The sequence below is a fragment of the Engystomops pustulosus genome, chromosome 2, assembly GCF_040894005.1.
Source record: "Engystomops pustulosus chromosome 2, aEngPut4.maternal, whole genome shotgun sequence".
NCBI classification, from domain to species: domain Eukaryota; kingdom Metazoa; phylum Chordata; class Amphibia; order Anura; family Leptodactylidae; genus Engystomops; species Engystomops pustulosus.
In genome coordinates, this window is record NC_092412.1 from 17,518,261 (window position 1) to 17,637,156 (window position 118,896).

The window sequence follows — 118,896 nt, forward strand, 5'->3', positions numbered from 1 at the left end:
TACAAGAATATAACTACTATAACACTTTCCCTATATACAAGAATATAACTACTATAATACTGCCCCCTATGTACAAGAATATAACTACTATAATACTGCCCCCTATGTACAGGAATATAACTACTATAATACTGCCCCCTATGTACAAGAATATAACTACTATAACACTTTCCCTATATACAAGAATATAACTACTATAATACTGCCCCCTATGTACAGGAATATAACTACTATAATACTGCCCCCTATGTACAAGAATATAACTACTATAATACTGCCCCCTATGTACAGGAATATAACTACTATAATACTGCCCCCTGTGTACAAGAATATAACTACTATAATACTGCCCCCTATGTACAAGAATATAACTACTATAATACTGCCCCCTATGTACAAGAATATAACTACTATAATACTGCCCCCTATGTACAAGAATATAACTACTATAATACTGCTCCCTATGTACAAGAATATAACTACTATAATGCTGCCTCCTATGTACAAGAATATAACTTCTATAATACTGCCCCTATGTACAAGAATATAACTACTATAATACTGCCCCCTATGTACAAGAATATAACTACTATAATACTTCCTCCTATGTACAAGAATATAACTTCTATAATACTGCCCCTATGTACAAGAATATAACTACTATAATACTGCACCCTATGTACAAGAATATAACTACTATAATACTGCCCCCTATGTACAAGAATATAACTACTATATTACTGCCCCCTATGTACAAGAATATAACTACTATAATACTGCCCCCTATGTACAAGAATATAACTACTATAATACTGCCCCCTATGTACAGGAATATAACTACTATAATACTGCCCCCTATGTACAAGAATATAACTACTATAATACTGCCCCCTATGTACAAGAATATAACTACTATAATACTGCCTCCTATGTACAAGAATATAACTTCTATAATACTGCCCCTATGTACAAGAATATAACTACTATAATACTGCACCCCATGTACAAGAATATAACTACTATTATACTGCCCCCTATGTACAAGAATATAACTACTATAATACTGCCCCCTATGTACAAGAATATAACTACTATAATACTGCCCCCTATGTACAGGAATATAACTACTATAATACTTTCCCTATATACAAGAATATAACTACTATAACACTTTCCCTATATACAAGAGTATAACTACTATAATACTGCCCCCTATGTACAAGGATATAACAACTATAATACTGCCCCCTATGTACAAGAATATAACTACTATAATACTGCCCCCTATGTACAAGAATATAACTACTATAACACTGCCCCCTATGTACAGGAATATATAACTACTATAACACTGCCCACTATGTACAAGAATATAACTACTATAATACTGCCCCATATGTACAGGAATATAACTATAATAATACTGCCCCCTATGTACAAGAATATAACTACTATAATACTGCCCCCTATGTACAAGAATATAACTACTATAATACTGCCCCCTATGTACAAGAATATAACTACTATAATACTGCCCCCTATGTACAAGAATATAACTACTATAATACTGCCCCCTATGTACAAGAATATAACTACTATAATACTTCCCTTATGTACAAGAATATAACTGCTATAATACTGCCCCCTATGTACAATAATATAACTACTATAATACTGCCCCCTATGTACAAGAATATAAATACTATAATACTGCCCCCTATGTACAGGAATATAACTACTATAATACTGCCCCCTATGTACATGAATATAACTACTATAATACTGCCCCCTATGTACAAGAATATAACTACTATAATACTGCCCCCTATGTACAAGAATATAACTACTATAATACTGCCCCCTATGTACAGGAATATAACTACTATAATACTGCCCCCTTTGTACAAGAATATAACTACTATAATACTGCCCCCCATGTACAAATATATTACTACTATATTACTGCCCCCTATGTACAGGAATATAACTATAATAATACTGCCCCCTATGTACAAGAATATAACTACTATAATACTGCCCCCTATGTACAAGAATATAACTACTATAATACTGCCCCCTATGTACAAGAATATAACTACTATAATACTTCCCTTATGTACAAGAATATAACTGCTATAATACTGCCCCCTTTGTACAATAATATAACTACTATAATACTGCCCCCTATGTACAAGAATATAAATACTATAATACTGCCCCCTATGTACAGGAATATAACTACTATAATACTGCCCCCTATGTACAAGAATATAACTACTATAATACTGCCCCCTATGTACAAGAATATAACTACTATAATACTGCCCCCTATGTACAAGAATATAACTACTATAATACTGCCCCCTATGTACAAGAATATAACTACTATAATACTGCACCCTATGTACAAGAATATAACTACTATAATACTGCCCCCTATGTACAAGAATATAACTACTATAATACTGCCCCCTATGTACAAGAATATAACTACTATAATACTGCCCCCTATGTACAAGAATATAACTACTATAATACTGTCTCCTATGTACAAGAATATAACTTCTATAATACTGCCCCTATGTACAAGAATATAACTACTATAATACTGCACCCTATGTACAAGAATATAACTACTATAATACTGCCCCCTATGTACAGGAATATAACTACTATAATACTGCCCCCTATGTACAAGAATATAACTACTATAATACTGCCCCCTATGTACAGGAATATAACTACTATAATACTTTCCCTATATACAAGAATATAACTACTATAACACTTTCCCTATATACAAGAGTATAACTACTATAATACTGCCCCCTATGTACAAGGATATAACTACTATAATACTGCCCCCTATGTACAAGAATATAACTACTATAATACTGCCCCCTATGTACAAGAATATAACTACTATAACACTGCCCCCTATGTACAGGAATATATAACTACTATAACACTGCCCACTATGTACAAGAATATAACTACTATAATACTGCCCCCTATGTACAAGAATATAACTACTATAATACTGCCCCCTATGTACAAGAATATAACTACTATAATACTTCCCTTATGTACAAGAATATAACTGCTATAATACTGCCCCCTTTGTACCATAATATAACTACTATAATACTGCCCCCTATGTACAAGAATATAAATACTATAATACTGCCCCCTATGTACAGGAATATAACTACTATAATACTGCCCCCTATGTACATGAATATAACTACTATAATACTGCCCCCTATGTACAAGAATATAACTACTATAATACTGCCCCCTATGTACAAGAATATAACTACTATAATTCTGCCCCCTATGTACAGGAATATAACTACTATAATACTGCCCCCTTTGTACAAGAATATAACTACTATAATACTGCCCCCTATGTACAAGAATATTACTACTATAATACTGCCCCCTATGCACAAGAATATTTCTACTATAATACTGCCCCCTATGTACAGGAATATAACTACTATAATACTGCCCCCTCTGTACAAGAATATAACTACTATAATACTGCCCCCTATGTACAGGAATAGAACTACTATAATACTGCCCCCTAAGTACAAGAATATAGCTACTATAATACTGCCCCCTATGTACAGGAATATAACTACTATAATACTGCCCCCTATGTACAAGTATATAACTACTATAATACTGCCCCCTATGTACAGGAATATAACTACTATAATACTGCCCCCTATGTACAGGAATATACCTACTATAATACTGCCCCCTATGTACAAGAATATAACTACTATAATACTGCCCCCTATGTACAGGAATATAACTACTATAATACTGCCCCCTATGTACAAGTACATAACTACTATAATACTGCCTCCTATGTACAAGAATATAACTACTATAATACTGCCCCCTATGTACAAGAATATAACTACTATAATACTGCCCCCTATGTACAAGAATATAACTACTATAATACTGCCCCCTATGTACAGGAATATAACTACTATAATACTGCCCCCTATGTACAAGTATATAACTACTATAATACTGCCCCCTATGTACAAGAATATAACTACTATAATACTGCCCCTATGTACAGGAATATAACTACTATAATACTGCCCCCTATGTACAAGAATATAACTACTATAATACTGCCCCCTATGTACAAGAATATAACTACTATAATACTGTCCCCTATGTACAAGAATATAACTACTATAATACTGCCCCCTATATACAAGAATATAACTACTATAATACTGCCCCCTATATACAAGAATATAACTACTATAATACTGCCCCCTATGTACAGGAATATAACTACTATAATACTGCCCCCTATGTACAGGAATATAACTACTATAATACTGCCCCCTATGTACATGAATATAACTCCTTTAATACTGCCCCCTATGTTAGAGGGATAGGACAGTATATAACCTCTCTTACATGTATTAGTGCAGGTATATAACGCTCGGTACGTGGCCAGTATGTGCAGTGTCCTGTGACATGAGCTCATCAGTCTCCTGACACATCTGTAGTGATGGATGGTCGTGGTCCTCTCAGCGCTGCTCAGATCTCGGCTGTGGGTAGTCGGTGACTAATCTTGGAGAATCACATCTCCTGGACTTGAAGAACACTTCAGTTTGTGGGTAAAAGAAAATAAAACAAGTGACTAATGAGTGCGGCTCCAGCAGGTGAGGTCTTGGTGACAACCGCCATACATGGGACAGCTCCACAATGCAGGCGCTGGTTATTATAGCGATCTCCTGGTATCAAAACTGCTAAATAAGAGCAATCATCTGATGAACAGAACACGGAGGAAGAGGTCAAATCCCTAGTGGTGGCTCAGCCTGATAATACAAGAAATGTAACCTACCACCTGCTTCTAGGTACCTTTACATAGGTGTGCAAAGAGACAAAGGCAAGAGTGGGTAGCACTTTTGCCTTGCAGCGCTGGGGACTAGGTTCGAATCCCACCCAGGTCAACATCTGCAAAGAGTTTGTATGTTCTCTCAGTGTTTGCGTAGGTTTCCTCCGGTTTCCTCCCACACTCCATAACATACTGGTAGGTTGATTAGATTGTGAGCCCCATTGGGGACAGGGACTGATGTGACAAGCTCTGTGCAGCGCTGCGGAATCTGTGTGCGCTATGGAATTATTATTATTATTAAGAAGAAAAAAAGAGAGGAAGAAAAGAAAAGAAAGGAGAGGAAGCAGGGAGAGGTGAAGAAATGAGAAGAGGAGGGAGGATATAAAATCAGGAGTGGAGAAGAAGAAAGAGAAGAACAGATAGAGAGGAGATGAAAAGAAAGAGGAGAAAAGAGGACAGGGAGAGGTGAAGAAAGGATAAAATAAAAGTTGAGAAGAGAAAAGAAGAAAAGAGAGAAGCAAAGGGAAAGGAGAGGCCAGAAGAAGTGATGAGAAAGGTGAGGAGAGCCAAACGGAAGACAAAAGAAGAGGATAAAAACAGAAGTTACTTCCTGGTAATAATGTTCTACTTAAATGCACTTTCGTCAGACTGTGCGCTGTTTTTGGGGATTGCACGGCTTGCACAGGTATTTAACAGGTGTCTGCGCTGGGATTTTGGCGAACGCAATACTTTTTGGGCGCAGCTGTGCCGGCTTTCATGCGACACAATTTAGGGGATGTGTCGTCGGACGATCCCAATGATTTGGTCTGAGCGCGGGATTTATCTTTCAAATTGTGTCGCATCCAATGCACTTACATGCACCAGGAAGAAGAAGGTGAACTCCGGCGGACCTGAGCGGGGAAGCCACACATGCATGATATCGGGTGCACGAACTTAGTGAAACACGGCACAGTGCATTATACACGGACAATGCACTTTCTGTGAACTCCGCGGATGGGTAATTAAATGTGTCCCAATGGGGGTCATTTACTGAGGGCCCGATTCGCGGTTTCCCAACGTGTTACCCGAATATTTCCGATTTGCGCCGATTTTCCCTGAATTGCCCCGGGATTTTGGCGCACACGATCGGATTGTGGCGCATCGGCGCCGGCATGCGCGTGACGGAAATCGGGGGCGTGGCCGAACGAAAACCTGACGTATTCGGAAAAACTGCCGCATTTAAAAACGGAAAATGCGTCGCGGAGCTTGCACTTACCTTCACTCAGCCGGCCTCGGTGAACTCCAGTGCGTTCCGATGCTCTTCAGCGCAGCAGCGCCACCTGGTGGACGGCGGAGGAACTACCTTAATAAATCCCGGCCGGACCCGAATCCAGCGCAGAGAACGCGCCACTGGATCGCGAATGGACCGGGTAAGTAAATCTGCCCCACTGTGTTTGAAAAAGTTGCATGGGGAAGACCAAGAAGAAGCCTGACACATGTGATCTAGAAAGGCATTTCTAAACTCTGTCCAAGATGTCTCCAGAGCTCGGGTAGAGCAGGCACGAATATTTTCAGGGACAAGTTCTCCCGCCACTTCATAGACCGGTTAGATTCTGGCAATAGTTGTTGATGAAGCTTTTTTTCCCTTCATTCTTGCCCAAAAAAAAAGAATAAACTAGGGAACTAGAAGCATTTAAATACAGGCGGTCCCCTACTTAATGACACCCGACTTACAGACGACCCATAGTTACAGACGGACCCCTCCGCCCACTGTGACCTCTGGTGACCTCTCTGGATGTTACTATACTCCCAGACTGCAATGATCAGCTGTAAGGTGTCTGTAATGAAGCTTTATTGATAATCCTTGGTCCCATTACAGCAAAAAATGTTTAAACTCCGATTGTCACTGGGACAAAAAACAAAAATTGTCTGGATCTAGAATTATAAAATATACAGTTTCGACTTAAATACAAATTCGACTTAAGAACAAACCTATGGACCTTATCTTGTATGTAACCCGGGGACTGCCTGTACTGGATAATACTGTGTCTAACATCCAGATGGTTAAATGATCTTTCTTTTTCTGATTTTAAGTTGGAACAAAAAAGAGGGGAGAACATCCTCTTGAGATCGCTAAAAATTTGACGCTACCTTAGGCAGAACTTCAGGATCTGGTCTAAGAATAATTTTATCATGTCGAAGTAAGGAGGCCTCCAAGACGGGGCTGCTAGGTCCCCTACTGCTTTTAGAGTAAGGAGTCTGATGGGATTTCTTCTAAAGGTTTAAAGGGAGACCCCCGACTACTCTTTTAATACAAGAGTTACATCCCAGGGTGGAAATCTAGATCTATTGGAGGGATGGAGTCTTTTGGGTTTTCTTCTACTCTGTAGAGTAAGAATGACCCTAGAACAAAGGCCTTTTTGCTCGAGCACTAGCCTTTCAATAGCCATGCCGCGAGATGCAGTTTCCTCACCTTTAGGCTGCATTCACACGACCGCCAGGGGGACGTATATACGGCCGATATACGTCCCCCATAGACGGCAATGGGCGTGCGGCGCCCTACAGGAGCGGTACGGTGCCGCACGTACTCCGTGCCCCGTGAAAAAATAGGACATGTCCTATTTTTTCAGTGCATACGGCGCCGTGCGCCATATATCCCTATGGAGAGGGGTGGGGGTGAGCAGCGCTCTCCCCCTCCTCCTCTCCCCGCACGCTGCCGTGTGCCCGCCGTGCTACGGTACGGCGGGCACCGGTCGTGTGAATGCAGCCTTAGATGACAAACAGGACCCTGGGACAGAACTTTTTCTACATCCGGAAGAACCTGTGGATCAGCTATTGACAGGTCTTTGAGGGTTTCGACAACCAAGCACGACTTGGCCAAAAAGGAGCGACTTTTACCTTATCCTGTCTTATCTTTCTCGAGGTGTCCAGAGGTGTCCATCACTAGAGGATGATCTCTTAGACTGAGCAAGTAGAATCGTTTTACCTAGTGGTTTGGGAGTACCCTGTACATAGTTTGGTTATTACGAGCCTATTCTCCCCGACGTAGGATCAGTCGACTTGGAAAGTCTGCTTGTATGTTTTCCGTACCCCTTACGTGAACTGCTGTTAGAGATGAAAAATGTTCTTCTGCTAGATGCAAAAAAAAAAAAAAAATCTGTGAAGCGATTTCCATAAGGTAAGGACATCTCGTGCCCACGTTTATGTATGCAATGGCGGTAGTGTTGTCTCACCTGATCGATGCCCGCTTTTGTACAAGGGTAGATGGAGCTGTTTGTAAACCAGCAACTCTTTGCTATTTGGAGAAAGGTGTAGTTCTGACTGGTCCCATGAGCCGTCAATCACCTGCTCTAGAATGTGACGTCCCCACCACTGACATCCGTTGTACCGGGGCCCAAGGCAGACCTATTTGAAAGTTTTTGGGGGCCAACCACCAATTGAAGGATTCTAGTATTTCTTCTGGAATCTGAAGAGTCTTGTCTAAGGAGGTTTGATGTCCCAAGCTAGAAAAATAACATTTTGCAGTGTTCTCGAGTGAAACTGAGCCCAGGGAAACTGTTATTATGGCTGTAGTAGTTACATGGCAGATCTCATGGAAACCAAGGTAGATTTTTTTTTTTTGAGGAAGGAAAGATTTCTGACATCGATAATCCAGGTTGACACCTAGAAACAACTTTTGTAAGTTGGGGGGGGGGGGGGGGGGGTCATAGAAGATTTTTGTGGATTCCTGTAGTAGAAGTAGAATCTGGCAAACTCTGGAAACTGTTACTGCCTGGCGTGAGGGACTTACTCGGAGGAAATCGTCTGCTTATGGAATAAATAACCCTGGACCTGCATATCTTATATGCTGCCATTTCGGAGACCATTTTGGTAAATAGCCTTGGGGCAATGGAAATACCAAAAAGGTAGGGCCCTGTATTGAAAGTGGAAAAACATTTGCACCCGTTTGTAATGCTATTCTTAGGGATTTTTGGTAGTCTGGATTGGTAGCCGTCTCGTAAAAACCCCTAGTCTTCCTCGTTTTGTGGGAGCTTGGCATAATACCTTCCTGCAGAGGAGTGTTGAAATCCCTGCAAGTACGGGAAATTGGTCGGCTCCTGATGGAATCTTGGTTATTCGGAATCTTGGAGGAGGAGAAACAGAAGTCCGAGGTTATACCTTTCAGAATGGAGATGAGAATCTAATTGCTTAATAGGTCATCTAAAAGAGACCCAAAGAGAAGACATCACAGGGGGTACCGCAGAGTTTGTTCATAGAAACAACGTCTCTTGGCCTTAAGGCTCAGCGGGTAGAGTTGGACCTAGCAGAGAGTCTTAGGTCGTCAATAGAGGTATCAGCCATGAAGATTTGCGATAAAAGCGACAATAACTCCCCCAGGAAATTTATTTTGCTCATCTACCCCAAAACTGAACGTGCCACACACGCTGGTGCAACATTTGGTTTAAAGGAGGCAGTAGCGGACTCCCAAGACTGAGGAGCCCTTCCGCTTTTTTTTTGTCCATTGGGTCCCTAAGAGATTTTAGTAATTGAGACATCAATCTTTGTAGAGGAACCCTGGGAGGAATTAGCTTCTAAGTCAAATGGATACTTTCTTTTGGGAGGAAAGATCTAGTGAGTAGCACTTCTGCCTTGCAGCGCTGAGGTCCTGGGTTTGAATCCCACCCAGGTCAACATCTGCAAAGAGTTTGTATGTTCTCTCTGTGTTTGCGTGGGTTTCCTCTGGGTCCTCCGGTTTCCTCCCACACTCCAAAAACATACTGTCAGGCTGTTTAGATTGTGAGCCCCATGGGGACAGGGACTGATGTGACAAGCTTTGTGCAGCGCTGCGTAATCTGTGTGCGCTATATAAATAAAGAATTATTATTATCTATTATCTGGATTTTTCCATTCTTTGGAAATAAGTGTAGTAATTGTGTCATTTACAGGGAAGATGCGTTTTTGTGTCAACCCCACAAACATGATGCGGCAGATTTACTTACCCGGTCCATTCAAGATCCAGCGCCGCGTTCTCTGCGGTGGATTCGGGTCAGGCCGGGATTCACTAAGGCAGTTTCTCCGGGCTCCACCAGGTGGCGCTGCTGCGCTGAAGTTCCCTGAGGCCCGCCGGAATGCACCATCCCATACCTGGTGAAGGTAAGCGCGAGTCCCGCAACACTTTTTTTTTTCCGTCAGGTTTTCGTTTCTCCACGCCCCCCGATTTCCGTCGCGTGCATGCCAGCGCCGATGTGCCACAATCCGATCGCGTGCGCCAAAATCCCAGGGCAATACAGGGGAAATCAGCGCAAATTGGAAATATTCGGGAAAACGTGAATCGGGCCCTTAGTAAATGACCCCCAATATCTTGAATTGACTTTGGTTCTGTCCTCTCTTTAATGTCCATGGTAGGCCTGACCATTTTTAACCCCGACGCTTAATGACCAGACTTGATTTTTAAAATCTGACATTAATTGGTTATGACTTGAGTACGCTTTAACATTTCCAGGTGATTTCCAGATCGTTCTCTCGAGACACATTTTACTTCACGTTAGTTTGTAAAAGTTAAGTGATAAGTTTTGCGTTACGTTAAAAAAAAAAAAATTTAATTGTGGCAAAAGTTCGGAAAAATTCTTCATTTTCAAAGTTTGAAATCTTCTTCTGTCCAGAAAGATAGTTAAACTACCCAAAAAGTGAGATAACTAACATTTCCGGAATGTCTGCTTTAGGTTGGAATGATACTTTATTCGTCCGCTACTTTTTCCAAGGATGTTAGAAAATAAAACGGAAGTGGAATTTTTGAAACTTAGAATTTTTGGGGGAAAATACATTTATTTAGGCCAAAAATGACACTTTCATAATGAATTAAATAATGCAATGCTCTGCAGACTGCGATACCCAATTTCTCTCGAGTATCGACAACCCCATTTGTAATGTCACATTGCATAGGCTATAAAACATAAACATTTTTTGGTAATGCGAACATATGAGGGTTTATTATTTGTGGGGTGAGATGTTATGTATAGTTAATTAATTTTGGGGCATCTATAACTTATTCAGGAAACTTTATTAACTATTTCAAGGGGAATCCAAAATTAGCATTTATTTAGAATTTTTATCACTCCCATCCCCCCCCCCCGCTCTCCATTTATTCTCTGGTTCACTACGACTACGTTGATACCTCATATACACTCACCGGCCACTTTATTAGGTACACCATGCTAGTAACGGGTTGGACCCCCTTTTGCCTTCAGAACTGCCTCAATTCTTCGTGGCATAGATACAACAAGGTGCTGGAAGCTCCTCAGAGATTTTGGTCCATATTGACATGATGGCATCACACAGTTGCCGCAGATTTGTCGGCTGCACATCCATGATGCGAATCTCCTGTTCCACCACATCCCAAAGATGCTCTATTGGATTGAGATCTGGTGACTGTGGAGGCCATTTGTGTCCAGTGACCTCATTGTCATGTTCAAGAAACCAGTCTGAGATGATTCCAGCTTTATGACATGGCGCATTATCCTGCTGAAAGTAGCCATCAGATGTTACAGGGTACATTGTGCTCATAAAGGGATGGACATGGTCAGCAACAATACTCAGGTAGGCTGTGGCGTTGTACCAAGGCGCCCAAAGACACCATGACACCACCACCACCAGCCTGACCCGCTGATACAAGGCAGGATGGATCCATGCTTTCATGTTGTTGACGCCAAATTCTGACCCTACCATCCGAATGTCGCAGCAGAAATCGAGACTCATCAGACCAGGCAACGTTTTTCCAATCTTCTACTGTCCAATTTCGATGAGCTTGTGCAAATTGTAGCCTCAGTTTCCTGTTCTTAGCTGAAAGGAGTGGCACCCGGTGTGGTCTTCTGCTGCCCTAGCCCATCTGCCTCAAAGTTCGATGTACTGTGCGTTCAGAGATGCTCTTCTGCCTACCTTGGTTGTAACGGGGGGCGATTTGAGTCACTGTTGCCTTTCTATCAGCTCGAACCAGTCTGCCCATTCTCCTCTGACCTCTGGCATCAACAAGGCATTTCCGCCCACAGAACTGCTGCTCACTGGATGTTTTTTCTTTTTCGGACCATTCTCTGTAAACCCTAGAGATGGTTGTGCGTGAAAATCCCAGTAGATCAGCAGTTTCTGAAATACTCAGACCAGCCCTTCTGGCACCAACAACCATGCCACGTTCAAAGGCCTCAAATCACCTTTCTTCCCCATACTGATGCTCGGGAGAACTGCAGGAGATTGTCTTGACCATGTCTACATGCCTAAATGCACTGAGTTGCCGCCATGTGATTGGCTGATTAGAAATTAAGTGTTAACGAGCAGTTGGACAGGTGTACCTAATAAAGTGGCCGGTGAGTGTATCTAGTTTTTCTTATATTTGCTCAATTTTATTGAGCAAAACCAATATTTGAGAAAATCTATTTTATTTTTTTACTATCGACAACTTTTCAGGGCCATAACTTCTGTATTTTTCTGTTGACAGGTCTAGCCGAGGGCTTGTTTTTTGCGAAAAGAGTTGTTCTTTTCAGTTGTATCATACTAAGGCACGGAACTTTTTTTGATCACTTTTCAGAACATTTTTTGTGAGGGTATTTGATTAAAAATTTTACATTACGGGAAGTTCTTCGTGTTTTTTTTTTCTACGCCGTTCCCCGAGCAGGTTCACTGCTCACGTATTGTTTTAGATTTATTGTACAGATTGATACCAGATATGTACACTTTTTCTGTGTGTTTTATTTGCTTTATTTGTGTTTTAAAAGTAATTAGGCTGATTGGGGCACTTACTTTCCTTTTTTTTTTAAATTTTTTAATTTTTCCAGACTTGGGACTGAACAAGCCTCCATTCAATCACTTACATGTATTGCTGCACATGCTCAGTTAGTTACAGCCGGGTCCAGCCAGGAGGCGGAACCTGGTGTGAAGCGGAGCCGGCAGCCTCGGGGCACACATTGGACCCCGGATGGATTGGATCCCCCTTTAAGCACACTTGGGGGGTGGGGGGGCGCACTTACATGCCGTGGTCATTCTTGACATTTAAAACAGGGGCTGAAGAAGAGGGACACAGGAGATCTGAATTAACCAAAACCGGTCTCCGATTACGGGTGCCCTTAGTTGACCTTTGTACCTCCTCTCCGATGACCCCTCTTTGGGACTCCACCCAAGCAAAGGATTCCTCCACCATAATCTTCCCAAAACAGGGAAACTTTTCATAATTAGACTTATGATCGCAAATTTTACACTTTCTATTATGTGTTTTGCATTTTACCTTTTAGGTGCCTTTTAACCCTAAAATGTGTGTAGAAATTCATTGCAACTCACCACCCAGCAGTATCGGTTACTGGGATTGGGGTCCTTGGAGGTTACATATTTCGTCTCTTTGTAGCCATGGCGAGACAAGACAGTCAGCAGACACCAAGCAGAGTGATGCAAGCAACGCCGGCTCTAAATCAGCTGCTACTCGGGAAACGTGTGCATGGGAGCCGTGGCTAAAAGGCGTGGACACCGTGGAGCGGAGGCTAAAAGGCGTGGACACCGTGGAGCGGAGGCTAAAAGGCGGGGACACTGGGGAGCGGAGGCTAAAAGGCGGGGACACTGGGGAGCGGAGGCCAAAACGTGGGGATGTCCTTAAAATCGGTTCAGTGATGTCATGTGATCTGAGGTGGGACAGCCTATACTTTGTACGACACTGTGGTATACAGCAGAGCCTGAAATTATTATACAGGCAGTCCCCTACTTAAGAACACCTGACTTACATACGACCCCTAGTTACAAATGGACCTCTGGATATTGGTAAGTTACTGTACTTTAGCCCCAGGCTACAATAAACATCTATAACAGTTATCACAGGCGTCTGTAATGAAGCTTTAGTGTTAATCCTGGTTCTTATGACAACCCAACATTTTTAAAATCCAATTGTCACAGAGACCAAAAATATTTTGACTGGGGTTACAATAATAAAGTATACGGTTCCGACTTACATACAAACTCAACTTAAGAACGAACCTACAGACCCTATCTTGTATGTAACCCGGGGACTGCCTGTATAGAAAAACGGTGTGAGACACTGAAGGGGTTAACTGTGGATGGGCGATATGTTTCCCCGAGGTTTTCCTATTATGCAAGGTCTTAATGTGGAGGTTGTGTTTGTCCAGATGCAGCAAGTTATTCGTTGGAGCAGTTGTTTAAAACTCTTCCTGCGCCGGATTTATACAGAATGGATGGTGGTGGCAGCAGCCTCATCAGACTGCATAGAGCTGCTGAGCAGAGCTGGCAGAGCGCACACAGCCCTGACCTCCATGTCCTTGCAGGTGACTTTATGTTTTAGAAGTGAATTAAGGGAAGTCTCTGTATAGCGAGTGCCCAGACGGGGAGGATTGTGTTCGTGTTTGATGCTTGCATGTGAAGGCCGCTTTGTTTGCTACCTGCTGCAGGAATAAATGCAGGGGAGACCTGGTTTGGTCTGTACTTTGGTGTCTTGAACTGCATCCCAAATCTCCGCTACCTCAGTCTCTACTGAGCCAAATCCCCACAAGGGTCACAGCTCTTCCCCTCCTGTCAGTGGCTGATTGTGAAGAATGGTGCTGCGGGGACATCTTGTGGCTGACAGAGGCACTGCACCAAATAGTGTAACACTGCAAAACAGGATGCTATAGCATTAATATCCCACCCATCACCGCGCGTAGCCCCGCACCTACTCATCACCACGCGTACCCCCGCGCCTACTCATCACCACGCGTACCCCCGCGCCTACTCATCACCACGCGTACCCCCGCGCCTACTCATCACCACGCGTACCCCCGCGCCTACTCATCACCACGCGTACCCCCGCGCCTACTCATCACCACACCTACCCCCGCACCTACTCACCACCACGTGTACCCCTACACTTGCCCATCACTACGCCTTACCCTGTACCCCCCACACATAGCCCCACGCACACCCATCACCATACATACACCTGTACCTACTCATCATCACACCTACCTCCGCGCCCGCCCATCATCACACATACTCATATATAGGGGCTCATTTACCCCGATTCGGGGCTGCCGATGGCCCCAGGTCCCCCACAAAGCGAGCCGGGCTGACAAATTTATATCATTTATTTTTGTGGGGTTGATGACATAAGGATTTCACATTTATTTTGAATTGTTTATTTTTTTACTTTTAATACAATTTTTTTTTTTTTACAGGGGCACTTGTGTTTCCTGCTAATCCTGTATCTCCTTACCCCTGAAACCCCTTCTCACAAAATCAGCCCTGTGTCACTATAAATGGTCAAAAACTTCGGAACGTTATATCAGATCCAAGTGATTATGGAATAGTTTTCTCGGGACACTTTGTTGAAAAATTTTGGTGGCATGTTTTGCATTTATTTATGAGAAAAATCAGAGATTTGGTGAAAATTTGGAAAAATTCTTGATTTTCGAACTTAAAAATGCAAAAAAAAAAAAAAAAAACTTTGAAGGACCTGCTCAGGTCTCAAGTCACTTTAAAACCCCATAAATTACCCCATTATAGAAACTAAACCCCTTCATGTATGTAAAACAACTTTTATGAAGTTTGTTAACCCTTTAATTGTTTTACAGGGGTTAAAAAACAAAATCAGGCTGGCTATACAATCTTTATTTTTTGGGGGCAATTTGGACATATAAGGGGCTTATTCTCTGCGACATGAGATGCACTTTACAAATACTTCATTTTCGTGGGTCTGTAGCTTTATTGATGAGATTTTATTGACTCTTTAATGTAAGAAGGAAAAGAAAATCGTCAATTTTGGTTTCTTTGGGGGCCGTTCACCGCACCATTTAAATAATATATTACCGTATATACTCGAGTATAAGCCGAGACCCCTAATTTTACCCCAAAAAAACTGAGAAAAACTATTGACACGAGTAGAAGCCAAGGGTGGGCAATGCATTGATCACAGCCCCCCCCCCCCCCAGTATATAGCCAGAAAGCCCCCAGTAGTATATAGTCAGCCAGCTCCCAGTAGTATATAGCCAGCCTGCCCCCATGTAGTATACAGCCAGCCTGCCCCCATGTAGTATACAGCCAGCCCCCATGTAGTATTCAGCCAGCCTGCCCCCATGTAGTATTCAGCCTGCCCCCATGTAGTATACAGCCAGCCCCCATGTAGTATACAGCCAGCCCCCATGTAGTATACAGCCAGCCCCCATGTAGTATACAGCCAGCCCCCATGTAGTATACAGCCAGCCCCCATGTAGTATACAGTCAGCCCCCAAGGAGTATACAGCCAGCCTGCCCCCATGTAGTATTCAGCCAGCCTGTCCCCATGTAGTATTCAGTCTGCCAGCCCCCAGTAGTATAGAGCAGCCCCCATGTAGTATACAGCCAGCCCCCATGTAGTATACAGCCAGCCAGCCCCCATGTAGTATACAGCCAGCCTGCCCCCATGTAGTATACAGCCTGCTCCCATGTAGTATACAGCCAGCCCCCATGTAGTATACAGCCAGCCCCCATGTAGTATACAGCCAGCCCCCATGTAGTATTCAGCCAGCCTGCCCTCATGTAGTAATCAGCCAGCCTGCCCCCATGTAGTATTCAGCCTGCCAGCCCCCAGTAGTATAGAGCAGCCCCCATGTAGTATACAGCCAGCCCCCATGTAGTATACAGCCAGCCTGCCCCCATGTAGTATACAGCCAGCCCCCATGTAGTATACAGCCAGACCCCATGTAGTATACAGTCAGCCTGCCCCCATGTAGTATTCAGCCAGCCTGCCCCCATGTAGTATTCAGCCAGCCTGCCCCCAGTAGTATACAACCAGCCCCCATGTAGTATACAGCCAGCCTACCCCCATGTAGTATACAGCCAGCCAGCCTGCCCCCATGTAGTATACAGCCAACCTGCCCCCATGTAGTATACAGCCAGCCAGCCTGCCCTCATGTAGTATACAGCCAGCCTGCCCCCAGTAGTATACAGCCAGCCTGCCCCCAGTAGTATACAGCCAGCCTGCCCCCATGTAGTATACGGCCAGCCAGCCTGCCCCCATGTAGTATACAGCCAGCCTGCCCCCATGTAGTATACAGCCAGCCTGCCCCCATGTAGTATACAGCCCGCCTGCCTCCATGTAGTATACAGCCAGCCAGCCTGCCCCCATGTAGTATACAGCCAGCCAGCCTGCCCCCATGTAGTATACAGCCAGCCCCCATGTAGTATACAGCCAGCCAGCCCCCATGTAGTATACAACCAGCCTGCCCCCATGTAATATACAGCCAGCCTGCCCCCATGTAATATACAGCCAGCCTGCCCCCATGTAGTATACAGCCAGCCTGCCCCCATGTAGTATACAGCCAGCCAGCCTGCCCCCATGTAGTATACATCCAGCCAGCCTGCCCCCGTGTAGTATACATCCAGCCAGCCTGCCCCCGTGTAGTATACAGCCAGCCAGCCTGCCCCCGTGTAGTATACAGCCAGGCAGCCTGCCCCCGTGTAGTATACAGCCAGGCAGCCTGCCCCCGTGTAGTATACAGCCAGGCAGCCTGCCCCCGTGTAGTATACAGCCAGGCAGCCTGCCCCCGTGTAGTATACAGCCAGGCAGCCTGCCCCCGTGTAGTATACAGCCAGGCAGCCTGCCCCCGTGTAGTATACAGCCAGGCAGCCTGCCCCCATGTAGTATACAGCCAGCCAGCCTGCCCCCATGTAGTATACAGCCAGCCAGCCTGCCCCCATGTAGTATACAGCCAGCCAGCCTGCCCCCATGTAGTATACAGCCAGCCAGCCCCCATGTAGTATACAGCCAGCCAGCCTGCCCCCATGTAGTATACAGCCAGCCAGCCTGCCCCCATGTAGTATACAGCCAGCCAGCCTGCCCCCATGTAGTATACAGCCAGCCAGCCTGCCCCCATGTAGTATACAGCCAGCCCCCATGTAGTATACAGTCAGCCCCCAGGAGTATACAGCCAGCCTGCCCCCATGTAGTATATAGCCAGCCCCCATGTAGTATACAGCCAGCCCCCATGTAGTATACAGCCAGCCCCCATGTAGTATACAGCCAGCCCCCATGTAGTATACAGTCAGCCCCCATGTAGTATACAGTCAGCCCCCAAGGAGTATACAGCCAGCCTGCCCGCATGTAGTATTCAGCCAGCCTGTCCCCATGTAGTATTCAGTCTGCCAGCCCCCAGTAGTATAGAGCAGCCCCCATGTAGTATACAGCCAGCCCCCATGTAGTATACAGCCAGCCTGTCCCCATGTAGTATACAGCCAGCCCCCATGTAGTATACAGCCAGCCCCCATGTAGTATACAGCCAGCCCCCATGTAGTATACAGCCAGCCCCCATGTAGTATTCAGCCAGCCTGCCCTCATCTAGTATTCAGCCAGCCTGCCCCCATGTAGTATTCAGCCTGCCAGCCCCCAGTAGTATAGAGCAGCCCCCATGTAGTATACAGCCAGCCCCCATGTAGTATACAGCCAGCCTGCCCCCATGTAGTATACAGCCAGCCCCCATGTAGTATACAGCCAGCCCCCATGTAGTATACAGCCAGCCTGCCCCCATGTAGTATTCAGCCAGCCTGCCCCCATGTAGTATTCAGCCAGCCTGCCCCCATGTAGTATTCAGCCAGCCTGCCCCCATGTAGTATTCAGCCAGCCTGCCCCCAGTAGTATACAACCAGCCCCCATGTAGTATACAGCCAGCCTACCCCCATGTAGTATACAGCCAGCCACCCTGCCCCCATGTAGTATACAGCCAACCTGCCACCATGTAGTATACAGCCAGCCAGCCTGCCCTCATGTAGTATACAGCCAGCCTGCCCCCAGTAGTATACAGCCAGCCTGCCCCCATGTAGTATACGGCCAGCCAGCCTGCCCCCATGTAGTATACAGCCAGCCTGCCCCCATGTAGTATACAGCCAGCCTGCCCCCATGTAGTATACAGCCCGCCTGCCTCCATGTAGTATACAGCCAGCCAGCCTGCCCCCATGTAGTATACAGCCAGCCCCCATGTAGTATACAGCCAGCCAGCCTGCCCCCATGTAGTATACAACCAGCCTGCCCCCATGTAATATACAGCCAGCCTGCCCCCATGTAGTATACAGCCAGCCTGCCCCCATGTAGTATACAGCCAGCCTGCCCCCATGTAGTATACAGCCAGCCAGCCTGCCCCCATGTAGTATACAGCCAGCCAGCCTGCCCCCATGTAGTATACAGCCAGCCAGCCTGCCCCCATGTAGTATACAGCCAGCCAGCCTGCCCCCATGTAGTATACAGCCAGCCAGCCTGCCCCCATGTAGTATACAGCCAGCCAGCCTGCCCCCATGTAGTATACAGCCAGCCAGCCCCCATGTAGTATACAGCCAGCCAGCCTGCCCCCATGTAGTATACAGCCAGGCAGCCTGCCCCCATGTAGTATACAGCCAGGCAGCCTGCCCCCATGTAGTATACAGCCAGCCAGCCTGCCCCCATGTAGTATACAGCCAGCCAGCCTGCCCCCATGTAGTATACAGCCAGCCAGCCTGCCCCCATGTAGTATACAGCCAGCCAGCCTGCCCCCATGTAGTATACAGCCAGCCCCCATGTAGTATACAGTCAGCCCCCAGGAGTATACAGCCAGCCTGCCCCCATGTAGTATACAGCCAGCCAGCCTGCCCCCATGTAGTATACAGCCAGCCAGCCCCCATGTAGTATACAGCCAGGCAGCCTGCCCCCATGTAGTATACAGCCAGGCAGCCTGCCCCCATGTAGTATACAGCCAGGCAGCCTGCCCCCATGTAGTATACAGCCAGGCAGCCTGCCCCCATGTAGTATACAGCCAGGCAGCCTGCCCCCATGTAGTATACAGCCAGGCAGCCTGCCCCCATGTAGTATACAGCCAGGCAGCCTGCCCCCATGTAGTATACAGCCAGGCAGCCTGCCCCCATGTAGTATACAGCCAGGCAGCCTGCCCCCATGTAGTATACAGCCAGGCAGCCTGCCCCCATGTAGTATACAGCCAGGCAGCCTGCCCCCATGTAGTATACAGCCAGCCAGCCTGCCCCCATGTAGTATACAGCCAGCCAGCCTGCCCCCATGTAGTATACAGCCAGCCAGCCTGCCCCCATGTAGTATACAGCCAGCCTGCCCCCATGTAGTATACAGCCAGCCAGCCTGCCCCCATGTAGTATACAGCCAGCCAGCCCCCATGTAGTATACAGCCAGCCAGCCAGCCCCCATGTAGTATACAGCCAGCCAGCCCCCATGTAGTATACAGCCAGCCAGCCTGCCCCCATGTAGTAGGAAAACATGGCCGCGTCCATGACAGAAGAAAAAAGACGTGACTCGCTGACATCGGGAAGCCGCGTGGAGCATCGGGGGGTGCCGGAGGGTGAGTATATAAGTTTATTTTTCCATAGACTTGTGTATAAGCCGAGGGGACGTTTTTCAGCACATAGGGGCAGATTTACTTACCCGGTCCGTTTGTGATCCAGCGGCGCGTTCTCTGCTCTGGATTCGGGTCCGGTCGGGATTCGCTAAGGTAGTTCCTCCGCCGTCCACCAGGTGGCGCTGCTGCGCTGAAGTTCCCCGGAGGCGAGCTGGAATGCCCTGAAATTCACCGGCCTATACCTGGTGAAGGTAAGTGTAATTTTCGCGACACATTTTTTTTCTTAAATGCGGCGGTTATTCCGAATACGTCAGGTTTTCGTTCGGCCACGCCCCCCGATTTCCGTCGCGTGCATGCCAGCGCCGATGCGCCACAATCCGATCGCATGCGCCAAAATCCCGGGGCAATTCAGGGAGAATCGGCACGAATCGGAAATATTCGAGTAACACGTCGGGAAAACGCGAATCGGGCCCTTAGTAAATGACCATTTTTTGTGCTGAAAAACTCTGCTTATACACGAGTATATACGGTATCTTTATTTACAATTTTACTGGAAAAAACTAATACTGTATAAAAAAAAATCTTACTTGTTTTCATATCGCCGTTGACGGAGCTGGATTAGGGCTTATTTTTTACGTGTTGCGTTGTGCTAACATTTTGGCACACAACTTTTTTTGATCCCTTTTTAGAACATTTTTGTGAAGGGAATTAAGGAAAACTTAAAATTTTTGGCAATTTTTTTCAGGATTTGTTTTTACAGCGTTCACCGAGTGGGTCCAATAATGTTTCTGAGTTATTGTACAGATTGTTACTGATGCGGCGATACCAAACATTTGGGAGGGGGGGGGGGGGATTTGGTGATTTGTGGGTTTTTCTTTTTTATTAGATGAGTATAGGGAATGTTGGTGATTAGAGGACTTTTAATTAATTTAATTCTTTTTATTAAAAAAAAAAATTTCATTCAGTATTTTAAACTTTTTTTTTTTAATTATTTTTTACTAGTTTGGCTTGATCAAGATCTCATTCATATAACACAGTGTAATATACAGATGTATAACTCTATATGGAATCAGAGGATCACAAGAGCTTACAGTCTGAGAGAGTACCCCCATATCACCATATACATCCCCCGGTACTTACCTGTCACACTGCCTACAGCCGTACCCGCAAAGTGTGTATGTATATATGTGTATTATGTATATGTGCAGGGTGAGGGCGAGGACTAGCCCAGACTTGTACAGGAAGGGATTTTCCTGTGAATCCGCAGCAGAGAAGATATAACAGAGCGATCCTAGAGCGCGGCCACAGACATCACCCATACATCCTGCCGCCACCTATGGGATCCGCCACCCAGGTAATCACCCAGGATTAGATACTCAGCAGCCAGGGCACACACACTGTGTATCTAATCCTCTCCTGTGTGATACTGTCTGCTGAGCTGTGTATCTCATCCTATCCTGTGTGATACTGCCTGCTGAGCTGTGTATCTCATCCTATCCTGTGTGATACTGCCTGCTGAGCTGTGTATCTCATCCTATCCTGTGTGATACTGCCTGCTGAGCTGTGTATCTAATCCTACCCTGTGTGATACTGTCTGCTGAGCTGTGTATCTAATCCTCTCCTGTGTGATACTGTCTGCTGAGCTGTGTATCTAATCCTCTCCTGTGTGATACAGTCTGCTGAGCTGTGTATCTAATCCTCTCCTGTGTGATACTGTCTGCTGAGCTGTGTATCTAATCCTCTCCTGTGTGATACTGTCTGCTGAGCTGTGTATCTAATCCTCTCCTGTGTGATACTGTCTGCTGAGCTGTGTATCTAATCCTCTCCTGTGTGATACTGTCTGCTGAGCTGTGTATCTAATCCTCTCCTGTGTGATACTGTCTGCTGAGCTGTGTATCTAATCCTATCCTGTGTGATACAGTCTGCTGAGCTGTGTATCTAATCCTATCCTGTGTGATACTGTCTGCTGAGCTGTGTATCTAATCCTCTCCTGTGTGATACTGCCTGCTGAGCTGTGTATCTAATCCTATCCTGTGTGATACTGCCTGCTGAGCTGTGTATCTAATCCTATCCTGTGTGATACTGTCTGCTGAGCTGTGTATCTAATCCTATCCTGTGTGATACTGCCTGCTGAGCCGTGTATCTAATCCTATCATATGTGATACTGTGTGCTGAGCTGTGTATCTAATCCTATCCTGTGTGATACTGCCTGCTGAGCTGTGTATCTAATCCTATCCTGTGTGATACTGCCTGCTGAGCTGTGTATCTAATCCCATCCTGTGTGATACTGTCTGCTGAGCTGTGTATCTAATCCCATCCTGTGTGATACTGTCTGCTGAGCTGTGTATCTAATCCTATCCTGTGTGATACTGTCTGCTGAGCTGTGTATCTAATCCTATCCTGTGTGATACTGTCTGCTGAGCTGTGTATCCAATCCTCTCCAGTGTGATACTGTCTGCTGAGCTGTGTATCTAATCCTATCCTGTGTGATACAGTCTGCTGAGCTGTGTATCTAATCCTATCCTGTGTGATACTGTCTGCTGAGCTGTGTATCTAATCCTTTCCTGTGTGATACTGGCTGCTGAGTTGTGTATCTAATCCTATCCTGTGTGATACTGTCTGCTGAGCTGTGTATCTAATCCTATCCTGTGTGATACAGTCTGCTGAGCTGTGTATCTAATCCTATCCTGTGTGATACTGTCTGCTGAGCTGTGTATCCAATCCTCTCCTGTGTGATACTGTCTGCTGAGCTGTGTATCTAATCCTATCCTGTGTGATACAGTCTGCTGAGCTGTGTATCTAATCCTATCCTGTGTGATACTGTCTGCTGAGCTGTGTATCTAATCCTATCCTGTGTGATACTCTCTTCTGAGCTGTGTATCTAATCCTGTCATGTGTGATACAGTCTGCTGAGCTGTGTATCTAATCCTCTCCTATGTGATACTGTCTACTGAGCTGTGTATCTAATCCTCTCCTATGTGATACTGTCTGCTGAGCTGTGTATCTAATCCTATCCTGTGTGATACTGTCTGCTGAGCTGTGTATCCAATCCTATCCTGTGTGATACTGCCTGCTGAGCTGTGTATCTAATCCTATCCTGTGTGATACAGTTTGCTGAGCTGTGTATCTAATCCTATCCTGTGTGATACTGCCTGCTGAGCTGTGTATCTAATCCTATCCTGTGTGATACTGTCTGCTGAGCTGTGTATCTAATCCTATCCTGTGTGATACTGCCTGCTGAGCCGTGTATCTAATCCTATCATATGTGATACTGTGTGCTGAGCTGTGTATCTAATCCTCTCTTGTGTGATACTGTCTGCTGCGCTGTGTGTCTAATTCTATCCTGTTTGATACTGTCTGCTGAGCTGTGTATCTAATCCTATCCTGTATGATACTGCCTGCTGAGCTGTGTATCTAATCCTATCCTGTGTGATACTGCCTGCTGAGCTGTGTATCTAATCCTATCCTGTGTGATACAGTTTGCTGAGCTGTGTATCTAATCCTATCCTGTGTGATACTGCCTGCTGAGCCGTGTATCTAATCCTATCCTGTGTGATACTGGCTGCTGAGCTGTGTGTCTAATTCTATCCTGTTTGATACTGTCTGCTGAGCTGTGTATCTAATCCTATCCTGTATGATACTGCCTGCTGAGCTGTGTATCTAATCCTATCATGTGTGATACTGTCTGCTGAGCTGTGTATCTAATCCTATCCTGTGTGATACTGGCTGCTGAACTGTGTATCTAATCCTATCCTGTGTGATACTGGCTGCTGAACTGTGTATCTAATCCTATCCTGTGTGATACTGTCTGCTGAGCTGTGTATCTAATCCTATCCTGTATGATACTGCCTGCTGAGCTGTGTATCTAATCCTATCATGTGTGATACTGTCTGCTGAGCTGTGTATCTAATCCTATCCTGTGTGATACTGTCTGCTGAGCTGTGTATCTAATCCTATCCTGTGTGATACTGGCTGCTGAACTGTGTATCTAATCCTATCCTGTGTGATACTGTCTGCTGTGCTGTGTATCTAATCCTATCCTGTGTGATACTGTCTGCTGAGCTGTGCATCTAATCCTATCCTGTGTGATACTGTCTGCTGAGCTGTGTATCTAATCCTATCCTGTGTGATACTGCCTGCTGAGCTGTGTATCTAATCCTATCCTGTGTGATACAGTCTGCTGAGCTGTGTATCTAATCCTATCCTGTGTGATATTGTCTGCTGAGCTGTGTATCTAATCCTATCCTGTGTGATACTGTCTGCATAGCTGTGTATCTAATCCTATCCTGTGTGATACTGTCTGCTGAGCTGTGTATCTAAACCTATCCTGTGTGATACTGTCTGCATAGCTGTGTATCTAATCCTATCCTGTGTGATACTGTCTGCTGAGCTGTGTATCTAATCCTATCCTGTGTGATACTGCCTGCTGAGCTGTGTATCTCATCCTATCCTGTGTGGTACTGTCTGCTGAGCCGTGTATCTAATCCTATCCTGTGTGATACAGTCTGCTGCGCTGTGTATCTAATCCCATCCTGTGTGATACTGTCTGCTGAGCGGTGTATCTAATCCTATCCTGTGTGATACTGTCTGCTGAGCGGTGTATCTAATCCTATCCTGTGTGATACTATCTACTGAGCTGTGTATCTAATCCTATCCTGTGTGATACTGCCTGCTGAGCTGTGTATCTAATCCTCTCCTATGTGATACTGTCTGCTGCGCTGTGTATCTAATCCCATCCTGTGTGATACTGTCTGCTGAGCGGTGTATCTAATCCTATCCTGTGTGATACTATCTACTGAGCTGTGTATCTAATCCTATCCTGTGTGATACGGTCTAGTTACCACACGCTCTCTGTCCTGTAGTTACGGTGGACTAGTCCCAGCATGTTCCCGCCTCCCCTCATTCTGCCGCTAGGCCCTCTGGGATTTGTAGTCTTGCCGCCTGCTTCGCACCGCGTGATACACGTCATTTACACTCGTCAAAAGGGGTGGGACGAGCGTGTCCAATGCGGTGTTTGCTAGTTAGATCTATCCCCTTCGTCACCGCCTAGTATACGCCCACTCAAGTGAGGAGCGGTCTGTGCGGCCGCTGGGGACGTCATTCACGGTCAGATCTGAGAAAAATAATGACGTCAGTTGTGGCCGAACGGATGTCCGGTGCTATGTGACGTCAGGCGCGGGAGGGCGGATATCCGGTGATGTCTCGGTGGCCGGAGATGTGATTCCCGCTCGGCATGTCCCGGAGAGCGACAGCCCAGGTACCTGCGCACAGAACTGCGTGATGTCACTGCGCGCCCCGTGACTCCCCAGCACACATGGGACAACGTGACGTCATTTGACACAAGTGACGAGGCGGCTCCAGACCTGATGTCACACAACGTCATCAGTGATCCAAAAGTGTCTGTGACACCTCGGAACTGACCCCAGAAGTGTCCCCATTGCCCTGCGACCTCCCCCCCCCCACCAGAAGTGTCCCCATTGCCCTGCGACCCCCTAGAAGTGTCCCCATTGCCCTGCGACCCCCTAGAAGTGTCCCCATTGCCCTGCGACCCCCCCCACCAGAAGTGTCCCCATTGCTCTGTGACCCCCCCCCCGCCAGAAGTGTCCCCATTGCCCTGTGACCCCCCCACCACCAGAAGTGTCCCCATTGCCCTGTGACCCCCCCGCCAGAAGTGTCCCCATTGCCCTGCCCCCCCCCCCGCCAGAAGTGTCCCCATTGCCCTGCGACCCCCCCCTCCAGAAGTGTCCCCATTGCCCTGCGACCCCCACCCCACCAGAAGTGTCCCCATTGCCCTGCGACCCCCCCACCACCAGAAGTGTCCCCATTGCCCTGCGACCCCCCCCCACCAGAAGTGTCCCCATTGCCCTGCGCCCCCCCCCCCCCCCGCCAGAAGTGTCCCCATTGCCCTGCGACCCCCCCCCGCCAGAAGTGTCCCCATTGCCCTGCGACCCCCCCCCCCCGCCAGAAGTGTCCCCATTGCTCTGTGACCCCCCCCCCCACCAGAAGTGTCCCCATTGCCCTGTGACCCCCCCCCCCCACCAGAAGTGTCCCCATTGCCCTGTGACCCCCCCACCAGAAGTGTCCCCATTGCCCTGTGACCCCCCCGCCAGAAGTGTCCCCATTGCCCTGTGACCCCCCCGCCAGAAGTGTCCCCATTGCTCTGTGACCCCCCCGCCAGAAGTGTCCCCATTGCCCTGCGACCCCCCCCCTCCAGAAGTGTCCCCATTGCCCTGTGACCCCCCCGCCAGAAGTGTCCCCATTGCTCTGTGCCCCCCCCCCGCCAGAAGTGTCCCCATTGCCCTGCGACCCCCCCCTCCAGAAGTGTCCCCATTGCCCTGCGACCCCCCCCCCCACCAGAAGTGTCCCCATTGTCCTGCGACCCCCCCCCCCCCACCAGAAGTGTCCCCATTGTCCTGCGACCCCCCCCCCACCAGAAGTGTCCCCATTGCCCTGCGACCCCCCCCCCACCAGAAGTGTCCCCATTGCTCTGTGACCCCTCCCCCCCGCCAGAAGTGTCCCCATTGCCCTGTGACCCCCCCCCACCAGAAGTGTCCCCATTGCCCTGTGACCCCCCCCCCACCAGAAGTGTCCCCATTGCCCTGTGACCCCCCCGCCAGAAGTGTCCCCATTGCCCTGTGACCCCCCCGCCAGAAGTGTCCCCATTGCTCTGTGACCCCCCCACCAGAAGTGTCCCCATTGCCCTGCGACCCCCCCCCGCCAGAAGTGTCCCCATTGCTCTGTGACCCCTCCCCCCCGCCAGAAGTGTCCCCATTGCCCTGTGACCCCCCCCCACCAGAAGTGTCCCCATTGCCCTGTGACCCCCCCCCACCAGAAGTGTCCCCATTGCCCTGTGACCCCCCCGCCAGAAGTGTCCCCATTGCCCTGTGACCCCCCCGCCAGAAGTGTCCCCATTGCTCTGTGACCCCCCCACCAGAAGTGTCCCCATTGCCCTGTGACCCCCCCACCAGAAGTGTCCCCATTGCCCTGCGACCCCCCCCCCTCCAGAAGTGTCCCCATTGCCCTGCGACCCCCCCCCCCCACCAGAAGTGTCCCCATTGCCCTGCGACCCCCCCCCACCAGAAGTGTCCCCATTGCCCTGCGACCCCCCCCCCCCCCACCAGAAGTGTCCCCATTGCCCTGCGACCCCCCCCCCCCACCAGAAGTGTCCCCATTGCCCTGCGACCCCCCCCCCCACCAGAAGTGTCCCCATTGCCCTGCGACCCCCCCACCAGAAGTGTCCCCATTGCCCTGTGACCCCCCCACCAGAAGTGTCCCCATTGCCCTGTGACCCCCCCACCAGAAGTGTCCCCATTGCCCTGTGACCCCCCCCACCAGAAGTGTCCCCATTGCCCTGTGACCCCCCCCCACCAGAAGTGTCCCCATTGCCCTGTGACCCCCCCCCACCAGAAGTGTCCCCATTGCCCTGTGACCCCCCCCCACCAGAAGTGTCCCCATTGCCCTGTGACCCCCCCCCACCAGAAGTGTCCCCATTGCCCTGCGACCCCCCCCCCACCAGAAGTGTCCCCATTGCCCTGCGACCCCCCCCCCACCAGAAGTGTCCCCATTGCCCTGCGACCCCCCCCCCACCAGAAGTGTCCCCATTGTCCTGCGACCCCCCCCCACCAGAAGTGTCCCCATTGCCCTGCGACCCCCCCGCCAGAAGTGTCCCCATTGCTCTGTGACCCCTCCCCCCCCCGCCAGAAGTGTCCCCATTGCTCTGTGACCCCTCCCCCCCGCCAGAAGTGTCCCCATTGCCCTGTGACCCCCCCCCACCAGAAGTGTCCCCATTGCCCTGTGACCCCCCCCCACCAGAAGTGTCCCCATTGCCCTGTGACCCCCCCGCCAGAAGTGTCCCCATTGCCCTGTGACCCCCCCGCCAGAAGTGTCCCCATTGCTCTGTGACCCCCCCGCCAGAAGTGTCCCCATTGCCCTGCGACCCCCCCCTCCAGAAGTGTCCCCATTGCCCTGCGACCCCCCCCCCTCCAGAAGTGTCCCCATTGCCCTGCGACCCCCCCCCCACCAGAAGTGTCCCCATTGCCCTGCGACCCCCCCCCCACCAGAAGTGTCCCCATTGCCCTGCGACCCCCCCCCCCACCAGAAGTGTCCCCATTGCCCTGCGACCCCCCCCCACCAGAAGTGTCCCCATTGCCCTGCGACCCCCCCACCAGAAGTGTCCCCATTGCCCTGCGACCCCCCCACCAGAAGTGTCCCCATTGCCCTGTGACCCCCCCACCAGAAGTGTCCCCATTGCCCTGCGACCCCCCCCCTCCAGAAGTGTCCCCATTGCCCTGTGACCCCCCCACCAGAAGTGTCCCCATTGCCCTGTGACCCCCCCACCAGAAGTGTCCCCATTGCCCTGTGACCCCCCCACCAGAAGTGTCCCCATTGCCCTGTGACCCCCCCCCCCACCAGAAGTGTCCCCATTGCCCTGTGACCCCCCCCCACCAGAAGTGTCCCCATTGCCCTGTGACCCCCCCACCAGAAGTGTCCCCATTGCCCTGTGACCCCCCCCCCACCAGAAGTGTCCCCATTGCCCTGTGACCCCCCCCACCAGAAGTGTCCCCATTGCCCTGTGACCCCCCCCCCCCACCAGAAGTGTCCCCATTGCCCTGTGACCCCCCCCCACCAGAAGTGTCCCCATTGCCCTGTGACCCCCCCCCACCAGAAGTGTCCCCATTGCCCTGTGACCCCCCCCACCAGAAGTGTCCCCATTGCCCTGTGACCCCCCCCCACCAGAAGTGTCCCCATTGCCCTGTGACCCCCCCACCAGAAGTGTCCCCATTGCCCTGTGACCCCCCCACCAGAAGTGTCCCCATTGCCCTGTGACCCCCCCACCAGAAGTGTCCCCATTGCCCTGTGACCCCCCCACCAGAAGTGTCCCCATTGCCCTGTGACCCCCCCACCAGAAGTGTCCCCATTGCCCTGTGACCCCCCCCACCAGAAGTGTCCCCATTGCCCTGTGACCCCCCCACCAGAAGTGTCCCCATTGCCCTGTGACCCCCCCACCAGAAGTGTCCCCATTGCCCTGTGACCCCCCCACCAGAAGTGTCCCCATTGCCCTGTGACCCCCCCACCAGAAGTGTCCCCATTGCCCTGTGACCCCCCCACCAGAAGTGTCCCCATTGCCCTGTGACCCCCCCACCAGAAGTGTCCCCATTGCCCTGTGACCCCCCCACCAGAAGTGTCCCCATTGCCCTGTGACCCCCCCACCAGAAGTGTCCCCATTGCCCTGTGACTCCCCCCCCCCCCGCCAGAAGTGTCCCCATTGCCCTGTGACCCCCCCCCCGCCAGAAGTGTCCCCATTGCCCTGTGACCCCCCCCCCTCCAGAAGTGTCCCCATTGCCCTGTGACCCCCCCCCCTCCAGAAGTGTCCCCATTGCCCTGTGACCCCCCCACCAGAAGTGTCCCCATTGCCCTGTGACCCCCCCACCAGAAGTGTCCCCATTGCCCTGTGACCCCCCCACCAGAAGTGTCCCCATTGCCCTGTGACCCCCCCCCCCACCAGAAGTGTCCCCATTGCCCTGTGACCCCCCCCCACCAGAAGTGTCCCCATTGCCCTGTGACCCCCCCACCAGAAGTGTCCCCATTGCCCTGTGACCCCCCCCCCACCAGAAGTGTCCCCATTGCCCTGTGACCCCCCCCACCAGAAGTGTCCCCATTGCCCTGTGACCCCCCCCCCCCACCAGAAGTGTCCCCATTGCCCTGTGACCCCCCCCCACCAGAAGTGTCCCCATTGCCCTGTGACCCCCCCCCACCAGAAGTGTCCCCATTGCCCTGTGACCCCCCCCACCAGAAGTGTCCCCATTGCCCTGTGACCCCCCCCCACCAGAAGTGTCCCCATTGCCCTGTGACCCCCCCACCAGAAGTGTCCCCATTGCCCTGTGACCCCCCCACCAGAAGTGTCCCCATTGCCCTGTGACCCCCCCACCAGAAGTGTCCCCATTGCCCTGTGACCCCCCCACCAGAAGTGTCCCCATTGCCCTGTGACCCCCCCACCAGAAGTGTCCCCATTGCCCTGTGACCCCCCCCACCAGAAGTGTCCCCATTGCCCTGTGACCCCCCCACCAGAAGTGTCCCCATTGCCCTGTGACCCCCCCACCAGAAGTGTCCCCATTGCCCTGTGACCCCCCCACCAGAAGTGTCCCCATTGCCCTGTGACCCCCCCACCAGAAGTGTCCCCATTGCCCTGTGACCCCCCCACCAGAAGTGTCCCCATTGCCCTGTGACCCCCCCACCAGAAGTGTCCCCATTGCCCTGTGACCCCCCCACCAGAAGTGTCCCCATTGCCCTGTGACCCCCCCACCAGAAGTGTCCCCATTGCCCTGTGACCCCCCCACCAGAAGTGTCCCCATTGCCCTGTGACTCCCCCCCCCCCCGCCAGAAGTGTCCCCATTGCCCTGTGACCCCCCCCCCGCCAGAAGTGTCCCCATTGCCCTGTGACCCCCCCCCCTCCAGAAGTGTCCCCATTGCCCTGTGACCCCCCCCCCTCCAGAAGTGTCCCCATTGCCCTGTGACCCTCCCCCCCCCTCCAGAAGTGTCCCCATTGCCCTGTGACCCTCCCCCCCCTCCAGAAGTGTCCCCATTGCCCTGTGACCCCCCCTCCAGAAGTGTCCCCATTGCCCTGTGACCCCCCCCCTCCAGAAGTGTCCCCATTGCCCTGTGACCCCCCCACCAGAAGTGTCCCCATAGCCCTGTGACCCCCCCACCAGAAGTGTCCCCATTGCCCTGTGACCCCCCCCCACCAGAAGTGTCCCCATTGCCCTGTGACCCCCCCGCTAGAAGTGTCCCCATTGCTCTGTGACCCCTCCCCCCCCCGCCAGAAGTGTCCCCATTGCTCTGTGACCCCTCCCCCCCCCGCCAGAAGTGTCCCCATTGCTCTGTGACCCCTCCCCCCCGCCAGAAGTGTCCCCATTGCCCTGTGACCCCCCCCCCACCAGAAGTGTCCCCATTGCCCTGTGACCCCCCCCACCAGAAGTGTCCCCATTGCCCTGTGACCCCCCCGCCAGAAGTGTCCCCATTGCTCTGTGACCCCCCCGCCAGAAGTGTCCCCATTGCCCTGCGACCCCCCCCTCCAGAAGTGTCCCCATTGCCCTGCGACCCCCCCCCTCCAGAAGTGTCCCCATTGCCCTGCGACCCCCCCCCACCAGAAGTGTCCCCATTGCCCTGCGACCCCCCCCCCCCACCAGAAGTGTCCCCATTGCCCTGCGACCCCCCCCCCCACCAGAAGTGTCCCCATTGCCCTGCGACCCCCCCCCCCACCAGAAGTGTCCCCATTGCCCTGTGACCCCCCCACCAGAAGTGTCCCCATTGCCCTGCGACCCCCCCACCAGAAGTGTCCCCATTGCCCTGTGACCCCCCCACCAGAAGTGTCCCCATTGCCCTGCGACCCCCCCCTCCAGAAGTGTCCCCATTGCCCTGCGACCCCCCCACCAGAAGTGTCCCCATTGCCCTGTGACCCCCCCACCAGAAGTGTCCCCATTGCCCTGTGACCCCCCCACCAGAAGTGTCCCCATTGCCCTGTGACCCCCCCCCCACCAGAAGTGTCCCCATTGCCCTGTGACCCCCCCCCACCAGAAGTGTCCCCATTGCCCTGTGACCCCCCCACCAGAAGTGTCCCCATTGCCCTGTGACCCCCCCCCACCAGAAGTGTCCCCATTGCCCTGTGACCCCCCCCCACCAGAAGTGTCCCCATTGCCCTGTGACCCCCCCCCCCACCAGAAGTGTCCCCATTGCCCTGTGACCCCCCCCCACCAGAAGTGTCCCCATTGCCCTGTGACCCCCCCCCACCAGAAGTGTCCCCATTGCCCTGTGACCCCCCCCCACCAGAAGTGTCCCCATTGCCCTGTGACCCCCCCCACCAGAAGTGTCCCCATTGCCCTGTGACCCCCCCCCACCAGAAGTGTCCCCATTGCCCTGTGACCCCCCCACCAGAAGTGTCCCCATTGCCCTGTGACCCCCCCACCAGAAGTGTCCCCATTGCCCTGTGACCCCCCCACCAGAAGTGTCCCCATTGCCCTGTGACCCCCCCACCAGAAGTGTCCCCATTGCCCTGTGACCCCCCCACCAGAAGTGTCCCCATTGCCCTGTGACCCCCCCACCAGAAGTGTCCCCATTGCCCTGTGACCCCCCCACCAGAAGTGTCCCCATTGCCCTGTGACCCCCCCACCAGAAGTGTCCCCATTGCCCTGTGACCCCCCCACCAGAAGTGTCCCCATTGCCCTGTGACCCCCCCACCAGAAGTGTCCCCATTGCCCTGTGACCCCCCCACCAGAAGTGTCCCCATTGCCCTGTGACCCCCCCCACCAGAAGTGTCCCCATTGCCCTGTGACCCCCCCACCAGAAGTGTCCCCATTGCCCTGTGACCCCCCCACCAGAAGTGTCCCCATTGCCCTGTGACCCCCCCACCAGAAGTGTCCCCATTGCCCTGTGACCCCCCCACCAGAAGTGTCCCCATTGCCCTGTGACCCCCCCACCAGAAGTGTCCCCATTGCCCTGTGACCCCCCCACCAGAAGTGTCCCCATTGCCCTGTGACCCCCCCACCAGAAGTGTCCCCATTGCCCTGTGACCCCCCCACCAGAAGTGTCCCCATTGCCCTGTGACCCCCCCACCAGAAGTGTCCCCATTGCCCTGTGACCCCCCCACCAGAAGTGTCCCCATTGCCCTGTGACCCCCCCACCAGAAGTGTCCCCATTGCCCTGTGACCCCCCCACCAGAAGTGTCCCCATTGCCCTGTGACCCCCCCACCAGAAGTGTCCCCATTGCCCTGTGACCCCCCCACCAGAAGTGTCCCCATTGCCCTGTGACCCCCCCACCAGAAGTGTCCCCATTGCCCTGTGACCCCCCCACCAGAAGTGTCCCCATTGCCCTGTGACCCCCCCACCAGAAGTGTCCCCATTGCCCTGTGACCCCCCCACCAGAAGTGTCCCCATTGCCCTGTGACCCCCCCACCAGAAGTGTCCCCATTGCCCTGTGACCCCCCCACCAGAAGTGTCCCCATTGCCCTGTGACCCCCCCACCAGAAGTGTCCCCATTGCCCTGTGACCCCCCCACCAGAAGTGTCCCCATTGCCCTGTGACCCCCCCACCAGAAGTGTCCCCATTGCCCTGTGACCCCCCCACCAGAAGTGTCCCCATTGCCCTGTGACTCCCCCCCCCCCCGCCAGAAGTGTCCCCATTGCCCTGTGACCCCCCCCCCCGCCAGAAGTGTCCCCATTGCCCTGTGACCCCCCCCCCTCCAGAAGTGTCCCCATTGCCCTGTGACCCCCCCCCCTCCAGAAGTGTCCCCATTGCCCTGTGACCCTCCCCCCCCCTCCAGAAGTGTCCCCATTGCCCTGTGACCCTCCCCCCCTCCAGAAGTGTCCCCATTGCCCTGTGACCCCCCCTCCAGAAGTGTCCCCATTGCCCTGTGACCCCCCCCCCTCCAGAAGTGTCCCCATTGCCCTGTGACCCCCCCCTCCAGAAGTGTCCCCATTGCCCTGTGACCCCCCCACCAGAAGTGTCCCCATAGCCCTGTGACCCCCCCCCACCAGAAGTGTCCCCATTGCCCTGTGACCCCCCCCCACCAGAAGTGTCCCCATTGCCCTGTGACCCCCCCACCAGAAGTGTCCCCATTGCCCTGTGACCCCCCCCACCAGAAGTGTCCCCATTGCCCTGTGACCCCCCCCACCAGAAGTGTCCCCATTGCCCTGTGACCCCCCCACCAGAAGTGTCCCCATTGCCCTGTGACCCCCCCACCAGAAGTGTCCCCATTGCCCTGTGACCCCCCCACCAGAAGTGTCCCCATTGCCCTGTGACCCCCCCACCAGAAGTGTCCCCATTGCCCTGTGACCCCCCCACCAGAAGTGTCCCCATTGCCCTGTGACCCCCCCACCAGAAGTGTCCCCATTGCCCTGTGACCCCCCCACCAGAAGTGTCCCCATTGCCCTGTGACCCCCCCACCAGAAGTGTCCCCATTGCCCTGTGACCCCCCCACCAGAAGTGTCCCCATTGCCCTGTGACCCCCCCACCAGAAGTGTCCCCATTGCCCTGTGACCCCCCCACCAGAAGTGTCCCCATTGCCCTGTGACCCCCCCCACCAGAAGTGTCCCCATTGCCCTGTGACCCCCCCACCAGAAGTGTCCCCATTGCCCTGTGACCCCCCCCACCAGAAGTGTCCCCATTGCCCTGTGACCCCCCCACCAGAAGTGTCCCCATTGCCCTGTGACCCCCCCACCAGAAGTGTCCCCATTGCCCTGTGACCCCCCCACCAGAAGTGTCCCCATTGCCCTGTGACCCCCCCACCAGAAGTGTCCCCATTGCCCTGTGACCCCCCCACCAGAAGTGTCCCCATTGCCCTGTGACCCCCCCACCAGAAGTGTCCCCATTGCCCTGTGACCCCCCCACCAGAAGTGTCCCCATTGCCCTGTGACCCCCCCCCGCCAGAAGTGTCCCCATTGCCCTGTGACCCCCCCCCCGCCAGAAGTGTCCCCATTGCCCTGTGACCCCCCCCCTCCAGAAGTGTCCCCATTGCCCTGTGACCCCCCCCCCTCCAGAAGTGTCCCCATTGCCCTGTGACCCCCCCCCCTCCAGAAGTGTCCCCATTGCCCTGTGACCCTCCCCCCCCTCCAGAAGTGTCCCCATTGCCCTGTGACCCCCCCCCTCCAGAAGTGTCCCCATTGCCCTGTGACCCCCCCACCAGAAGTGTCCCCATAGCCCTGTGACCCCCCCCACCAGAAGTGTCCCCATAGCCCTGTGACCCCCCCCTCCAGAAGTGTCCCCATTGCCCTGTGACCCTCCCCCCCTCCAGAAGTGTCCCCATTGCCCTGTGACCCCCCCCTCCAGAAGTGTCCCCATTGCCCTGTGACCCCCCCACCAGAAGTGTCCCCATAGCCCTGTGACCCCCCCCACCAGAAGTGTCCCCATTGCCCTGTGACCCCCCCACCAGAAGTGTCCCCATTGCCCTGTGACCCCCCCACCAGAAGTGTCCCCATTGCCCTGTGACCCCCCCACCAGAAGTGTCCCCATTGCCCTGTGACCCCCCCACCAGAAGTGTCCCCATTGCCCTGTGACCCCCCCACCAGAAGTGTCCCCATTGCCCTGTGACCCCCCCACCAGAAGTGTCCCCATTGCCCTGTGACCCCCCCACCAGAAGTGTCCCCATTGCCCTGTGACCCCCCCACCAGAAGTGTCCCCATTGCCCTGTGACCCCCCCACCAGAAGTGTCCCCATTGCCCTGTGACCCCCCCACCAGAAGTGTCCCCATTGCCCTGTGACCCCCCCACCAGAAGTGTCCCCATTGCCCTGTGACCCCCCCACCAGAAGTGTCCCCATTGCCCTGTGACCCCCCCCACCAGAAGTGTCCCCATTGCCCTGTGACCCCCCCCACCAGAAGTGTCCCCATTGCCCTGTGACCCCCCCCACCAGAAGTGTCCCCATTGCCCTGTGACCCCCCCACCAGAAGTGTCCCCATTGCCCTGTGACCCCCCCACCAGAAGTGTCCCCATTGCCCTGTGACCCCCCCACCAGAAGTGTCCCCATTGCCCTGTGACCCCCCCACCAGAAGTGTCCCCATTGCCCTGTGACCCCCCCACCAGAAGTGTCCCCATTGCCCTGTGACCCCCCCCCCGCCAGAAGTGTCCCCATTGCCCTGTGACCCCCCCCCCGCCAGAAGTGTCCCCATTGCCCTGTGACCCCCCCCCCTCCAGAAGTGTCCCCATTGCCCTGTGACCCCCCCCCCCTCCAGAAGTGTCCCCATTGCCCTGTGACCCCCCCCCTCCAGAAGTGTCCCCATTGCCCTGTGACCCCCCCCCTCCAGAAGTGTCCCCATTGCCCTGTGACCCCCCCACCAGAAGTGTCCCCATTGCCCTGTGACCCCCCCCACCAGAAGTGTCCCCATAGCCCTGTGACCCCCCCCACCAGAAGTGTCCCCATAGCCCTGTGACCCCCCCCTCCAGAAGTGTCCCCATTGCCCTGTGACCCTCCCCCCCCTCCAGAAGTGTCCCCATTGCCCTGTGACCCCCCCCCTCCAGAAGTGTCCCCATTGCCCTGTGACCCCCCCCACCAGAAGTGTCCCCATAGCCCTGTGACCCCCCCCACCAGAAGTGTCCCCATAGCCCTGTGACCCCCCCCACCAGAAGTGTCCCCATTGCCCTGTGACCCCCCCGCCAGAAGTGTCCCCATTGCCCTGTGACCCCCCCGCCAGAAGTGTCCCCATTGCCCTGTGACCCCCCCGCCAGAAGTGTCCCCATTGCCCTGTGACCCCCCCGCCAGAAGTGTCCCCATTGCCCTGTGACCCCCCCGCCAGAAGTGTCCCCATTGCCCTGTGACCCCCCCGCCAGAAGTGTCCCCATTGCCCTGTGACCCCCCCGCCAGAAGTGTCCCCATTGCCCTGTGACCCCCCCGCCAGAAGTGTCCCCATTGCCCTGTGACCCCCCCGCCAGAAGTGTCCCCATTGCCCTGTGACCCCCCCGCCAGAAGTGTCCCCATTGCCCTGTGACCCCCCCGCCAGAAGTGTCCCCATTGCCCTGTGACCCCCCCGCCAGAAGTGTCCCCATTGCCCTGTGACCCCCCCCCGCCAGAAGTGTCCCCATTGCCCTGTGACCCCCCCCCGCCAGAAGTGTCCCCATTGCCCTGTGACCCCCCCCCCGCCAGAAGTGTCCCCATTGCCCTGTGACCCCCCCCCCGCCAGAAGTGTCCCCATTGCCCTGTGACCCCCCCCCTCCAGAAGTGTCCCCATTGCCCTGTGACCCCCCCCCTCCAGAAGTGTCCCCATTGCCCTGTGACCCCCCCCCCTCCAGAAGTGTCCCCATTGCCCTGTGACCCCCCCCCCCTCCAGAAGTGTCCCCATTGCCCTGTGACCCTCCCCCCCCTCCAGAAGTGTCCCCATTGCCCTGTGACCCTCCCCCCCCTCCAGAAGTGTCCCCATTGCCCTGTGACCCCCCCCTCCAGAAGTGTCCCCATTGCCCTGTGACCCCCCCCCTCCAGAAGTGTCCCCATTGCCCTGTGACCCCCCCACCAGAAGTGTCCCCATAGCCCTGTGACCCCCCCACCAGAAGTGTCCCCATAGCCCTGTGACCCCCCCACCAGAAGTGTCCCCATAGCCTTGCAACCCCCAGAAGTGTCCCAGTGATGGGTGATATTGCGGGTGCTCACCCATCTGTTCCCTCTCTCATGTCCTCAGGGTGCTGGTGACCCGGAATCTGCGTGTCAGAGACGAGCGCCAGAGGATGTGGCTGCCGGGAGCCGAGACCTGGAAGACAAGTCTGGGTGTAAGACGAGTCACGGGGCGGTGAGTACCCGGAGGAGACCCTGGTGACTTCCCAATAACCAGGGCTGGAAACACAAAAACCCGTTAGTGTCTTCCTGCACATCTGACGCCCCTCTCTCCCCGCAGTCTCTGCCGCTATCGGATTCGGAGAACGAGGAGCCGCCCCTCCCCCGGAGAACCTTCCACCGATCCGCCTTCGTCTCCAAAAACAACCCAGGGGCCGTCACCTCCTTCTCCTGGTAATGCAGCGTCTCCCCATAGTGTCACCTGATAATCCTGCTCTGGTCTAGATTATCAGGCGTCTGGGTCTGTCCTGGATTATCAGGCGTCTGGGTCTGTCCTGGATTATCAGGCGTCTGGGTCTGTCCTGGATTATCAGGCGTCTGGGTCTGTCCTGGATTATCAGGCGTCTGGGTCTGTCCTGGATTATCAGGCGTCTGGGTCTGTCCTGGATTATCAGGCGTCTGGGTCTGTCCTGGATTATCAGGCGTCTGGGTCTGTCCTGGATTATCAGGCGTCTGGGTCTGTCCTGGATTATCAGGCGTCTGGGTCTGTCCTGGATTATCAGGCGTCTGGGTCTGTCCTGGATTATCAGGCGTCTGGGTCTGTCCTGGATTATCAGGCGTCTGGTTCTTCTGGGTCTGTCCTGGATTATCAGACGCCTGGTTCTTCTGGGTCTGTCCTGGATTATCAGACGCCTGGTTCTTCTGGGTCTGTCCCGGATTATCAGGCGCTTGGTTCTTCTGGGTCTGTCCCGGATTATCAGGCGCTTGGTTCTTCTGGGTCTGTCCCGGATTATCAGGCGCTTGGTTCTTCTGGGTCTGTCCTGGATTATCAGGTGCCTGGTTCTTCTGGGTCTGTCCCGGATTATCAGACGCTTGGTTCTTCTGGGTCTGTCCTGGATTATCCGGCGCCTGGTTCTTCTGGGTCTGTCCTGGATTATCCGGCGCCTGGTTCTTCTGGGTCTGTCCCGGATTATCAAGCACCTGGTTCTTCTGGATCTGTCCTGGATTATCCGGCGCCTGGTTCTTCTGGGTCTGTCCTGGATTATCAGGCGCCTGGTTCTTCTGGGTCTGTCCCGGATTATCAAGCGCCTGGTTCTTCTGGATCTGTCCTGGATTATCCGGCGCCTGGTTCTTCTGGGTCTGTCCTGGATTATCCGGCGCCTGGTTCTTCTGGGTCTGTCCTGGATTATCAGGCGCCTGGTTCTTCTGGGTCTGTTCTGGATTATCAGGCGCCTGGTTCTTCTGGGTCTGTCCTGGATTATCCGGCGCCTGGTTCTTCTGGGTCTGTCCTGGATTATCCGGCGCCTGGTTCTTCTGTGTTTGTTCTGGATTATCAGGCGCTTGGTTCTTCTGGGTCTGTCCTGGATTATCAGGTGCCTGGTTCTTCTGGGTCTGTTCTGGATTATCAGGCGCCTGGTTCTTCTGGGTCTGTTCTGGATTATCAGGCGCCTGGTTCTTCTGGGTCTGTCCTGGATTATCAGGCGCCTGGTTGTCTTGAGTCTGTTTTGGGTTCTCCCTGATGTGATCTGGATTAGAAGGTTTCTGGTTCTTCTTGTAAATTCTGGATTATGGGGCGGTGGTGCCGGACCATTGGGACCCTGAAGTAATTGGTTTCTTTGCTTCTGTTTCCCAGGAGCCTTCAGTCCAGAGTGGAGCGGAGCCAGAGCTGCAGCGATCATGTGACGGAGACCCTCCCATCCCCCGGCCGCAGGAAAGCCCCCCACCTGCAGAAAGCCAAGGTAACCCCCAGCACACATCACCTGTACTCAGGGGTAATATTTCTCCTCTTGCCAATTTTTAGGAGTATTTTCTGTCCTGGAGGAGAATGAGGAGATGCGAGTGTCTTCTGTGCTATAAGCCGGTATAGACCATTCTAGGCATCTTACATTGGGCTGCGTTCACACCGGTGCTGGTAATTGATTGCATGTATTTCTATGGAAACGCATGTGCAATCAGGGGCCGAGCACCTCCCACAAGGTATCCGACCCGGGGAGCACATGGCCGCCTGGATGTGACCTTAAATTGGGCCGCGAGGCTGCAGCTGTGATCGGACAGACCACACTGACTGTATACACATCCAGAGCTGCATGGACTATACATCTCTAGATTGTATCTCTTATACTCCAGTCACATCCAGAGCTGCATGTACTGTACATCTCTAGATTGTATCTCTTATACTCCAGTCACATCCAGAGCTGCATGTACTGTACATCTCTAGATTGTATCTCTTATACTCCAGTCCCATCCAGAGCTGCATGTACTTCTGTAGATTTTATGTCTTATACTCCAGTCACATCCAGAGCTGCATGGACTGTACATCTCTAGATTGTATCTCTTATACTCCAGTCCCATCCAGAGCTGCATGTACTTCTGTAGATTTTATGTCTTATACTCCAGTCACATACAGAGCTGCATGGACTGTACATCTCTAGATTGTATCTCTTATACTCCAGTCACATCCAGAGCTGCATGTACTGTACATCTCTAGACTGTATCTCTTATACTCCAGTCACCTCCAGAGCTGCATGTACTTCTGTAGATTTAATGTCTTATACTCCAGTCACCTCCAGAGCTGCATGTACTTCTGTAGATTTTATGTCTTATACTCCAGTCACCTCCAGAGCTGCATGTACTTCTGTAGATTTAATGTCTTATACTCCAGTCACCTCCAGAGCTGCATGTACTTCTGTGCTATCTCTTATTGCATTGACATGAAGAGCTGCAGCTTGATTCCTTCTCTTATTGTCCTGCCCGTTGTTGGCCAGAGTTCAGCAGGATTGTGATTGCTCTGGATGTGACAGGAGTATACAGTCTAGAGATATGCCGCAGCTCTGGATGTGACTGATATATGAACCAGGTATATTGTATGACTTGGGACTGTGGGACATTGGTGTCTCGTGGACTGTGGGGAGGGATCTGCTTGTTCCAGCCTGGGGGAGGGGCCTTCAGTGTCATCACCATGTTGGGGGTTGTAGTTCCTGGGTCTCGTTCCTCCATGACTCACATTTCTGCTCCTCCTGCAGGTGGTCCCTGGATCGGTCCCCCTGGGCATCTTTTCGGGCGTCCTCCTCTCCACAGAGAACAGTCGCTCCTTCTCTGCGCCGGTCCTGACCTCGGAGAAACGCCTGGTCATTAACCCTTACAACTCCTTCACCCCCCTGCACAAGCCGGAGCGTTCCATCAGCCCCGAGAGCAACGACAGCATCTCCGAGGAGCTGAACCACTTCAAGCCCATTGTGTGCTCGCCCTGCACCCCTCCCAAGAGGCTCCCGGACGGGCAAGTGCTGAGCCCCGTCCTCATCAAGTCCACCCCCAGGAACCTGCGCCGGAACCTGCAGAAGCCCACCAGCTACGAGGCCAGCCCCGTCATCCTGAAGAAGTGGGAGCAGGTCTTCAAGGACCGGCAGATGAAGAGGACTCTGTCCAAAGGGACCCTGACTACCCCTGGGGGGGCGGGTGTGGAGGGCACCAAGGAGGTGTCAGAGCTCACCCCCTCCTCTAGTCAGGAGGAGACCCCCAGCGATGGCCGATCTCAGCCCCTCCTGTGCCGAGGGTGTCTGCAGAAACCCGTTTCCGTTAAAGACTTCCTAGAGGGCGGCGCCAACACCGGTACCAAAACCCGTCTGGCGGCCCGACTGACCTCCAGCAAGAAGAGCATATCCCAGTGCAAGTGCACCAAGCGGGCGCTCAAGAAGAAGAATGCCCCCAACGGTGCGGGCAACATCAGCCCGGGGTACCCCCAGCGCCGGGGGCAAAAGAGACGCTGTAAAACCAAACACTTGGAAAAGAACGGTGCCTATAAGAGGCTGCGGGTGACCTGCAGGGCGGGGGGCGCGGGGCAGGGGGGGTTCCAGCGCTTGTGGCGCGAGGCGGAGAAGAAGCTGCGCCAGGAGGAGGAGGACAAGAAGCTGGCCAGGAAACTGCAGCAGATGTACGACAAGGAGCGGCGCCGGGTGAACCGGGGCAAGGGCAGCAGGGACGAGTACCCGCTCCGATCCAAGAGCACCGCCGCCAGCAGCTAGCCACCCAGCTTTTCTACACGGGTCGCTGTCATTTTCTATTGTAGTAAAGAACAATCCCTAAAAATACATGTCTGAGGCGCTGATTGGTCCGACGTCACCAGGAAAGCTGGGTGACGAACAGTTACTGCATGCTCATCCAGCTTTCCCAGACTCCTGAATAAGTAAATGAAATCTTGAGGGGAGGTTACCCAGCTTTCTCAGACTCTTGAATGTGTATATGAAAGGTGGAGGGGAGGTCACCCAGCTTTCCCTAATCCTGATTGCAAAATCGCCTTGCATATCCATTAAGATGGAATTATAGAACTGGATAGAAAGATCATTCAAGACTCTCAGAAAGCTGGGTGCTGTCCTAGATGGATTCAATTACTGCATAGGTCACCCAACTTTCCCAAACTCCTAAAAAGTGTAGTTGAAAACTGGGTGACCAACTATATGGCTGGAGCGGAAGTCACCCGGCTTTTCCAGAATCCTGATTGCAAAATCCCCTTGTGTATCTGTTGAGATGTGAGCATATTGCTCTGCAGAAATATCATTTGGGATTGGTTGTTGTCCAAGATGGACCCCAGTCCTGAATGGGTAACCCAGCTTTCTTAAAATCCTGCATGGAAACGGTTCTTTCCTTGACATATTGTCCACTGGAGTGATCACCCAGCTTTCCCAGACTATATATTATATGTATTGTAACGGAGTATGAGACTAGGCAGAGATGAACCATATGGTATATAATTGAAAAGAGGTAAACTAATGCATGGGTCACCCAGCTTTTCTAAACTCCGGAAAGGAATAGCCTATTTGTCAAACTAGCAAGTACATAGCCAACGGGGTGATGACCCAGCTTTCCCAGACATGTTCTTACAAAATCCAGTTGTATATCGATTGAGCTAGGAGTAGAGGATATAACTGGACTAAAGTATCATTCAGGAGTCCTAGAAAGCTGGGTGACTACCAAGATGGACCTCATTACTGCTTTTCCCTAATTTATTTTCCATTGAGATTGAGGAAATGTCTTTCCCCTCAGACACTTTTCATAAATGAGGGATTGCATTTGGTGTGATTTTCCATTCAGGGATGTTAGAAAGCTGGGTGAGAGGCTGTATTTGGTCCTCTGCTTTCCCAGACTCCTGAATGATTTGTGTGCCCTAGGATCTGATGATAAATTAAAGAGGGATGTGTATCCATTATATAGCAATGAAGGGTTACTGTTCAGGAGTCTTGGAAAGCTGTGTGATGCCCATGAGTGTTCACCCAGCTTTCCCAAAATTCTGAATCTTAAGCATATAAAATGGAAGAGTCTGCAGCAGTGCTCCGTTAACCCCCTCACTTCATTTAATGTATACAAAACTGCGTCCACCCTTCTCTTATAGTGTGTCTTATACTCTAGTCACCACAAGAGCTGCACTTTCTATTTGATTACCATTGTTATATACTCCAGTCACATCCAGAGCTGCACTATTCTGCTCTCATATTATGTTATATATTTAGTCTCATCGATACATATCACATCTCTGTAGGATCATGCCTTATGCTCCAGACACATCCAGAGCTGCATTCTCAAACATAATGTTATACGCTAGTTGTATTCTGGCCTTGCACTCCCTAGTCACATCCAAAGCTGCACATACAGTTCTGCATTGGTATTGTGTCACTACCAGAGCTGCACTTTTTATATTCTGTTACTAGGTTATCCATATACTTCATTCAGAGCAAGAGCAGCATTTATCCTTCTTCTGCTTTTGGTCACATCCAAAGCTGCATTTACACTTCTCATACTGCAGTCACATCCAAAGCTGCACTGTGCTGTGTTCCTATATCATAAAATCCCAGTCTCATCCACAGATATAGAAAACGGTCATGTATTAAAAATGTAGTCACATGCCAAGCTGCATTCACAATGATCATGTCTTATGCTCCACTCACATCCAGAGCTGCTTTTTTTTTTTTTTTTTTTTTTTGCTACATGTCGTTTGTTTAAGCAATCCTGCATTATACTCCAGAGCTGCACTCACTATTCTGCTGCTGGTGCAGTCACTGTGTACATACATGACATTACTTATCCTGTACTGATCCTGAGTTACATCCTGTATTATACCCCAGAGCTGCACTCACTATTCTGCTGCTGGTACAGTCACTGTGTACATACATGACATTACTTATCCTGTACTGATCCTGAATTACATCCTGTATTATACCCCAGAGCTGCACTCACTACTCTGCTGCTGGTGCAGTCACTGTGTACATACATGACATTACTTATCCTGTACTGATCCTGAGTTACATCCTGTATTATACTCCAGAGCTGCACTCACTATTCTGCTGCTGGTGCAGTCACTGTGTACATACATGACATTACTTATCCTGTACTGATCCTGAGTTACATCCTGTATTATACCCCAGAGCTGCACTCACTATTCTGCTGGTGCAGTCACTGTGTACATACATGACATTACTTATCCTGTACTGATCCTGAGTTACATCCTGTATTATACCCCAGAGCTGCACTCACTATTCTGCTGCTGGTGCAGTCACTGTGTACATACATGACATTACTTATCCTGTACTGATCCTGAGTTACATCCTGTATTATACTCCAGAGCTGCACTCACTATTCTGCTGCTGGTGCAGTCACTGTGTACATACATGACATTACTTATCCTGTACTGATCCTGAGTTACATCCTGTATTATACCCCAGAGCTGCACTCACTATTCTGCTGCTGGTGCAGTCACTGTGTACATACACGACATTACTTATCCTGTACTGATCCTGAGTTACATCCTGTATTATACTCCAGAGCTGCACTCACTATTCTGCTGCTGGTGCAGTCACTGTGTACATACATGACATTACTTATCCTGTACTGATCCTGAGTTACATCCTGTATTATACTCCAGAGCTGCACTCACTATTCTGCTGCTGGTGCAGTCACTGTGTACATACATGACATTACTTATCCTGTACTGATCCTGAGTTACATCCTCTATTATACTCCAGAGCTGCACTCACTATTCTGCTGCTGGTGCAATCACTGTGTACATACATGACATTACTTATCCTGTACTGATCCTGAGTTACATCCTGTATTATACTCCAGAGCTGTACTCACTATTCTGCTGCTGGTGCAGTCACTGTGTACATACATGACATTACTTATCCTGTACTGATCCTGAGTTACATCCTGTATTATACCCCAGAGCTGCACTCACTATTCTGCTGCTGGTGCAGTCACTGTGTACATACATGACATTACTTATCCTGTACTGATCCTGAGTTACATTCTGTATTATACCCCAGAGCTGCACTCACTATTCTGCTGCTGGTGCAGTCACTGTGTACATACACGACATTACTTATCCTGTACTGATCCTGAGTTACATCCTGTATTATACCCCAGAGCTGCACTCACTATTCTGCTGCTGGTGCAGTCACTGTGTACATACACGACATTACTTATCCTGTACTAATACCTAGTTACATCCTGTATTATACTCCAGAGCTGCACTCACTATTCTGCGGGTGGAGTCACTGTGACATTACTTATCATATTCTAGGCAGTAACTAAACCAGCAAGACCAGAAAGTGTAAAGTTGCAGAATTCTGAGTGCAGCTCTGAGGTCTCAGTACTGTAAATGCTGCTTGTTGCTTTCATTCCTTATGGGCTCTGTAGAGTCTTGGGCTGTGTGTGTGGTCCCTCCATTGGCCGCCCTCCTGTGTACATCGGCCCCGTTCCTTTGTGCCAGTAGTAGTTGTCTGGCCGTGTCCCTGAGTCCGGCCTCCACCTCTGACGCCCTCTGCGCTGCCTCCTGGTGGAAGAGCTGATATTTCTTTTGTAACTCCTTCAGCAGAAGTTTTGCTTCTTTGTGTTTTTTGCTGGTCCCTCCCTCCTTTAGGGCGGAGTCTGCACAGAGGAAAAGCCGGTCACCGATTGGCTCTCAGCAGTATCTTCGGCCTTTTCTATGATATTTTTATGTAACATACCCAAAGGAACCTCCACCAGGTGGCGCCGCTCCTTCATTTCACCCAACACTTCTGCCAGCAGGTCCATCTTACTCTTCCGGGGCGAGGAGGAAAGTTCTACCAACTGGAAAGTTATTTAAAGTGGATGAGAATACAGACAGAGAGCCACCAGGGGGCAGTAGTGAGAGGCCCTGAAGTTAGACCAGTGCATGAGTATACAGTAGCTACAAAAGCAGAGAACTCCTCTCCTGAAATACTCTGTGCTGCAGAAGGATCCCGCTTCTTTCTTCGCCTAATTCTCAGTCCGATACCACTTTTTATAACCCCCGATTCCTCTGCACTCACATACCCGGCTGAGAACAACCCCCAAGGAGCGAAACTTCAACATAGATGTGTAAAGGAAAGCTAAAAATACTCTGTGCTGCTGGAGGATGCGGTTTCTTTTTCATTCTGCAATATTTAGTCTATGACCAAAGTTTCCATAGATTTATTATTCTTAGGTAAACAATAGACAAGATTACTTTCCCAAATCCCAGCCCCCGAGGAGCAAGACCCAACCTACAAATCCTCTGTGCTGCTGAAGGAAGCTTCTTTTACCCTGATAGTCTGTGTCTTTTACTAATAACTGAATGGTTATGTATTATTATTGGGTTGGACAATAGATAAGATTCCCCTTTGAATTCTTCCCTCATTAACAGTGAAGTGTCCGCCCCCGAGGAGCAAGAAAATACAACCTACAAATCCACTCTGCAGATTTAAGGTCCTTATTTTACCTGGACAGTCTGTGTAGCTTACCTACAACCTACAAATACTCTGTGCTGCTTGAAGATCTTTATTTTACCTTGATTTTTCACCTAAGAACAACATGCAAGATTCCCCTATAGAATCTCCCCACATTAAAAAGAGTCCGCCCCTGAGGAGCAAGACCTAGCCTACAAATCCTCTGTGCTGCTGGAGGACCCTTCTTTTACCTAGATAATCTGTCTCTTACTAATATCTTAATGGCTGTGTATTATTATTGGGTTGGACAATAACCAAGATTTCCCTCTAGAGCTCCCCTACATTAACAGTGAAGTGCCTGCCCCTGAGGAGCAAATCCCAACTTACAAATACTCTGTGCTCCTGCAAAATCCTTCTTTTACCCTATTAGTCTCTTACTAAGGTCTTGAGAGTTGCTTTTTTGCAGGCAGACAATAGACAAGACTCCCTTGTTGAGTCTCCAAACATTAGCAGTGAAATGCCCACCCTCAAGGAGCAAGAAAATACAACCTGCAAATACTCGGTGCTGCGGGAGGATCTTGCTCCTTCTCTCACTCTTTAATTTTCATATCATAATTTTCATAGCTCCTTAATATTATTTTTTAGACAATTTACTGTATTCACCTTTTCAACTTCGGCCCAACAACTGCCCCCAAGGATTAAAATACAACCTACAAATACTCTGTCCTATTCAGGCTCTTACCTTGCTTTCTCGGTGGACGTATGGCTTCTGGACACTGTGCAGTCGGGGTTTATAGTCCCTGTAGACAAGCATGTGTTTCAGGGCATGTTCTAGGGCCCGCACATTGTTTTGTATACCTGTAATACACAGGCAGGTAAGTACACAACACCAGGGATGGAGCCTGTGTACCCCATGTCCGTCACTTACCTACTGGCTCTATGAATGTAGGGTCAATCTTCACATTATACAGCTCCTCGTAGCCTCTGAACTTCTCTGGGATCTGTGTTTTATCTGTGTCTTGTTCCTCGGGGGCGGAGCTTGGGATGTGAGGAGGCTCTGGAGACGAATCCCCTATATTGTCCACCTATGCATAATAAGTATGGAGCCGTAAGACCCTCCCAGTTTTAATCACATGGATACCCCTTCCACGTTACATTTCTTACAGACCTGAGTGATGAACACAGACTCCACCTCTGGGTCACAGCTGAAGCACATGTCCTGTTTTAACGCCAGGCTCCTCCCAGGAGGAGTGTCCATATCTCGTTCTGAAGAGGTTCTGATTGGTGGTAAAGGGCTCGATGACATCATAGTTTCTGTGACATCACTCTCGGCATGCGGCAGTCTCAGGTAGGGTTGTAGAAGAGACTCTAACATCAGAGGTTGTTTGGGGATTTTGGGAACGTGAGTTGTGACCTTGGTGAAAAAATATAATGAGAGAATTCTTATAGACTCTTCCATCCTGTAGACATGAAGCTCCTGAGCGCCCCCTATGCTACTGCCTGTATATGAGGAAGCTGCGTAACAACATACTGGCGGATCAGACTACACAGGGTTTGCCTGTAGTCTGTTACCGTGGAGATGACATATGTTGGTTTCTGGCAGTTCCCGCCCCCGCTCACCTTCCTCTTCTCTCTTCTGGGTATGATGAGATGAGGTTTGTGGAAATCTGGAGATTCTTTACGTATCACTCTGATACCGAGTCTCTGCTGGAGGAAGCTCCTTAGTAATGGAGGGTCACCTATGGATATAGTTACATCCAGTCACTATACATTATACATAGGGGCTGTAGTCCAGTCACTATACATTATACATAGGGGCTGTAGTCTGGTCACTATACATTACATGTAGGGGCTGTAGTCTGGTCACTATACATTACATGTAGGGGCTGTAGTCTGGTCACTATACATTACATGTAGGGGCTGTAGTCTGGTCACTATACATTACATGTAGGGGCTGTAGTCTGGTCACTATACATTACATGTAGGGGCTGTAGTCTGGTCACTATACATTACATGTAGGGGCTGTAGTCCGGTAACTATACATTATACATAGGGACTGTAGTCTGGTCACTATACATTACATGTAGGGGTTGTAGTCCGGTCACTATACATTATATATATAGGATGTAGTCCGGTCACTATACATTACATGTAGGGGCTGTAGTCTGGTCACTATACATTATATATAGGGGCTGTAGTCCAGTCACTATACATTATACATAGGGGCTGTAGTCTGGTCACTATACATTACATGTAGGGGCTGTAGTCTGGTCACTATACATTACATGTAGGGGCTGTAGTCTGGTCACTATACATTACATGTAGGGGCTGTAGTCTGGTCACTATACATTACATGTAGGGGCTGTAGTCTGGTCACTATACATTACATGTAGGGGCTGTAGTCCAGTAACTATACATTATACATAGGGACTGTAGTCTGGTCACTATACATTACATGTAGGGGTTGTAGTCCGGTCACTATACATTATATATATAGGATGTAGTCCGGTCACTATACATTACATGTAGGGGTTGTAGTCCGGTCACTATACATTATATATATAGGATGTAGTCCGGTCACTATACATTACATGTAGGGGCTGTAGTCTGGTCACTATACATTATATATAGGGGATGTAGTCCAGTCACTATACATTACATGTAGGGGCTGTAGTCTGGTCACTATACATTATATATAGGGGATGTAGTCCAGTCACTATACATTACATGTAGGGGCTGTAGTCTGGTCACTATACATTATATATAAGGGATGTAGTCCGGTCACTATACATTATATATATAGGATGTAGTCCGGTCACTATACATTATATATATAAGGGATGTAGTCTGGTCACTATACATTATATATAGGGGATGTAGTCCAGTCACTATACATTACATGTAGGGGCTGTAGTCTGGTCACTATACATTATATATAGGGGATGTAGTCCAGTCACTATACATTACATGTAGGGGCTGTAGTCTGGTCACTATACATTATATATAAGGGATGTAGTCCGGTCACTATACATTATATATATAGGATGTAGTCCGGTCACTATACATTATATATATAAGGGATGTAGTCTGGTCACTATACATTATATATAGGGGATGTAGTCCAGTCACTATACATTACATGTAGGGGCTGTAGTCTGGTCACTATACATTATATATAGGGGATGTAGTCCAGTCACTATACATTACATGTAGGGGCTGTAGTCCAGTCACTATACATTATATATAGGGGATGTAGTCCAGTCACTATACATTACATGTAGGGGCTGTAGTCTGGTCACTATACATTATATATAGGGGATGTAGTCCAGTCACTATACATTACATAAAGGGGCTGTAGTCTGGTCACTATACAATATATATCAGGGCTGTAGTCTGGTCACTATACATTACATGTAGGGGCTGTAGTCTGGTCACTATACATTATATATAGGGGATGTAGTCCAGTCACTATACATTACATGTAGGGGCTGTAGTCCAGTCACTATACATTATATATAGGGGATGTAGTCCAGTCACTATACATTACATGTAGGGGCTGTAGTCTGGTCACTATACATTATATATAGGGGATGTAGTCCAGTCACTATACATTACATAAAGGGGCTGTAGTCTGGTCACTATACAATATATATCAGGGCTGTAGTCTGGTCACTATACATTACATGTAGGGGCTGTAGTCTGGTCACTATACATTATATATAGGGGCTGTAGCCCGGTTACTGTACATACCTTTTCTGAGGGTTGTCAGGGGATTCCCTTTAAGATTGATCTCCTCTAGGGAGGGGAAAAGCGCCACCGGCAGGACATCCTCCTCATAACATATCTGTAATATCACACAGACATTATCCAACTGCAGGACTGTGAAATGTGCATTTATATTTCAGGATGTGTCCTCACACTGCTGTGCTCTCTGCAGCCACTGTTAGGTAATGTCCCCGGAGAGATGTGTATTAAGGCCTTTGTGTATGATGATAGTAGCAGCAGGACTGTGAAATTTGGATTTATATTTCAGCATTGTAGCTTCTCCAAATGTAGTGGAAGCATGTGCTCACACTGCTGTGCTCTGAGCTCTCTGCATTCAGCTTATTGTAAGCCCTTTCCTTCTGCTCTGACACAAAGCTGGGACTGGCTTTTCATTAAATATTGCAGTAGAAGAGGTAATGGGGGGAGTTCAGTGCAGAGAACTAAGAGCACAGCAGTGTCAGGGAATGACTCATCCCCCCTCAGGCCCTTAGTGAATCTGTGCAGTGTCTCCATCCATGCCAGGTTACCTTGTTGTTGGCCAGGCTCAGGATCCTCAGGCTCGGCAGAGGAGGCGACGCTCTACATGACGGCAGGGGGCTGGGTGGGGGTGAGGGGTGAACGGCGCCATCCAGAGGTTCCTGTCACACAATAAAAAAGTGATTCCTACCGATCCTGAAGTAGGAGATTCCAGACATTTACCCCATGTGACTACGAGACAGGGGGAATCTCTCACGCTCTAACTCTCACCAGCGAACTACAAGTCTCAGCAATCAATGTCTGCCTTATGCTGGGACTTGTAGCTCCTCTACAGGCTCCTCCATGAAGTACAATCTTTATAAAGAGCTTACAGCTGAGGGTTTGTTATAGTTGTATCCAGTCCTGTGTGAGCAGTCTGGACCGATACATATAACAAGTGAATAATATTAGCAGAGGTTGGAGCGATAGAGAAGGCGACTATTCACTGACTGCAAGCAGAGATCTTGTCAATGGAACAGTTAGTGTAAAGGAGACCCCAGTAATAATGGGGGACACTTACATGGGGTATGGGGGGTGCTGCACTCACCAGCGCTCGGTGGGATGTCATCGGATGGCGAGGGGAGGGGAACACGACCTCTGCAAACAGAAGAAACGCACGAAGTGCAATGACACCAGTGCTCTGCAACAATGAAATGTGTCAAAGGGGCGTGGTCAAAAGACTTGGAGTCCTTTAACTCACCAGTCCTGTCAGGATCCTCTGTGCTGCGCAAAACCATATAATCCACTCGGTCTCCATCCGTAATATTCATCTTCAATCCATCCTGAACCACGTGACCCGATCCCTCTACAGCTCCGCCTGGTTCTGTCTTTCTAATGGCGGGAGGACTGACTGGTCCGGACAGGAACGGGACACAAGGGATGGAGTTGTCATCCAGATTCAGTAGATGTAACCTGATGGGGACCAAACGTTATAACATGATCTGCAGACATTATACACTGCAGGTCTATGCTCAGATCCTAGAACTCTGCCCCTGAGGGGTCTCACTAATGTCCTCTCTAACAACCCCAAAAGCCTCTTCTATCCTCATTACTAACACCATGGGTGCGGCCACCTCTCACTGACCTCAGGGTGATCTACTTCACCATGAAATAATATCCCAATCCATTCCCCCCACTAATCCCCTTCCCTCCATGCTCCTCTCCTCTGCTCGCCCCATTACCTGCGACCCCTTCCCCTCACATCTGGTACAGTCTCTCTCCCCAGCTGTCACTTCTCACCTCACTAACATCTTCTACCTCTCTCTCTCTTCTGGTGTCTATCACCCCATTACTAAAGAAACCTTCCCCGGACCCATCCAGTGCTGCTAACTACCGACCCGTCTCTAATCTCCCTTCCATCTCCAAACTCCTGGAACGCCTGGTCTATTCCCTATAACCTACTACCTTTCAGCTTTCTCCCTCCTTCACCCCCTGCAATCTGTTTTCCGCTCTATGGGGCTCATTTACTAAGGGTCAGCGGCCCCCACTATCGCCAAAATATCTGCCGATTTCTAATGTGCGCCGCATTTAGAAGATTTTGGCGCATCGCTCCGGCTTTCACGCGACACAAATCGGGGGGCGTAACGATGGATTCCGAAATTGCGCGGGATTTAACATTCAAAATTGTGTCGCAAGCCATGCACTTACATGCACCGGGAAGAAGAAGGTGAACTCCGGCGGACCTGAGCGGGGAAGCGACACATGCAGGATATCGGGCGCACGATCTCAGTGAATCGTGGCTAACCCGAATCCTCGTCGTAAAAGTAAATGTGCCCCTATGCATTCCACCGAAACTGCTCTTTCTAAAGTCTCCAATGATAAATCCAAAGGTGACTATTCTCTTCTCATTCTTCTGGATCTCTCGGCAGTGTCACTCCTGACTAATGATTTTCCACTCTCCTCTGCAATCTACTCGTAATGCAGCGGCCAGGCTCATCTTTCAGACCAAAAGCTATACAGATGCCTCCAGTCTGCGCCAATCACTGCACTGGCTACCCGTGTCCGTCCAAATACAGTTTAATAAACACCCTCATCCATAAAGCTCTGCACAGTGCTGCACCTATTTCTACTCTCCCATCTCAGTATATCGCCCAACCCCTGCTCTTCCACCTGCCAGTGATCTTAGATTCATCTAATCCTTCATTTGAACGTCTCACTATAGTCTCCAGAACTTCTCCCGAGCTGCACCAAGTCTCTGGAATGCCCTACCCCGGACAGACGAATACCCAACCCCCAAACATGCTCTTAAAATCCATATCTTTAGGGAGCTCTATCACACTTGCTAACTGTATGAAATGTCAGCTCTCTCTTTACTAATCCATCATACGTATATACTGTAGTAAACTCCAGAGCTGCACTCAGTATTCTGCTGCTGGTGCAGTCACTGTGTACATACATGACATTACTTATCCTGTACTGATCCTGAGTTACATCCCGTATTTTACCCCAGAGCTGCACTCACTATTCTGCTGCTGGCGCAGTCACTGTGTACATACATGACATTACTTATCCTGTACTGATCCTGAGTTACATGCTGTATTATACTCCAGAGCTGCACTCACTATTCTGCTGCTGGTGCAGTCACTGTGTACATACATGACATTACTTATCCTGTACTGATCCTGAGTTACATCCTGTATTATACCCCAGAGCTGCACTCACTATTCTGCTGCTGGTGCAGTCACTGTGTACATACATGACATTACTTATCCTGTGCTGATCCTGAGTTACATCCTGTATTATACACCAGAGCTGCACTCACTATTCTGCTGCTGGTGCAGTCACTGTGTACATACATGACATTACTTATCCTGTACTGATCCTGAGTTACATCCTGTATTATACCCCAGAGCTGCACTCACTATTCTGCTGCTGGTGCAGTCACTGTGTACATACATGACATTACTTATCCTGTACTGATCCTGAGTTACATCCTGTATTATACACCAGAGCTGCACTCACTATTCTGCTGCTGGTGCAGTCACTGTGTATATACATGACATTACTTATCCTGTACTGATCCTGAGTTACATCCTGTATTATACTCCAGAGCTGCACTCACTATTCTGCTGCTGGTGCAGTCACTGGGTACATACATGACATTACTAATCCTGTACTGATCCTGAGTTACATCCTGTATTATACCCCAGAGCTGCACTCACTATTCTGCTGCTGGTGCAGTCACTGTGTACATACATGACATTACTTATCCTGTACTGATCCTGAGTTACATCCTGTATTATACTCCAGAGCTGCACTCACTATTCTGCTGCTGGTGAAGTCACTGTGTACATACATGACATTACTTATCCTGTACTGATCCTGAGTTACATCATGTATTATACTCCAGAGCTGCACTCACTATTCTGCTGCTGGTGCAGTCACTGTGTACATACATGACATTACTTATCCTGTACTGATCCTGAGTTACATCCTGTATTATACCCCAGAGCTGCGCTCACTATTCTGCTGCTGGTGCAGTCACTGTGTACATACATGACATTACTTATCCTGTACTGATCCTGAGTTACATCCTGTATTATACACCAGAGCTGCACTCACTATTCTGCTGCTGGTGCAATCACTGTGTATATACATGACTTTACTTATCCTGTACTGATCCTGAGTTACATCCTGTATTATACTCCAGAGCTGCACTCACTATTCTGCTGCTGGTGCAGTCACTGTGTACATACATGACATTACTTATCCTGTACTGATCCTGAGTTACATCCTGTATTATACCCCAGAGCTGCACTCACTATTCTACTGCTGATGCAGTCACTATGTACATACATGACATTACTTATCCTGTACTGATCCTGAGTTACATCCTGTATTATACTCCAGAGCTGCACTCACTATTCTGCTGCTGGTGCAGTCACTGGGTACATACATGACATTACTAATCCTGTACTGATCCTGAGTTACATCCTGTATTATACCCCAGAGCTGCACTCACTATTCTGCTGCTGGTGCAGTCACTGTGTACATACATGACATTACTTATCCTGTACTGATCCTGAGTTACATCCTGTATTATACTCCAGAGCTGCACTCACTATTCTGCTGCTGGTGAAGTCACTGTGTACATACATGACATTACTTATCCTGTACTGATCCTGAGTTACATCCTGTATTATACTCCAGAGCTGCACTCACTATTCTGCTGCTGGTGCAGTCACTGTGTACATACATGACATTACTTATCCTGTACTGATCCTGAGTTACATCCTGTATTATACCCCAGAGCTGCGCTCACTATTCTGCTGCTGGTGCAGTCACTGTGTACATACATGACATTACTTATCCTGTACTGATCCTGAGTTACATCCTGTATTATACACCAGAGCTGCACTCACTATTCTGCTGCTGGTGCAATCACTGTGTATATACATGACATTACTTATCCTGTACTGATCCTGAGTTACATCCTGTATTATACTCCAGAGCTGCACTCACTATTCTGCTGCTGGTGCAGTCACTGTGTACATACATGACATTACTTATCCTGTACTGATCCTGAGTTACATCCTGTATTATACCCCAGAGCTGCACTCACTATTCTACTGCTGATGCAGTCACTATGTACATACATGACATTACTTATCCTGTACTGATCCTGAGTTACATCCTGTATTATACTCCAGAGCTGCACTCACTATTGTGCTGCTGGTGCAGTCACTGTGTACATACATGACATTACTTATCCTGTACTGATCCCGAGTTACATCCTGTATTATACTCCAGAGCTGCACTCACTATTCTGCTGCTGGTGCAGTCACTGTGTACATACATGACATTACTTATCCTGTACTGATCCTGAGTTACATCCTGTATTATACACCAGAGCTGCACTCACTATTCTGCTGCTGGTGCAATCACTGTGTATATACATGACATTACTTATCCTGTACTGATCCTGAGTTACATCCTGTATTATACCCCAGAGCTGCACTCACTATTCTACTGCTGATGCAGTCACTATGTACATACATGACATTACTTATCCTGTACTGATCCTGAGTTACATCCTGTATTATACTCCAGAGCTGCACTCACTATTGTGCTGCTGGTGCAGTCACTGTGTACATACATGACATTACTTATCCTGTACTGATCCCGAGTTACATCCTGTATTATACTCCAGAGCTGCACTCACTATTCTGCTGCTGGTGCAGTCACTGTGTACATACATGACATTACTTATCCTGTACTGATCCCGAGTTACATCCTGTATTATACTCCAGAGCTGCACTCACTATTCTGCTGCTGGTGCAGTCGCTGTGTACATACATGACATTACTTATCCTGTACTGATCCTGAGTTACATCCTGTATTATACTCCAGAGCTGCACTCACTATTCTGCTGCTGGTGCAGTCACTGTGTACATACATGACATTACTTATCCTGTACTGATCCTGAGTTACATCCTGTATTGTACTCCAGAGCCGCACTCACTATTCTGCTGCTGGTGCAGTCACTGTGTACATACATGACATTACTTATCCTGTACTGATCCTGAGTTACATCCTGTATTATACCCCAGAGCTGCACTCACTATTCTGCTGCTGGTGCAGTCACTGTGTACATACATGACATTACTTATCCTGTACTGATCCTGAGTTACATCCTGTATTATACTCCAGAGCTGCACTCACTATTCTGCTGGTGAGGTCATATACATATGCTCAGTATAACTTACCGCTGTAAACCAGCAAGGCTCATGAATACAGTTGGAAGGGACAGTAAGTTATCGTCTAACATCAATACTTCCAGATTGGGGAACATCTGGATTTCTGCATCTTTCCTGGAGGATAACAACAAAAGTTATGGAGACATAGAAGGTGACAGGAGGCGGCAGGGTATGTACATACATAGGCTCCTCCCCATAGCTGATGCTCCTCCCCTTATTCTGTTTTGAGTGGGTTATTTACTTTTTAACTAACCAAAATGGTCAGAGCTGAAGTGTAAAGTATGGGGAAGACTATACAGTAACCTAAGACAACCACAGAATCCAATAGACCTGGAGTCACTTATCACAATGGTGAAGGAGCAGAGCCGGAGTGTAAAGTATTGGGGAGAGTGAGATCAGAAATCTATGTCCCTAAAGGGAAGCGGTAGATGCATTGTAAGCACCTGATGAGGCAGGGGGTGGAGTACAGACTACCATATGACCCCCATAGACAATGTAGATAAGTGGGAGCCTGCCGACCTATGTGGTCAGTGGTGGTGATGAGGTCATTCCGATAAGACCTTTGAATAAGCTCCGACTTACCTGGGGGGAGCGCTCAGGTCTGGGGGTAGGTGGGTCAGTCTGTTCCCGGTCAGGTAAAGCACTCTGAGGCGCGGGAGGACCCCCAAATGCAGGACATCCCCGGGGGACAGGCTGTTGTAGGAAAGATCCAGGACCTGGGGAAAAATCATGTACAGAGAGAACACACAGAACATTATCCGGGGATTGCAAATGGGCCTGAATGTTCTAGATCATAATGTTCTGGATCGCTCAGAATATTCTGCGTAACCAGATATTTCTGAATAAATGTTCTAGATTATATAATATGTAATATCTAGAAATATCTATGAAGGGATTTTGGATGACTCTAAATATTCCACATCCGAATGTTCCAGATTATCTGGGAATTCTAAATGGCCTAGGATATCCGTGATTATTAGGAAATTCTCGAACATCTTAGATATTCCAGACTGTCAGGAGGTTGACTCTAGAGGACCCTAAATATTCCAGATGTTTAGGCAAATCTTAATAACTGAATATTCCGGACTATCAGGTGATTCTTTAAGATCAGATGTTACTAAATCACTTCTGTGCTTCAGTGTAAAGCATAGTGGAGCTGGAGCAGAGGACACCCATTCTGCTAGCAGTACCTACCTCTAAATGCGGGAACTCTCCGGGGATAACAGTGATTCTGTGAATGCCATTCATGGAGAGATCAAGTTCTCTGAGAGCCGGAAATGTCCGAAAAGCCTCTAAATAGAGAAAAATACCAATAAGCAAGATTGCAGGATCAAATATGCAAAGTTAATGGGGCAGATTTACTTACCCGGCCCATTCGCGATCCAGCGGCGCGTTCTCTGCACAGGATTCAGGTCCGGACGGGATTTATGAAGGTAGTTCCTCCGCCGTCCACCAGGTGGCGCTGCTGCGCTGAAAATCATCTGAACGCGCCGGAATACACCGAGCTGGACCAGGTGAAGGTAAGCGCTTCCCAAGCAACACATTTTCCGTTCTTAAATGCAGTGGTTTTTCCGAATACGTCGGGTTTTCGTTTGGCCACGCCCCCCCATTTCCGCCGCGCGCATACCGGCGCCGATGCGCCACAATCCGATCGCGTGCGCCAAAATCCCGGGGCAATTCAGGTACAATCGGCGCAAATCGGAAATATTCGGGTAACACGTCGGGAAAACGCGAATCGGGCCCTTAGTAAATGACCCCCAATCTGAATGGAAACCATCAGCAAGGAGTTCCTGGTGCTGACAGATCCTGCAACCTCTCTTTGCTATCTAATGAATCAGAAGGGCTATGAGGTGTGTTACCTCTGTGCAGTAGCTTCACAGGCTGTTACAATGAGCAGGAGGGAAGGAGGCCACGAATAACAAATATAAGAAAATGACCACAGAGCATCTTCTACTAACATCACAATTGCTTTATTCTTCCCTGTAGTCAAAGTAGAGATCTATCACTTACCTAGATACAGCAAGTTCTCTGAGGCATTAATATACGCCAGACATGTGAAATGTGTGAATTCCTTCCACTGCGCCTGCACCAGAACATAGAGAGAGTGAGTCAAACAGCAGCATAATAGTGAGTGCAGCTCTGGAGTATAATACAGTATGTAACTCAGGATCAGTACAGGGTAAGTAATGTCATGTATGTACACAGTGACTGCACCAGCAGCAGAATAGTGAGTGCAGCTCTGGGTATAATACAGGATGTAACTCAGGATCAGTACAGGATAAGTAATGTCATGTATGTACACAGTGACTGCACCAGCAGCAGAATAGTGAGTGCAGCTCTGGGGTATAATACAGGATGTAACTCAGGATCAGTACAGGATAAGTAATGTCATGTATGTACACAGTGACTGCACCAGCAGCAGAATAGTGAGTGCAGCTCTGGGGTATAATACAGGATGTAACTCAGGATCAGTACAGGATAAGTGATGTCATGTATGTACACAGTGACTGCACCAGCAGCAGAATAGTGAGTGCAGCTCTGGAGTATAATACAGGATGTAACTCAGGATCAGTACAGGATAAGTAATGTCATGTATGTACACAGTGACTGCACCAGCAGGAGAATAGTGAGTGCAGCTCTGGAGTATAATACAGGATGTAACTCAGGATCAGTACAGGATAAGTGATGTCATGTATGTACACAGTGACTGCACCAGCAGCAGAATAGTGAGTGCAGCTCTGGGGTATAATACAGGATGTAACTCAGGATCAGTACAGGATAAGTGATGTCATGTATGTACACAGTGACTGCACCAGCAGCAGAATAGTGAGTGCAGCTCTGGAGTATAATACAGGATGTAACTCAGGATCAGTACAGGATAAGTAATGTCATGTATGTACACAGTGACTGCACCAGCAGGAGAATAGTGAGTGCAGCTCTGGAGTATAATACAGGATGTAACTCAGGATCAGTACAGGATAAGTAATGTCATGTATGTACACAGTGACTGCACCAGCAGCAGAATAGTGAGTGCAGCTCTGGGGTATAATACAGGATGTAACTCAGGATCAGTACAGGATAAGTGATGTCATGTATGTACACAGTGACTGCACCAGCAGCAGAATAGTGAGTGCAGCTCTGGAGTATAATACAGTATGTAACTCAGGATCAGTACAGGGTAAGTAATGTCATGTATGTACACAGTGACTGCACCAGCAGCAGAATAGTGAGTGCAGCTCTGGGGTATAATACAGGATGTAACTCAGGATCAGTACAGGATAAGTGATGTCATGTATGTACACAGTGACTGCACCAGCAGCAGAATAGTGAGTGCAGCTCTGGAGTATAATACAGGATGTAACTCAGGATCAGTACAGGATAAGTAATGTCATGTATGTACACAGTGACTGCACCAGCAGGAGAATAGTGAGTGCAGCTCTGGAGTATAATACAGGATGTAACTCAGGATCAGTACAGGATAAGTGATGTCATGTATGTACACAGTGACTGCACCAGCAGCAGAATAGTGAGTGCAGCTCTGGGGTATAATACAGGATGTAACTCAGGATCAGTACAGGATAAGTGATGTCATGTATGTACACAGTGACTGCACCAGCAGCAGAATAGTGAGTGCAGCTCTGGAGTATAATACAGGATGTAACTCAGGATCAGTACAGGATAAGTAATGTCATGTATGTACACAGTGACTGCACCAGCAGGAGAATAGTGAGTGCAGCTCTGGAGTATAATACAGGATGTAACTCAGGATCAGTACAGGATAAGTAATGTCATGTATGTACACAGTGACTGCACCAGCAGCAGAATAGTGAGTGCAGCTCTGGGGTATAATACAGGATGTAAATCAGGATCAGTACAGGATAAGTGATGTCATGTATGTACACAGTGACTGCACCAGCAGCAGAATAGTGAGTGCAGCTCTGGAGTATAATACAGGATGTAACTCAGGATCAGTACAGGATAAGTAATGTCATGTATGTACACAGTGACTGCACCAGCAGGAGAATAGTGAGTGCAGCTCTGGAGTATAATACAGGATGTAACTCAGGATCAGTACAGGATAAGTAATGTCATGTATGTACACAGTAACTGCACCAGCAGAATAGTGAGTGCAGCTCTGGGGTATAATACAGAATGTAACTCAGGATCAGTACAGGATAAGTAATGTCATGTATGTACACAGTGACTGCACCAGCAGCAGAATAGTGAGTGCAGCTCTGGAGTATAATACAGGATGTAACTCAGGATCAGTACAGGATAAGTAATGTCATGTATGTACACAGTGACTGCACCAGCAGCAGAATAGTGAGTGCAGCTCTGGAGTATAATACAGGATGTAACTCAGGATCAGTACAGGATAAGTAATGTCATGTATGTACATAGTGACTGCACCAGCAGCAGAATAGTGAGTGCAGCTCTGGGGTATAATACAGGATGTAACTCAGGATCAGTACATGATAAGTAATGTCATGTATATACACAGTGACTGCACCAGCAGCAGAATAGTGAGTGCAGCTCTGGAGTATAATACAGGATGTAACTCAGGATCAGTACAGGATAAGTAATGTCATGTATGTACACAGTGACTGCACCAGCAGCAGAATAGTGAGTGCAGCTCTGGGGTATAATACAGGATGTAATTCAGGATCAGTACAGGATAAGTAATGTCATGTATGTACACAGTGACTGTACCAGCAGCAGAATAGTGAGTGCAGCTCTGGAGTATAATACAGGATGTAACTCAGGATCAGTACAGGATAAGTAATGTCATGTATGTACACAGTAACTGCACCAGCAGAATAGTGAGTACAGCTCTGGGGTATAATACAGAATGTAACTCAGGATCAGTACAGGATAAGTAATGTCATGTATGTACACAGTGACTGCACCAGCAGCAGAATAGTGAGTGCAGCTCTGGGGTATAATACAGGATGTAATTCAGGATCAGTACAGGATAAGTAATGTCATGTATGTACACAGTGACTGTACCAGCAGCAGAATAGTGAGTGCAGCTCTGGATTATAATACAGGATGTAACTCAGGATCAGTACAGGATAAGTAATGTCATGTATGTACACAGTGACTGCACCAGCAGAATAGTGAGCGCAGCTCTGGGGTATAATACAGGATGTAACTCAGGATCAGTACAGGATAAGTAATGTCATGTATGTACACAGTAACTGCACCAGCAGAATAGTGAGCGCAGCTCTGGAGTATAATACAGGATGTAACTCAGGATCAGTACAGGATAAGTAATGTCATGTATGTACACAGTGACTGCACCAGCAGCAGAATAGTGAGTGCAGCTCTGGAGTATAATACAGGATGTAACTCAGGATCAGTACAGGATAAGTAATGTCATGTATGTACACAGTGACTGCACCAGCAGCAGAATAGTGAGTGCAGCTCTGGAGTATAATACAGGATGTAACTCAGGATCAGTACAGGATAAGTAATGTCATGTATGTACACAGTGACTGCACCAGCAGCAGAATAGTGAGTGCAGCTCTGGGGTATAATACAGGATGTAACTCAGGATCAGTACAGGATAAGTAATGTCATGTATGTACACAGTGACTGCACCAGCAGCAGAATAGTGAGTGCAGCTCTGGAGTATAATACAGGATGTAACTCAGGATCAGTACAGGATAAGTGATGTCATGTATGTACACAGTGACTGCACCAGCAGCAGAATAGTGAGTGCAGCTCTGGGGTATAATACAGGATGTAACTCAGGATCAGTACAGGATAAGTGATGTCATGTATGTACACAGTGACTGCACCAGCAGCAGAATAGTGAGTGCAGCTCTGGGGTATAATACAGGATGTAACTCAGGATCAGTACAGGATAAGTGATGTCATGTATGTACACAGTGACTGCACCAGCAGCAGAATAGTGAGTGCAGCTCTGGAGTATAATACAGGATGTAACTCAGGATCAGTACAGGATAAGTAATGTCATGTATGTACACAGTGACTGCACCAGCAGGAGAATAGTGAGTGCAGCTCTGGAGTATAATACAAGATGTAACTCAGGATCAGTACAGGATAAGTAATGTCATGTATGTACACAGTGACTGCACCAGCAGCAGAATAGTGAGTGCAGCTCTGGGGTATAATACAGGATGTAACTCAGGATCAGTACAGGATAAGTGATGTCATGTATGTACACAGTGACTGCACCAGCAGCAGAATAGTGAGTGCAGCTCTGGAGTATAATACAGGATGTAACTCAGGATCAGTACAGGATAAGTAATGTCATGTATGTACACAGTGACTGCACCAGCAGCAGAATAGTGAGTGCAGCTCTGGGGTATAATACAGGATGTAACTCAGGATCAGTACAGGATAAGTAATGTCATGTATGTACACAGTGACTGCACCAGCAGCAGAATAGTGAGTGCAGCTCTGGAGTATAATACAGGATGTAACTCAGGATCAGTACAGGATAAGTAATGTCATGTATGTACATAGTGACTGCACCAGCAGCAGAATAGTGAGTGCAGCTCTGGGGTATAATACAGGATGTAACTCAGGATCAGTACAGGATAAGTAATGTCATGTATATACACAGTGACTGCACCAGCAGCAGAATAGTGAGTGCAGCTCTGGAGTATAATACAGGATGTAACTCAGGATCAGTACAGGATAAGTAATGTCATGTATGTACACAGTGACTGCACCAGCAGCAGAATAGTGAGTGCAGCTCTGGGGTATAATACAGGATGTAACTCAGGATCAGTACAGGATAAGTAATGTCATGTATGTACACAGTAACTGCACCAGCAGAATAGTGAGTGCAGCTCTGGGGTATAATACAGAATGTAACTCAGGATCAGTACAGGATAAGTAATGTCATGTATGTACACAGTGACTGCACCAGCAGCAGAATAGTGAGTGCAGCTCTGGAGTATAATACAGGATGTAACTCAGGATCAGTACAGGATAAGTAATGTCATGTATGTACACAGTGACTGCACCAGCAGCAGAATAGTGAGTGCAGCTCTGGAGTATAATACAGGATGTAACTCAGGATCAGTACAGGATAAGTAATGTCATGTATGTACACAGTGACTGCACCAGCAGCAGAATAGTGAGTGCAGCTCTGGAGTATAATACAGGATGTAACTCAGGATCAGTACAGGATAAGTAATGTCATGTATGTACATAGTGACTGCACCAGCAGCAGAATAGTGAGTGCAGCTCTGGGGTATAATACAGGATGTAACTCAGGATCAGTACAGGATAAGTAATGTCATGTATGTACACAGTGACTGCACCAGCAGCAGAATAGTGAGTGCAGCTCTGGAGTATAATACAGGATGTAACTCAGGATCAGTACAGGATAAGTAATGTCATGTATGTACACAGTGACTGCACCAGCAGCAGAATAGTGAGTGCAGCTCTGGGGTATAATACAGGATGTAATTCAGGATCAGTACAGGATAAGTAATGTCATGTATGTACACAGTGACTGTACCAGCAGCAGAATAGTGAGTGCAGCTCTGGATTATAATACAGGATGTAACTCAGGATCAGTACAGGATAAGTAATGTCATGTATGTACACAGTGACTGCACCAGCAGCAGAATAGTGAGTGCAGCTCTGGAGTATAATACAGGATGTAACTCAGGATCAGTACAGGATAAGTAATGTCATGTATGTACACAGTGACTGCACCAGCAGCAGAATAGTGAGTGCAGCTCTGGAGTATAATACAGGATGTAACTCAGGATCAGTACAGGATAAGTAATGTCATGTATGTACACAGTGACTGCACCAGCAGCAGAATAGTGAGTGCAGCTCTGGGGTATAATACAGGATGTAACTCAGGATCAGTACAGGATAAGTAATGTCATGTATGTACACAGTGACTGCACCAGCAGCAGAATAGTGAGTGCAGCTCTGGAGTATAATACAGGATGTAACTCAGGATCAGTACAGGATAAGTAATGTCATGTATGTACATAGTGACTGCACCAGCAGCAGAATAGTGAGTGCAGCTCTGGGGTATAATACAGGATGTAACTCAGGATCAGTACAGGATAAGTAATGTCATCTATATACACAGTGACTGCACCAGCAGCAGAATAGTGAGTGCAGCTCTGGAGTATAATGCAGGATGTAACTCAGGATCAGTACAGGATAAGTAATGTCATGTATATACACAGTGACTGCACCAGCAGCAGAATAGTGAGTGCAGCTCTGGAGTATAATACAGGATGTAACTCAGGATCAGTACAGGATAAGTAATGTCATGTATGTACACAGTGACTGCACCAGCAGCAGAATAGTGAGTGCAGCTCTGGGGTATAATACAGGATGTAACTCAGGATCAGTACAGGATAAGTAATGTCATGTATGTACACAGTGACTGCACCAGCAGAATAGTGAGTGCAGCTCTGGGGTATAATACAGAATGTAACTCAGGATCAGTACAGGATAAGTAATGTCATGTATGTATACAGTGACTGCACCAGCAGCAGAATAGTGAGTGCAGCTCTGGAGTATAATACAGGATGTAACTCAGGATCAGTACAGGATAAGTAATGTCATGTATGTACACAGTGACTGCACCAGCAGCAGAATAGTGAGTGCAGCTCTGGGGTATAATACAGGATGTAACTCAGGATCAGTACAGGATAAGTAATGTCATGTATATACACAGTGACTGCACCAGCAGCAGAATAGTGAGTGCAGCTCTGGAGTATAATACAGGATGTAACTCAGGATCAGTACAGGATAAGTAATGTCATGTATGTACACAGTGACTGCACCAGCAGCAGAATAGTGAGTGCAGCTCTGGGGTATAATACAGGATGTAATTCAGGATCAGTACAGGATAAGTAATGTCATGTATGTACACAGTGACTGTACCAGCAGCAGAATAGTGAGTGCAGCTCTGGAGTATAATACAGGATGTAACTCAGGATCAGTACAGGATAAGTAATGTCATGTATGTACACAGTGACTGCACCAGCAGCAGAATAGTGAGTGCAGCTCTGGGGTATAATACAGAATGTAACTCAGGATCAGTACAGGATAAGTAATGTCATGTATGTACACAGTGACTGCACCAGCAGCAGAATAGTGAGTGCAGCTCTGGGGTATAATACAGGATGTAATTCAGGATCAGTACAGGATAAGTAATGTCATGTATGTACACAGTGACTGTACCAGCAGCAGAATAGTGAGTGCAGCTCTGGATTATAATACAGGATGTAACTCAGGATCAGTACAGGATAAGTGATGTCATGTATGTACACAGTGACTGCACCAGCAGAATAGTGAGCGCAGCTCTGGGGTATAATACAGGATGTAACTCAGGATCAGTACAGGATAAGTAATGTCATGTATGTACACAGTAACTGCACCAGCAGAATAGTGAGCGCAGCTCTGGAGTATAATACAGGATGTAACTCAGGATCAGTACAGGATAAGTAATGTCATGTATGTACACAGTGACTGCACCAGCAGCAGAATAGTGAGTGCAGCTCTGGAGTATAATACAGGATGTAACTCAGGATCAGTACAGGATAAGTAATGTCATGTATGTACACAGTGACTGCACCAGCAGCAGAATAGTGAGTGCAGCTCTGGAGTATAATACAGGATGTAACTCAGGATCAGTACAGGATAAGTAATGTCATGTATGTACACAGTGACTGCACCAGCAGCAGAATAGTGAGTGCAGCTCTGGGGTATAATACAGGATGTAACTCAGGATCAGTACAGGATAAGTAATGTCATGTATGTACACAGTGACTGCACCAGCAGCAGAATAGTGAGTGCAGCTCTGGAGTATAATACAGGATGTAACTCAGGATCAGTACAGGATAAGTGATGTCATGTATGTACACAGTGACTGCACCAGCAGCAGAATAGTGAGTGCAGCTCTGGGGTATAATACAGGATGTAACTCAGGATCAGTACAGGATAAGTGATGTCATGTATGTACACAGTGACTGCACCAGCAGCAGAATAGTGAGTGCAGCTCTGGGGTATAATACAGGATGTAACTCAGGATCAGTACAGGATAAGTGATGTCATGTATGTACACAGTGACTGCACCAGCAGCAGAATAGTGAGTGCAGCTCTGGAGTATAATACAGGATGTAACTCAGGATCAGTACAGGATAAGTAATGTCATGTATGTACACAGTGACTGCACCAGCAGGAGAATAGTGAGTGCAGCTCTGGAGTATAATACAAGATGTAACTCAGGATCAGTACAGGATAAGTAATGTCATGTATGTACACAGTGACTGCACCAGCAGCAGAATAGTGAGTGCAGCTCTGGGGTATAATACAGGATATAACTCAGGATCAGTACAGGATAAGTGATGTCATGTATGTACACAGTGACTGCACCAGCAGCAGAATAGTGAGTGCAGCTCTGGAGTATAATACAGGATGTAACTCAGGATCAGTACAGGATAAGTAATGTCATGTATGTACACAGTGACTGCACCAGCAGCAGAATAGTGAGTGCAGCTCTGGGGTATAATACAGGATGTAACTCAGGATCAGTACAGGATAAGTAATGTCATGTATGTGCACAGTGACTGCACCAGCAGCAGAATAGTGAGTGCAGCTCTGGAGTATAATACAGGATGTAACTCAGGATCAGTACAGGATAAGTAATGTCATGTATGTACATAGTGACTGCACCAGCAGCAGAATAGTGAGTGCAGCTCTGGGGTATAATACAGGATGTAACTCAGGATCAGTACAGGATAAGTAATGTCATGTATATACACAGTGACTGCACCAGCAGCAGAATAGTGAGTGCAGCTCTGGAGTATAATACAGGATGTAACTCAGGATCAGTACAGGATAAGTAATGTCATGTATGTACACAGTGACTGCACCAGCAGCAGAATAGTGAGTGCAGCTCTGGGGTATAATACAGGATGTAACTCAGGATCAGTACAGGATAAGTAATGTCATGTATGTACACAGTAACTGCACCAGCAGAATAGTGAGTGCAGCTCTGGGGTATAATACAGAATGTAACTCAGGATCAGTACAGGATAAGTAATGTCATGTATGTACACAGTGACTGCACCAGCAGCAGAATAGTGAGTGCAGCTCTGGAGTATAATACAGGATGTAACTCAGGATCAGTACAGGATAAGTAATGTCATGTATGTACACAGTGACTGCACCAGCAGCAGAATAGTGAGTGCAGCTCTGGAGTATAATACAGGATGTAACTCAGGATCAGTACAGGATAAGTAATGTCATGTATGTACACAGTGACTGCACCAGCAGCAGAATAGTGAGTGCAGCTCTGGAGTATAATACAGGATGTAACTCAGGATCAGTACAGGATAAGTAATGTCATGTATGTACATAGTGACTGCACCAGCAGCAGAATAGTGAGTGCAGCTCTGGGGTATAATACAGGATGTAACTCAGGATCAGTACAGGATAAGTAATGTCATGTATATACACAGTGACTGCACCAGCAGCAGAATAGTGAGTGCAGCTCTGGAGTATAATACAGGATGTAACTCAGGATCAGTACAGGATAAGTAATGTCATGTATGTACACAGTGACTGCACCAGCAGCAGAATAGTGAGTGCAGCTCTGGGGTATAATACAGGATGTAATTCAGGATCAGTACAGGATAAGTAATGTCATGTATGTACACAGTGACTGTACCAGCAGCAGAATAGTGAGTGCAGCTCTGGATTATAATACAGGATGTAACTCAGGATCAGTACAGGATAAGTAATGTCATGTATGTACACAGTGACTGCACCAGCAGCAGAATAGTGAGTGCAGCTCTGGAGTATAATACAGGATGTAACTCAGGATCAGTACAGGATAAGTAATGTCATGTATGTACACAGTGACTGCACCAGCAGCAGAATAGTGAGTGCAGCTCTGGAGTATAATACAGGATGTAACTCAGGATCAGTACAGGATAAGTAATGTCATGTATGTACACAGTGACTGCACCAGCAGCAGAATAGTGAGTGCAGCTCTGGGGTATAATACAGGATGTAACTCAGGATCAGTACAGGATAAGTAATGTCATGTATGTACACAGTGACTGCACCAGCAGCAGAATAGTGAGTGCAGCTCTGGAGTATAATACAGGATGTAACTCAGGATCAGTACAGGATAAGTAATGTCATGTATGTACATAGTGACTGCACCAGCAGCAGAATAGTGAGTGCAGCTCTGGGGTATAATACAGGATGTAACTCAGGATCAGTACAGGATAAGTAATGTCATCTATATACACAGTGACTGCACCAGCAGCAGAATAGTGAGTGCAGCTCTGGAGTATAATGCAGGATGTAACTCAGGATCAGTACAGGATAAGTAATGTCATGTATATACACAGTGACTGCACCAGCAGCAGAATAGTGAGTGCAGCTCTGGAGTATAATACAGGATGTAACTCAGGATCAGTACAGGATAAGTAATGTCATGTATGTACACAGTGACTGCACCAGCAGCAGAATAGTGAGTGCAGCTCTGGGGTATAATACAGGATGTAACTCAGGATCAGTACAGGATAAGTAATGTCATGTATGTACACAGTGACTGCACCAGCAGAATAGTGAGTGCAGCTCTGGGGTATAATACAGAATGTAACTCAGGATCAGTACAGGATAAGTAATGTCATGTATGTACACAGTGACTGCACCAGCAGCAGAATAGTGAGTGCAGCTCTGGAGTATAATACAGGATGTAACTCAGGATCAGTACAGGATAAGTAATGTCATGTATGTACACAGTGACTGCACCAGCAGCAGAATAGTGAGTGCAGCTCTGGGGTATAATACAGGATGTAACTCAGGATCAGTACAGGATAAGTAATGTCATGTATATACACAGTGACTGCACCAGCAGCAGAATAGTGAGTGCAGCTCTGGAGTATAATACAGGATGTAACTCAGGATCAGTACAGGATAAGTAATGTCATGTATGTACACAGTGACTGCACCAGCAGCAGAATAGTGAGTGCAGCTCTGGGGTATAATACAGGATGTAATTCAGGATCAGTACAGGATAAGTAATGTCATGTATGTACACAGTGACTGTACCAGCAGCAGAATAGTGAGTGCAGCTCTGGATTATAATACAGGATGTAACTCAGGATCAGTACAGGATAAGTAATGTCATGTATGTACACAGTGACTGCACCAGCAGCAGAATAGTGAGTGCAGCTCTGGAGTATAATACAGGATGTAACTCAGGATCAGTACAGGATAAGTAATGTCATGTATGTACACAGTGACTGCACCAGCAGCAGAATAGTGAGTGCAGCTCTGGAGTATAATACAGGATGTAACTCAGGATCAGTACAGGATAAGTAATGTCATGTATGTACACAGTGACTGCACCAGCAGCAGAATAGTGAGTGCAGCTCTGGAGTATAATACAGGATGTAACTCAGGATCAGTACAGGATAAGTAATGTCATGTATGTACACAGTGACTGCACCAGCAGCAGAATAGTGAGTGCAGCTCTGGGGTATAATACAGGATGTAACTCAGGATCAGTACAGGATAAGTAATGTCATGTATGTACACAGTGACTGCACCAGCAGCAGAATAGTGAGTGCAGCTCTGGAGTATAATACAGGATGTAACTCAGGATCAGTACAGGATAAGTAATGTCATGTATGTACACAGTGACTGCACCAGCAGCAGAATAGTGAGTGCAGCTCTGGGGTATAATACAGGATGTAACTCAGGATCAGTACAGGATAAGTAATGTCATGTATATACACAGTGACTGCACTAGCAGCAGAATAGTGAGCGCAGCTCTGGGGTATAATACAGGATGTAACTCAGGATCAGTACAGGATAAGTAATGTCATGTATGTACACAGTGACTGCACCAGCAACAGAATAGTGAGTGCAGTTCTGGAGTATAATACAGGATGTATTCTGTTACACAGTGACTGGTGCGGCTCATGTATAAGGCACAGACAATAGTCCCGAGTCCTCACTTACTGCGGTCAGACCCCGGTCGCTCAGGTCGGCAGCGCACAGATCCGTCGGTCTCCTGACATGATGCGTCCTCATCTGCGGGCGGCACAGAACAAGCAGTTGGTGTCAGGAGAATAAGATTTATATAATAGATACAGATCCTATAAAGCAGCACAGGAGACGCAGGGGAGGGTGCAGGTGCTTACAGGAGCACAGGCCAAGCTGGCCCAAAATTTCATGGATTATAGGCTCAAATTTTATCGAAAGGAGGAGGGGACTCAATAACTGGAAAGGGGAGGTCCTACATAAGGAGGAGGAGTTATAAGGGCGACTGTGAGCATGTGCAATCCATATTCCGCACCAGGAATGATGTGTCCAGCACGCGCTCCTCCCTGTTCTCCGTCTTCCTGGATCGGCAGCTCCGGGATCTCTGTGTTACTTCTCTGGTATCAGACATTTTCTTCTGCTCGGAGGAGGCTGAACAAACCACAGTCCGAAACCGCGTGTCCTGCGCACTCCTGCGAGCCACCCGCCAGTGACCGGCCCCTGGGGAAACACACTCCAGTAAAGACTCAAATCAGCAAATTATAATTATCCCACAAAACACAAGACCTCAAACACATACAGAAATATAAAATTGGGGAAAAATTAAAAATGCTCTGTGCTCTTAGGACAGGCGCAGCTTTACCTCCATTGCTGGCGCGGAGGCTCCTGGCCGGGAAGTAATTGGTGACATAGAGAGGAGCGGCGCCCGCCATGGTCCGTGCCTGTGGATAGGACAGGAATCACTATTAATGTCAGATCATGTGACCAGAACAGTTTTAAACGTATCATGTGACCAGAATAGCACTAGATGTGATCCGAATGCAGAAAATATGTATCAGGTGATCAGAATCTGACTAAATGTTGTGTCATGTGTGCAGAATGCTGAGTATTATATCATGTGACAAGAATCGTGATATATCGCATGTCATGTAACTACAATCGCTCTATATCTCGTATCATGTGACTATAATCGCTCTATATCTCACGTCATGTGACTACAATCGCTCAATATCGTGTGTTATGTGACTACAATCGCTCTATATCACGTATTATGTGACGACAATGGCTCTATATCACGTATCATGTGACGACAATCGCTCTATATCACGTATCATGTGACGACAATCGCTCTATATCTCGTATCCTGTGACGACAATCGCTCTATATCTCGTATCCTGTGACTACAATCGCTCTATATCGCGCGTCATGTGACTACAATCGCTCTATATCTTGTATCATGTGACTATAATCGCTCTATATCTCACGTCATGTGACTACAATCGCTCAATATCGTGTGTCATGTGACTACAATCGCTCTATATCACGTATTATGTGACGACAATCGTTCTATATCACGTATCATGTGACGACAATCGCTCTATATCGCGCGTCATGTGACTACAATCGCTCTATATCTCGTATCATGTGACTATAATCGCTCTATATCTCGTATCCTGTGACTACAATCGCTCTATATCGCGCGTCATGTGACTACAATCGCTCTATATCTCGTATCATGTGACTATAATCGCTCTATATCTCGTATCCTGTGACTACAATCGCTCTATATCGCGTGTCATGTGACTACAATCGCTCTATATCTCACGTCATGTGACTACAATCGCTTTATATCTCGTATCATGTGACTATAATCGCTCCATATCTCACGTCATGTGACTACAATCGCTCTATATCGTGTGTCATGTGACTACAATCGCTCTATATCACGTATTATGTGACGACAATCGCTCTATATCACGTATCATGTGACTACAATCGCTCTATATCACGTATCATGTGACTACAATCGCTCTATATCTCGTATCCTGTGACTACAATCGCTCTATATCTCGTGTCATGTGACTAAAATCGCTCTATATCGCGTATCATGTGACTGAGGTCTTGTCTGGGGGTCTCACCTCACAGATACAGGTGACTTCCCGTCTCCTCACGGTCCCACACCGGCCGCTCCCGGAGCCCCGCACTCCTCTTCATGTCCCATCGTATCCTAGCAACAAGAGACGCTCTCATCTTACCTCCTCATCCCAGAACTACAACTCCCGGCACACCTCGGCGTCCGCCGTTCTGCGTCATGACGTCACATCCGCGGTGCCTGCTGGGATATGTAGTCCCGCAGAACCTGTAACGATGACGCGTAGAAAAGGCAGAAGTGGGCGTTACGTCACGGCTCCAAGGCGACCAATCAGCGGCTGCCAGGTCAAGACACAGAGGGATGAGACAAGATGGCGGCGAGAGGCGGCAAGAACGGGCTCCTGGAGAAAGTAATGGGGGCTGAGACTGGGGGATGTGGGGACAGGGGGTGACTGGGGGGACCCTGGTGTAGGGGTAGATAGTCAGCAGAGGGGTGTCTGCGTGTGGTCAGTCACATGACAGGGAGACCCCCCTCATAGGGCAGAGTGGGGGTGAGCTGTGACCCCATCATATATGGCGCCCCCCGGTGTCTCCCCTCACATTTTGCACTATATGTACCGCCATATGGATGCCCTGCAAGGAGCCCTGATATATACTGTGTAGGGATCAGCTGGGGGTGACCTGTACCATGTAGGGATCAGCTCTGGGGTCAAATGTACAATGTAGGGGTCACCCAGGAGTCACCTGTACCATGTAGGGATCAGCCAGGGGGGTTACGTGTGTAATGTAGGGATCAGCCAAGGGGGGAATCACGTGCACTGCGTAGGGACCGGCTGAGGGGGGGGGGAATCATGTGTGCAGTGTAGGGATCAGCCGGGATTCATGTGTACCATATAGGGATCAGCCGAGGATGGAATCACATGTGCGGTGTAGGGATTGGCCGAGGGTCATGTGTACGATGTAGGGAGAAATCGAGGTGGCCTTAAAGGATGTAGGGATCAGTGAATGCAACAACTTTATCACTAATATTCTGTGACAGATGTTCATCCAGCGCATCAGGACAAATTAGGCTGCGGCCCCTCAGGCCAGGACCGCGGTCACATGTGCCCGCAGCAGATCTCATCACATGCCGCAGCAGCACAACTCCCAGCATCCTGCATCTTCAGGATGACAATTATATAACATCACAGGATCAGGAGAGACGAGCGCTCAGCCCAGAGGAGGGAGACCAGACCCATAGTCATTGCCTCATGAGACCAGTGCAGATCCGAGCTACAACCAGGGAGGAAGGAGGGAACAGAGACCCAGGACGGGGGGAAATACTGGGAGGAGGAGGAGGAAGCGTCTAATGTCACTAATCATTTACCATTACAGTGGAAAATTGATGACAAACCAGTAAAAGTTGACAAATGGGACGGATCTGCTGTGAAGAACTCACTAGACGATGCAGCCAAGAAAGTAAGTGACCCCCTGCATCCCTAACATAAAGGACTAGTATAATACTGCCCCCTATGTACAGGAATATAACTACTATAATACTGCCCCCTATGTACAGGAATATAACTACTATAATACTGCCCCCTATGTACAGGAATATAACTACTATAATACTGCCCACTATGTACAGGAATATAACTACTATAATACTGCCCCCTATGTACAAGAATATAACTACTATAATACTGCCCCTATGTACAAGAATATAACTACTGTAATACTGCCCCCTATGTACAAGAATATAACTACTATAATACTGCCCCCTATGTACAAGAATATAACTACTATAATACTGCTCCCTATGTACAAGAATATAACTACTATAATACTGCCCCCTATGTACAAGAATATAACTACTATAATACTGCTCCCTATGTACAAGAATATAACTACTATAATACTGCCCCCTATGTACAAGAATATAACTACTATAATACTGCCCCCTATGTACAAGAATATAACTACTATAATACTGCCCCCTATGTACAGGAATATAACTACTATAATACTGCCCCCTATGTACAAGAGTATAACTACTATAATACTGTCCCCTATGTACAAGGATATAACTACTATAATACTGCCCCCTATGTACAAGAATATAACTACTATAATACTGCCCCCTATGTACAGGAATATAACTACTATAATACTGCCCCCTATGTACAAGAATATAACTACTATAATACTGCCCCCTATGTACAGGAATATAACTACTATAATACTGCCCCCGATGTACAAGAATATAACTACTATAATACTGCCCCCTATGTACAAGAATATAACTACTATAATACTGCCCCCTATGTACAAGAATATAACTACTATAATACTGTCCCCTATATACAAGAATATAACTACTATAATACTACCCCCTATGTACAGGAATATAACTACTATAATACTGCCCCCTATGTACAGGAATATAACTACTATAATACTGCCCCCTATGTACAAGAATATAACTACTATAATACTGCCCCCTATGTACAGGAATATAACTACTATAATACTGCCCCCTATGTACAAGAATATAACTACTATAATACTGCCCCCTATGTACAAGAATATAACTACTATAATACTTCCCCCTATGTACAAGAATATAACTACTATAATACTGCCCCCTATGTACAAGAATATAACTACTATAATACTGCCCCCTATGTACAAGAATATAACTACTATAATACTTCCCCCTATGTACAAGAATATAACTACTATAATACTGCCCCCTATGTACAAGAATATAACTACTATAATACTTCCCCCTATGTACAAGAATATAACTACTATAATACTGCCCCCTATGTACAAGAATATAACTGCTATAATACTGCCCCCTATGTACAGGAATATAACTACTATAATACTGCCCCCTATGTACAAGAATATAACTACTATAATACTGCCCCCTATGTACAAGAATATAACTACTATAATACTGCCCCCTATGTACAAGAATATAACTACTATAATACTGCCCCCTATGTACAAGAATATAACTACTATAATACTGCCCCCTATGTACAAGAATATAACTACTATAATACTGCCCCCTATGTACAGGAATATAACTACTATAATACTGCCCCCTATGTACAAGAATATAACTACTATAATACTGCCCCCTATGTACAAGAATATAACTACTATAATACTGCCCCCTATGTACAAGAACATAACTACTATAATACTGCCCCCTATGTACAGGAATATAACTACTATAATACTGCCCCCTATGTACAAGAACATAACTACTATAATACTGCCCCCTATGTACAAGAATATAACTACTATAATACTGCCCCTATGTACAAGAATATAACTACTATAATACTGCCCCCTATGTACAAGAATATAACTACTATAATACTGCCCCCTATGTACAAGAATATAACTACTATACTGCCCCCTATGTACAAGAACATAACTACTATAATACTGCCCCCTATGTACAAGAATATAACTACTATAATACTGCCCCCTATGTACAGGAATATAACTACTATAATACTGCCCCCTATGTACAAGAATATAACTACTATAATACTGCCCCCTATGTACAAGAACATAACTACTATAATACTGCCCCCTATGTACAAGAATATAACTACTATAATACTGCCCCCTATGTACAAGAATATAACTACTATAATACTGCCCCCTATGTACAGGAATATAACTACTATAATACTGCCCCCTATGTACAGGAATATAACTACTATAATACTGCCCCCTATGTACAAGAATATAACTACTATAATACTGCCCCCTATGTACAAGAATATAACTGCTATAATACTGCCCCCTATGTACAAGAATATAACTACTATAATACTGCCCCCTATGTACAAGAATATAACTACTATAATACTGCCCCCTATGTACAAGAATATAACTACTATAATACTGCCCCCTATGTACAAGAATATAACTACTATAATACTGCCCCCTATGTACAAGAATATAACTACTATAATACTGCCCCCTATGTACAAGTATATAGCTACTATAATACTGCCCCCTATGTACAGGAATATAACTGCTATAATACTGCCCCCTATGTACAAGAATATAACTACTATAATACTGCCCCCTATGTACAAGAATATAACTACTATAATACTGCCCCCTATGTACAATAATATAACTACTATAATACTGTCCCCTATGTACAAGTATATAGCTACTATAATACTGCCCCCTATGTACAAGAATATAACTACTATAATACTGCCCCCTATGTACAAGAATATAACTACTATAATACTGCCCCCTATGTACAGGAATATAACTACTATAATACTGCCCCCTATGTACAGGAATATAACTACTATAATACTGTCCCCTATGTACAGGAATATAACTACTATAATACTGTCCCCTATGTACAGGAATATAACTGCTATAATACTGCCCCCTATGTACAGGAATATAACTACTATAATACTGCCCCCTATGTACAAGAATATAACTACTATAATACTGCCCCCTATGTACAAGAATATAACTACTATAATACTGCCCCCTATGTACAAGAATATAACTACTATAATACTGCCCCCTATGTACAGGGATATAACTGCTATAATACTGCCCCCTATGTACAGGAATATAACTACTATAATACTGCCCCCTATGTACAAGAATATAACTGCTATAATACTGCCCCCTATGTACAGGGATATAACTGCTATAATACTGCTCCTATGTACAAGAATATAACTACTATAATACTGCCCCCTATGTACAGGAATATAACTACTATAATACTGCCCCCTATGTACAGGAATATAACTACTATAATACTGCCCCCTATGTACAAGAATATAACTACTATAATACTGCCCCCTATGTACAAGAATATAACTAATATAATACTGCCCCCTATGTACAGGAATATAACTACTATAATACTGTTCCCTATGTACAGGAATATAACTACTATAATACTGCCCCCTATGTACAAGAATATAACTACTATAATACTGCCCCCTATGTACAAGAATATAACTACTATAATACTGTTCCCTATGTACAGGAATATAACTACTATAATACTGCCCCCTATGTACAAGAATATAACTACTATAATACTGCCCCCTATGTACAAGAATATAACTACTATAATACTGCCCCCTATGTACAAGAATATAACTACTATAATACTGCCCCCTATGTACAATAATATAACTACTATAATACTGTCCCCTATGTACAAGTATATAGCTACTATAATACTGCCCCCTATGTACAAGAATATAACTACTATAATACTGCCCCCTATGTACAAGAATATAACTACTATAATACTGCCCCCTATGTACAGGAATATAACTACTATAATACTGCCCCCTATGTACAGGAATATAACTACTATAATACTGTCCCCTATGTACAGGAATATAACTACTATAATACTGTCCCCTATGTACAGGAATATAACTGCTATAATACTGCCCCCTATGTACAGGAATATAACTACTATAATACTGCCCCCTATGTACAAGAATATAACTACTATAATACTGCCCCCTATGTACAAGAATATAACTACTATAATACTGCCCCCTATGTACAGGGATATAACTGCTATAATACTGCCCCCTATGTACAGGAATATAACTACTATAATACTGCCCCCTATGTACAAGGATATAACTACTATAATACTGCCCCCTATGTACAGGGATATAACTGCTATAATACTGCTCCTATGTACAAGAATATAACTACTATAATACTGCCCCCTATGTACAGGAATATAACTACTATAATACTGCCCCCTATGTACAGGAATATAACTACTATAATACTGCCCCCTATGTACAAGAATATAACTACTATAATACTGCCCCCTATGTACAAGAATATAACTAATATAATACTGCCCCCTATGTACAAGAATATAACTACTATAATACTACCCCCTATGTACAGGAATATAACTACTATAATACTGCCCCCTATGTACAAGAATATAACTACTATAATACTGCCCCCTATGTACAAGAATATAACTACTATAATACTGTTCCCTATGTACAGGAATATAACTACTATAATACTGCCCCCTATGTACAAGACTATAACTACTATAATACTGCCCCCTATGTACAAGAATATAACTACTATAATACTGCCCCCTATGTACAGGAATATAACTGCTATAATACTGCCCCCTTGTGGATATGATTACCGCTTGTGTCCTCCCTCAGGTCCTCCTGGAGAAGTACAAGTATGTGGAGAACTTCTGCCTGATAGACGGCCGCCTCATCATCTGCACCATCTCCTGTATGTTCGCCATCGTAGCCTTGGTGTGGGATTATCTTCATCCCTTCCCTGAATCTAAACCTGTTCTTGCCTTCTGCGTCATATCATATCCTTTTCGCTATTTGTTAACACATTGTGACAAACCTTCAGCTGTGTGAGCGGGAAGAAGTCCTTAATCTTCAGTTCCCTAGTGACACAATGTAACAGTCTCAGGACAAGATGCAGGTTATTGCCGCTAATCTGTTTATTCCCCGGATGGAACTGTCCTGACTGATACATTGTAGCAAACCCTCAGCTTGTAGCAGTCCCTTGGGGGTTATAGTCTCATCCTGCAGTGTCTGTGTTTCCCTTAACCCTGGGGGTCACTTATTTCCTGATGATGGGCGTCCTCACCATTTATACCTCATACAAGGAGAAGAGCATCTTCCTGGTGGCCCACAGGAAGGACCCGGCAGGGATGGACCCCGATGACATCTGGCACCTGTCCTCCAGTCTTAAAAGGTGAGACCCCTGTGGTCAGCAGGCTACACAAGTCCCAGATATGAGATGGGAAATGTTCATCCTGAGCACCCTGGTTCATGAACAGAATACCAAAGCCGTAGCACAACAGCACAGAGTGATGGACACCCACTGCCTGCAGTCACCTGGTGTGGTCAGGATACCCTTGGGCTCTGTGAAGGGGGTGGGGGGTTTGCAGGACCCCCAGACTCTCTGCGGGTCAGTGGGTGGGGCTAGCAGGACCCTCAGGCTCTCTGTGGGTGGGCTTGGCGGCACCCTCGGGCTCTCTGTGGGTGGGCTTGGCGGCACCCTCGGGCCCTCTGTGGGTGGGCTTGGCGGCACCCTCGGGCCCTCTGTGGGTGGGCTTGGCGGCACCCTCGGGCCCTCTGTGGGTGGGCTTGGCGGCACCCTCGGGCCCTCTGTGGGTGGGCTTGGCGGCACCCTCGGGCTCTCTGTGGGTGGGCTTGGCGGCACCCTCGGGCTCTCTGTGGGTGGGCTTGGCGGCACCCTCGGGCTCTCTGTGGGTGGGCTTGGCGGCACCCTCGGGCCCTCTGTGGGTGGGCTTGGCGGCACCCTCGGGCCCTCTGTGGGTGGGCTTGGCGGCACCCTCGGGCCCTCTGTGGGTGGGCTTGGCGGCACCCTCGGGCCCTCTGTGGGTGGGCTTGGCGGCACCCTCGGGCCCTCTGTGGGTGGGCTTGGCGGCACCCTCGGGCCCTCTGTGGGTGGGCTTGGCGGCACCCTCGGGCTCTCTGTGGGTGGGCTTGGCGGCACCCTCGGGCTCGCCTGGTGGGTGGGCTTGGCGGCACCCTCGGGCTCGCCTGGTGGGTGGGCTTGGCGGCACCCTCGGGCTCTCTTGCTTAGTTGGTGGGATTAGTTGTACCCTTGGGTTCTGTGAAGGGGGTGGGGGGTTTGCAGGACCCTCGGGCTCCTCCTATAACCCCTGTCATTTCCCCCCTCAGGTTTGATGATAAGTACACCCTGAAGTTGACCTACATCAGTGGGAGGAGCAAGCAGCAGCGCGACGCTGAGTTCACCCGCTCCATCGCCCGCTTCTATGATGAGAACGGCACCTTAGTCATGGACATGTTTGAGCCGGAGGTCTCCAAGCTGCACGACAGCCTGGCCTCGGAGAAGAAGATGAAGTAGGAGCCGGGGGGACATAAGCGCTCCGCCCCTGCCCATCCCCCCGCGCCTCCGGGGACGGATCTGTGAGCGCCGCAGATCGCAGCTTATCTGGTAGAAAGCTCTATTACTCCAATCACACCTAAAGCTGCACCCCAGTTCACCTTAACAGGTTCCTACCTTCAGAGCTGCGCTCATAATTCTGCTGTTACATCCTGTCCATGCCAGAGAATCATTGCCGCTGTTACATCCCAACCTGTGCTCCAGTCACCTCCCAAGCTGCGAGTACAATCCATTTAACCATTTATACCCCCAGAGCTGCGCTCATAATACTGATGTCCAATCAGTTTTACTTTAACTTCTACTCTAGTCATCTCCTAAGCTGCATTTGAACCACTATCATCTCTTGCACCCCCTTAAATTGGGAGGTGGGAGGATTTTCCAAATCTGGTGGCCACCCCAGTGCATTGTGGGAGATTATACTGGTCACCATGCAGTGTATTGTGAGAGATGTTGTATTAATTATTGGAAGCTAGGTACAAGTGGGACTGCAGCTTTGGATGTAACTGGAGTATAATCAGCAGAAGCGGAGCCTCCTTCACTAGCACTTAGCTCAGGAGATACCCCACATCTATCGTGCGCCCCCAAATACACAGAATCGCCAGCTGCAGCTCCGCCCCCTGCACATCTGAGCCTGCCTACTACTACCACCATCATCCCCCTACACAGTCCGGTGGGGGGGGGGGGGGGGGGGGTGACTCCATTCAACTTCCATCCATTCCGACAAATCTGCTGCTTAGATCAGTGACCTCCCCATTTACATCCCATATGTTCTCCAAGGGTTATATCTGCTCCTGGGAAAGCTGGGTAGCTCTCAATATGGCCGCTGCCTTATCATAGCATTCATTATTCATCAACACAGAAAACTGGGAGACCACCTATATGGCGATCGTAGCCCCAACCACTCAGCTTTCCCAGGTACAGATGGGTAGAAATACTTTGGGCCTGGGAAAAACACATTGTAGGGTTAGAAAAACACCCCTGCTGCCCTCCGGAAACAGCGCCACCGCTATCCCCAGGTTGTGAGTGGTATTGCAGCCCCATGTGAGTCAGTGGAGCAAAGCTGCAGTGCCAGACACGACCTGTAGGCAGGAGGGGGGCGCTGTGCAGGTGTGTTATTCTAATCTGGCCCCTGTAATATACACCTCCTTCTATTTGATAAGCTGCCGAAAACACCACAAACCCCGAAAGCGGCCGCCATGTTTGTTTTGTTTTTTTTGTGGGTGGAGTTATTTGTCTCTGAACTTTACCCAATTTTGTTTTATTTAAATTTTTTAGTAATTAAATTTACATAATTTTTTTTTTTCATTTAATAAATGCAATTTTTTTTTTTCTAAATATTCTCTGTTCCCCGTTCCTCTCTGGGTTCAGCCTAGCTCCGCCCCTAGACAGCTAGAACGCATATACTGTACTCCGCCCCCAGCTGCCTCGTCGCCTCCTTCTGTCCGATCTGTTTAATTTATTTGATGGGGTTACAATGTTGTATACGGGGAGAGCAGCGGCATCGGGGGAGGGGGTGACGCTCGGCGCTGGCGTCACGGTTGCGGTCGCTCCATTTCTCAACGTTTCTGTTTTGTTTCCTGAACTGCAGTTTTCTAAGTCTGTTTTTCCAATAAAAGAAAAAAGGGAGAGAAGAAATGCAAAATATCCGGGTGTCGGCTGTGAGTCTCTGGGGGGATGCACACTGTAACGCTGCTCAGCTCTGTGCAGTCAGAGGAGCAGGGGATACCGCGGGGGAGCAGGACATGGAGGCTCAGACCTTCTCACTACACATTCACAAGGAACCTCCACACACAGGAGTACAGAGGAGCCTGGAAGAGAGGGGAGGAGGGGGACGAGAGGACAGAGGAGCCTGGAAGAGAGGGGAGGAGGGGGACGAGAGGACAGAGGAGCCTGGAAGAGAGGGGAGGAGGGGGACGAGAGGACAGAGGAGCCTGGAAGAGAGGGGAGGAGGGGGACGAGAGGACAGAGGAGCCTGGAAGAGAGGGGAGGAGGGGGACGAGAGGACAGAGGAGCCTGGAAGAGAGGGGAGGAGGGGGACGAGAGGACAGAGGAGCCTGGAAGAGAGGGGAGGAGGGGGACGAGAGGACAGAGGAGCCTGGAAGAGAGGGGACGAGGGGGACGAGAGGACAGAGGAGCCTGGAAGAGAGGGGACGAGAGGACAGAGGAGCCTGGAAGAGAGGGGAGGAGGGGGACGAGAGGACAGAGGAGCCTGGAAGAGAGGGGAGGAGGGGGACGAGAGGACAGAGGAGCCTGGAAGAGAGGGGACGAGGGGGACGAGAGGACAGAGGAGCCTGGAAGAGAGGGGACGAGGGGGACGAGAGGACAGAGGAGCCTGGAAGAGAGGGGAGGAGGGGGACGAGAGGACAGAGGAGCCTGGAAGAGAGGGGAGGAGGGGGACGAGAGGACAGAGGAGCCTGGAAGAGAGGACGGAAGGGGACGAGGGGTCTGGAGGGGGACGAGAGGACAGAGGAGCCTGGAAGAGAGGGGAGGAGGGGGACGAGAGGACAGAGGAGCCTGGAAGAGAGGGGAGGAGGGGGACGAGAGGACAGAGGAGCCTGGAAGAGAGGGGACGAGGGGGACGAGAGGACAGAGGAGCCTGGAAGAGAGGGGAGGAGGGGGACGAGAGGACAGAGGAGCCTGGAAGAGAGGGGAGGAGGGGGACGAGAGGACAGAGGAGCCTGGAAGAGAGGGGACGAGGGGGACGAGAGGACAGAGGAGCCTGGAAGAGAGGGGACGAGGGGGACGAGAGGACAGAGGAGCCTGGAAGAGAGGGGAGGAGGGGGACGAGAGGACAGAGGAGCCTGGAAGAGAGGGGAGGAGGGGGACGAGAGGACAGAGGAGCCTGGAAGAGAGGGGAGGAGGGGGACGAGAGGACAGAGGAGCCTGGAAGAGAGGGGAGGAGGGGGACGAGAGGACAGAGGAGCCTGGAAGAGAGGGGAGGAGGGGGACGAGAGGACAGAGGAGCCTGGAAGAGAGGGGAGGAGGGGGACGAGAGGACAGAGGAGCCTGGAAGAGAGGGGAGGAGGGGGACGAGAGGACAGAGGAGCCTGGAAGAGAGGGGAGGAGGGGGACGAGAGGACAGAGGAGCCTGGAAGAGAGGACGGAAGGGGACGAGGGGTCTGGAGGGGGACGAGAGGACAGAGGAGCCTGGAAGAGAGGGGAGGAGGGGGACGAGAGGACAGAGGAGCCTGGAAGAGAGGACGGAAGGGGAAGAGGGGGACGAGACGACAGAGGGGTCTGGAGGAGGAGGACAGGGGTCTGGAGGAGGAGGACAGAGGGGTCTGGTGGAGGAGGAGGACAGAGGGGTCTGGTGGAGGAGGAGGAGGAGGACAGAGGGGTCTGGTGGAGGAGGAGGAGGAGGACAGAGGGGTCTGGTGGAGGAGGAGGACAGAGGGGTCTGGTGGAGGAGGAGGAGGAGGACAGAGGGGTCTGGTGGAGGAGGAGGGGGAGGACAGAGGGGTCTGGTGGAGGAGGAGGAGGAGGACAGAGGGGTCTGGTGGAGGAGGACAGAGGGGTCTGGAGGAGGACAGAGGGGTCTGGAGGAGGACAGAGGGGTCTGGTGGAGGACAGAGGGGTCTGGTGGAGGAGGAGGAGGACAGAGGGGTCTGGTGGAGGAGGAGGAGGACAGAGGGGTCTGGTGGAGGAGGAGGACAGAGGGGTCTGGTGGAGGAGGAGGACAGAGGGGTCTGGTGGAGGAGGAGGACAGAGGGGTCTGGTGGAGGAGGAGGACAGAGGGGTCTGGTGGAGGAGGAGGATGAGGAGGACAGAGGGGTCTGGTGGAGGAGGACAGAGGGGTCTGGTGGTGGAGGAGGATGAGGAGGACAGAGGGGTCTGGTGGAGGAGAAGGACAGAGGGGTCTGGTGGAGGAGGACAGAGGGGTCTGGTGGTGGAGGAGGATGAGGAGGACAGAGGGGTCTGGTGGAGGAGGAGGACAGAGGGGTCTGGTGGAGGAGGAGGAGGAGGACAGAGGGGTCTGGTGGAGGAGGAGGAGGAGGACAGAGGGGTCTGGTGGAGGAGGAGGACAGAGGGGTCTGGTGGAGGAGGAGGAGGACAGAGGGGTCTGGTGGAGGAGGAGGAGGACAGAGGGGTCTGGTGGAGGAGGAGGAGGAGGACAGAGGGGTCTGGTGGAGGAGGAGGAGGAGGACAGAGGGGTCTGGTGGAGGAGGAGGAGGACAGAGGGGTCTGGTGGAGGAGGAGGAGGACAGAGGGGTCTGGTGGAGGAGGAGGACAGAGGGGTCTGGTGGAGGAGGACAGAGGGGTCTGGTGGAGGAGGAGGAGGACAGAGGGGTCTGGTGGAGGAGGAGGAGGACAGAGGGGTCTGGTGGAGGAGGAGGAGGACAGAGGGGTCTGGTGGAGGAGGAGGACAGAGGGGTCTGGTGGAGGAGGAGGACAGAGGGGTCTGGTGGAGGAGGAGGACAGAGGGGTCTGGTGGAGGAGGACAGAGGGGTCTGGTGGAGGAGGAGGAGGACAGAGGGGTCTGGTGGAGGAGGAGGACAGAGGGGTCTGGTGGAGGAGGAGGACGACAGAGGGGTCTGGTGGAGGAGGAGGAGGACAGAGGGGTCTGGTGGAGGAGGAGGAGGACAGAGGGGTCTGGTGGAGGAGGAGGAGGACAGAGGGGTCTGGTGGAGGAGGAGGACAGAGGGGTCTGGTGGAGGAGGAGGACAGAGGGGTCTGGTGGAGGAGGAGGACAGAGGGGTCTGGTGGAGGAGGAGGACAGAGGGGTCTGGTGGTGGAGGAGGACAGAGGGGTCTGGTGGAGGAGGAGGACAGAGGGGTCTGGAGGAGGAGGACAGAGGGGTCTGGTGGAGGAGGAGGAGGAGGACAGAGGGGTCTGGAGGAGGAGGACAGAGGGGTCTGGTGGAGGAGGAGGAGGAGGACAGAGGGGTCTGGTGGAGGAGGAGGAGGAGGACAGAGGGGTCTGGTGGAGGAGGACAGAGAGGTCTGGTGGAGGAGGACAGAGGGGTCTGGTGGTGGAGGAGGATGAGGAGGACAGAGGGGTCTGGTGGAGGACAGAGGGGTCTGGTGGAGGAGAAGGACAGAGGGGTCTGGTGGAGGAGGAGGAGGACAGAGGGGTCTGGTGGAGGAGAAGGACAGAGGGGTCTGGTGGAGGAGGAGGACAGAGGGGTCTGGTGGAGGAGGAGGACAGAGGGGTCTGGTGGAGGAGGACAGAGGGGTCTGGTGGAGGAGGACAGAGGGGTCTGGTGGTGGAGGAGGATGAGGAGGACAGAGGGGTCTGGAGGAGGAGGAGGACAGAGGGGTCTGGTGGAGGAGGACAGAGGGGTCTGGTGGAGGAGGACAGAGGGGTCTGGTGGAGGAGGACAGAGGGGTCTGGTGGAGGAGGACAGAGGGGTCTGGTGGAGGAGGACAGAGGGGTCTGGTGGAGGAGGACAGAGGGGTCTGGTGGAGGAGGACAGAGGGGTCTGGTGGTGGAGGAGGATGAGGAGGACAGAGGGGTCTGGAGGAGGAGGAGGACAGAGGGGTCTGGTGGAGGAGGACAGAGGGGTCTGGTGGTGGAGGAGGATGAGGAGGACAGAGGGGTCTGGTGGAGGAGAAGGACAGAGGGGTCTGGAGGAGGAGGAGGAGGACAGAGGGGTCTGGTGGAGGAGAAGGACAGAGGGGTCTGGAGGAGGAGGAGGAGGACAGAGGAGGAGGAGGACAGAGGGGTCTGGTGGAGGAGGACAGAGGGGTCTGGTGGAGGAGAAGGACAGAGGGGTCTGGTGGAGGAGGAGGAGGACAGAGGGGTCTGGTGGAGGAGGAGGAGGACAGAGGGGTCTGGTGGAGGAGGAGGAGGACAGAGGGGTCTGGTGGAGGAGGAGGAGGAGGAGATGGATGTAAATGGGAGACGTGTTATGTGGACACGTTTCTGCAGTACTTGGTGATCAGGTTCTGGTGATGGAGGTTTTGGGGTGTTAGAGGTGGCACCATTCACCCAGAATGGAGACTACAAGTCTTCTCCGCCAGCACCTGTGTTGTAGGGAGAGTCTTCCCTGGCGCATGTGTCAGGTGCTCTGCACTCAGGTGAGATAAAGCCCAGCGCTCCCCCTGGTGGTGGCCGAGGGTAGATACAATTATATCATTTCTACAGCTAGTGATTCACATGGTGCTGATAGATCTAAGTAAATCAACCAATGTTTTCCATACTGATTAAAATACTGACTAAATGCAGATATTAACATAAATAACACTAAGTCTGTATAACAATCCCTAAAAATACAAGTATCCTATGGAAAGTGCAACAAAATGATATTTACTGACACATGCACAATAGTCACCTCCAGGTAAAGCAGAGACATTACCGCTCCGTTGCCTGTAATAATAACATTATGTAGTGTTCACACCTGCGGTAGAGGCTCAGCATCAGCTGGATGCGTTTCTATAAGGGAGCTTGCAGTTCCCGTGCAGGGATACACTGACGCCTTGTGACAGCTGCATCCTCCTATATATAACCCTAGATCCGGGTCACCTGACAGATCAAATATCACAGCCGGAAGCTCCTCGTCACTAGAGGCGGCGCTGATCTGGACTATGTGCAGTGCTATGGGGGCGCCATTTTACCTGCGTCTTTACGTGGGCAAACGAGGTAAAATGATCTCCACAAAAATGGCGGTAAGCGATGTTGGAGGGGACATTTCTTATCAACGAGATTATCCTGTTCAGGGTTTTGATTCTAACACTGACTGTACAGGAAAGCTGGAGCTGAGGCTTCACTCACAATGTGTACAGGTCTGTATATACAGCGGCGTCTGTGTAATGCCCTGTGCTCAGTGTTATACTGTCCTCACCTCAACCTGTGACCTGTGATCTATATACACAGATTAGATACATAGCTCACTATCACACAGGATAGGATTAGATACACAGCTCAGCAGACAGTATCACACAGGAGAGGATTAGATACACAGCACAGCAGACAGTATCACACAGGAGAGGATTAGATACACAGCACAGCAGACAGTATCACACAGGATAGGATTAGATACACAGCTCAGCAGACAGTATCACACAGGATAGGATTAGATACACAGATCAGCAGACAGTATCACACAGAATGGGATTAGATACACAGATCAGCAGACAGTATCACACAGGATGGGATTAGATACACAGCTCAGCAGGCAGTATCACACAGGAGAGGATAAGATACACAGCTCAGCAGACTGTATCACACAGGATAGGATTAGATACACAGCTCAGCAGACTGTATCACACAGGATAGGATTAGATACACAGCTCAGCAGATGGTATCACACAGGATAGGATTAGATACACAGCTCAGCAGACAGTATCACACAGGAGAGGATTAGATACACAGCTCAGCAGTCTGTATCACACAGGATAGGATTAGATACACAGATCAGCAGACAGTATCACACAGGAAAGGATTAGATACACAGCACAGCAGATGGTATCACACATGATAGGATTAGATACACAGCTCAGCAGACAGTATCACACAGGAGAGGATTAGATACACAGCACAGCAGACAGTATCACACAGGATAGGATTAGATACACAGCTCAGCAGACAGTATCACACAGGATAGGATTAGATACACAGATCAGCAGACAGTATCACACAGAATGGGATTAGATACACAGATCAGCAGACAGTATCACACAGGATGGGATTAGATACACAGCTCAGCAGACAGTGTCACGCAGGATAGGATTAGATACACAGCTCAGCAGGCAGTATCACACAGGAGAGGATTAGATACACAGCTCAGCAGACTGTATCACACAGGATAGGATTAGATACACAGCTCAGCAGACTGTATCACACAGGATAGGATTAGATACACAGCTCAGCAGATGGTATCACACAGGATAGGATTAGATACACAGCTCAGCAGACAGTATCACACAGGAGAGGATTAGATACACAGCTCAGCAGTCTGTATCACACAGGATAGGATTAGATACACAGATCAGCAGACAGTATCACACAGGAGAGGATTAGATACACAGCTCAGCAGACAGTATCACACAGGAGGGGATTAGATACACAGCTCAGCAGCCAGTATCACACAGGATAGGATTAGATACACAGCTCAGCAGACAGTATCACACATGATAGGATTAGATACACAGCTCAGCAGCCAGTATCACACAGGATAGGATTAGATACACAGCTCAGCAGGCAGTATCACACAGGATAGGATTAGATACACAGCTCAGCAGACAGTATCACACAGGATAGGATTAGATACACAGCTCAGCAGCCAGTATCACACAGGAGAGGATTAGATACACAGCTCAGAAGGCAGTATCACACAGGATAGGATTAGATACACAGCACATCTGACTGTATCACACAGGAGAGGATTAGATACACAGCTCAGCAGACAGTATCACACAGGATAAGATTAGATACACAGCTCAGCAGACAGTATCACACAGGATAGGATTAGATACACAGTTCAGCAGACAGTATCACACAGGAGAGGATTAGATACACAGTTCAGCAGACAGTATGACACAGTATATGATTAGATACACAGCTCAGCAGACAGTATCACACAGGAGAGGATTAGATACACAGCTCAGCAGACAGTATCACACAGGGTAGGATTAGATACACAGCTCAGCACACAGTATCACACAGGATAGGATTAGATACACAGCTCAGCAGACAGTATCACACAGGATAGGATTAGATACACAGTTCAGCAGACAGTATCACACAGGAGAGGATTAGATACACAGTTCAGCAGACAGTATCACACAGTATATGATTAGATACACAGCTCAGCAGACAGTATCACACAGGAGAGGATTAGATACACAGTTCAGCACACAGTATCACACAGGATAGGATTAGATACACAGCTCAGCAGACAGTATCACACAGGATAGGATTAGATACACAGTTCAGCAGACAGTATCACACAGGAGAGGATTAGATACACAGTTCAGCAGACAGTATCACACAGGAGAGGATTAGATACACAGCTCAGTAGACAGTATCACACAGGATAGGATTAGATACACAGTTCAGCAGGCAGTATTACACAGGAGAGGATTAGATACACAGTCTTAAAGCCGGTTGTCCTGTGACTTGCAGAGATGTCGGGGGTCTCCTCTCCGGATGCTGTGACCCTCTTCCAGCAGGACCCCTCTGGTGTCACGTACCGTATCCCGGCTCTGCTACATATCCCGCAGCCTCCCGTCTTTTTGGCCTTCGCTGAAAAGCGTTCATCTCCGAAAGACCAGGACGCCTTGTACCTAGTGATGAGGAGAGGGGTCCTGGAGCCTGGTGGGGTGAAGGTAAGGGGGTCCGTGCCATGTATCGGGGGACTATATTACATATTAGGGGGTGTTACTATTAGATAAATCCCTATTTCACAGTTCTGCTTAACACACACACAGAGGTCTGATTACAGGGAAAATACAACACTGGCTGCAGGGAGCACAGGGCACAGCAGTGTGAGGACACGCCACAATATTAGAGTATTAATCCATAGCTCACAGTCCTGCTGCTAATAACAATATACACATTTTAGAATAAGGTTAGTGTATTATGTGCCCACTCGCTGGTGTGCACCACCTGCTATGACAGTAGTTAAACAGTAGGGGTCAGGGTGTAGTAGGGAAAGAAGTGAGTGTATATACATCATACATACAACACACATACAACATATATACATACATACATAGAATATACATCATATATACATACATACACACATATAACATACATATAACATACATACACACATACAACATATATACATACATACAATATACATCATACATACATACAACATATATACATACATACATATAACATACATACATACATATAACATACATACATACACACATATAACATACATACATACACACATATAACATACATACATACACACATATAACATACATACATACACACATATAACATACATACATACACACATACATACATACACACATACAACATCATATATACAACATATATATATATACATACATATAACATACATACACATGCAACATATATAAATACATACAATATACATCATATATAGATACAACATATATACATACAACACACATACAACATATATAGATACATATAACATACATGCACACATATAACATACATACATACATACAATATACATCATATATACATACATACAACATATATACATACACACATACAACATATATACATACACACAACATATATACATACACACAACATATATACATACAACATATATACATACATATAACACACATACAACATATATACATACATACACACATACAACATATATACATACATACATATATACATACATATAACACACATACAACATATATACATAAATATAACACACATACAACATATATACATACATACATACACACATACAACATATATACATACATACATATAACATAAATACACACATACAATATACATATATACATACATACAGAAAAGTCTGACTATAGATCTCTCCGTTGTCCTTGCAGTGGGAGTCCATGATGGAGGTGAGGGAGGCCAAGTTACCGGGTCACCGGACAATGAACCCCTGCCCTCTGTATGATCCCAAAACCAAGACCATCTTCCTCTTCTTCATTTGTGTCAAATCCAACTGGTCTGAGTGGTGGCAGATCCTGAGCGGCAGGAACGCGGCCCGGCTCTGCTACGTCACCAGCCACGACCACGGGAAATCCTGGAGCCTCCCGAAAGACGTGACGGAGGAGGTGCTGGGCGCGGAGGTGAAGAAGTGCGCCACGCTTGCGGTGGGTCCAGGTCACGGGGTGTCCTCACCCTCGGGCAGGCTGGTAGTCCCGGCGTACATGTATTACATACACTCCCGGGTGTGTGGGCTGCCTGTGCCCTGCAAGACCAAACCCCACTCCTTCATCTTCTACAGCGACAACTGCGGCCAGACCTGGCACCGGGGCGGCACGCTGTGGAGCCGGGACACGGTGGAGTGTCAGGTGGCTCCCGTCCTTTGCAGCAACGGTAGTGACCTGCTTTACTGCAGCGCCAGAACCAGTCAGCATTACCGGGTGGAGGCCACCAGCGGACCCCTAGACATGGAGTTTGGGGACGCCCACTACAATAAGAGCCTATGTGAGCCTCCGCATGGATGCCAGGGAAGCGTGGTGACATACCACCCCATGGAGGACCACCAGCCGGACATCACACAGCCCTCGTCCTGGCTCCTCTACTCCCACCCCACCAGCAGCCGGGAACGGGTGGACCTGGGGATCTACCTGAACAAGTCTCCCCTCCTGCCCTCCAGCTGGCACCCCCCCTGGGTCATCAATGAGGGGCCCAGCGGGTACTCGGACCTGGCTGTCTGCCAGGAGGACCACAGCTTTGCCTGTCTGTACGAATGTGGAAAGGACGCGTGTGAGAAGATCAACTTCCGGAGGTTCACAGTACAAGAGCTGCTGGACAATTCCTCTAACACCTGATTGTCTTATACTCACACTGCTGTGCTCTGTGCATGCAGCTGCTGCAGCGCCTCTTCCCTATGCTCCAAAAAAATAGCTGTACCCCTATTCTGATTGGATACTACAGCAGTTACTTCTAGAGGAGGGGGAACCGTGTGGAGCAGAGCACAGCAGTGTGAGGACACGCCCCCAGTGCACTTGAAAAAGCTGGAATATAAATCCATATATTATCAATAAATACTACTCAGTAATTAACCCCTTACCGACATGTGACGTATTAATATGTCACATGTCAGTTATGGGTGTATGGACAGGGATAACGGGCTGAGCCCTCTCCATACAAGGTGGGTGCCAGCACCGAACGCGGGTGTTAACCCTTTAATCGCTCTCGACAAAGTTGCATATTGTTACCACGATAGCCTCTTGTCATACAAAGACCCTGTTTTAGCTGATTGTTATAGATAATGTGTAAAATCCCCATACACTGCCATGCTATAGTAACGCAGTATATGGTAGGATCAATCAGACAACCTAGGGTTAAAGTTCCCTAGGGGGTCTGAAAAATAAATAAATAAAAAAAAAAAAACTAATCAAAAACTAAATTCTAATCATAAACAGCGGAAATCCTAAACGTGTTATGTATGGCTGCGTCCCAAAATGTCCGATATACCAAGATATAATAACGGTTATTCCCGGCGCTTAAACCCCTAATGGAAAATGGCGCCCAAAGCTGAAAATGCCACTTTTTTTTTTGCCATTTTGCAACATATAAAATTGTAATAAAAAGTGATCGAAAGCTCGTACAGTCCTCAAAATAGCATCAATGAAAACGTCACCTCATCTTGCAAAAAATGACACCACCCACAGCTCCGTGCACCGAAGGGTGACAAAGTTATTAGCGCCAGAAGATGGCGAAATGAAGAATTTTTTTTTTTTTATACAGGTTTTAATTTTTGTAAATGTATGAAAACAATATATAAAACTATATATGTGTCGACCCACTGACCCAAAGAATGAAGCAGACCTGTCATTTGGGGAGCAGAGTGAAAGGCGTAAAAACCAAGCCACGAAAAAATGGCGCAAATTCACAATTTTTTTTCTCCTGCTTCCCAGTACCCGGCAGGGAATATTAAATACCGTCACTCTGAAGTGCAAACTGTTACACAAAAACCAAGTCCTCACACGGCTCCCTACATGGGAAAATAGAAAAGATTTTTGCAGGTGGGGAGTGAAAAATGGAAACGCAAAAAAGTTCCTGGTCGTTAAGGCGTTAATGAACACTACTGACATATTAATTAATACTAATCTTCAGAATTTTTAATTAATACTAATCAGAACTTATTAATGGATACAACTCAATTATTAATGAATACTGCTCAGTTATTAATTAATACTACTCACAATTTATTAATGGATACCACTCGCTTATTAATAAATACGTCTCAGAATGTATTAATAATTACTCAGTTACAAATACTCATTTATGAATTAATACTACTCCTCAGCATGTATTAATAAATACTAATCAGAACTTATTAATGAACACTACTCACTTATTAATTAATACTACTCTTCAGACTGTATGAATGAATGCTAATTAGAACTTATTAATTAATACTACTCACGTTTTAATTACTAAGCAGTTACTAATGAATACTAACAATTTATTAATGAATACTACTCATTTATTAATTGATACTACTACTCAGAATGTATTAATGAATACTAATCAGAACTTATTAATGGATACTACTCAGTTATTCATTTATACTACTCCTCAGAATTTATAAATGGAGACTACTCAGTTATCAATTAATACTTATCAGAATTTAATAATGAAGACTACTCATTTATTAATTGATACTTCTCATGATTAATTAATAATTACTACTATTTATTGACTAATACTACTCAGTTATCAATTAATACTACAATATTTTTCGGATTATAAGGCGCGCTGGATTATAAGGATGAATGACCAGCAGGTGGCAGACCTGTGCACAGTTCAGGGCAGCTGTTGTCTGTAAGTGCGTTTCATAAATAAGGCGCACTGGACTATAAGGAGCACCTTCGATTTCTGAGAAAATCAAAGGATTTTTTTGTGCGCCTTATAGTCTGGAAAATACAGTAATCCGAATGTAATGATGAATAAATACTAGTACTTATTAATAATAAGTGCTACTCAGAACGTATTAAGGAATACAACTCGCTTATTAATTAATACTTCTCGTGATTTATTAATAATTACTACTAATTATTGATGACTACTACTCAGTTATGATTTAGTACTACTGATAATTTATTAATGAATACTTATTATTTACTAATTAATACTCACTTATTAATGAATACTTATTATTTACTAATTAATACTCACTTATTAATGAATACTTATTATTTACTATTTAATACTTATTAATGAATACTTATTAATTACTAATTAATACTCACTTATTAATGAATACTTATTATTTACTAATTAATACTCACTTATTAATGAATACTTATTATTTACTATTTAATACTCACTTATTAATGAATACTTATTATTTATACTCACTTATTAATGAATACTTATTATTTACTAATTAATACTCACTTATTAATGAATACTTATTATTTACTATTTAATACTCACTTATTAATGAATACTACTCAGAATTAATGCATTTTCTTGCACCATATGTGACTGATTAGTTTAATACCTTTAGGTGGGGTCATGTGACTCCGGAGGAAATGTTTGGGGCGAAGATGATAACAATTTCTACATCTGGAGAAAATGGTTTTTATTAGTTGAAAACTTTTGTCCAATTTCACAACTGAAAAGCGATGTAAAGATTTTGGCTTCCATCCCCTCCTCCAGAAATCACTTTCGCTTTCCCAGAGTCTTTATGTCGCTATGTCCCTGTGTACAAACCCATCGGTCAGAGGTCAGAGAAATTTAGTGGAAGACGAGGGCGCCCCCTTTCGCCTTTGATTTTTAATTTACCTCTAGGACCTCATGTACAATCCACTAAGGTAAAACTCTTCTAGTTGCCCATGGCAACCAATCAGAGCTTAGCTTTCATTTTATAAACAGCTGTGGGAAAATGAAAGCTGAGCTCTGATTGGTTGCCATGGGCAACCTGCTCTAAGTGACATGATTAATCTCCCCCAATTGATCTAAAAGTAAATGCTTTCAATGAATTGCTCGTCGGAAATGACAAATAGACTTTCGGCCGATTTTGCTTTCGTTTGGGCGCAGAATCTTACCCATAATACTTTTATTTTCCTTTCTCTTATGTTGGTGTACGTTTACTTACATATTGGGAGACATTGATCGCTTGTTTTTGGCTTTTTTTTTTTAATGCAATTTTTTGGCGTAGTTAGTAAATTTGTCTTTAATTTGCGACTTTTTTGGGTGCAAGCAAAACTCCGGCACTTAGACCGGCAGCACAAGTAACGTTTTGAACCCATTTTTGGGCCTTTTTTAAGCAGTCCCTTAAAAAATGATTTTTTTTTTTTTTAAAAGTAAGCGTTTTTTGAAAACACATCCGTTTTTGACCGGTTTTTACCAATTATCTTAATAAAAACGGCTCAAAAACTGATGCGCTTTCGACAGTTTTTTTCCAATTATCTTAATGAGGATAATTGGATAACGGACAAAAACGGTTAAAACCAGATACGTTTTTTAAAAATGCACACGTTTTTTAACGGACAGCCCAAAAACGGCCTAGAAACGGGTTCAAAACGCCACGTGTGCCACCGGCCTTTGTGATTTTTACTGTTTATTTCGTTTTATATCAAAACCACTAACATGTTAGATATCGCCGCGTCCCAAAATGTCCGATCTATCGAATTATAAAACTGGTTATTGCCGGTGGTGAACCGCATAAAGTGGAAATAGTGGGATTGGGGTTAGTGGGAAAAGTGAATTTTTACTTTTTTTTTATTTTTTCTTGACTCGAGTATAAGCAGAGTTTTTTGCTGAAAAATTCTGCTTATACTCGAGTATATACGGTATATACATTTGGTATCACTGTGATCGCACCAAATAATGAAGCAGACGTACCATTTGAAGCGCACGGTGAAAGTCGTAAAAACTGAGCCCACAAGAAAGTGACGCAATTGCAGTTTTTTATCCAATTTCACCACATTTGGAAGTTTTTTTCCAGCTTTCCAGTACATGGAATAATAAATAACATCACTGAGAAGTAAAATTTGTAAGCCCTCACACAGCTCAGTACACGGAAAAATGAAGAAGTTATAGATATTTGAATGCGGGGAGCAAAAAATTAGCGAAAAAAAAAGTCTGCGTCCTTAAGGGTTTAATAAGGCAAAACAACAACAAACTTAAATTACAAGACAAGAAAAGGAACAAACCAGGAGCAAAAAATAGACGAACCTGAAACTGATTAATGTCCCCCATTATTCCTTCTTTATCTTTTTCCCTCTTAAAGAAAATAATTATTAAAAAAAAAAAAAATAAATACGTATTTCACAGTCCTGCTGCTACTAACTTTATTCACAAAGTTATGAACAAAAAAAATTCAAAAATAGCGCCCCCTTTCCCTAAAACTAATATAATAATAAACAAAATACTAAACATGACCCCGTCTATCAACATATAAAAACGGTTATTTCCTGGCGGTCGACCCTGTAACGGAAAATAGCGGCCAAACGTCCGAAACTCCGCTTTTTCGACATTTAGCTAAATCAAAAAATGTCATAAAAAGTGATCAAAAGGTCAGGCAGTACCCAAAATGGTAGCAATATAAAGGGCATCATGTCCCGCAAAAAGTGACACCTTATTGGGGTCTGTCTGCGGAAGGATGAAAAAGTTATTAGCGTCAGAATAGGACAAAATGTAGAAAAAAATTTTGGGCGCAAAAGGTTTTAATTTTTTTGAAATTATTAAAACTTAATAAAACCTGTATAACTCTGGTATCCCAGCGATCGTACCGACCCAAGCAATATAGTAGACTTGTTATTTGGAGCGCACATGGCAAGGCGTAAAAACCGCGTCTACAAGAAAATGGCGCAAATGTATTTATTTTCTACAATTTTTATTGCATTTGGAATTTTTTTTCCAGCTTCCCAGTACATGGCATGAAATATAAAACACTGTCACCAGAAAGTACAGTTTGTTACACAGAAAACAAGCCCTCACACAGCTCCGTGAACTGAAAAGTAAATAAGTTATGGACGGGGAGTGAAAAATGGAAACGCAAAAAACGAAAATGGCCTTGTCTTTAAGGGTTAATATTCGTGCTCCCAGCATGCCCTGCATGATATTCTGCTTTACAGTCACTACAGACTACTACTACATGCATGGACAACTCCAGCCTGAGCATTACCCCTCCCCGCAATTCCTTATCACCACCACTAGAGGCAGCTCATATGATATCATTAAGGTATAGATACGAGGGCTTGCTGGGGGTTGTAGTCCTTACACATTTGGTGCATTCCTGACTAGATCTGTGGTTTTACCTCACAGGGCCATACCATTTTACAAAAAAAGGGGGTCAGGACTAAGCTGAATGTGGTCCCCAACAACTGCAGGAGATTCCTGGTCATGACTTCATGAACTAATAATTGGATAATCTGGAATCATGTGATATAATAAGAAATGCTGTGCCCCTATGATAACACTTCCTGTTCCTGCACCTTCTACCAGGAAGTGTTGCTAGAGGGTTAGAGAGTGAAGCTTCAGCTGCACAATTATATATAGAGACCCCCTTAAAGGGTCCACTTTGTCATGCTCCGCCCCTCCAGGCCCTGTAATGTGTATATCAGATACCACAAGCAATAGGCATACAGAGTGCAGGTGCATGGTAGGCGGAGCATGACACAATGGAAGTTTCCTTTATATCCTATCGTTGGGGGGAGGGGCCTGGGTGGCAGGTGTGTGACTATGGGGAAGGGGGCGGGGTGAATTGGATTGTCAGATGTTTTTGTGTATATAATGCTGCTAAATGTAGATAATGTAGGAGTTTATTGAATTAAAAAAATATATATATTTTAAGCTACTGTAAATGTATGTGCAGAAGTTTTGTCTCCTTAATGTTATTGCTTGATTTCTACTGATGGATCTGCAAGTTCAGAGCCCAGTGGGTGTTGCCTGCTTATGGAGCTACAAGTTAAGAGTTTAGCGGTTGCTCTTTGCTTAAAGAGCTACAGGTTCCCATCTGTCCGGCTTATGGAGATGCAGTGTTTTTCCTGCATTTAAAAAAAATTGACAGTAAACCTGTTTCACACAGGACAGGATTAGATACATAGTGCAGCAGTCAGTATCACACAGGATAGGATTAGATACACAGCTCAGCAGACAGTATCACACAGGATAGGATTAGATACATAGTGCAGCAGACAGTATCACACAGGATAGGATTAGATACACAGGTCAGCAGACAGTATCACACAGGATAGGATTAGATACATAGTGCAGCAGTCAGTATCACACAGGATAGGATTAGAAACATAGTGCAGCAGACAGTATCACACAGGATAGGATTAGATACACAGCTCAGCAGACAGTATCACACAGGATAGGATTAGATACATAGTGCAGCAGACAGTATCACACAGGATAGGATTAGATACACAGCTCAGCAGACAGTATCACACAGGATAGGATTAGATCCACAGCTCAGCAGACAGTATCACACAGAATGGGATTAGATACACAGCTCAGCAGACAGTATCACACAGGATAGGATTAGATACACAGCTCAGCAGACAGTATCACACAGGATAGGATTAGATACACAGCTCAGCAGACAGTATCACACAGAATGGGATTAGATACACAGCTCAGCAGACAGTATCACACAGGATAGGATTAGATACACAGCTCAGCAGACAGTATCACACAGGAGAGGATTAGATACATAGTGCAGCAGACAGTATCACACAGGATAGGATTAGATACACAGCTCAGCAGACAGTATCACACAGGAGAGGATTAGATACATAGTGCAGCAGACAGTATCACACAGGATAGGATTAGATACACAGCTCAGCAGACAGTATCACACAGGAGAGGATTAGATACTTAGTGCAGCAGACAGTATCACACAGGATAGGATTAGATACACAGCTCAGCAGACAGTATCACACAGGATAGGATTAGATACACAGCTCAGCAGACAGTATCACACAGGATAGGATTAGATACACAGCTCAGAAGACCGTATCACACAGGATAGGAGTAGATACACAGCTCAGCAGACAGTATCACACAGGATAGGAGTAGATACACAGCTCAGCAGACAGTATCACACAGGATAGGATTGGATACACAGTTCAGCAGGCAGTATCACACAGGATAGGATTAGATACACAGCTCAGCAGACAGTATCACACAGGATAGGATTAGATACACAGCTCAGCAGACAGTATCACACAGGATAGGATTAGATACACAGCCCAGCAGGCAGTATCACACATGATAGGATTAGATACACGATGCAGCAGACAGTATCACATATGGTAGGATTAGATACACAGCTCAGCAGACTTTATCACACAGGATAGGATTAGATACACAGCTCAGCAGTCAGTATCACACAGGATAGGATTAGATACACAGCTCAGCAGACAGTATCACACAGGAGAGGATTAGACACATAGTTCAGCAGACAGTATCACACAGGATAGGATTAGATACACAGCTATGCAGACAGTATCACACAGGATAGGATTAGATACACAGCTCAGCAGGCAGTATCACACAGGATAGGATTAGATACACAGCTCAGCAGACTGTATCACACAGGATAGGATTAGATACACAGCTCAGCAGACAGCATCACACAGGATAGGATTAGATACACAGCTCAGCAGACAGTATCACACAGGAGAGGATTAGATACACAGCTCAGCACACAGTATCACACAGGATAGGATTAGATACACAGCTCAGCAGGCAGTATCACACAGGAGAGGATTAGATACACAGCTCAGCAGACAGTATCACACAGGATAGGATTAGATACACAGCTCAGCAGTCAGTATCACACCGGATAGGATTAGATACACAGCTCAGCAGACAGTATCACACAGGATAGGATTAGATACACAGCTCAGCAGACTGTATCACACAGGATAGGATTAGATACACAGCACAGCAGACTGTATCACACAGGATAGGATTAGATACACAACTCAGCAGACAGTATCACGCAGGGTAGGATTAGATACACAGCCCAGCAGCCAGTATCACACAGGATAGGATTAGATACACAGCTCAGCAGACAGTATCACACAGGATAGGATTAGATACATAGCTCAGCAGACAGTTTTACACAGGATAGGATTAGATACACAGCTCAGCAGACAGTATCACACAGGATAGGATTAGATACACAGCTCAGCAGACAGTATCACACAGGATAGGATTAGATACACAGCCCCGCAGCCAGTATCACACAGGATAGGATTAGATACACAGCTCAGCAGACAGTATCACACAGGATAGGATTAGATACATAGCTCAGCAGCCAGTTTTACACAGGATAGGATTAGATACACAGCTCAGCAGACAGTATCACACAGGAGAGGATTAGATACACAGCTCAGCAGACAGTACCACACAGGAGAGGATTAGATACACAGCTCAGCAGACAGTATCACACAGGATAGGATTAGATACACAGCTCAGCAGACAGTATCACCCAGGATAGGATTAGATACACAGCTCAGCAGACAGTATCACACAGGAGAGGATTAGATACACAGCTCAGCACACAGTATCACACAGGATAGGATTAGATACACAGCTCAGCAGTCAGTATCACACAGGAGAGGATTAGATACACAGCTCAGCAGACAGTATCACCCAGGATAGGATTAGATACACAGCTCTGCAGACAGTATCACACAGGAGAGGATTAGATACACAGCTCAGCACACAGTATCACACAGGATAGGATTAGATACACAGCTCAGCAGTATCACACAGGATAGGATTAGATACACAGCTCAGCAGTATCACACGATTGCCCCTCCTAGTGGTGCCTCTTAGTATTACTGGGCAGCTCCCTCTGTGTTTTCCTTTATCAGGATACAGAAAGGAAACAGATGGTGTTAGTACAGGGAGGAGATCTGGTACAGTGTATCGGTGGGGCGCACAGTACAGGGAGAAGATTAGATACACAGACAGTATCACACAGCATAGGATTAGATACACAGCTCAGCAGAGGGTATCACACAGGAGAGGATTAGATACACAGCTCAGCAGAGGGTATCACACAGGATAGGATTATATACACAGTACAGTGTATCAGTGGGGCACAGTACAGGGAGGAGATCTGGTACAGTGTATCACTGGGTGGGGGGGCACAGTACAGGGAGGAGATCTGGTACAGTGTATCACTGGGTGGGGGGGCACAGTACAGGGAGGAGATCTGGTACAGTGTATCACTGGGTGGGGGGGGCACAGTACAGGGAGGAGATCTGGTACAGTGTATCACTGGGTTGTGGGGCACAGTACAGGGAGGAGATCTGGTACAGTGTATCACTGGGTGGGGGGGCACAGTACAGGGAGGAGATCTGGTACAGTGTATCACTGGGTTGTGGGGCACAGTACAGGGAGGAGATCTGGTACAGTGTATCACTGGGTGGGGGGGGCACAGTACAGGGAGGAGATCTGGTACAGTGTATCAGTGGGGCACAGTACAGGAAGGAGATCTGGTACAGTGTATCGGTGGGGCGCGCAGTACAGGGAGGAGATCTGGTACAGTGTATCACTGGGTTGGGGGGCACAGTACAGGGAGGAGATCTGGTACAGTGTATCAGTGGGTTGGGGCACAGTGCAGGGAGGAGATCTGGTACAGTGTATCACTGGGTGGGGGGGCACAGTACAGGGAGGAGATCTGGTACAGTGTATCAGTGGGTGGGGGGGCACAGTACAGGGAGGAGATCTGGTACAGTGTATCACTGGGTGGGGGGGCACAGTACAGGGAGGAGATCTGGTACAGTGTATCACTGGGTGGGGGGGCACAGTACAGGGAGGAGATCTGGTACAGTGTATCAGTGGGTGGGGGGGCACAGTACAGGGAGGAGATCTGGTACAGTGTATCACTGGGTGGGGGGGCACAGTACAGGGAGGAGATCTGGTACAGTGTATCACTGGGTGGGGGGGCACAGTACAGGGAGGAGATCTGGTACAGTGTATCACTGGGTGGGGGGGCACAGTACAGGGAGGAGATCTGGTACAGTGTATCACTGGGTGGGGGGGGGCACAGTACAGGGAGGAGATCTGGTACAGTGTATCACTGGGTGGGGGGGGGCACAGTACAGGGAGGAGATCTGGTACAGTGTATCACTGGGTGGGGGGGGGCACAGTACAGGGAGGAGATCTGGTACAGTGTATCACTGGGTTGTGGGGCACAGTACAGGGAGGAGATCTGGTACAGTGTATCACTGGGTTGTGGGGCACAGTACAGGGAGGAGATCTGGTACAGTGTATCACTGGGTGGGGGGGCACAGTACAGGGAGGAGATCTGGTACAGTGTATCACTGGGTGGGGGGGCACAGTACAGGGAGGAGATCTGGTACAGTGTATCACTGGGTGGGGGGGCACAGTACAGGGAGGAGATCTGGTACAGTGTATCAGTGGGTGGGGGGGCACAGTACAGGGAGGAGATCTGGTACAGTGTATCACTGGGTGGGGGGGCACAGTACAGGGAGGAGATCTGGTACAGTGTATCAGTGGGTGGGGGGGGCACAGTACAGGGAGGAGATCTGGTACAGTGTATCAGTGGGTTGGGGGGCACAGTAAAAGGCAGTGTGAGTCTGCAGTTCTTCGCACTCTCTCTATCTGCAGCCAATAGGAGCGCTGGGAAGTTTTAGGAGTTCCCCTTCCACATAGGGAGCGAGGATCCCCGGCCACATCTGCAGGGACCAGGACGGCTCGGCTGACACCAGAGAACAACAGCTGCAGGATAATTCCAGCACAGGAGACTCCGGTAGGTCCATCATCTTATTCTTCTTTATTGTTTTACAGTCGTAGCTTTCAGAGAACTGGGAAAATTAAAGCAAAACAGTTTTTGGTTGCTATGGGTAACATTTTTGGGAAACAAATTTTTTGGAATCATTAAGTGAACGTAAAGAATGGCGGACGCAGCGGGATCTTAATTTATTTTGTTCTTTAAATCCTTGGAAGTTTTACTATAAGAACTTATTGATTTGTTTTTAGATTTGGGGACAATGTGAGGAGTCAGTCTGAGGGGTTTGGGTGACATTAGGCACATTATAGAGACGGATCGATCGGCGCCCCCCTACTTATAATCTGTAAACACCCTAGGATGGGAATTTAAAGGAGAAGCACATGGACCTAGTCCTAGGAATGAGTCTGTATTTAGCGCAGTTTAGTAGAGGGGGCCCACATCATAGCTTAGTATAAACACAGGAGACAGCGCTGGCAGCCCATAGCCATGACCTCAGCGGGCGAGACTGAAAAACAACACGTGGAGCCGCGGCACAATACAGCCAGACCTATTGTTAAAGCAGAAGGGATCAGCCTGGGGAACTACAAGTCTCAGCATTCACAGGACAATCTGGTGATAGAAGTTTTACTTCTGTCCTCAATTTAGTAAAAACATCTTTTGTCCAGGATTAGAGGAATTGACAAATTTTAAAAAAGAGGATTCTAAAAAAGTTATGGATTAAGCAGGTTTACTAACGCCCCGCCCATTTATACAGGACACACCCACAAACAAATAATGTGTACAACCCTATCATCACAATCTAAAATGAATAATCCCCCAGACCAGGTCCTCTGAACTAATAGAGACCCCCATGAATGGATACAGATCCCAAACCAGAACCCCCTGATCTAATACAAATCCCAGACCCCCAAACCAGAGCCCTAGACTTATACAGAACCCCAGACCCCTGAACTAATACAGAGCTACAAACCAAAGCCCATACACTTATACAAATCCCAGACCCCTGGAACTAATACAGACCTCCAAACCAAAGCCCATGCACTTATAAAGAACCCCAGACCCCTGAACTAATACAGAGCCCCAAACCAGAGCCCTAGACTTATACAGAACCCCAGACCCCTGAACTAATACAGAGCTACAAACCAAAGCCCATGCACTTATACACAACCCCAGACCCCTGAACTAATACAGAACCCCAGACCCCCAAACCAAAGCCCATACACTTATACACAACCCCAGACCCCTGAACTAATACAGACCCCCAAACCAAAGCCCATACAGTTATACAGTACCCCAGACCCCTGAAATAATACAGAGCTACAAACCAAAGCCCATACACTCATACAGAACCCCAGACCCCTGAACTAATACAGACCCCCAAACCAAAGCCCATACAGTTATACAGTACCCCAGACCCCTGAACTAATACAGACCCCCAAACCAAAGCCCATACACTTATACAGAACCCCAGACCCCTGAACTAATACAGACCCCCAAACCAAAGACCTAGACTTATACAGAACCCCAGACCCCTGAACTAATACAGAGCTACAAACCAGAGCCCTAGACTTATACAGAACCCGAGACCCCTGAACTAATACAGACCCCCAAACCAAAGACCTAGACTTATACAGAACCCCAGACCCCTGAACTAATACAGAGCTACAAACCAGAGCCCTAGACTTATACAGAACCCGAGACCCCTGTACCAATACAGACCCCCAAACCAAAGACCTAGACTTATACAGAACCCCAGACCGCTGAACTAATACAGAGCTACAAACCAAAGCCCATACACTTATACAAATCCCAGACCCCTGAACTAATACAGACCCCCAAACCAGGGCCCTAGACTTATACAGAACCCCAGACCCCTGAACTAATACAGAGCTACAAACCAAAGCCCTAGACTTATACAGAACCCCAGACCCCTGAACTAATACAGACCCCCAAACCAGAGCCCTAGACTTATACAGAACCCCAGACCCCTGAACTAATACAGAGCTACAAACCAAAGCCCATACACTTATACAGAACCCCAGACCCCTGAACTAATACAGAGCTACAAACCAAAGCCCATACACTTATACAGAACCCCAGACCCCTGAACTAATACAGAGCTACAAACCAAAGCCCATACACTTATACAGAACCCGAGACCCCTGAACTAATACAGACCCCCAAACCAGAGCCCTAGACTTATACAGAACCCCAGACCCCTGAACTAATACAGAGCTACAAACCAAAGCCCATACACTTATACAAATCCCAGACCCCTGAACTAATACAGAGCTACAAACCAGAGCCCTAGACTTATACAGAACCCCAGACCCCTGAACTAATACAGACCCCCAAACCAGAGCCCTAGACTTATACAGAACCCCAGACCCCTGAACTAATACAGACCTCCAAACCAGAGCCCTAGACTTATACAGAACCCTAGACCCCTGAACTAATACAGAGCTACAAACCAAAGCCCTAGACTTATACAGAACCCCAGACCCCTGAACTAATACAGAGCTACAAACGAGAGCCCTAGACTTATACAGAACCCGAGACCCCTGAACTAATACAGACCTCCAAACCAGAGCCCTAGACTTATACAGAACCCCAGACCCCTGAACTAATACAGACCCCCAAACCAGAGCCCTAGACTTATACAGAACCCCAGACCCCTGAACTAATACAGACCCCCAAACCAGAGCCCATACACTTATACAGAACCCCAGACCCCTGAACTAATACAGAGCTACAAACCAGAGCCCATACACTTATACAGAACCCCAGACCCCTGAACTAATACAGAGCTACAAACCAGAGCCCTAGACTTATACAGAACCCCAGACCCCTGAACTAATACAGAGCTACAAACCAAAGCCCTAGACTTATACAGAACCCCAGACCCCTGAACTAATACAGAGCTACAAACCAAAGCCCATACACTTATACAAATCCCAGACCCCTGAACTAATACAGACCCCCAAACCAAAGACCTAGACTTATACAGAACCCCAGACCCCTGAACTAATACAGAGCTACAAACCAAAGCCCATACACTTATACAAATCCCAGACCCCTGAACTAATACAGAGCTACAAACCAAAGCCCTAGACTTATACAGAACCCCAGACCCCTGAACTAATACAGAGCTACAAACCAAAGCCCTAGACTTATACAGAACCCTAGACCCCTGAACTAATACAGACCCCCAAACCAGAGCCCTAGACTTATACAGAAACCCAGACCCCTGAACTAATACAGACCCCCAACCAGAGCCCTAGACTTATACAGAACCCCAGACCCCTGAACTAATACAGACCCCCAAACCAGAGCCCTAGACTTATACAGAACCCCAGACCCCTGAACTAATACAGAGCTACAAACCAGAGCCCTAGACTTATACAGAACCCCAGACCCCTTAACTAATACAGACCCCCAAACCAGAGCCCTAGACTTATACAGAACCCCAGACCCCTGAACTAATACAGAGCTACAAACCAAAGCCCATACACTTATACAAATCCCAGACCCCTGAACTAATACAGACCCCCAAACCAGAGCCCTAGACTTATACAGAACCCCAGACCCCTGAACTAATACAGAGCTACAAACCAGAGCCCTAGACTTATACAGAACCCCAGACCTCTGAACTAATACAGACCCCCAAACCAGAGCCCTAGACTTATACAGAACCCGAGACCCCTGAACTAATACAGAGCTACAAACCAGAGCCCTAGACTTATACAGAACCCCAGACCCCTGAACTAATACAGACCCCCAAACCAGAGCCCTAGACTTATACAGAACCCCAGACCCCTGAACTAATACAGACCCCCAAACCAAAGACCTAGACTTATACAGAACCCCAGACCCCTGAACTAATACAGAGCTACAAACCAAAGCCCTAGACTTATACAGAACCCCAGACCCCTGAACTAATACAGAGCTACAAACCAGAGCCCTAGACTTATACAGAACCCCAGACCCCTGAACTAATACAGAGCTACAAACCAAAGCCCATACACTTATACAAATCCCAGACCCCTGAACTAATACAGACCCCCAAACCAGAGCCCTAGACTTATACAGAACCCGAGACCCCTGAACTAATACAGACCTCCAAACCAGAGCCCATGCACTTATACAAATCCCAGACCCCTGGAACTAATACAGACCCCCAAACCAAAGACCTAGACTTATACAGAACCCCAGACCCCTGAACTAATACAGAGCTACAAACCAGAGCCCATGCACTTATACAAATCCCAGACCCCTGAACTAATACAGACCCCCAAACCAGAGCCCTAGACTTATACAGAACCCCAGACCCCTGAACTAATACAGAGCTACAAACCAGAGCCCTAGACTTATACAGAACCCCAGACCCCTGAACTAATACAGACCCCCAAACCAGAGCCCTAGACTTATACAGAACCCCAGACCCCTGAACTAATACAGAGCTACAAACCAAAGCCCATACACTTATACAGAACCCGAGACCCCTGAACTAATACAGACCCCCAAACCAGAGCCCTAGACTTATACAGAACCCGAGACCCCTGAACTAATACAGAGCTACAAACCAAAGCCCTAGACTTATACAGAACCCCAGACCCCTGAACTAATACAGACCCCCAAACCAGAGCCCTAGACTTATACAGAACCCCAGACCTCTGAACTAATACAGACCCCCAAACCAAAGCCCTAGACTTATACAGAACCCGAGACCCCTGAACTAATACAGAGCTACAAACCAAAGCCCTAGACTTATACAGAACCCCAGACCCCTGAACTAATACAGACCCCCAAACCAGAGCCCTAGACTTATACAGAACCCCAGACCACTGAACTAATACAGAGCTACAAACCAAAGCCCTAGACTTATACAGAACCCCAGACCCCTGAACTAATACAGAGCTACAAACCAAAGCCCTAGACTTATACAGAACCCCAGACCCCTGAACTAATACAGACCCCCAAACCAGAGCCCTAGACTTATACAGAACCCGAGACCCCTGAACTAATACAGAGCTACAAACCAGAGCCCTAGACTTATACAGAACCCCAGACCCCTGAACTAATACAGACCTCCAAACCAAAGCCCATACACTTATACAGAACCCCAGACCCCTGAACTAATACAGAGCTACAAACCAAAGCCCATACACTTATACAGAACCCGAGACCCCTGAACTAATACAGACCCCCAAACCAAAGACCTAGACTTATACAGAACCCCAGACCCCTGAACTAATACAGAGCTACAAACCAAAGCCCATACACTTATACAAATCCCAGACCCCTGAACTAATACAGAGCTACAAACCAGAGCCCTAGACTTATACAGAACCCCAGACCCCTGAACTAATACAGAGCTACAAACCAAAGCCCATACACTTATACAAATCCCAGACCCCTGAACTAATACAGAGCTACAAACCAGAGCCCTAGACTTATACAGAACCCCAGACCCCTGAACTAATACAGACCCCCAAACCAAAGCCCTAGACTTATACAGAACCCGAGACCCCTGAACTAATACAGAGCTACAAACCAAAGCCCTAGACTTATACAGAACCCCAGACCCCTGAACTAATACAGACCCCCAAACCAGAGCCCTAGACTTATACAGAACCCCAGACCCCTGAACTAATACAGACCCCCAAACCAGAGCCCTAGACTTATACAGAACCCCAGACCACTGAACTAATACAGAGCTACAAACCAAAGCCCTAGACTTATACAGAACCCCAGACCCCTGAACTAATACAGACCCCCAAACCAGAGCCCTAGACTTATACAGAACCCGAGACCCCTGAACTAATACAGAGCTACAAACCAGAGCCCTAGACTTATACAGAACCCCAGACCCCTGAATTAATACAGAGCTACAAACCAAAGCCCATACACTTATACAGAACCCCAGACCCCTGAACTAATACAGAGCTACAAACCAAAGCCCATACACTTATACAAATCCCAGACCCCTGGAACTAATACAGACCCCCAAACCAAAGACCTAGACTTATACAGAACCCTAGACCCCTGAACTAATACAGACCCCCAAACCAGAGCCCTAGACTTATACAGAACCCCAGACCCCTGAACTAATACAGAGCTACAAACCAGAGCCCTAGACTTATACAGAACCCCAGACCCCTGAACTAATACAGACCCCCAAACCAGAGCCCTAGACTTATACAGAACCCCAGACCCCTGAACTAATACAGAGCTACAAACCAAAGCCCATACACTTATACAAATCCCAGACCCCTGAACTAATACAGACCCCCAAACCAGAGCCCTAGACTTATACAGAACCCCAGACCCCTGAACTAATACAGAGCTACAAACCAGAGCCCTAGACTTATACAGAACACCAGACCTCTGAACTAATACAGACCCCCAAACCAGAGCCCTAGACTTATACAGAACCCGAGACCCCTGAACTAATACAGACCTCCAAACCAGAGCCCTAGACTTATACAGAACCCCAGACCCCTGAACTAATACAGAGCTACAAACGAGAGCCCTAGACTTATACAGAACCCCAGACCCCTGAACTAATACAGACCCCCAAACCAGAGCCCTAGACTTATACAGAACCCCAGACCCCTGAACTAATACAGACCCCCAAACCAAAGACCTAGACTTATACAGAACCCCAGACCCCTGAACTAATACAGAGCTACAAACCAAAGCCCTAGACTTATACAGAACCCCAGACCCCTGAACTAATACAGAGCTACAAACCAGAGCCCTAGACTTATACAGAACCCGAGACCCCTGAACTAATACAGAGCTACAAACCAGAGCCCTAGACTTATACAGAACCCCAGACCCCTGAACTAATACAGAGCTACAAACCAGAGCCCTAGACTTATACAGAACCCCAGACCCCTGAACTAATACAGAGCTACAAACCAAAGCCCATACACTTATACAGAACCCCAGACCCCTGAACTAATACAGAGCTACAAACCAAAGCCCATACACTTATACAAATCCCAGACCCCTGAACTAATACAGACCCCCAAACCAAAGACCTAGACTTATACAGAACCCCAGACCCCTGAACTAATACAGAGCTACAAACCAAAGCCCTAGACTTATACAGAACCCCAGACCCCTGAACTAATACAGACCTCTAAACCAGAGCCCATGCACTTATACAAATCCCAGACCCCTGGAACTAATACAGACCCCCAAACCAAAGACCTAGACTTATACAGAACCCCAGACCCATGAACTAATACAGAGCTACAAACCAGAGCCCTAGACTTATACAGAACCTGAGACCCCTGAACTAATACAGACCTCCAAACCAGAGCCCTAGACTTATACAGAACCCCAGACCCCTGAACTAATACAGACCCCCAAACCAGAGCCCTAGACTTATACAGAACCCCAGACCCCTGAACTAATACAGACCCCCAAACCAGAGCCCTAGACTTATACAGAACCCCAGACCCCTGAACTAATACAGAGCTACAAACCAGAGCCCTAGACTTATACAGAACCCCAGACCCCTGAACTAATACAGAGCTACAAACCAGAGCCCTAGACTTATACAGAACCCCAGACCCCTGAACTAATACAGACCCCCAAACCAGAGCCCTAGACTTATACAGAACCCCAGACCCCTGAACTAATACAGAGCTACAAACCAGAGCCCTAGACTTATACAGAACCCCAGACCCCTGAACTAATACAGACCCCCAAACCAGAGCCCTAGACTTATACAGAACCCCAGACCCCTGAACTAATACAGAGCTACAAACCAAAGCCCATACACTTATACAAATCCCAGACCCCTGAACTAATACAGAACCCTAGACCCCTGAACTAATACAGAGCTACAAACCAGAGCCCTAGACTTATACAGAACCCCAGAACCCTGAACTAATACAGAGCTACAAACCAAAGCCCATGCACTTATACAGATCCCCAGACCCCTGAACTAATACAGAACCCTAGACCCCTGAACTAATACAGACCTCCAAACCAAAGCCCATACACTTAATTGAGCAGATGTGGGACATCATGTCTTATTCCATCAACCGACACCACGCTTCACCACAGACTGTTCAGGAGTTGACTAATGCCCTAAACCAGGTCTGGGAAGAGATCCCTCAGGAAAACATCAGGAGCATGCCTAGGAGTTGCAGGGAGGTCATACAGGAACATGAGGGTCACACACACACAAACACTACTGAGCCTCACCTGGAGCATGCCCAGACTTGTAGGAAGGTCATACAGGCATGTTGAGGCCACACACACTACTGAGCCTCACCTGGAGCATGCCCAGAGTTGTAGGAAGGTCATACAGGCACTGGGAGGCTACACACACTACTGAGCCTCACCTGGAGCATGCCCAGAGTTGTAGGAAGGTCATACAGGCACTGGGAGGCTACACACACTACTGAGCCTCACCTGGAGCATGCCCAGAGTTGTAGGAAGGTCATACAGGCACTGGGAGGCTACACACACTACTGAGCCTCACCTGGAGCATGCCCAGGTTTGTAGGAAGGTCATACAAGTATGTGGTGGCCACCACCTCCTGAGCCTCATCCAGAGCAAGCCAGATGTTGTAGGTAGGTCATACAGGCACATGGAAGCTACACACACTACTGAGCATTAAGGCATTTCCATTGTACGTTCCGAGAAAAATGGCAGGTGAATGGTACTGCGAAAAATCAGGATATATTAGGATTCTGTCTTGGTTTAAGAACGGGAAAAAAATCAATTCCTATAAACGTTAGATTAAAGGAAAACAGAAAAATTCAGATCTACAACCTCGAGATGGTCACACAGCCCCCTGCCCCCACCCGCTGTTATTATATGATGGGCACAATCCTGGCACCGTGCCCGCCACACATATCATCCTGGAACATAACACACATAGGAGGAAAATATCTCCACAGAACATCAAGTAACCACAGTCTATCACTTCCATCATTCCATGTCCTCACTGCAGGATGCCAAGAGCCTTAAAGGGGTTTTCCCACAAAAAAAAATTCTCACATTTCATTCCCCTAGTGATGTTAACACAAGAAAAATTATTTTAACCACTTACTTTACAATTTACTCAGTTTTATTACTGTTTAGCTCCTATCACTCTGCTATCCTATCTTTGCTGCTCATTGTAAAACCTCAGGGTGTGGGCGGGGCCTTATTAAGCAGACACATTATAATCCATCTAGTTCTATGGGGTGACAATGTGGTTAGATTATCAGGGTACAGGTGTATATACACTTTCATCTGGCTTCTGGCATTGTACTAACACACTGACACATAGAGAGAAAGATGAGACAGATCAGAGATGATTGCACACACAGCTCTGCTACATCTCACTGACATGTGCCTGCCTGCCTCCCCCTTCCCCTGGATCACTTATATCCTTGTAGCTTGTAGTTTGCAGCCTCTTTCTCTGCTCACAATGTACTGGCAGGAAGTGATCAGTGAGAGTCTCTGAGCTCCATGCAGAGGGCGTGGCTACAGCCACGCAGCAGAGACACAGAAATCGCCTCTGCACGATCTCACACAAAAATCCAAGATGGCTGCCACCCGACCCTAAGTCAGAAGTTACTGGGTCTTTCTAGGGGTAACTGAAATTGTGTACACCAGGACTGATGGAGACAGGTTGGATTTATATCTGTGAAATGATATGATAAAGAAAAAGAGATAGATCTATAGATATGAGTGAGATCAATATGAGATAGATATGAGAGATATATAGATAATTGGAAAGGCCGGCAGCACTCCAGACTGTAGATATACAATTCAAAGGAGAAATTTACTGCATGAGCGACATTTCGGTTAGACTTGATAAAGGTGTCTCGCACCAAAACCTGGCGCATGGAATACATTTTTGTATCTACAGTCTGGAGTCATGCCGGGTTTTCCATACTTTTTTAGATGCTTACCTACAATTTACATAGTATGTGGTAAACAATAATATGCCCATGTCCCCTTTTCCTTCTTCTAGATCCGTCTTCTCAGCCATGAAGGCCACACAGCCTGAGCGGACGCCACTGTTCAGGAAAGAGTCCAATGGGTCCGTGTACCGGTTGCCATCGCTCATCTACATCCCGGGGGAGAACGTGTTCCTTGCATTTGCAGAGAAACGTAAAAACGAGAGCGACGCAGAGTCTGCAGGTCTGGTCTTGAGGAGGGGGATCTACAAGACCGGATACGTCTCTGTAAGTGTCTGGTCTCATGTCTATACTTTATTATTTCTCTGTGATACAGATTAAATTTAATTAGTATTAATCAAGGATTGACTCCTATGACCAGGTCACCACAAAGACAGAATGAGGACTTATAGGTCTGCAGGGGAGCTGTGTACACAAAACGGGAGATTGCAGGGGGGTCACTGTGCTACTGGATGACGCAGTTTTATCATATCTTACTACAATATGGTAGAACACCAGAGGGCCAGCCCGCCACAATGATTGCAGAGCACCCACAACGGTCCTAAAACGGGCCAAAAGACACCCTCTCCTTCCTCCAGTTATTAGCCACACCCCTCCTGCAAATGGAGGGATAAATGCTGATTTTAGAAGGAGACCATAAATAACAAATATAAGATGATTACCACCGTCACGGTGCCCCGATCTATGAGTTAGTGTCCCTGGATTTTTATGGCTTGATTTTGATGATAGATTAAATTTAAGGACCTTTGCAGGACCTTTGAAGGAAGAAGTGAAACAGCAAATAACCACAACGATAAAATAATAATAATATGTATTTTATGTGTGCTCTTTTTCAATATTTTTAGTGTAACAATAACGCATAATGATGTCAGGAATAAAAATAATGACATAATAAAAAAAATATTATTAATGATAATGTTCTAAATAAGAAAAAATTTGAGATAATAATAATAAAAATACGGAGAGAAATAATCTCTATTTTTTTTGTGTGTTCTTAGTGGGAAGGTGTCCAGAGTCTACACGACATCTGCCTGAGAAATCACTGTATGATGAACCCCTGCCCGGTCTACGAGGAGGTCACCAAGACCCTGTTCCTGTTCTTCAACTGCGTTCCCATAGGTGTGACGGAAGAGCGTATGAGGAAGTGGGGAAACAGCTCTAAGCTCTGCTACTCCACCAGCGGGGACTGCGGGAAGACATGGGGTCCGGCCATAGATATCACAGACGTGACCAGCGGTATAAGGAACCTGGCCACGTTCTTCGTGTCTCCCGGCCACGGCATCCAGACCCAATGTGGGAAGCTGGTGATCCCGGCCTACGTCTATGTGGCCAAGTTTTGGTGCATACGCTGGTGGTCCACCAAGGCCCGCACCTTCTATATCTACAGCGAGGACCAAGGCAGCCGCTGGCGCACTTCAGAGCGCATAGAAAAGCACGAGTGCAGCGAGTCAGAACTGGCGGAAATCATGTCTGAAGATGGTCAGAGAATGCTCTACTGCAACGCGCGGAGCCCCTCCAAGAAGCGTGTAGAGGCCCTCATGTTAAACGTCGGAGGAGAGTTTAAGATCGCCGATAAAAGTCGTAAGTTGAAGGAGTCGGAGAAGGGGGGCTGCTCCGGTAGTGTTGTGGGGTTCCCAGGTCTGGAACAACCTGGACAGGAGCGCCGTCATTGGCTCCTCTTCTCACACCCAACGAAGAAGGAGCGCAGAGATTTGGGGATCTACCTGAACAAGTCACCCCTCATGTCCGAGGCCTGGTCCAAACCGTGGGTCATTCATGATGGCCCTGCAGGGTACTCCGACCTCGCCGACTGTAAGGACGCCAATACATTCGCAATCTTGTTCGAGAGCGGAGCAGAGACACCGTACGAGGAGATCAACTTCTGTCTGTTCACCGTGGAGGACGTCATGGAGAACATCAACAAGAAGAAGAGTCTCTTCTCCCGGTTCAGGAAGTGACAATGTCTCTGAAGAAGTGTCATCAAAATACATTATAATCCCCTTAAATAAGAAGTGGGGCCCCCCTCTTCTCTAAGTGAAAAGTCTGTTTAACTGCTGTATAGATTATATATATTCCTGGGAAGGCTACATGACAACCAATATGGCAGCCATTTCAACAGGACACGCCCCCAATCTAAGGCGCCAACAAATATTACAAGGCGCAACGTGAAAAGTTGCTGGTCATGTTGGTGATCATCCATTCTTCTCCCCATCCCTGAATGTTTTGTTTACCCAGTCATTGGGTTATACGGATGGAGTCTGTGGTGGCCATATTGGTTGTCACCCATTTATGCCATAGACAATTATAGGCGTTCATGACCTCCACCACTTGACTGAGGATGACTACAGCGATGTAATCCAATCATTTCACTGTGAATCACTTGTTCAGCATCAAACACAGAAGATTTACACCTGAATCTGTGGCCGTGAGGGCAACATAAAAGGACAATTCCACTTCTACTCCTCTCTGCAAAATCCTGTTGGTTGCTATGGGAAACAAGAGCCATCTCCGATCTTAGAAGCATGTTCTTTGGAGCAGTTGGCAACAGCAACCAATCACAGCTCAGCTTTCATTCTTTCACTGCAGTTTATAACTTAAAGCAGCAATCTCATTGGCTGACAGAGACAACAGTTCCACCATTTTGTTTTTCATACATTGGGGGAGATTTATCATATGTCCCTTACAGCAGAACTGTTCTAGTTGTCCTGTTCTAGTTGTCCATGGCAACCAATGAGAGCTCAGCTTTCATTTTCCCACAGCTGTTTATAAAATGAAAGCTGAGCTCTCATTGGTTTCCTCGGGCAACTAGAACAGTTTTACCTCAGAAACTTGATGATAAATCTCCCTCATTGTTTCTTTCTTTCTCTCTAAATATATATAAAACTGTAAATTTCCAGAATTTGACAGAATTGTCCCTAATTGTGAGACAATCCTGGAAAATTTGGTTTGTGCAAGGTAATTTATTGGCGGTCGGTATTGGAAGATCCTGGTTCATCCTAGTCCTAGATTGTGGCACCAATAGGTTATATCATCCAATTAAGATTGTACAATCAACATTGAATGCTATCCTTTCAAGAGGCGGAGCCTATAGCGTGTGAATCGTATTATGACTAGTACTACTGATAATTATAAAGTGAATCTGTCACTAATATGTGAAGGCCGCATCCGCTTTGTGTAAATTTAGCTTAAATTGTTATATGATAAAAAAAAAATTAAAAATCAGCAACTTTTTTTAACAGATTTTTTTCTTTCACCTCCTCATCAGTTTGACTCCTGCTTTCTGTCAGCGAATGGGAACAGACCACAGAGCTTATGCAAACACTGTACGGCAGGATGAAGTTATCTCATATTGACCACTAACCAAACACTGCTGTGCTCTGTTCTCTCTGAACTGTGCTGCTCCATAGATCCTCCTATCTGCTTTTTGTAATTGCTGTAGTATTCAATAAGACATCTACAGATCTCACTCAGAGCACAGAGGAGGGGCTGTGAGGAAGCTCAATGCAGAGAGTACAGAATAAAGCAGTGTGAGAAGGGAATTCTGAGAAATATAAATCCATATATCACAGGCCTTCTGCTACTAACAACTACATACACAATGGTATGATTACACATCTCTCCAGTGACTATACATAACACTGTTTGCAGAGCACAGAGCACAGCAGTGTGAGGACACCCCCCCCCCCCCCCAGTACATTTGGAGATGCTACAATCATGGAATATAAATCCATACATGACAGTCCTGCACAATGGTATGATTACACATCTCTCCAGGGACAATACATAGCACTGGTTAGAGAGAGCACAGAGCACAGCAGTGTGAGGACACACACCCCCAGTACAATTGGAGATGCTACAATCATGGAATATAAATCCATACATGACAGTCCTGCTGCTATGAACAACATACACAATGGTATGATTACACATCCCTCCAGGGACAATACATAGCACTGGTTAGAGAGAGCACAGAGCACAGCAGTGTGAGGACACCCCCCCCCCCAGTACAATTGGAGATGCTACAATCATGGAATATAAATCCATACATGACAGTCCTGCACAATGGTATGATTACACATCTCTCCAGGGACAATACATAGCACTGGTTAGAGAGAGCACAGAGCACAGCAGTGTGAGGACACACACCCCCAGTACAATTGGAGATGCTACAATCATGGAATATAAATCTATACATGACAGTCCTGCTGCTATGAACAACATACACAATGGTATGATTACACATCCCTCCAGGGACAATACATAGCACTGGTTAGAGAGAGCACAGAGCACAGCAGTGTGAGGAGGACATGGCCCTAGTGCAGATGTAGAAGCTACAATCTTAGAATATAAATCCATATATCACAGTCCTGCTGCTACTAACAACATACAAAATGGTGTGATCACACATCTCTCCAAGGACAATACATAACACAGGCTGCTGAGAACACAGGGCACAGCAGTGTGAGGATACACGCCCATTGTACTTGGAGAAGCTACTATCCTAGAATATATTATCCCGGACAAATCAACTGTAAAAAAAAAAAATGTTAGACCAGGACAAAATTTCAGCCACAATCAATACACAGCTATGCCCCCCATTCACTGACAGCAAGCAGAGATCTTAAACTGCATCTCGTAGAAAGTTGCAGAGAAGATGAATGTACTACAGCAATGTCTCCAGCGACTGCAAAACTACAACTCTCAGGCAGCCTACAGAACTACAACTCTCAGGCAGCCTACAGAACTACAACTCTCAGGCAGCCAGAGGATGTTGTATCCGAGCACGCTGGGAGTTGTAGTTTCACAACAGGTGAGAAGCCAATGAACTACAGCAACGCTTATTAACCCCTCCGCTCCCAGATATCTCAGAATTGTTTTCTGTATTTATTCTGTGCACTAACAGAGGATATTTCTACATTTTGAAATGTTATTTTTCTATATTTTTTTTTGTAAAATGTACGGTATATTATCATTATATGAATAATAACACGCGCTATAAACCATCCTTGTTGAGTGTATATGACTTACACAGGGCGCACAGCTGGAGGGATACAGTTATTTCCATACATTAGACACATGGGCAGCAGGATGGATTTGTCCCCCATGCTTTACACTGCAGTAGGGCTCATTCACATAGGCTGCTACAACAGGAGTGGTAGCGATGACCCGCGGTGAGGTTGTTACGTGCGGCTGATCACCTCTATGATATGCTGGCCGCGCTCAGGGGGTTAATATTCCTTGGTTTATACAATATGGATCTATATGTGGCCGAGGAGGAAGGAAACTTCCCGCAGGATCACATTGTATACCCTGAGGAAGACGCTCTTTATTTTACTTTGCCTATGGCCACAATGTGAAGGTCGGAAGAGTCACGTGAAGGTTACATGGAGGTCGCGTCCTGTGGAATGTGCCGAAACAGCAGAAAATTAATGGGAAAAAAAACACCTTAACCCAGCTTTCCCAGAACCCTGCATAGCTCATCTGCCTCTAATCACAGCATAACCGGTCCAGGGCATCTCAGGACTTCTCTCTGTGTTCAGGTGCGCAGTACTGCCGAGTATCAGAGGATGTGTACAGTCCATCCTTCCGTCTAATAAATGAGGCTCAGCACTTACATGTGACTCCTGCACAGTACTACTACACACCACGCCGCCTGGTTACTGCACAGTACTCCTCCTGTCTCATCATACACTGCACAGTACTACTACACACCACGCCGCCTGGTTACTGCACAGTACTCCTCCTGTCTCATCATACACTGCACAGTACTACTACACACCACGCCGCCTGGTTACTGCACAGTACTCCTCCTGTCTCATCATACACTGCACAGTACTACTACACACAACACCGCCTGGTTACTGCACAGTACTCCTCCTGTCTCATCATACACTGCACAGTACTACTACACACCACGCCGCCTGGTTACTGCACAGTACTCCTCCTGTCTCATCATACACTGCACAGTACTACATCACACCAGGCCGCCTGGTTACTGCACAGTACTCCTCCTGTCTCATCATACACTGCACAGTACTACTACACACCACGCCGCCTGGTTACTGCACAGTACTCCTCCTGTCTCATCATACACTGCACAGTACTACTATACACCACGCCGCCTGGTTACTGCACAGTACTCCTCCTGTCTCATCATACACTGCACAGTACTACTACACACAACACCGCCTGGTTACTGCACAGTACTCCTCCTGTCTCATCATACACTGCACAGTACTACTACACACCACGCCGCCTGGTTACTGCACAGTACTCCTCCTGTCTCATCATACACTGCACAGTACTACATTACACCAGGCCGCCTGGTTACTGCACAGTACTCCTCCTGTCTCATCATACACTGCACAGTACTACTACACACCACGCCGCCTGGTTACTGCACAGTACTCCTCCTGTCTCATCATACACTGCACAGTACTACTATACACCACGCCGCCTGGTTACTGCACAGTACTCCTCCTGTCTCATCATACACTGCACAGTACTACTACACACCACGCCGCCTGGTTACTGCACAGTACTCCTCCTGTCTCATCATACACTGCACAGTACTACTACACACCACGCCGCCAGGTTACTGCACAGTACTCCTCCTGTCTCATCATACACTGCACAGTACTACTATACACCACGCCGCCTGGTTACTGCACAGTACT

General features: G+C 47.8%; 5 protein-coding genes across 7 annotated transcripts; 4 read left to right on the plus strand and 1 right to left on the minus strand.

The window, feature by feature from the left end:
• The first annotated feature begins 21,452 nt into the window (after positions 1-21,452).
• Positions 21,453-42,346, plus strand: RNF169 (ring finger protein 169). Of its 2 annotated transcripts, none has more exons than XM_072133818.1 (5): positions 21,453-21,517; positions 37,322-37,429; positions 37,535-37,647; positions 39,047-39,152; positions 40,437-42,346. In XM_072133818.1, exons 1-5 carry the CDS (start codon positions 21,500-21,502, stop codon positions 41,433-41,435), a joined length of 1,344 nt encoding a protein of 447 aa, XP_071989919.1. In that variant the 5' UTR covers positions 21,453-21,499; the 3' UTR covers positions 41,436-42,346. The 2 variants fall into 2 exon arrangements, with proteins under 2 accessions (XP_071989919.1, XP_071989918.1); XM_072133817.1 differs by lacking the exon at positions 21,453-21,517 and adding an exon at positions 25,114-25,420.
• A 362-nt stretch (positions 42,347-42,708) lies between these two features.
• XRRA1 (X-ray radiation resistance associated 1) lies at positions 42,709-72,183 on the minus strand. Of its 2 annotated transcripts, none has more exons than XM_072133815.1 (18): positions 72,025-72,183; positions 70,749-70,827; positions 70,422-70,606; positions 70,085-70,156; positions 58,097-58,169; positions 57,281-57,378; positions 56,669-56,802; positions 56,096-56,200; positions 51,091-51,302; positions 50,911-50,987; positions 50,402-50,512; positions 49,860-49,953; positions 47,730-47,848; positions 47,278-47,523; positions 47,038-47,194; positions 46,852-46,967; positions 45,411-45,513; positions 42,709-45,330 (listed from the first exon to the last, which is right to left on the minus strand). In XM_072133815.1, the coding sequence occupies exons 2-18, from the start codon at positions 70,816-70,818 to the stop codon at positions 45,050-45,052; spliced, it is 2,253 nt and encodes a 750-aa protein (XP_071989916.1). In that variant the 5' UTR covers positions 70,819-70,827; positions 72,025-72,183; the 3' UTR covers positions 42,709-45,049. The 2 variants fall into 2 exon arrangements, with proteins under 2 accessions (XP_071989916.1, XP_071989917.1); XM_072133816.1 differs by having other exon boundaries at positions 43,783-45,330; positions 50,938-50,987.
• A 47-nt stretch (positions 72,184-72,230) lies between these two features.
• Positions 72,231-81,577, plus strand: SPCS2 (signal peptidase complex subunit 2). Its single transcript, XM_072133819.1, has 5 exons — positions 72,231-72,387; positions 73,352-73,435; positions 78,196-78,355; positions 78,616-78,751; positions 79,708-81,577. Exons 1-5 carry the CDS (start codon positions 72,349-72,351, stop codon positions 79,892-79,894), a joined length of 606 nt encoding a protein of 201 aa, XP_071989920.1. The 5' UTR covers positions 72,231-72,348; the 3' UTR covers positions 79,895-81,577.
• A 4,984-nt stretch (positions 81,578-86,561) lies between these two features.
• NEU3 (neuraminidase 3) lies at positions 86,562-92,938 on the plus strand. Its single transcript, XM_072133821.1, has 3 exons — positions 86,562-86,655; positions 88,997-89,199; positions 90,418-92,938. The coding sequence occupies exons 1-3, from the start codon at positions 86,646-86,648 to the stop codon at positions 91,372-91,374; spliced, it is 1,170 nt and encodes a 389-aa protein (XP_071989922.1). The 5' UTR covers positions 86,562-86,645; the 3' UTR covers positions 91,375-92,938.
• Positions 92,939-102,032: 9,094 nt separating this feature from the next.
• On the plus strand, positions 102,033-117,199 carry LOC140117285 (sialidase-3-like). The gene is made up of 3 exons (XM_072133822.1): positions 102,033-102,302; positions 112,273-112,486; positions 113,218-117,199. The coding sequence occupies exons 2-3, from the start codon at positions 112,289-112,291 to the stop codon at positions 114,175-114,177; spliced, it is 1,158 nt and encodes a 385-aa protein (XP_071989923.1). The 5' UTR covers positions 102,033-102,302; positions 112,273-112,288; the 3' UTR covers positions 114,178-117,199.
• The last annotated feature ends 1,697 nt before the right edge of the window (positions 117,200-118,896 follow it).

Coding starts and splice junctions, on each gene's coding strand:
- RNF169 (XM_072133817.1), top strand. CDS start 25,397: ATGTCCCGGAGAGCGACAGCCCAG. Junction 37,430..37,534: donor GTAAGACGAGTCACGGGGCG/GTGAGTACCCGG, acceptor CTCTCCCCGCAG/TCTCTGCCGCTATCGGATTC. Junction 37,648..39,046: donor GCCGTCACCTCCTTCTCCTG/GTAATGCAGCGT, acceptor TCTGTTTCCCAG/GAGCCTTCAGTCCAGAGTGG.
- NEU3 (XM_072133821.1), top strand. Junction 89,200..90,417: donor TGGAGCCTGGTGGGGTGAAG/GTAAGGGGGTCC, acceptor TTGTCCTTGCAG/TGGGAGTCCATGATGGAGGT.
- SPCS2 (XM_072133819.1), top strand. CDS start 72,349: ATGGCGGCGAGAGGCGGCAAGAACGGGCTCCTGGAGAAA. Junction 72,388..73,351: donor AGAACGGGCTCCTGGAGAAA/GTAATGGGGGCT, acceptor TTACCATTACAG/TGGAAAATTGATGACAAACC. Junction 78,356..78,615: donor TCTTGCCTTCTGCGTCATAT/CATATCCTTTTC, acceptor CCCTGGGGGTCA/CTTATTTCCTGATGATGGGC.
- XRRA1 (XM_072133815.1), bottom strand. CDS start 70,818: ATGGCGGGCGCCGCTCCTCTCTATGTCACCAATTACTTCCCGGCCAGG. Junction 51,303..56,095: donor AGCCTTGCTGGTTTACAGCG/GTAAGTTATACT, acceptor GGTCCCCATCAG/GTTACATCTACTGAATCTGG. Junction 50,513..50,910: donor CAGCACCCCCCATACCCCAT/GTAAGTGTCCCC, acceptor ATTGTGTGACAG/GAACCTCTGGATGGCGCCGT.
- LOC140117285 (XM_072133822.1), top strand. CDS start 112,289: ATGAAGGCCACACAGCCTGAGCGGACGCCACTGTTCAGGAAAGAGTCC. Junction 112,487..113,217: donor ACAAGACCGGATACGTCTCT/GTAAGTGTCTGG, acceptor GTGTGTTCTTAG/TGGGAAGGTGTCCAGAGTCT.